The 121,896-nt window shown below is 40.3% G+C and overlaps 3 protein-coding genes across 4 annotated transcripts; 1 reads left to right on the top strand and 2 right to left on the bottom strand.

The window, feature by feature from the left end:
• Nucleotides 1–298: 298 nt before the first annotated feature.
• Nucleotides 299–20,582, bottom strand: Riox2 (ribosomal oxygenase 2). Of its 2 annotated transcripts, XM_021184561.2 has the most exons (11): nucleotides 20,447–20,582; nucleotides 17,245–17,393; nucleotides 16,408–16,867; nucleotides 12,990–13,109; nucleotides 11,846–11,974; nucleotides 9,157–9,260; nucleotides 5,515–5,617; nucleotides 4,546–4,717; nucleotides 2,736–2,824; nucleotides 1,032–1,121; nucleotides 299–589 (listed from the first exon to the last, which is right to left on the bottom strand). In XM_021184561.2, exons 3-11 carry the CDS (start codon nucleotides 16,837–16,839, stop codon nucleotides 431–433), a joined length of 1,398 nt encoding a protein of 465 aa, XP_021040220.1. In that variant the 5' UTR covers nucleotides 16,840–16,867; nucleotides 17,245–17,393; nucleotides 20,447–20,582; the 3' UTR covers nucleotides 299–430. The 2 variants fall into 2 exon arrangements, with proteins under 2 accessions (XP_021040220.1, XP_021040219.1); XM_021184560.2 differs by lacking the exon at nucleotides 17,245–17,393.
• Nucleotides 20,583–41,909: 21,327 nt separating this feature from the next.
• On the bottom strand, nucleotides 41,910–78,852 carry Gabrr3 (gamma-aminobutyric acid type A receptor subunit rho3). Its single transcript, XM_085832122.1, has 8 exons — nucleotides 78,782–78,852; nucleotides 73,546–73,613; nucleotides 69,886–70,109; nucleotides 66,468–66,550; nucleotides 65,295–65,435; nucleotides 59,522–59,674; nucleotides 51,827–52,023; nucleotides 41,910–43,003 (listed from the first exon to the last, which is right to left on the bottom strand). Exons 2-8 carry the CDS (start codon nucleotides 73,546–73,548, stop codon nucleotides 42,704–42,706), a joined length of 1,101 nt encoding a protein of 366 aa, XP_085688248.1. The 5' UTR covers nucleotides 73,549–73,613; nucleotides 78,782–78,852; the 3' UTR covers nucleotides 41,910–42,703.
• Nucleotides 78,853–118,027: 39,175 nt separating this feature from the next.
• On the top strand, nucleotides 118,028–118,945 carry LOC110287937 (olfactory receptor 5AC1-like). The gene has a single exon (XM_021154424.2). It carries the CDS (start codon nucleotides 118,028–118,030, stop codon nucleotides 118,943–118,945), a length of 918 nt encoding a protein of 305 aa, XP_021010083.2.
• The last annotated feature ends 2,951 nt before the right edge of the window (nucleotides 118,946–121,896 follow it).

The following is a 121,896-nucleotide window of genomic DNA, read 5'->3' as shown; positions in this document are numbered from 1 at the left end:
AAAGGGGTCATGTATGCTCAAAGATATGTATATTTTCATTGTAAAGAAAAAAAATCCAACTTTATTCCTAAGTTTTAATTGTTAGAAAGTATTTTTGGAGCCAAGGATGCTCTTTAAAGGAGTTATTTCTTCCAAAGAACCAAGACAAGCCAGGTTAATGACATAATTCTTTATGACATATGTACTGGAGTTGTGCCTTTTCTACAACACTGGATTAAATAAACTTGTCCGAAGTATCGTTTTATCAGAGTCTGGGATGCCTAATAATTTCCTGGTTTCGCTCTCCTGTCCACAGGACATGAACCAGCTTCTTCTCCCTGCTGCTCTAGGTAACCACGCCTCCACCCAGTGTACTAACCAGAGCACAAGCCCCCTCCTCGCTCACTGAAAGTATGTATAGAGAAAATAAACAATTCTCTGCATAAAGGCTCTAGAGTACTTGGATTAAAGACTCCGACCAGAGAGACAGTGCCAGGTTCTCCTTTTCTTCATCTGTGTCAAGTTTCAGGTCCTTAACACGAATTGGTAACCCGCACCAGATTTGCTTCAGAGCATCCACATGTGATAAAGGAAAGCGAAGACCGAAAATCTGAAGGAGGAGACATTGTTTAGTACAAAAATAAAGTCACTTCGTGGATTTTGCACAAGCTTACACAATTCTCAATGTATGTATTTTTAATATCCTTCAGAAGTAGGAAACTTGTTTCAGAGAAACTACTTCAGCTGTAACTAGATGATTCACAAAAGTTATCAATTCCCACATAAAAGCTTAGACTCCCACAACCTTCTTTGAGTAAAGTTGTTGCAGAATGCTTGGCATTTATCACACTTTTCTATAAGGTCACAGCTATTGTGTCTTAAAGCTGCTATCAATACATCCTTCACAGTATTGACTGATGTAATTGTCCTATCAATCAAGTAAAATGGCAGGTCCACAATGCTTCTGTAAAGACACATGACCTTTCAGTCAAAAGTAAATGTCCCAGCCACAACCCAAACTACAGGAAAGACATTTTTCAGTTGGAACATACCTCGGATTCCTCCTCTTCTCCTATCATGTGCGTCTGTCTCACATTCTTCAGAGAATGATAGATGTAAACCATCTTTTGTTGAGCTTCATCCTTTAAAGAAAATATTAAATTATCAACAAAAATACTGCGGGCTTCAGTACTAGGAGGGTTAAAAACTATAACGCCAAGGAAAATCTTGTGGGGGAGTGTGAGGGAGAAAGCAGGCTCTGGTTGGCTCCGAACTGTCTATGTAGAGCAGGCTGGCCTTGAATTCATAGAAACCTGTCTGGGATGAAGGCACACAGCATCATACCTGGTGCCAATGAAAATCTTTAAAGCCTTGGTCATCAAATGAAATGCAATTATGTACAAAATACTCTGGGTCCAAAGTTACAATACAACTGTTGTAATAGAGACAAGCTAGCATGTTCAAGATTCTGATATGTCAGCTTATCTGTAACAGTCTTTTTGCTTGAATCATCTGCACTTTGTTCTATCAAAGTTTGACATTCCTAGAACAAACTAAAAAGTTATAAAGTGAAACCGTTGAGAAAAAGATGTGTTATTTACGAAAAATTCCATTTAAGTTTCAGTAGTAGATCACTACTCCCTGTGGTCTTCCAAAACATTATTCCTTGTCACCAACTAGCTAAATGCCTGAGCCAACATATGATGTCTCAGACTTTAGTGATTTTATTTCCATCATCCTTCTCTAGGCTTCACCCTGACTGCTACAGCCTGGCCTTTTGCAGCCCCTCAATGCTTAGGAATTACTACATAAGTCCATAAGGCACAGAATAGTTCTCACAGACCGTGTTTAGGGCTTTAAAAAAAAAAGGAGCGGATCCATTTCAAACCAGATACAATTCATAATTTAATTTTCTTTTTAAATAAAAAACAAAACAAAACCAACTTTTTTATGTATGAGTACACTGTCACTGTCTTCAGACACACTAGAGGAGGGCATGTGATTCCATTATAGATGGTGTGAGCCACCATGTGGTTGCTGGGAATTGAACTCAGGACCTCCTGAAGAGCAATCAGTGCTCTTAACCATTGAGCCATCTCTCCAGCCTGAATTTTATTTTCTTAAACATAAAGCCCCAAATCCTTTTTAATGTATATGGGTGTTTCCCTGCATGTATGTCTGCACGTCACCTACACATCTGGAACCCAGACGACAGGAGAGGACATCAGATATCTTGGAATTTAGAGGCCAGAAGAGGACATCAAATGCCCTGGAACTGGAGTTACGGACAGTTGTGAGCTGCCACGTGAGTGCTGAGAATCGAACCTGGGTCCTCTGGAGAGAAGCAAGTGCTCTTAACTACTGATTCATCTCTCTAGTCACAGAAATTTACAATTTTACAAGGCTTTCCTACCAGCCAGTTTGGAGAATCAATGCATAAGAAGGGCAAATTACAGGGCATAGATTATTTTCTGTTCTCTATGATTTCTACTATAGAATGTAAGCTAGATCTTTGCAGTATAGACAATGACAGGGACTGGGACAGGGAAACTCAAACAGGGTCTTCAGTTCATGAAGAGCAATATAGCCTGCAGTAGATAGGAAGCAAAGATCAGATGCATACACAAGAAGAGGATTCTGAGGATAAAGGCAGGCATTGCATCAGGAACTGTCAGCCAGGCTTGACCTCACTGGAGTAACCTGAGGTTCATGGAAATAGTGTGACTAGAGGAAATCTCTTCCCCCTGGATACTCACAAATGGATTCTTATCTGGCCCTACTGTGAGGACAGTGTGATCTTTGAACTGCAGTCTTATTATGTTGTCCAACCTTGGCAACTCTTTACCTAGAACAGAAAGCCAGCCATTAAAAAGGAAGCCAACATGTTCAAACTTGCTTGTGACCCATCTTTTAGCTCACACTCTCCCACATCTATCATGATGATTAAAAGTGCAGCTTGCACCTCCATGAGCCTCATTCTTATAGTGATGCAGGCATATCATTAGGTAAATAATAATGCAAGATAATAGTATCTTAGAGGGCTAAGTGTGGGGCTCAGTGGAGAACTTAACTAGCACTCCCAAGGCCTGCACTCGGACGCCAACACCACACACAGAGACCACATGAAACAGGTGTCAGTAATCCCATCTGTGGACGGAAAGAACTGTGCTGCTTCTGGAGGAAAGCAGGGCCTCGACTACATCTGGGCTCTGGAAGGAATGAGCTGTGTGACCATGGCACATAGTCCCTGTAAGTCAAACACCATGTCCTTTAAGACCCACCACAGAACTAAACAGTCTACTCTTTCTAAAGCGGACTTAGGAGAAACAAGCTGCCCTTATAAGGCCATCTGGGTGGGAAAGGATTAAGGAATCATAACCTTATTAACGATAGTAGCTAAACTAGGGAAACCAGTAGATAAACATCCTGGAACTAAGCCGGGATTTACTTAGCAAATTCTATCCTCCTAAAGATTAATATGTTACTGGTACAATACAGTACTCTGAACAGATGTAATCAAAATTAGACTCTCAACTTCCTTCAAAGACTCTATAATAAAAATGTATATGATATTACCATAAGTAGGGACTTTCTATATTTTAGTGGGTCTCACCTGGTGAGAGGTGAGACTTATCATGGGGAAAAGATTCTTGGTGAGACAAAGGGCTGGCTCTGTTAGCATTAAGTCTAAGGGCTCTTTTGAACACTGTGTAACAATATTACTATCAGTCAAGACCACCAAACATACTTGGGGTCTGAACTCAGGCAAAATCAAAAACAGTGTTCCTATCATCAGCGCCCCAACACACTTCTCCCCTGGTCCCTGAGTGAAGGTGCCATTTATCAGAGGTTAACTTCAGCCTCATACATCCTTCCCGCTCGTCGTGTAGTATCTACAAGAGACCCACCTACTTCCAGACAGCACCATTCCAGACCAAAGCTTTGCTTCCACGAGCCCTCTGGAAACTGAACTGTTGAGCTTAAGCCCACACCCTGTAAATTCTTTCTGTAATGCCCTTTTATGGAGATACTTTACAGTGTGCAGCTTTCCCACTGCAACAAGTCAAAATATCCAACTCTGAGTGTGAGTGTGTCCTTGGTGGCTTGTGCTGGACGCTGACAGTACCTATCACCTGAATTCCATCAGTCGAAGACAACCTATCACTCGTTACTCACTACGATTTGGGAGCCTCGTGCTATCTTTAATCATTCTCTTATTTTCCCTAGTGGTAACACACTTTAACATGCTTGCCTTAGTTCTAACAAGATTATGTCATAGTCAAGTTCTTCAGCATTTCTGGACATGATGAATAAAAGGTGACTCATAGCTACATTCTTCAGCTAAAATGAGTTCTTACTTCCTGTCAGCTGCAGGGCAAGCTCTCACAAATCACTTGGGAGGTTTCTGAGGACAGCATGTCTGCGAGACAACACACACTAAGGAGAGATGCTGTCCACCTGAAACCTGAAATGTTTCATGTGCTCCACTGGCTCCAAGTAGAGACCGGCCAGTAGAGCATCGAGTCTCCATAATCCCCAGGCCCCGGAGTAAAGAGCAAGCTCCACCTGGGTCTGTCGTCTCCGTTTCATTCCCCTCGAAGAAAGGAGGGAGTCTGTGCTTGATGAAGTCCTTCTTCATATCTGATGACAGCAGCTCTTCTCTGCCCTCGAGCTGGTCTGCAAGAGTCCTCAGAAAGCCACTCAACTTCCTTGTTACATCAGCTGGGGTTTCCACATTCTGGAAGCAAAGAAGTGAACCTTGACCAGATTGTTAGAGGCAGCTGCCCAGGTCACCGTTTTCACTGTAGTATCCTGAGCTTCAACCCAATACTGACATCCACTGACATAAACCATGCCATTCCATGGTGGGGAGGGACCACCTGGACCTTAAGACAAGGAAGCCTATTACATCCTTATAGGCAACATTTATCTTACATTGTCTATCATTTCTAGAAATATAAATAAAAACAGTAGCTAAAACAATTTTCAGAATTTTGCTTGGAAAAGTGGATCCTTGGAATTATAGTACTATCCAGGCTCTATCTTTGCAAAGTCAGTCAGTCACTCTCCTAAGGTGACCGACTGCCTTCCATAATAAAAGCAACATTTGTTCTACTCAGCCCAGTCAACTTACTGACTGGAAATGAGTCAAAGAGTATGCCTTTTCGAAATGCAGAAACCAGGAAATCCAGTGTGCACACCGAGCCCCAGGTGCCTCTTCAACCAGATGCCTGAGGCGTGCTCAAGAGAGATTTGTGGCCATGTTTATTTGTTCAGCTATCTATTTAGCCAATATCCCCAGTCTTACTGTGTGAAAATACACAAAACACTTTTGAACAACAGTCAAAGATGGACCACATGAATGGCCCTACATGAAGCCACCCTCCATTTGCTGTGTAAATCCTTCTGCCCAGCAGGCCAGCACAGCAGGCTAGCTTGCTTCATCTGGGAAGAAGGTCCTGGGCAGATTTGCCTCTCTGGTGTGTGACTTGCCACCTCCCTGGTGCTTGGCTTGCCACCTGCTTCTATTCTCACCAGGAGCATCCGCCGGGGCATTCCACTCCTTAATGTCACATCTTCCTTTGCAATGTCAAATACGAACCCCGAAATGGAATCCAAAAGGCAGTCTCCCCATGAACTACAACATGAAATAAGAAAATGAAAATAACCAACGTTGTTAATGAATCAACAAGATACGTAAATACCAATTACTACCCAAAACTGCAAACTGGGTTCACATTTCCCATATCTGAGCAATTCAGAAAATTAAACAGATTCTACCATAAAGAAGGAATTTGGAAGATCAAACTAAACACAGGCCTCTATAGGAGCAACTTTATAGGAAATTTCAACACTCAGTAATAAGTCCTACTAAAAACATCTTACAGACATTAAGTCCAACAGAAATTCATGTAGGATAACAGACAGATCCCTGTACCATATCCATACCTGAACAGCAATGTGACACATTTTACTCAGTAAGGGCAAAGATGATCCTCAGTAAATATACACTAGCGTCACTGCTTTAAAACAAAATGATTTTGTTTGTTTGTTTTTTTCGAGACAGGGTTTCTCTGTGTAGCCCTGGCTGTCCTGGAACTCACTCTATAGACCAGGCTGACCTCGAACTCAGAAATCCACCTGTCTCTGCCTCCCAAGTGCTGGGACTAAAGGTGTGTGCCACCACTGCCCGGCTACAAAACTGATTTTTAATAATGGTTTTACTGGCTTAGAGAGCAAGCCAGTGTCCAAGAATACTATCTAGAAGAAAAGTACCAGCGCTCAGTTAACTTCACCTCTTCTGAGGTAGCTCTGTCTCATTCCCTCCTCTGAGGCAGTTACAAGTGGCTCTTTCCCAACCGTGTACCAGTTTGAGTTAAGAAAAATAAAAACACTTTGTGGGGTTGCTTTCTTTAAACACTTCTTAACTTGTTTAAATTTCTCCCGTGTCACCAGCAGATTTCAAATTGAGGGCTCCATGCAAAATGGAAATAATGGAAATGGCAGTGTGACACTTTGTTTCCCACCCTAGAAGAATGGCAAAGGACGATGGAGGAGCCTCTTAAGACACTTTCCCCAGAGTATCCACTACTTGGGTGTCACACTGATGTGTGACTTAAAGCCACAGCTTTCTTCACTCTTGCCGATCATGGAGGATGGAAGCAGCTCTCTGGACAAGGGAAATGGCCTTTTGCAGGGTTTTAGGTGAAAGTCATATGGCAATAGATCACAGAGGAATTAGATGGCAGATAAACAAGTGTTCTTCCACGGGAAAGAATATTAATTTTGGGAGATTTGCTCTGACATTAGCAGGCCCTAGCTCTTCCAGAGGTGTTGAGAAGAGGCTGTACATTCCCTTACCACAGTGGGAGCCCAGGTTCAGAGCCCAGGAAGACCTCTGAGAGGTCTGGCTCTCAGATTTCATTCTTCCATTCTAGCTCCTGCATTTCCTATCCAAATCAGAGGCCAGACTAGGTACATGAGCCACAGTACCCACCCACAGCCCAGGCCAGCAACCCAGAACCTGGAAAACTCTTCCCTAGCCCCAGCTGACTGAAGAAAGATTGAATGAGACCCAGAGGCCTACCAGATCTTCATTTTAGGTTGGGAGCCGGACCAAGGCAGGTAATTAACAGCAGAAACAAAAGTGAATAAGGGTTAAGGTAAGGGGAAATGGATGGAATTGCTGATAGCAGGACACCTACAAGGTATAAAGGAAAAGGAGGAAGTGAAAATAACCAGGGTTGACAAGATGGATCAGTGAGTAATGGCAATTGCCAGGAATGTCTGTTTATGACCGCTGAAACCTACAGGTAAGAGAAAACACACACACACACACACACACACACACACACAGTTAGACAGAGACAGAGAGAAGGAGGGAGAGGCAGAGGAGGGAGGAGAAGGGTTTGGAGTGGTGAAAAGAACTTCTTGAGGACCTAGTTTTGGTTGTCAGTACGACCACACGGTAGTCCACAACTATCTGTAACTCCAGTTCCAAGGAATCCAACACTCTCATGTAGCCTCTGAGAGCACAGGCAGTGTGTACACACACAGCCAAGCACAGGCAGTGTACACACACAGCCAAGCACAGGCAGTGTACACACACAGCCAAGCACATGCAGTATGTACACACACTGCCAAACAATCCACAGAAAACAAAAGAAGGAAAATTAAAAGAAAAAAAAAAAAAGGAAACAAGATGGCAACAGATATAAAATTTAAAGAAAAACAGATTTAAGAAGGCAAAAATTCTACCATGGAAGCACCAATGTAACTACCAAGCAGAATTAACTGTGGACAGTAATGATACCAGAAGATACAGACAGACATTAGCAGGGCCAGCCTATGTAGTTGCTAAGACTCAGTTGCTTTGGCCTACAACTTTTTCAGTTCCTCTGACTCACTCCTACAATTGTCCCTACTCTTTCTGCATGTGTGTGAAAAAAAAAAAAGTATGTGTGTGTGTGTGTAAAATATCAGTGAGTGTGATGATATGCACATGACTGTGTGCCTGTTATGCTGAGGCCAGACACTTAATGTCCTCTATCACTCTCTGCTGTCCGTACTTCTTTGAGACAGTCCCTGAAGGTAGCCAAGGCCCAGTGACCCTCTTATCCCTGCTGTCCAACAGCACTGGAGCACACACAGCATCCCAAACTCCTGTTCTTTTACATGGATGCAGATATGCCAACCCACATCTTCATGCACAATAAGCACGTTTACCAGTGGGCCCCCTTTCTATTGCCCCCTGCTCATCTTGACACCTCAGATTTTCTGTTCTTTACCTCATCAGAGTGACTAGGTTCTTTGGAAACCAAAAACTTTCTGCCTTCCACTGTGTAGAAATGGTACTAACCCAGGCAGGATGTAGCTATAATCCCCAGTAAATCTGAACACGGGTGAGTTTCACAGAGCAGGCATGAGGAAGAAGAGATGCACTTACTAACTCATTTTACCATTTCCTGCTTTTTGGCAGGAGGGACTTGATGGTCCCTAGTCCTGGACTGCCTTCTATCCACCATGACTTTCTGATCCACCCCTACTTAATCAACCATTAAGACTTACTGAATGTATTTCATGTTTTCTCTGAGCCTATTCCTGATAGCCGAGCTGAGCTGAGCATATCGCTCTAAGCGCCAAGAGTCTCTGAAAACTTACTGTGCTAAACCCATAGCTACAGGTTTTCTCTTTGCTTTGCTGTTCCTCGCCTCTCCAAGGGACCCTCTATCTTCTATTTAGGCACTGTGAAGTATCCATGTGTGTGTGTGTGGGGGGGGGGGGGAAGGGGCGCGGCAGGAAGGAGGAGATACCTACGAGGTTTAAAGAATATCCAGCCTCTCCAAGGGACCCTCTATCTTCTATTTAGGCACTGTGAAGTATCCATGTGTGTGTGTGTGTGTGTGTGTGTGTGTGTCTGTCTGTCTGTCTGTCTGTGTGTCTGTGTGTGTGTGGGGGGGGGGGAAGGGGCGCGGCAGGAAGGAGGAGATACCTACGAGGTTTAAAGAATATCCAGACAGGCCAATCACACATGGGGACACATCAAAGAAATATGGAGGGAGTCAGCACAGAGTAAGAGGTAGTAGATAAGCTCCTCAGGTCTATCCTGAATGTGGCTGCTTGGGGCCATATCTCAGAGCTGTCCTAAAACACTAGGTTAGGAAGCAAAGGCCTTACTTGTTCTGGTAGGTGCTAATAGTCAGGTGAATAGAGTAGGCCAGGCCTGAAGGAGTTTCTGCCTGATGAATGGTCCCTCTGGGGAAGTACAACAAATCTCCAGGCTAAAGGAAAAACAGAAGAGTTAAGTACATAGCACAGTCTCTTGTCTTTAAGAAGATAAACATGCTTTGAGTTTAAGTTCACCATTGTAGAAATCACTACACATCTCAGGGACAGTCTGTGTGCTGGACTCAGGTGGTGTCTTTATTTTCAGGGTGACACCAGATGTACCTGAAACTATCCTCACAGGACTGAGATGCAACAGTAACGCCCTGTTTCTGGGGTGGCTGATCCTCCCTCGGGTTAAGGTAGGGCTTTCAGTCACAGGACCAGTGCGGCTTGCTTAGCTGCCTGAGCCTTAGATGCTCATCACTAAAACGGGGCAAGAGCCCCAAAGGCTACTGCATTATTTAGAGGACTAAGGAAATGCTGTTTCCAAGTGTCGGTGCATGGGGTATGGTTTTGTTACAGGCACTGCCAGTCCTCATCTCTTGAGAATTTTCTTTACATCTCCCCGAGAGGATCTAGCATATCACTCCTAACCCATCCTCCTCAGAGCCTTTCTAAGCAAGGCATGCAGTGTAGAACACAGATTAATATATGTGTGTGTGTGTGTGTGTGTGTAGCGTAGTGTATTCTTAAGGCTTGCATGGCTTCTCATTTGCTGAATGACCCCAAAATGGCAGGACTTCAAGCAAATAAACATTTTTGACAATTAAACCCATTGGTTATCATTTTGGTGCTACCCTGAGTGAGGCCTTCACAGATACACTTCATTCATTCCACAGGAATCTGGATTAACTGCCCCCAAGTCCTTAGGGGGAAGACAAGGAGGCAGATTCTCCCCAGAAGAAATGAAGTTCTCCCAACAGTGAGGCCAACTAAAGATTTCTGATCCCTGGGACTATTACAAATTAAATCTGTGTTATTATAACAGTCACTGTGCTAACAAAACACTGACATCTCACCCAAAGAATCTGATCGTAAAGGAGCTATTAACATTATATTATATAATTATATTATAACATTATATGGTATATTTCAATCCCCAGACTGCAAAGTAAGTATCATGATCCCCCAATTTAGATAATTTTTTTGCTCAAGGGCACTGCAGTTAAAGTGACTTCAGCTTAATTGAACCCTAAATCTGTCACACCCCCCAGAAAAGTAAAAGGGCTTCTCTTCTGTACCCTGAAACCCACACTAGACCCACTACATAGGCTAGCACCAGAATGGAGGAAGGTTAATAAGGGCTTTGGAATTCTCATTGAAGCCCCCTATTCCTGCCTCAGCGTGTGGTGCTTTAAAAAAAAAAAAATGGCCCACATAGGCTCCTACGTCTGAATATTGGTTTCCAGTTGGTGGCTGTGCTTGGATTAGAAGGTGCACTCCTGCTGGAGGTATGTCGCTAGAGGCAGGCTTGAGGTTTTCAAAGCATTCTGCCAGCCCCAATCCACTCTGCCTGTTTGCAGGATGAGTGTGAACTCTCAGCTATTGCTGCCACCACACCTTCACTCCACCATCATGGACTCTAATTCTCTGAAATCACAAGCCCAACTAAGTGCTTTTTCTTATAAATTACCTTGATTATGGTATTTTATCCCAAGTCCATTTGAAGGGGCCTACCGAGTAATCTTTGGTTTACAGGTCCCACAACAGAGTAGAATTGAGCAGTACATTAGCAATGCACTTTGCATGGGTACAGTTGTCATACATTAAACTAACCATACACTTAGCAAACCAGAATGTTAAGCAATGAGCTATAAAGCAAACATAAAACCATCATTATTTATTTAGGCTTCCTATAATAAAGGCATCCACTCAAAGCAAGTGAAGCTGTTTCCTCCTGGCTATTGACAGACAAATCTTAAAATCAATAAGGAGATACAGGCAGAGAATATGAATTAGGCCTGGTATACCCTCAAGATGCAAGAAATATGAGAAGATAGCCACACAAAATAGTTCCAACATAAGAATCTTTGAAATGGCCGGGCAGTGGTGGCACACGCCTTTAATCCCAGCACTTGGGAGGCAGAGGCAGGCGGATTTCTGAGTTCGAGGCCAGCCTGGTCTACAAAATGAGTTCCAGGACAGCCAGGGCTATACAGAGAAACCCTGTCTCGAAAAAACCAAAAAAAAAAAAAAAAAAGAATCTTTGAAAATGGTCTAATTTGATCATTTATATTGCCACTGAAGAAATGTATGCTTTCTAAGCCAGGGCATGAAGCTTATCTATGAAGCTCTTCCTGTCTCTCCACATCCTTTTCCCAAGAGCATCTCCTGCCTGGCTCTGGTATGTTCCCATCCAAAGTAACTGCATCAAGATGCTGGGGAAACAATGTATGGTTAAGCTACTCGGCTGCCTTGAGGAGGAGCCCGAGAGCACTTTGCTAGCTCCTTGAGGGTAGGAACTACACTATCAGGAAGAAAACGGGTGGTACTGAAACTTCTACCAAGAGAAGGCAGGCATCACTGTGCTCTGCTTACGCGCTGACTACTGACTTAAATATGGAGAAATAGGCCAAGGCCAACCCATCCACAATGATTCTAGAGAAGTTGGTGATTCGTTGAATTACATTTATTTCTGCTGACCTGAGTCATACATGGAGACGTGCTTTTTAGAAAATGAGTGGAAGACTGCCCATACCTTCAGCAGGAAGTCATGTGTCGGTGTGCCGATCCGGTCCTCAGATTCCACACTGTACTCGTGTGCCAGGGGCACAGTTGGGGAGTACAGGCGCCAGTGTTTCGTTCCCTCCAGCTGCAGGATAAAAACCTACAGGAGGCCAAAGACCAGAGAGCATCAGAAAGTTCCCTGACAAGCTGGGAGCTTCTAGGACAGACACCAGCAATGCATGCATGCCCCTCACAGAGCTAAGCTGCCACTCCTAGTCTTTTTGAAACAGGTAATCAGGAATCCTGGTGTTGGACATTCATTCTTGTCCCTTTCTCAGACTTGGCTGGGCTCTTTTATATTCCACTAGTCCCTACATCTTCCATCACCTAGGCATTTGAAAGCCATAATCTCTGATAGAGAAATCTGATACAAGTAAACGCCCCAAAGCTTAAATATTACAATAAACACTACAGTTTTCTTTTTTGTTATTTTAAGTTTTCATTTGGCTAAAAGTATCTTAATAGTCTATTAAGAATATTTAAGAAACACTTGTGGACAATGTATGTATCTCAAATAGTTCTCAGAGGAATGAAAAGGGACTTCTGTTATACCTATGTTCACACCTTGTATGAGTATAAAAATAAAACTACAAAATATTCAAGCCAATGAGTTAACTTGTTGGAAGCCACATAAGAATGAAATCAACCCTTGTAAACGTGCCAGGAATTAAGTGGAAACAGGACCTCCATTCAAGCTACACCAAGACTTTGTGAACTCGGGAAGAATATACATATTGTTGGGAGCCACTGAAAATGGACAGTGAAAGAAATGTAAGATTTGTGATCTCACCTCACTTTATTGTTTTTAAAAAAGTCGATTATTCTTTTTTAAGTGTTAAAAAATCAAAAACAAAAACAAATAAACAAAAAACCCTATTTCTAAAGATTGTGTGAGTCTTTCATCAGCAATACTCATGCTTTGAGAAGGAGCAGGAAGCTAGTCTGCAGGCATCGCAACATGGAGACTCGGTCAGGATCTTCAGGAGGGACCAGAAGAACAGCCATGGTGGCCTGGTCTAAGAGTGCCTGAGAGTGATGAAGACAGCCCAGATAACTGAACAAGTCTGGCCTCAGCAGCCTGTTCTTTCCAGCCTGGACAACGAAGTTCCTCTTACCTCAACATCATCGTAATGTGGAGGGAGGCCCTGAGATCCTGCAGGAGTCATGTACACATTCGAGCCTACTAAGGACCCAAAGTAACATTCCAGCTTTTCCTGGATCCGCCAGAGCTCATCCTTTGACAAAGAAAAAAGGGAATAGCAAATAAGAAAGTAAACTCAATTAGGACGTCTCTGCTGTACAATCATTATGGGGCAGGCAGCTAAACAGTACACGTCTCCTCAGCAATCTCTGCAGTGTGCACACTCTGTGTAATCTAACAGATGTGAGCAGGTAGATGGAAAACTACAAGAAACAAGCAATTTATACCTTTAAAGTTTGCCTTCACTTTGGGGTAGAGGACGGACTGCAGAAATTCAAGAGACTAATTTGGAAGCTATGATTAAGCTGCACAAACAAGGGATGGACACAGTGGCAGGGACAAGAGAAAAGGTGGAGTGGAGGCACACTGTGGAATTGGAGAGGGCTCTGCAATAGAGGAGGAGAAGAGACACAAGCTGCTGCCTGACTTGATCCGTGATCTGCGACTTGCATTTACTGAGCTGGGAAAAGCCTATGGAAAAGGAAGTTTTCCCGGGCTGGCCAGTGCTCAGCCAGTGAAGTATCTGCCACACAGATACAAAGAGCGGAGCTTGAATTCCCAGCACCCACTCTGCGTGCCTCTAACTCCAGCTCTAGGAGGCAGAGACAGTCTAGCCTAAGCAGGGAGCTCCAGCTTCAGTGACAGGTCCTGCCATCAAAAACAGAGCAATGGAAAGAGATGGAGAGAAATAGTCTCTGGCCTTTACATGTCCCCCACTACCACCACCACCACACACACCGGCATGCACCTACATGCTCCACCTATATCCACAGGCGCACACATTTTTCATGAGGACAAAAAGTGTTCAAGCTGGAAATGTTAATCTTGGGATGCTATGATTTCCTAGGGCGGTTTTCTGAAGTCAGTTTGAGGCTCTAAAGAAAGTAAGGGCAGGAATTTACACCTGGGATCTCCTGACAAATAAGTATTTAAAGCTAGAGGAGCAGAAATGACAACCTGGGAAGGGCACAGAGGTCTGAGAACAAGTTGAGTGAGACTCCCTCGAGTGACTGACTCATCAGCTACAAGGCTGAGAGCGATCAGTTACCAGAGTCAGGTAGGAGGAAGTCACAAGTGGGCCTTGGAGATAACAGCATATTCTACCTTCTAGTGCTTACCCCGATAACTGAATACCCTCATTAGCAATCCTGTCTCACAGGGTGGGAAAGATCATTAACACCAGTCTATAAGTGTGGAAACTGAAGAGGAAAAGGGCACAACCATTAACTGAGCCAAGATTCCAATCTGGGGAGTCCAGCTCCAGAACCCATCCCCTCAAAACAAGTCACCTACTGTGGTGGTATGAATGGAATGGCCTCCATAAGCTCATACTGGAGTGGCACCCTTGCGGGTGGGCTAAGAGGTCTCAGATGTTCAACCCAGGCCTAGTGTCACTCCCTCTTCTGCTGCCTGCGGATCTAGATATAGAACTTTCCAACTACCTCTCTAGCACCATGTCTGCCTGCACACTGCCATGCTTCTCACCATGACCAACACTGATTAAACCCCTAAACTGTAAGCCAGGCTCAATGAAATGTCTTCCTTTATAAGAGTTCCCGTGGTAATGGTGTCTCTCCACAGCAATAGAAGCTACCTACTCTAAACAGATTAACGAGACTAAAGCTTTAATACAAATAAATACACAGTGACTGACATACTGGCGGTATAGTACAAACATTAGGTTTGCTGAGAACACGGATGAACAAGGCTTGAGAGTCAGTTCTACCACTGGACTGTAAGGAATCTAGTATTGAGAATAGCAAGTGGGGAAAAATGGGTCAACACGGAAAAAGCTTTGAGACACATCTTTATGAATGAAGAGCACTGGGTTTCCCTATTTATAGATCTGAGGTCCTTCTTAGCACAGGAAACATAATTTAATAGCCTCTGAGTAGTTCTAAGAGTTAGCAGAGCTCCCCAAGAGCCTAATTTATTTTGGAGAAAGGCCACAGGATGCCGGGCAGGGGTGCCACACGCCTTTAATCCCAGCACTTGGGAGGAAGAGGCAGGCGGATTTGAGTTCAAGTCCAGCTTGGTCTACAGAGATAAGTTCCAGGACAGCCAGGGTTACACAGAGAAACCCTGTCTTAAAAAAACAAAACAAAACAAAAAGCCAAAGGCTACAGGGCCTGGCTCTCTATTCTTAATATCTGGTACCACTGGGAAGCCAGGCCTTGGTTCTTGTTCTCTGGTGTCCCAAGAAATCATTTAGGAATGTATAGGTAACTTTATGGCTCCCAATATTGCTAAGAGGATTAAAAAAAAGGCACTGGCATGTAACTGACAAACATGTCTATTTTCTTCTTAAGGATTACCCAAAATGCTACAGTTCTGTAGCTTTCTCATTTATCTTGGCTCTCTGGTCTTTGCATCTTCAAACTGTGACCTATTAACAAACCATATGGAGTCCAAACATGTTGGATGAAATTGCAGTTACAAGTTCAGTGACTGTGCCTGCTTTATTGAGAAGAGCATGCTATCTTCACGGATGATGGCCACCCAGGAGCTATTCCAGGACTTACCCCCTCAATGTCACAAGTTCTGTTATTAATATGTTAACATGTCTTTTTTGGATATCTGATGAATCACCTAGTCACAGCCCTGAAGCTACCTACCACTTGGAGAGATGTAGGCAAGAAGGGAAGATAACCTCAAGTATCACCTGGGTGCTACCACGTACCTTAACGCACAGCAACAGGACAGCACAGAGATCCTTACCATACACAAAACTTAGTCAGCCCACCAAAGGTACAAAGGCTAGAAACTTGAGTCTGGCTTTTATAGCTCTGATACTTACAAATCTGGCTATGATTGCTACAGATTCAAAACATCTAAACAGGTACTGGGGAGATGGCCTAGTGGGTAAGAAGAATACCTGCTGGGCAAGCAGAAGGACCTGAGGTTATGTCCTTAGTACCCACATAAAAGCTGATGTGGCAAAATATGTCTGTAATGTTAGTACTGGGAAATAGGCATGTGGGACAGTTGGATCCCGAGAGCTCACTGACTACCCTAGCTAAATAAATGGTTAGTTCCAGGTTCAGTGGGAGACCCTGATTACAAAATATAAGACTGAAAGTAACATAGGCAGACAGACAACATCTTTTTCTGTCCTCCACACATGCCTGCATGTGTGAGCACACCACACCACACGCCCTTGGGAGAAATAACAAGATTCTCCCAAGTTCAAATGTATTTAAAGACCAAATGCACGATATGTGTTCTCATCACAATGATCTCCATCATCAAATCAGACATTCAATCTTAAACTGACGTGTGCCCAAACACTGCTTTCATATGTCTGAGAATTCTGCCATAGGGAAATCCATTACCTTATATCTCTGTGGTTGGTGAAACTGAATTGTTGCCCTCTTCTGATCAAAATCTTTTCTCAGCTGAAGAAAATGTGCTCTGCCATCCTTATTTAAAACCTTCTTCTTCCCACTGATGCTCCGGCAGACATTCACATCTCTTCCATAGTACACCCCTTTCTTGCAGAGGCTCTTCAGATCTGAGAGGCTGAACAGAGACTGGTAATATTTGGCCAGTACAGGGTCATCCCTCTGAATGAGAAGGGGCTTTTGTTCCCAGAATTCCTTGAAAAAAGTCTCTACTTTGATGGGTGAGATTAAACTTTCAAAGAAACTACTGGGGCTGTCAAAGTTTAATACAGAAAGCGTATCAGGCAGCTCCTCCTTCACCCGCTTGCAAGGAACAGACTCTTCTCCGTTCTCATCCCCTGTGGGCTGCACTTTCTTTGGCATTGTTCTCGAGTAGGGAGGAAATGCAAACCTAGGAAAAGAATAAGACACTGTCAGGTTTGCAGGATTGCACACACACCAAGCATGACTGAGACCATTATGCCTCTTTGAAAATTCCACATCAGCCAGGACTACATCCTCCAGGATGTGACACCCTTAAGCCAGTGTTATGTATTCCAAGATGATTCAACCTTAAATACTGAGTGCAGTCTGTACATTCATCTAAAGGACTACACAACTATCTTATGGCTACAAGCACTAAGTTCTGAAAATCAGTCTTAATTTGGAGACTTGATGATCCCAAATTAAACCATTTCTCTCAGCAGTTCTTATTCAAAGGGGAAGCCTATGGCTACTGAAAATGGCAAAGGCAAAACTCCTGAATTTGGCTGCAATCAGCACCAGTACCTGAATCCAAAGGGATGTACTCTCTGTGGTACAACCAACTGATAGAGAATCAGGAACAGCTGTCTGCTGCCCGGTGCTGCTCACCACAGCACAGAAAACCTTCCCACACAGAATCCAATGTGCCCTGGGCCAGTGGCGTCACCTGGTGGCTGGAATGAGATGACAAACAAAGCTTGAGAACTGTCACTATCAGGGAACACCCCCTCTGCCCATTGAAAAAAAGTAATTAAAGGCTTTAAAAAGGAAAGTTAAAATCGGCTATATGGCAGATCTTCAAAAAAGATCTAACTTTTTAACTGGAACAAGGGATCAATCACCAACATCATTAGCCTCTAACACAGCACTTCTCCAATTTAACATGCATAGAAGACACAGGGGCATCAGGTGAACCAGATACCCATAGTAACAACACTGCTGGTCTGTGGCACACATCTGGGTAGCAAGAGGACCAACATTCCCAAACACCCACAAACTATAAACCCTGACACTTATATAGGTTTCCCTCATGTAGGTTCAAGAACTGTAATTCAAAATATACAAATATTCACTATGGAGTTAACTTCTGGCATATTGGTGCTCAGAAGTCAGATTTTATACATTTGGATTAGGGATGTTCAAACTGTATAACTTCTCTTTTTTCTTTCTTATTCTGAGAAGAGGTTCTGTTCTTCTGATTCCTAACAAACACTCTGTTGCCAAAGAAGGCTGAGAATCACAGTGCTTATAAAATATCACATTTTTGTCAACGTCAATAACTTAAAATGCTATGACTTTCTACTGTGTTGAGTTACCAAGATTGCAAGAAAGCTGTCTTTCCTTTTCATCAAATGTGGAGCATTCTGGCAGCACTGTGAACTGAACCCAGATACAAACTCATCAAATTAGAAAGTGGGAACTGAACAAATAATTAGTTGCTTTTTAAAGGCTGTTTTAAACATTAGTTGTTGTAAATCATTCTAGGACTTCCCAGAGCAGAATACTTCTTTTGTTCAGCTTACTTTCTTTATAGAACATCAGGTCCACCAGCCCAGAGGTGGTTCCACACATCAAACACTAAGCAAATGTCTTATAGTAACTGGATCTTATGGGGGCATTTTCTCAGTTGAGGCTCCCTGCTCTCAGGTAACTCTAGCTTGTGTCAACTTGACATAAGACTAGCTAGCCAGAACAGGTACCTTCCAAAGTAAGGCACACATCTCTTACCCTCTTATATTTAAGGTACACATCTCATACCCTCACGATTGCTCTGTCTGATGAGAGGAAAACACAAGTGAAAGGCTTGTTTCCTTAAGAATAACCTGAGAGTGAAATCGTACATTCACCAGAAGGTGTGGCTAAAGTGCCCCAAATACTTAAGCAAGAATAAAACCACTTAAGGATTTTCCCCACCTACAATCACCAACAAGTCAACCCCAAGACTACAGAACTTACCTTGCCTACGATTACACCATCTATTCTTCCCCTAGGCTAACAAAATTTATCTGAGCCTCAGTTAATTGGAAACTAACTCAGATACATTCTGTTTTCCTTACACCACTCATTTTTTTATAGCCTTTGGAGGATGGAGCAGAGTAGACACACAGCTACCAAACCAGGCCTATCTCCAAAAATCCCAAACTGTACCACCATTTCACATGCACAAGACACACAAGACATTCCTTTATTTCAAGAAACACAGGAAATTAAACAAGAGACTGCTTTATCCATAATAGTGCAGCACCTGCCTGTAAGGCCCATGGAGATCCCAGATAGAAACAAGAATATTTCTTTCTATAGACCTGGGGTTGCAGTAAGTTGATTTAAAAACACTTAAACAATTCCAAAAGAGTCTCAGTTTATACACTGGTAATTGCTGTATCGCTGATAAGTTCAACCCGAAAATTAATGTTGGCACTCTTACTATAGTTGACAAACTTAAGAATCTACATTTAAGGGCAACCTAATTTTCCCATGGTAAAATTTAATGACAAGAAGCCACAGAGTGTCTTAAGGGATAGCTACCTCTACCTTGCCCAAACCTAGCCAAGTATGGCACAAGACAGTCAAGTCAGAATTTTTCTTCACTTTTTCTTCTTAGCAAGTTCTCAAAAGCCTTACTCACTAGCTCCCAAAACAAACAAACAACCCCCCCCCCCAAAAAAAAACCCATGACCACCACCACTTGTGAAAGACAGGAGGAGGAGGTGGCTTGCACAATTAAGGACTATTATTCTGTACAAGTAACCATAGATATCAATACTCACTAGCAGCCCTGGCGGGGACATCTCTCCATGGTAGCAGTATTTTACCAGCAAAGCGTGGTACACGCTAATGTCTAGATGCACATCAAGCCTAGTGGAGTACCACGTCTGATGCTGGAGGCAGAAATCTACATTCACAGAAGTCCTTAATGAACGAATTGTAGGCCCACTAACCTAGAGAAGACTTGATTGAACTTAGCTCAATTAATCACACCTGACAGTAGTTATATACCATGGGCCTGAGAGATGACTCAGGCGGTAAAGACACCTGCTGGCCCACCCTGTCCACCTAGTTTAATCTCTGAGACCCACATAGTGGAAGGAAAGGATTCCCTCAAAGTGTCCACCAACCTCCACCGGTACATCATAAGGCTGTGTGCATCCACACATAAAATAAATAAAGTGGTGAAATAATTTTAAATTATATATTGCTTGTAAGAAAATCACCAGGCTAACTGAAAGCAATTGTCTTCAGCTCCCAGAAAAGTTTTCATTAATTCAGAGATGTCTCACTGAATGGCAGTTATGTTTTTGCAGCTTTATATAAACAGAATACGAATTATGTGTATTCGGGGGGGGGGGGGCATGAGGTCGCGAAAGATGCAGCCCAAAAGTTCAGAGGCATCCAGGTATTAAAAAGGAGCTGGTGAAACCCAACTCCCGGCGCCGGAAGTTCACATCATGACCGCTGGTAGACTTCCTGAAACCTGTTTAGTCACTTGTTGGACATCCTGGAGGCAGGCAGGCAGGCAGTCTTCCTCACGTTGAGATAAAAAGGCAACCTACACTCCAAGTACCGAGCTGGGCGACAGTCCCCGCGCCCCTCCTCAGTCCGCCGACCGCGGTCCCCGCCCCTCCCCGTCTGCGCGCGCAGCCTGGCTCTAGCTCGCCGGCGGGTGCCGCCCGCCACCAGGCTGGCGGTGCACGTGGCCAGGTCCCCAGCCTTCAGCCACCCAGCTCACCAGTTAGGCCCCAGCCCTCCAGAGCTGCACTTCTCAGCCCGACCCGCGTCCCACGCGCTGCACCCGTACGGCCTGTTGCGTGTCTTCCGCAAGTTGACCCAGCTAAGGCATGGAAGGGCAGGACGGCGTGGTCACGTCCAGGGCGTGCTCCTGAGACGCGGCCCCGCCCCCGAGACGTGGCTCCGCCCCGGACTTCAGGCCCCGCCCCCGGACCGCATCCCTGCTCTTGCCTACAGCTACAGGCCTTCCCCTGCTCTGGCCTATGAACCTAAAGATCACAGAACGTGAATGTGCTTTTTATAGTTGCTACCTCCAAATCTGAAGTTAGAGGGAAATCTATAAATTTGGACAGTTCCCTTTATTAACACACACATATAAAAACATGCTTCTTGAGAGAGTGCTTGTACTCCGTTGGTCCTCAAAAGATCCAAATTGTTTATCATTGCATACGGCTTTAATATGTATACGATTGTTACTAACTTAACAATTTTAGTACCAACCATTTTGTTTAGACTTCATATATCTTCATTCCAATGCTTTTAAGTTTTTCTTTATTTTAATGTCTCAAAACTATAATGTCTCAAAACTATAATGTCTCAGATATATCAGCCTATGGGAGCCACTACTCCCTTTTAAACCATCACAATGCCTGAAAATAAGTCTTAGTGCCAAAGTGTTTTGTATACAAGCATGTTTTTACGCAGCTAGTTATTTATTAGGTAATGGAGTAGCAACTGAGTATCCTCAAAGCATTGGGGTCTACAGAGGGGCAAAAGAGGAACAGTCAATAAATCATATGTTGTGGTCTCCCTTCCCCCCAGCTTGGAACCTGCCTGCTCTAGGGTGGAGCTACCGGCTCATTCGTCCTGCCACGCCCACTGCTGGAACCTGACTCTGCTGCCTGGAGGCACACACGTGTTCGTCCTGCTACTGGACCCTGAGTTACTCGGCGGGAAATTGGGTTCCCTCCCCCCTCCTTTATAAACTGAGTGTTTGGAAATATTAAATTGAGTCTTGATCAGAGTTTTGTCTTGACTCCATTGTTTCTTCCGCCCCGTCTAGTTACCTCTCTTTGCAGGGAACTGCCATTCTCAGTGAACCGTTCGTGTTGTGGACCGCGGGCGGGCCGCAACAGTTGGCGCCCGAACAGGGACCTGAAGAATGGCAGAGAGATGCTAAGAGAAACGATTGCTGTGTGGAGCTCCACAAAAAAGGAAAGAATCTTCGTATCGGAGGAGGAGCATCGGAGCAACGGACAGGTACACATGCTAGCGCTAGCCCAAAAAAATTTCAGTTTTGAAAGTGTTGCGGGGATGCAGTAGGATACGAAGCAAGTTTGAAGCAGTGCTAACCCAACACTGGTTCTACTTGGGTCAGCAGTTCGTAAATCGGAACTAGATACGGAGACAGGCGGTGTGCCGCAGTTTTTTTTAGAAAAAACTGCTTAGGTGGAGGAAAGAAGGGTTCAAAATCATGATTAGGCCGTTGTGTTTAGTTTTCAGGAGTTGCTTAAGGATAAAGGAAATTCATACCAGAGAAGGTATGGGCTAAGCTGAGACAGCGTTAAGCCCGAGCGCTGGTTCACTTAGGTTCAGCAGTGAAGCTTAAGAGGAGCTAGGCACAGGCGGTAGGCCGTGGCTAGAAAAAAGCTACATTGTTAGGTGTGAGAAAGGAAAGGGTTTATTAAAAAGAAATTAATACAGGCGGATTGCCCCAGTTATAAAAACTGCATCATGAGGGAGGAAATTGTCCCAAATAGCAGGAGTACTCTGCCCCATTTTGTGTCTTGTTTATGTCTGGTGCACCAATCTGTTCTCGTGTTCAATTCATGTATGTTCATGTCCAGTCTGTATGAATGAATGTTCTATGTTTTATGTTAGATAATAAAAATGGTATAAAAAAAAAAACTTTATCTGCAAGGCCGAGAGCTGCCACGTGTTTCAGCCAAAAACCAGACACGTGACAGGAGGGCCCCTGATTGGAAAAAAAGTTCGTTTTAAGAAAAAGCAGCGAGTGCACAGCCTCTTAGTTTCGAATCTGATAAATGGTTCATGATTAATGTGTTTGACAATGGTAAAGTGCTTTTTTTATTCTATGATTGTAGCTACAAAGATTAATATTCTCTGATTGGTCTAAAATTAACTGCTTCATTTGGTTCTTTATTAAAAATGTGCTCTGCATGTTTTCGCATTCAGCTCATAAGTTGTTGGTTAAAATTAATAATTGTTACATTGCTACAGATGGTTAATGTTAAATTTGATAACTCAAGTTTAGAGTCCTTCCGACACGTGGCCTAAGGCAGCCCTAGAGGCTGAGTCTCTTAAGATATTTCTAGTTTAGATAATGATTAATGTGGTTCCTATCCTAAATAGTAAAATTTAAGATAAGATATAAAGCAATGCCTCTTTATTAAAGCGTTAAAGCTTGCTTTAATAGGTATTCATAGGTATTAATTGATATCCAAACTTTGTAATATGATAGTAATGCTTCTAATATTGATTTTAACAGTGATAAATTGTTTTAAACGTAGGTTTTGCTTTCCCAAAGTTGTAGATAATATCCTAACCTTGCACAAAAACTTAAAAATTATGGTTAAAACTGCCATTGTTCCATTGACTGCAGCTTGCAGTTTGATTGCAAATTTAAGATTAATGCTCAGATTAAAAAGTATTTTACCTTTGAGTCAATACAGGGCTCTGGGCAGTCCCAGAGCGGCTTGTGAACTTTCTTTTGTTTTGCAAACAATACCTAAAAAAGTTTTTCCCTGTGTTCAAGAAAATTTCCTTTTAACAGTGTTACAGATCTATTCAAATGTTTAAAATAATGCTTAAATTCAAAGATTTTTGCTTCTAGTAAACTGGTAATCACTAGAAAATTTTGCCTCTACGTATGGCTAATATAGCTTTACATTATGTAAGAAAAATGTTTATTGTTTCTGCTTCTTTACAAGAAGCCAAAAGTTTTAATCTTTCAGTATATATTGTTTCCTAAGTGGAAAATATTTTATTAACTAATGCTTCTCAAGGGAAGTTTACCTTAAATCCTTGCTCTCACCCAAAAGATTCAGAGACAGTATCCTTTTGTTATTTGGTGTTTTGGTTTGCTGCAAGGGGTTTTGCAGGAAATAAAGAAAGCTTTTATAATTGTTGTTAATTGGTAATTAAAAATTAGTTGTGCCCAAGACAACTCTTTGGCCAGAAAAAACATTATTGTAAAGTCATTTTTCTCATCCTCCCAGCCAATCGTTAGCCCACGTGGGCCCAACTAGCTGCTGTGGAGCAGAGTCTTAAGACACAGTTGCCCCTATTCCAGCACAAATAATCTGGTTGTGTGCTGTAGATGGTGTTTTAAAATGCTGAACAATCAAACCTTAATTTATATATTGATAGTCAATGCTATATCTCTGAGCTCATAATTACTTAAAATTGTTCGTCCCTCAGATACTATTAATTCTCAAATTTACAATTGCTTATACATATTTCTAGTTAATAAATAAATAAATTATGCACGTGTGACTCTTAATAACTTTTCAAGCTTTCTAGTTACAACCGTTCCTTAAGAAAAATAATTGAAAGTGCAATTAGTCACTGCCCCTTTACAGCCAAATATTTAAAATGTTTTGTCCAAAAAGTTATTAATTCAAAAGGTTAGATATTGTAAAATTTTAAACTTTAACCTCTTAAAAGACAAAAGAGAAATTGTATCCCCATATATACTATTTAGTGCATTTCCATGCACACTATTTAAAACATACCTTTATTTTCAAAATTTGAGATTAAAATGTCAAATTTAATAAATGCTTTTTAGTATCTTAAAAGGGTCTATTTATTGGCTTATAAATTGATCCTAAAACAGCTACCTTATTAGGAAAGGGAAAAACAGGTTCTCTCCACAGAACTCTACAGAAGCATATTAGTAATTCGTGTGCTGAGCTGACAGGTAAGTTAACTCAGTGTCCTGATTAAAAGGACTAAAAGATTAAATTCATGTTTTAGATCCATCCTTGCTTGTCATTTTTCCAGTTTAGACTAGCTTCTAGCCTTTTAACTTTATGGCAATAGTACATCAGAGACTGTATATTCAGACTTAGTAAAATTAGTCATTTAATAGAGTCATAATGATTTTTCACTCTTCTTCAGTGTGACCAGCCATTCTAACTCAATCTTAGACTGGTCTAATATTCAGTTCAATTATTAGAGATTCCTATATTCTAAATTACCTAGCAAAGTTAATTCAGAGCATATTCCCCAAGGTCACCAAAGGCTCATCTTGCCTTTACCTTATTTGTCCTAAACTTTTTGCAAACTGACATTAAAGGTCAGTCTGCAGCGGAACGCCACTGGCACCCAGTTACTTCTAATTCTTATGCATTGGCAAAATGGAAGGACCCCTTGACTAATAAATAGAAGGGTCCAGATCCAGTCCTAATTTGGGGAAGAGGGTCGGTTTGTGTTTTTTCACGAGATGAAGATGAAGCACGGTGGCTACCAGAGAGATTAATTCGTCAGGTAAACACAGATTCTGTCTCTCCTCGTAAGTATTCACCTTGAGGACTAAAACTTCCTCTTGAGCTGGGAGTGGAAGCTCTCAAAAAACACTGTTTCCTCTGAGCCAATTCCCCTACAAAAGGCCGGAGACAAACTTTAGCTTTACAATTTGCATCTAAATAAAGTACCTTGACTTCTCCAAACAGAAAATTTACATTACTACACTCTAACTGTTTAGTATTCTTCCTTCTCTCAAGCAGGTCAATCTACATTCTCCGGTTCTCCGCCCCGCCCCTAAGAGCAAACAGGTGGTTCTGCTAATCTCCCTTCCCAGCATGTGGCCTTTCAGTCTAAGATAGGATTTAGATTTACCAGGAGAGCTAGGGAAGTAGAAATTTCATATATATTTACAAAGATTAGTTCTTATTTTGATAGATATAGGCTTAGTCCCTTAATTGGCCTCTGGCTTTTCACCCTTGCTGTTACTGCAAGGTGTCCTTAGTTCCTCAGGCTACTGGGAATAACAGAGATGAAAAAAAAAGACTTTTAGCTCCTATTTTAACCAAAATTAATGGTGTTAATACTGACATAATTCTTGTCTAGGCCTTGCTAAATCTGAGGTTAACAAGTCTCACATAGAGGCCTCGCAATAACTCAGAATTGCGATACTGATTCATAATCATATGAATACGGTATGGGTACCGCTTGGCGCAGGAGATCACTGCGGAGGGAAGGTCCAATTTGACCGTTTCTGAGTTCCCTGTGCGACACACCTGATTTAAAAAGAGGTTGGTATCTGACTCCAGATAAAAACCAAAATACTTACGGCTCTGCCTCCCCTCCCCAAAAGATACCAAGAGCCACAGATGTGAGTTGTTACTCACGGGAGGAATCAAGTTAATGTCCACCCAAGTCAAGGTTGAGGCCCACTCATCTACGGATGAGAAAATCATTTGATCACCTCTGTTAAGCATTGCCTATTTAAACTTAATTAACAGGGGGGAGAGAGATTGGAGACCTTGCTGTCGTAAGAGCAGGCCCTTCACTGCCTCCCACCCAAAAAATAAAAAAGCCAATTGGCCTTGTACTAGGAGCCAGCCAGTCTTAATCGCTTCTCACTGTTTCCCCTGCCTGTCACCCAAAATTGTGGATAATTATCAGTTCAGTGTTATTCTAAAATTGTTTAGCTAAACTCAGCCAGGGTTCCAACGCCCTACTTAAAAGGCAAACAGGTAGCTACCTATTCAGCACTAATTAGCATTATAAAGTCAGAGCCTACAGCCCAGTAGGCTGCTGGTATTTCAGTCAGTGCTTTTAAGACAGCCTCAGCCAGATACAGTTTACCATTAGAAAAGTTAGGGAATCCCACGGAAATAGGTTTTTTCTTTAGCCCTAGGAATTCAGGCAGAACTATTGAACATAGATAATCTTTCTGCCACAGGCCACCCCTTTTTTATTTTTATTTTTGTTATCTAATGGGGGGAAATGTGGTCTCCCTTCCCCCCAGCTTGGAACCTGCCTGCTCTAGGGTGGAGCTACCGGCTCATTCGTCCTGCCACGCCCACTGCTGGAACCTGACTCTGCTGCCTGGAGGCACACACGTGTTCGTCCTGCTACTGGACCCTGAGTTACTCGGCGGGAAATTGGGTTCCCTCCCCCCTCCTTTATAAACTGAGTGTTTGGAAATATTAAATTGAGTCTTGATCAGAGTTTTGTCTTGACTCCATTGTTTCTTCCGCCCCGTCTAGTTACCTCTCTTTGCAGGGAACTGCCATTCTCAGTGAACCGTTCGTGTTGTGGACCGCGGGCGGGCCGCAACAATATGTGACAGTAATTAATAATAAAAAAATCTTTGTTTTTTTTCTATCCACATAGAGATCAAATTATTTCATATGAAGCATAGCACAGTAATATAATATATATTAACCAAGTAAAACTTATGAAGAATTTCATCAGCACAAGTGCCTACAATCAAAGGAGCTAATGATAATATCATGAGAGAATCAAATAATAAAATACTTCAGAAAAAGTAGGGTAATATTTTGAGTTGATGTGTTGTATAACTTGATGGCCCTTATGCAATCAATTACTTTGTTGCGAGTTACACTATCCACCATCCTTTATATAAATGAACAAGAACAATAAGATTATGTCAATCTCAGCTGATAGGTGACTTAGAATAACATAGAAAGACAGACAGACAGATAAATGATAGATGGTAGAGATAAAAAATTCTATCTTCAAAATGAAATATAGATAAATTCTATATTTAGAAATATAGAGAAATTCTTCTCAAAATATAGACCACATCAGACTTTTAAGATCATTTTGTAGACCGGCCATATTTACAGTTTCTACAAGTCATTCCTTTGTCTTGTATTTCCTCCTACTTTTCATTTACATTATCCTTCTAAATCACATTCAATGATTGGAACTCATTGTCACAAAATAGTCTCTCCCCCAACCCTGATCCCCTAATTCCACACTTATTTAAAAACTATGTAGCAGGTCCTGAGGCCCCTTTCTCATTGATCCAAGATTTAATATATATATGACCTCAGCTGGAGGCACAACCTAGTTAACAAAACATCTTTTAAGTATTTCGGGAAAGTGTGATTGCCCTAAAACTTTATTTGATGTGTGGGTTTGTGGTTATAGCACCTCTGTGAAGTGTACAATGCTCAGACGTGCCTGCATTAGTCTTCTCTGAAGCAGTGGATGGGAGTGGAGATGCTTCCTTTTCTTTATTGCCTGGTTGACTTAGCTCGTTTTGGAAATGATGGAGTCTTTACATGACATTTAAAGGTCATAGGCTTGTATATAAAACTTTACAAAGTCTTGACTTTGGAAGCATCTCTTCAACACTGGGCTCCATCACAGACCAGTGACATTATAGTACAGTAGGAGATTGTAGCAGCCACAGTGGCTAAAGTGTTACAATGTCAATAACTGCTCCCATAATTTTTGATTCCAGGGAATAACCATGACTTTATGTGTTGTAAGAGAAGACAGACCCTAAGACAACAAGACTCATGGTTTTCTTCCTTCTTGACTTCTTGATTCCTGGACCCCTTTCTTTATTGTGAGATATTCTTCATTAATATATGTCCTTTCTGAATAATAACATGAATAAAGTCACCTTCATAAAACTCCACCCTGTTTGCTGGCAATGGTAGCACACGCCTTTTATCCCAGCACTCAGGAGGCAGAGGTAGGTGGATCTCTGAGAATTCAAGGCCAGCCTGGTCTACAAAGTGAGTTCCAGCTTGGCCAGGGCTACATAGAGAAGCCTTGTCTCAAAAAACAAGCAAAACACATCAAAACAAAAAAGCATAGTGTTTTGACTTACACTGTTGAAGTCCAACTGCAGTTGAAAAAAACGATAGGCTTTTGAAATTAAGCAGAACTTCATGTATTGGTAGAATCTGTTAAGAACATGCTTGTGTGGTAAGAAGAGGTGGCTTCATTCCATAAGTGAAATCATAGAAGAGTAAAACTGACTGCCAGGAAATTACAGCTGCCTCAGGTACAGAATGATACCTTTCCCTTACATAGATGAGGGAGTTGTATAGCCTCAGTGGAATTTTATATAATAGTAATTATAAGTTAGGAATTGCTATTTTTATCATTCATTTCCATGCTAACATGATAGAATCATATATAACACAGTTAGAAATGATAGGCTTTCCTCAGGAAGACTAACCCAGTCTTCCAAAAGTCAAGATAATGCATTGTGGCCACAAATCATGGTTTTGTGATAACTCATAGGCAAAATTTTCATCTCATCATTTCTTCTCATTTACTCTCTTAGTCAGGGTTTCTATTCCTGCACAAAACATCATGACCAGGAAGCAAGTTGGGGAGTATATTAGCCAGGGTTCTCTAGAGTCAGAGAACTTATGGGTAGCCTCGATATAGTAAAGGAATTTGTTGATGACTTACAGTCTGTAGTCCAGATCCCAACACTGGTCAGCAGCAGCTGTGAATGGAAGTCCAAGGATCTAGCAGTTGCTCAATCCCACAAGGCAAGCAGGTGAAGAAGAGAGAGTGAGTGTGTCTTCCTTCTTCCAATGTCCTTATGTAGGTCTCCAGCAGAAGATGTAGGCCCAGATCAAAGGTGTGGGCCACCACACCTTTAATCTCAGGTGACCTTGAACTCGGAGATCTCCCTTTCTTAATTTTCAGGAATTCATAGCCACCATGGCTCAAGATCTCCATACCAAGATCCAGGTTAGAAACTTCTATCTCTCAGCCTCCAGATTAGGATCACTGGTGAGCCTTCCAATTCTGGACTGTAGTTCAATCCAGATATAGACAACCAGGAATAGCCACTACAGGGAGGAAAGGCTTTATTCAGCTTTTACTTCCACGTTGCTGTTTATCACCAAAGGAAGTCAAGACTGGAACTCAAGGTCAGGAAACAGGAGTTGATGGAGAGGCCATGGAGGGATGTTATTTACTGGCTTCCTTCCCCTGGCTTGCTCAGCTTGCTTTCTTATAGAACCCAGGACTACCAGTCCAGGATGGACCTCCCACAATGGGCCCTCCCCCCATTGATCACTAATGAAGAAAATGCCTTATAGCTGGATCTCATGGAGGCATTTCCTCAAGGGAGGCTCCTTTTTCTGTGATAATTCTAGCTTGTATCAAGTTGACACACAAAACCAGCCAGTACATTTACTAAAAGCTTATAGCAGCAATAGGAGCCATAGAAGGGAACAGGTCTTCAATAAATAGAGATGATTTTAAAATGGGCATTTTATATCATTCCAACTTATAGTAAGACATAGAGGCAGTTCTGCTTAGGATAAAAATTACCTAAAACTTAAAGTACTTCTTCTTATACTAATGTGTACCCAGAACATCTGGGCAGACAGGTGGGAAAGCTGACGAGGCCTGATGTTGCAGGTCCAGATGGAAAAAAAAGAGGGAGGGGGTGTATCCTTGTTGAGGAAAAAAGTGCTAACATTTGAATACTACTAGAAATTTATTTGTCTTCAGAGCTGATTTCATCTCTAAATATTTTAGAGTTACTAAAATATACAATAGGAAATATTCTGATGCCTTGCATGTAAAAATAGATTAGGTAGATGGCAGTGCATCCATCCATTCAGTAATGCACTTTATACCATGCCATGTTCTTTTGTTTCCAGAAATAAAGGCACAGAATGTCATTTATAAATCAAAGAATAAAATCTTGCTACAAATGGCACAATGTAAATACATTTCTCAATAGGAGGTATCTTCACAAGTTCAAGGCCCATGTCAGTTCTCATAACAGACACAGGAGGAAGCATAAGATAAACAGCGCTGTAAGTGCTCAGATAGTAAATAAAAGTATATACAAAATTTCACTTTTTGTGAAAAAATATGCATAGTCTGTTTCCCCAGACCCAACCCCAGACTCCTCCCTAGCTCTGAAACAGAACACTAGGTGCAGCCTCTCTTTCCTTGTCCACATCTCCTGTGAATCCCACGGACCAACTCTTTGCCTCCCTTCCCAGACTGGACCCTGTGTCCCAGTCCCTAACTCAAGGAGGTACCTCCTGCTCAACCACAGGTCATGCCTGCCAGAATATTTTCTTCTTCTCCACTCTTTCTCCTTCTGTGGACCCAACTTTCAAGGTAGCCCACAGTGCTGCAATTCTCAACAGAGAAATCTCAAATGATGAGGAAACACTTAAAGAAAAGTTCAAGGTCTTAGCTATCAGGGCAGTAGAAACCAGAACTGCTTTAAGATTCCACCTATCAGAATGGCTAAGATCAAAAACACAAGTCATAGCTCATGCTGGCAAGGATGTGAAGCAAGGGAATTCCTCCATTGCTGGTAAGAGTGCAAACTTTTACCACTTTGGAAATCAATATGGTGGTTCTTCAGAAAATTGGGAATAGATATACCTCAAGAGTCAGCTATACCACTCTTGGGCATATATCTAAAGCATGCTCCATCCTAAGGACACTTGCTCAACTATGCTTATAGCAGCTTTATTCATAGTAGCCAGAAACTGAAAACAACCTAGTTGTCTCTCAACAGAAAAATGGATAAACAAAATGTGGCACATTTATACAATAGAGTATTATTCAGCTCTTTAAAGGTGACATCATGAAATTTATAGGAAAATGGATGCAACTAGAAAAATATCATTTTGAATGAGGTAACCTAGACAGAGAAAGACAAATATGATATGTATTCACTTATAAGTGGATATTAGCTATTAAGTAAATGATAACCAAGCTATGATCCATATACTCAGAAAGGTTAGGTAAAGAGGAGAAGTCTACAAGGGACACATGGATCCCCCTGGGAAACAAAAATAGAATAGATTTTGTGGGTACATGGGAGTAGGAGGGATCAGGTTGTGTGTGTGTGTGTAGAGGGTGGAATGAGAAGAGAAAGTAGCAGGAGAGATGTTTGGAATGGGACGGGGGGCACTTGTGGAATGCATAGTATGGAAACCAAGAGTGAGGACTCTTCCTGGAATCTGAGTGTGAGACTAGTGAGGCCTCTTAGTAATGAAGGATACAAAAATCTCAATAGGGCATCTCTTGCAGCCAAGCAAGTCTTCCAGCGGCAGGACTGGGTTGCTTTCAGTTGAGTTGTTGGCCAATGGGTGCCATGGAGACCCCTAAATAATCAAGGCTGGTACTAGTTCAGAAGGTTGTTCTTTGAGAACTGGCAATGGGGCCCCATTGCTGAGGAGAATATCCACACAGTTCATTGAATGTGGAGAGGTCAACTTGGTGTCTACATGGAGACTTTACCCCTATTGTCTAGTCTTTTCGATATGGGAAGGTACTCTGCAGGATACCAAAAGAGAAATGTGAAACCCAACCCAACTACAACACCTTTTACCTATAATCTGTCTACCCTGCAAGATGTGCTGGGGGGATGGTGGATCAGAACTTGTAGGAGTGGCCAACCAATGATTCATTTAACTTGAGTTCCACTCCACAAGAAGAAGCCTATGTCAGACAGGGCTTGGATGGCCAGGAACCAGAAACTGGATAGTCCAGAGACCTAGGGTCTGGGGTGCCTTGTCCAGTTGTCATCAGAGAGGATTCCTCAGAAAGCAGATGAGAACAGATGCAGAGACCCACAGACATTATGTGGAAAGAGAATTTAAATTGGAGATCCCCATTGGGTCCCTCGCCTGGGGGTTCAGGGAATCCCACAGAAGAAGGTGTGGAGGAATTCTAGGAATGGAAGACACCAGAAGAACACTGCCCACTGAATCCATGAAGCAGGGTGCATATGGGCTCCCAGAGACTGAATGAGCAAACATAGGGCCTGCATGGGTCTGTACCAGGTCCTCTGGATGTATGTTGTAACTTTTAACTTGGTGTATTTGTGAGACTTCTAACAGTAGAGTGGGTGTGTCTCTGACTCTTTTGCCTGCTCTTGGGACTCTTCCTATTAGGTTGCCTTGTCCAGCTTTAGTGGGAAGGCTCTTGCCTTGACTTATTTTATTTTGTTTTGTCATGTTTGGTTTTCATTTGGAGGCCTGCTCTTTTCTGATGGGAAGTGGAGGAGGAAGTGGATCTGGGGAAGAAAGGAGGTTGGAGAAAGCTAGGAGGAGAGAGGGGAAACTGTGGTCAGGATGTATGGTAGGAGAGAAGAGTCTATTTTAAAGAAAAAAGAATTAATTGCAACTTAACTTTTATGTTAGTAAGACATGGATAAATCACAGATAAATCCAACTAAAACACATAAAAAATTATATTAAAAGAAAACTTCTAATAATAGAATAAAAAGATTAAATGTTTCATTCTTGCTGCACATATTTTTTTAAAAATTGGGATCCATTGTCTTTTTAAATAGTGAAACTATTCTTTTTAATTATAACAGAAACCATAAAGCTAACTTCATGTAATAGTCTTCCATAGGTTTCTTTGAGAAGTGTTTACAAACTTGCATATATCTATATTTAGGCGGTTTACAAGCTGGCTGGCTTTTAAAAAATATCTTACAAAGAGGCTTGTGTTCTGAAATCCCTGGTTTTATCCAGGCTTATCCCTCGGCGAACACTCATGCAGTCTGTTCAGGATTGTGATCAGTAAATGAAGTGAAAATTGAAATGAGGTAACTAGTGTATGCTCTTTGTTTCATATATATTTTCCAGATAACCATGCTTTCATTTTCCTTGAAGTAAGAACCAACCCAGAAATCTTGTCTCTCCCTTGGAGCAAGGAAGCTAACGGGAACAGTTCTCTTTCACAAATGGCAGATATGATGAGAAGCATGCCGACTTACATCCTGCAGCTCATTCTGAATGGTCTGATAATTCCCTGGTGCAGTAAACGAATTTTATTTCTAAGTGTTAGACATTTATTACTGGAAGATATATTGCCTGTGTTCCTAGATATTAGCAAAAGTTACATTTGATTGGCCAACAGTTGTGCATTAATGGCCCTCAAGAGAATGTGGAGAGTATGTGGAGTGTGATAGAGGCCCATTCTCCTAGCCTCGATTGCCAAGTGTATCCAGTGACGCCTCTGATTTACAATGGTGAAATGAATAAGCCCAGGGGAAGCATTAGGTATTGTGAGTGCTGTAATTCAAGGGATGTGAAAAACAGCCATCTCCAGGGAGCCAGAGAATTGGATGTAGGGAACAGTGCTGGTGTTTCTGTTTCTAAATTATTTTCAATTTAACACATTCACACGCAGAATTTGTTAAAAGTCATAAATATAACCCAACTATAACTATACTAATGGCTATAGAACTTCAACCACTTAGGGTATTAATCTATACTATATTTTCAAAATATAACCCTACAAAATATCCTTATTAAATCAAGTTTAACAGCTATTAAGTGCACAATTAAAAATTTAAATTGTAGTCTATTTACAGTTAAATGGGTAAAGTTTAAGATAAATATTAGCTCACTTTTGGATTATATCTTAGAAAAATACAATCTCTGAGAATTTTTGAAAGTATATGTGAAAGTATATATAATATTAGTATACATACCAGAAAAGCCATAATCTAGAAAGGATTATCTTTTTGGTTTTGTATGTAGGAGGGAGAGAATTTTCTAGAAATATATGTATCTCATAAGAGGCAAAATCAGTATTACTGTTAGTCATGCAGAAGTTATTTGTCTCTTTTACTGGACCTGAATAATTCCAATCATTTTGTTTGTGTGGTAAAATAAAAGGCAGCACATTGAACTGCAAACATTATTTAATGTATTCTCTTAGTTTGTTTTCAGCAATCAAAATATAGAAGAGGACATTTCCTGACTTCCTGCCAAGGGATTTGCTCTAAATTGTGCCTTTTAAATAAAATATCCCACACCGAATCGTGTACACTGCCAATCTGAAAAATGAATGCAGAACAGAGGGTTTCCTACTGAACAACATTTATGTAATGCCCACTTGACCTGATTTGCTTCTTGCAATGAAAATTGCTGTGGGATGCATACTTTGCATTCAGTTTCTTTACTTGGTGTGATGCCCAAATGCCCTCAGTTGCTTATTCGGTGAGAGTCTCCTCTCCCTGGTTGTTCTTTTTCCTCCTTTGACATTTCCCCTTTAGGACAGTGTACATTAACTCCATCACCATAACCACTAAATTGGTTTGTCAACTAGTTTGCCGTTCTTAAATAGCTATGTATTCAGGGGGAGAGGTGGGAATTTCTTTTTCTCTTTTACTATGTAACAGTTAATAAAGTGTGTGATACATGTTGGCAGCCAGTGAACATTATGAAGAGAAGTTAGACCAACACTGTGGTGGTCTGAGCGAGAGTGTCACCCATAGGATCATGTATTTACACATTTAGCCCCAAGTTGGTGGAACTGCTGAGGGAAATTTAGGAAGTATGGAATTCTTGCCACCATGCCTGCTGCGTGCTGTCATGATTTTTTTTTTTGAAAGCATTCTTTTATTTTATTCTGAATTTCTTTTTTTTTAAAGATTTAATTATTTCATTTAGATATGTACACTGTAGCTGTCTTTAGACACACCAGAAGAGGGTATCATATCCCATTGCAGATGGTTGTGAGACACCATGTGGTTGCTGGGAATTGAACTCAGGACCTCTGGAAGAGCAAGCAGTCAGTGTTCTTAACCACTGAGCCATCTCTCCAGCCCATATTCTGAATTTCTTGATGCCTGTTGTAATGTTTCCCAATCTATCTCTTTCCTTCTTTTAGTTTGTTGGATAAAGATCTGTTGGTTTATCTTCTTAAAGAACTAACTCTAGTCAATTGGTGGTGCATGCCTTTAATCTGAGAACTCAGGATGCAGAGACAGGATGATCTCAGAGTTCTAGGACAGCCTGGTATACAGAGTGAGTTTCAGGACAGCCAAGACTACATAGAGAAATACTGTCTTGAAAAAAATCAAATAAATAAACAAATAACCAGTTTTAGATTCATTGGTTCTATTGTTTTACGTGTTTCTATTTCATTAATCTCTCTGAGCAAGTGAATTTTTTTTTTTTTACTTTTCCTCTCTGTTTATTTCTCTCCCTTCCCTCCTTCTTTTTTTTAATTTTTAATATTTTTATTACATATTTTCCTCAATTACATTTCCAATGCTATCCCAAAAGTCCCCCATAGCGCCCCCCACTTCCCTACCCACCCATTCCCATTCTTTTGGCCCTGGCATTCCCCTATATTGGGGCATGTAAAGCTTGCAAGTCCAATGGGCCTCTCTTTCCATTGATGGCCGACTAGGTCATCTTTCGATACATATGCAGCTAGAGACAAGAGCTCCGGGGTTCTGGTTAGTACATCATGTTGTTCCAACAATAGGGTTGCAGATCCCTTTAGCTCCTTGGGTACTTTCTCTAGCTTCTCCATTGGGAGGCCTGTGATACATCCAATAGCTGACTGTGAACATCCACTCCTGTGTTTGCTAGGCCCCGGCATCGTCTCACAAGAGACAGCTATATTTGGGTCCTTTCAGCAAAATCTTGCTAGTGTATGCAATGGTGTCAGCGTTTAGAAGCTGATTATGGGATGGATCCCTGGATACGGCAGTCTCTAAATGGTCCATCCTTTCATCACAGCTACGAACTTTGTCTCTGTAACTCCTTCCCTGGGTGTTTTGTTCCCAATTCTAAGAAGGTGCACAGTGTCCACACTTTGGTCTTCATTCTTCTTGAGTTTCATGCGTTTAGCAAATTGTATCTTATATCTTGGGTATCCTAAGTTTTGGGCTAATATCCACTTATCAGTGAATACATATTGTGTGAGTTCTTTTGTGATTGTGTTACTTCACTCAAGATGATGCCCTCCAGGTCCATCCATTTGGCTAGGAATTTCATAAATTAATTCTTTTTAATAGCTGAGTAGTACTCCATTGTGTAAATGTACCATAATTTCTGTATCCATTCCTCTGTTGAGGGACATCTGGGTTCTTTCCAGCTTCTGGCTATTATAAATAGGGCTGCTATGAACATAGTGGAGCATGTGTCCTTTTTACCGGTTGGGACATCTTCTGGATATATGCCCAGGAGAGGTATTGCTGGATCCTCCGGTAGTACTATGTCCAATTTTCTGAGGAACCGCCAGACTGATTTCCAGAGTGGTTGTACAAGCTTGCAATCCCACCAACAATGGAGGAGTGTTCCTCTTTCTCCACATCCTCGCCAGCATCTGCTGTCACCTGAATTTTTGATCTTAGCCATTCTGACTGGTGTGAGGTGGAATCTCAGGGTTGTTTTGATTTGCATTTCCCTGATGATTAAGGATGTTGAACATTTTTTCAGGTGCTTCTCTGCCATTCGGTATTCCTCAGGTGAGAATTCTTTGTTCAGTTCTGAGCCCCATTTTTTAATGGGGTTATTTGACTTTCTGGAGTCCACCTTCTTGAGTTCTTTATATATATTGGATATTAGTCCCTTATCTGATTTAGGATAGGTGAAGATCCTTTCCCAATCTGTTGGTGGTTTTTTTGTCTTATTGATGGTGTCTTTAGCCTTGCAGAAGCTTTGTAGTTTCATGAGGTCCCACTTGTCAATTCTCGATCTTACAGCACAAGCCATTACTGTTCTATTCAGGAATTTTTCCCCTGTGCCCATATCTTCAAGGCTTTTCCCCACTTTCTCCTCTATAAGTTTCAGTGTCTCTGGTTTTATGTGAAGTTCCTTGATCCACTTAGACTTGACCTTAGTACAAGGAGATAGGAATGGATCGATTTGCATTCTTCTACATGTTAACAACCAGTTGTGCCAGCACCATTTGTTGAAAATGCTGTCTTTCTTCCACTGGATGTTTTTAGCTCCCTTGTCGAAGATCAAGTGACCATAGGTGTGTGGGTTCATTTCTGGGTCTTCAATTCTATTCCATTGGTCTATTTGTCTGTCACTATACCAGTACCATGCAGTTTTTATCACAATTGCTCTGTAGTAGCGCTTTAGGTCCGGCTTGGTGATTCCACCAGAGGTTCTTTTATCCTTGAGAAGAGTTTTTGCTATCCTAGGTTTTTTGGTATTCCAGATGAATTTGCAGATTGCACTTTCTAATTCGTTGAAGAATTGATTTGGAATTTTGATGGGGATTGCATTGAATCTGTAGATTGCTTTTGGCAAGATAGCCATTTTTACAATGTTGATCCTGCCAATCCATGAGTATGGGAGATCTTTCCATCTTCTGAGATCTTCTATAATTTCTTTCTTCAGAGACTTGAAGTTTTTATTATACAGATCTTTCACTTCCTTAGTTAGAGTCACGCCAAGATATTTAATATTATTTGTGACTATTGAGAAGGGTGTTGTTTCCCTAATTTCTTTCTCAGCCTGTTTATTCTTTGTGTAGAGAAAGGCCATTGATTTGTTTGAGTTAATTTTATATCCAGCTACTTCACCGAAGCTGTTTATCAGGCTTAGGAGTTCTCTGGTGGAATTTTTAGGGTCAATTATATATACTATCATATCATCTGCAAAGAGTGATATTTTGACTTCATCTTTTCCAATTTGTACCCCTTTGATCTCCTTTTGTTGTCGAATTGCTCTGGCTAGGACTTCAAGTACAATGTTGAATAGGTATGGAGAAAGTGGACAGCCTTGTCTAGTCCCTGATTTTAGAGGGATTGCTTCAAGCTTCTCACCATTTACTTTGATGTTGGCTACTGGTTTGCTGTATATTGCTTTTATCATGTTTAGGTATGGGCCTTGAATTCCTGATCTTTCCAAGACTTTTATCATGAATGGGTGTTGGATCTTGTCAAATGCTTTTTCCGCATCTAACGAGATGACCATGTGGTTTTTGTCTTTGAGTTTGTTTATATACTGGATTACGTTGATGGATTTCCGTATATTGAACCATCCCTGCATCCCTGGGATGAAACCTACTTGGTCAGGATGGATGATTGTTTTGATGTGTTCTTGGATTCGGTTAGCAAGAACTTTATTGAGGATTTTTGCATCAATATTCATAAGGGATATTGGTCTGAAGTTTTCTATCTTTGTTGGGTCTTTTTGTGGTTTAGGTATCAGAGTAATTGTGGCTTCATAGAATGAGTTGGGTAGAGTACCTTCTGTTTCTATTTTGTGGAATAGTTTGTGAAGAACTGGGATTAGATCTTCTTTGAAGGTCTGATAGAACTCTGCACTAAACCCATCTGGTCCTGGGCTTTTTTTAGTTGGGAGACTATTAATGACTGCTTCTATTTCTTTGGGGGATATAGGGCTGTTTAGATCATTAACCTGATCTTGATTCAACTTTGGTACCTGGTATCTGTCTAGGAACTTCTCCATTTCATCCAGGTTCTCCAGTTTTGTTGAGTATAGCCTTTGGTAGAAGGATCTGATGGTGTTTTGGATGTCTTCAGGATCTGTTGTTATGTCTCCTTTTTCATTTCTGATTTTGTTAATTAGGATGCTTTCCCTGTGCCCTCTAGTGAGTCTGGCTAAGGGTTTATCTATCTTGTTGATTTTCTCAAAGAACCAGCTCCTTGATTGGTTGATTCTTTGAATAGTTCTTCTTGTTTCCACTTGATTGATTTCGCCCCTGAGTTTGATTATTTCCTGCCGTCTACTCCTCTTGGGTGAATTTGCTTCCTTTTGTTCTAGTGCTTTTAGGTATGTTGTCAAGCTGCTAATGTGTGCTCTCTCTAGTTTCCTTTTGGAGGCACTCAGAGCTATGAGTTTTCCTCTTAGAAATGCTTTTATTGCGTCCCATAAGTTTGGGTATGTTGTGGCTTCATTTTCATTGAACTCTAAAAAGTCCTTAATTTCTTTCTTTATTCCTTCCTTGACCAAGGTATCATTGAGAAGAGTGTTGTTCAGTTTCCACGTGAAGGTTGGCTTTCTATTATTTATTTTGTTATTGAAGATCAGCCTTAGTCCATGGTGATCTGATAGGATGCATGGGACAATTTCAATATTTTTGTATCTGTTGAGGCCTGTTTTGTGACCAATTATGTGGTCAATTTTGGAGAAGGTACCATGAGGTGCTGAGAAGAAGGTATATCCTTTTGTTTTAGGATAGAATGTTCTGTAGATATCTGCCAGATCCATTTGTTCATAATTTCTCTTAGTTTCTCTGTGTCCCTGTTTAGTTTCTGTTTCCATGATCTGTCCATTGGTGAAAGTGGTGTGTTGAAGTCTCCCACTATTATTGTATGAGGTGCAATGTGTGCTTTGAGATTTACTAAAGTTTCTTTAATGAATGTGGCTGCCTTTGTATTTGGAGCATAGATATTCAGGATTGATAGTTCCTCTTGGAGGATTTTACCTTTGATGAGTATGAAGTGTCCCTCCCTGTCTTTTTTAATGACTTTGGGTTGGAAGTCAATCTTATCAGATATTAGAATGGCTACTCCAGCTTGTTTCTTCATACCATTTGCTTGGAAAATTGTTTTCCAGCCTTTCATTCTGAGGTAGTGTCTATCCTTTTCTCTGAGATGAGTTTCCTGTAAGCAGCAAAATGTTGGGTCTTGTTTGTGTAGCCAGTTTGTTAGTCTATGTCTTTTTATCGGGGAGTTGAGTCCATTGATATTAAGAGATATTAAGGAAAAGTAATTGTTGTTTCCTGTTATTTTTGTTGTTAAAGTTGGCATTCTGTTCTTGTGGCTGTCTTCTTTTAGGTTTGTTGAGGGATTACCTTCATGTTGTTTCTAGGGCGTGGTTCCTGTCCTTGTATTGTTTTTTTTTTCTGTTATTATCCTTTGAAGGGCTAGATTCGTGGAGAGATAATGTGTGAATTTGGTTTTGTCGTGGAATACTTTGGTTTCTCCATCTATGTTAATTGAGAGTTTGGCTGGGTATAGTAGCCTGGGCTGGAATTTGTGTTCTTTTAGTGTCTGTATAACATCCGTCCAGGATCTTCTGGCTTTCATAGTCTCTGGTGAAAAATCTGGTGTAATTCTGATAGGCTTGCCTTTATATGTTACTTGGCCTTTTTCTCTTACTGCTTTTAGTATTCTATCTTTATTTAGAGCATTTGTTGTTCTGATTATTATGTGTCGGGAGGTATTTCTTTTCTGGTCCAGTCTATTTGGAGTTCTGTAGGCTTCTTGTATGTTCATGGGCATCTCTTTCTTTAGATTTGGGAAGTTTTCTTCTATAATTTTGTTGAAGATGTTTGCTGGTCCTTTGAGTTGAAAATCTTCATTCTCATCCACTCCTATTATCAGTAGGTTTGGTCTTCTCATTGTGTCCTGTATTTCTTGGATGTTTTGAGTTAGGATCTTTTTGCATTTTACATTTTCCTTGATTGTTGTGCCGATGTTCTCTATGGAATCTTCTGCACCTGAGATTCTCTCTTCCATCTCTTGTATTCTGTTGCTGATGCTCGTATCTATGGTTCCAGATTTCTTTCCTAGGGTTTCTATCTCCAGTGTTGCCTCATTTTGGGTTTTCTTTATTGTGTCTACTTCCCTTTTTAGGTCTAGTATGGTTTTGTTCATTTCCATCATCTGTTTGGATGTGTTTTCCTGTTTTTCATTAAGGACTTCTACCTGTTTGATTAGGCTATCCTGTTTTTCTTTAAGGATTTGTAACTCTTTAGCAGTGTTCTCCTGCAATTCTTTAAGGGATTTTTGTGCTTCCTCTTTAATGTCTTCTACTTGTTTACCAGTGTTCCTTTGTATTTCTTTAAGTGTGTTATTAAAGTCCTTCTTGAAGTCCTCTACCATCATCAGGAGATATGCTTTTAGATCCGTGTCTAGCTTTTCCGGTGTGTTGGGGTGCCCTGGACTGGGCGAAGTGGGAGTGCTGGGTTCTGATGATGGTGAGTGGTCTTGGTTTCTGTTAGTAAGATTATTACGTTTACCTTTCGCCATCTGGTAATCTCTGGGGTTAGTTGTTGTCGTTGTCACTGTTTAAAGATTGGAGCAGAAGCTGTGTTCCACTCACCAGCAGTCTCAAAATCCTGTGGCGGAGGTCGTGGGTAACTGGCGGTAGCCCGGTGCTGGTCCGGCCGGAAGAGGCCTGTGGTCCTACACAGGCCGGTTTTCTGCTTCCCTAACTAATGCAGTCTCAGGTCCCGTGCGCAATTGGATTGGAGCAGAAGCTGTGTTCCACTCTCCAGAAGTCTTAAGATCCTGTGGCGGGTGTTGTGGGTAGCTGGTGAGTGTCAGCCGACCCTGCGCCCTAGCTACCCTGGTGCTTTTCTGACCGGAAGAGGCTTGTGGCCCTATGTAGGACGAATTTCTCCCTCCCCAACCAAAGCAGTCTCAGGTCCTGCGTGATTGGACTGGAGCAGAAGCTGTGTTCCACTCACCAACAGTCTCAAAATCCTGTGGCGGGGGGTCGTGGGTAGCTGGCGCGTGTCAGCCGACCCTGTGCTCTAGCTACCCCGGTGCTGATCCGGCCGGATGAGCCCTGTGGCGTTACTCAGGCCGGTTTCTGCTTCCCTAACTAATGCAGTCTCAGGTCCCGCGCGCAATTGAATTGGAGCAGAAGCTGTGTTCCACTCACCAGAAGTCTTAAGATCCTGTGGTGGGTGTTGTGGGTAGCTGGCGAGTGTCAGCCGACCCTGCGCCCTAGCTACCCCGGTGCTTTTCTCTGCTGTCATGATTCTTTGCCATCTTGGTCACTTATCCCTCTGGAACTGTGGGACCAAATAACTCTTTCTTCTAAAAGTTGCTTTGGTCATTGTCTTACATCACCATTATAGAGAAGTAATGAATACAAACATAAATGAAATTATGAAAAATCCTAATTACTGTTAGGGATGACGGAAGGTGAATTTAATAAATGAAGACTGAGTGAAGTTTAATTTTTCCCTTTTTGGACTCCATAATATATGAAATTTAATATATAGAAAATGTGACTGGAAATAGAAGAAGGGGGGCTGTTCACAGGATTCTCAATTGTGTGTAACATAATCACTTGAAGATGGAAGCGCTCTCTTAGGACAATGTTATTTGTCATTTGGCAGACACTAAGAAATCAGTAATCCTTGAATAACTGCCATAGTCCAGCTATATTCCCTAGTTTAAAAAGATCAATTTTACAAAAGTGTGTTAAGATGAAATAGTTGCAAAATATTTATTCCCGATGGAAAAATTTCCCTTATAATACACATGCTTATGATGCTTATTTATAAAGCCAAATTTCCCCAAGGCTCTGAACATTGAAATAAATGTTAATCAGTCATCTTTTACATCTTTCTGAGGCTAAGAGACATGACTAGCTCTACCCCAGTTTAACTGTCCAACTCATATCCAGGGAATAAATAAATACCACCTGACTCAAATGGAAGTTTACATAAAACATTCCTCTTCAGTCTGGGGTTGGTAAAATACTTATTTAGCACGTGCAACACCCTGAGTACTGCAAAGAAAGGAAAAAGTCAACAAGCAGAGAAGTCCTCTTCACACATATATACCCCAGTAAAACAAATTAAATATTATATAAACGATGGGGAATACAATTCTAGAATAGGTATCAATGACGTGGTTGTTTTCCAGGATGGTTCTACCAACGTTTCCTCCCAGGGATTTTCTTTTTATCTGAGATGACTCTGCACAGGGGCTTCCTGTGAACTTCGTTCTCATGGAATCCTCTTCTGAGTGTAGAGAGAAGGAAGTTTGGTCTACATCACTCTCGCTGTCATGGTAGCAACCATCGAAGGCCATGGCTTGAACAGCATCAATAGTGTACATCCCAGATATCTGTCAAAAAGACTTTTCTTTAGTAAGGCACAAAGACGATTTTATAAAGAGGAACTATAGAAAAACGTAAGTCAGATATTAAACAGTTTCCATAAACGTTTAGCTTGTCTTTCTTGTTATAAAGAATTCTGGTTTTGCTTCTGGCACCTGACTTAAAAATAATTTTAATAAGAAGCAGAAAACATTGTCTTAGGGAGCCTGATTTATAAGGTGGTTTATATTTAATTCTATGAGTTATCTAGGCATCATACAATTAAATGTTAAACAAATATAATATCAATAATTTCTACTCTAGTCCTGAGCCCAAATAGGCACTCAACTAAGACATGTTTTGTCTAGAGACAGAGCTAACTGGGTTCTGGACTCTGGAATTAGGGAAAACCTCCTATTTCCTTTCTGGGCTTAGTTTAACACTAAGGAAAGTTTTAAAAAATTACTATTTGTAATGTTTTCTCTGTTTTTGGCCTTTGGTGGCTGGCTATGGTGTGTGTGTGTGTGTGTGTGTGTGTGTGTGTGTGTGTGTGTGTGTGCATATGTGATGATAGTGGGTTTGCTGTTTATACAGTGGGATTGGTGGTGGTGGTAGAAGAGGTCATGATGGTAGGAAACTTTAAAACTAAACTAATAAGAAGTGGTAAAGTCTTATCATCCTCTGTAAGGGAACACTCCATGAACAGAATACTGTAATTCTAAATAGATGCACATGAAGCACAGATGCATCAAATTGCATAAATTACTACTACTTGTTATAAAGCCTCAGATTAATCCTAGCTTCATAAAAGTGAAGAATTCCCATACATGACCATCACCAACAGATAGACCATTGAGATACAACAAAACCTGAAATTAAAAAAAAAAAAAAACTACAGAGAAACATTGGAGTGAGAAGAAACAGCAAATCAAACGAACCTAGCAAATATCTACAACTTTCCACCTAAAGAACATGCATTATTTTTTTGTAGCCCATGAAACTTTCTTCCAAATAGACCACATATGAAATCATAAAGCTAGTGTGTTAGTCAGAATTCTCCAGGAAAACAGAACTTAGAGAATAATTTTATCTATCTATCTATCTATCTATCTATCTATCTATCTATCTATCTATTTATTTATCTATCTACTATCCACATGCATATGTATAAATACACATATATACACAAATATATAAATTCCCTTCATATACATGTTTATGTATATGTACACATATATACATATATATGAAGGGAATTTATTAGAATGGCTATGATCCAGCTAATCCAACAATGCTGTCTACCCATAGATGGTTCAAGAAATCAGTAGTTGTTCAGCCCACAAAGCTGGATGTCTGAGCTGGTCTTCAGTATACATCAGATTCTCAAAGAAGTAGGCTTTCATGCCAGTGAACAAATGAACTCACTAGAGGTGTGAGAGCCAGCAGACACAAAGCAAACGTTTCCTTCCTTCATGTGTCTTTTCTATCGACTGCTGCCAGAATGTATGGCTCAGATTAAAGGTAGATCCTCCTGGCCTCAAAAGGTCTGGATTAAAAGTGGATCTTCTCACTTCAACTTATTTAATCAAGAAAAAAAGATCCCTCACAGCTGTACCCACAGATGCTTGGGTTTTAGTTAATTCCAGATGTAGTCAAATTGACAGCCAAAAATAGCTACCACTACAAATCTTGACTATATAGAAAATTTGAAAAATCCTTCATTCTATCTTATCACAGTGGAACAAAGTTAAATATCATCATCAAAAGAAAATACAGAAAACACATAAACTCAGAGAAATTATACAACATACTATTTATAAATGAGTCACTGAAGGAACTAATAAGGAACATTTAAAAGAAATTCTAGATTCAAATGAAAATGAACACAAAATATCCAAATCTATGGGATACAACGAAGGCAGTCCTGAGTAACATTTATATCCCTAAGTGCTGACATAAATGAATAGGATTTGAAAGAACTAACTTAATGATGTACCTTAAAGCCTTAAATTCAAGGAAAAAAATAAAATAAAAAACTAACAACAAGACAGAATTAAATAAAATATACTAATATGAAGAATCAATGACACAAAGAACTGATTTTCTGAAAAGATAAACAAGACTTACAAACACTTTGCCAAATCAAGCAAAAGAAGGAGAGAAGGCACAAATGAATAAAACTAAAGATGAAAGGAAGGCATCAGAGGACAAAATTTAGAAAATCATAAAGACACACATTAAAAATCTATATTCCAATAAAACAAAAAACTAGAAGAAAGGAATTGAAGATAGCATTAGAAGATGGAAAAGATACCCCACGCTCATGAGATATGGATATTATAATAATGGCCTCCAACTAAAGCCAATCTACAGATTCAAGGTGATGTTAATGTCTTTTTTTTTGTTTTGTTTTGTTTTGTTTTGTTTTGTTTGTTTGTTTTTTGGTTGTTTTTGGCTTTTGGTTCTTGGTTCTTGGTTTTTGGGTTTTGGGTTTTGGGTTTTGGTTTTTTGGGTTTTTTTTGGGGGGGGTTGGTTTTTGGTTTTTGGTTTTTGGTTTTGGTTTTGGTTTTTGGTGTTTGGTTTTTTCAAGACACGGTTTCTCTGTATAGCCCTGGCTATACAGGAACTCACTTTGTAGACCAGGCTGGCCTCGAACTCAGAAATCTGCCTGCCTCTACCTCCCAGTGTTAATGTCTTAGTTAGGGTTTTATTGCTGTGAAGAGACACTATAACCATAGCTACTCTTATAAAGGAAAACATTTACCTGGGTTTGGCTTACAGTTTCATATATTTAGTTCCTTATTCCCATAGTGGGAGACATGAAGATATGCAGGCAGACATAATTCTCAAGAAGGTACTGAAAGTTCTACATCTTGATCCACAGGCAGCAGTAGAGGCTATGTGCCACACTGGGCATGACTTGAGTGAGCACAGGAGACCTCAGAGCTCACCCCCACAGTGACACACTTCTTCCAACAAGGTCACACCTATTCCAACAAGACCACACATTCAAACATTCAAATGCATGATGCTATGGGAGCTATTCCTATTCAAACCACCACAATCAAATTAAGTTTCAAGGTCATTTCTCATAGACATAGAAGAAAAAAAAACCCTTAAGATTTATATAAAAGCACAAAAGATCAAACTGCCAAAACAATCCTGAACAAAATGAGTATTATAGGAAGTAACACCATATTTGATTTCAAGTTATACTATAGAGGCATAGTAATAAAAATACCATGCTTGTGGAACCAAAGATAACATAGATGAGTGGGATATAATAGAGAATCCAAATATAACTCCATAACTACAGCTGCCTGGCCTTTGACAAAGTTGTCAAAAAGTAGAGAAAAGCGTTTTTAAGAAACAGTACTGGGAAACCTTGGAACCAACATGTACAAGAATGAAACTACATCTGTATCTCCTACCCTACACAAAACAATTCCAAATGGATCAAGGACCTAAACTTAAGGCCTGATATTCTAGACATGTTTGTATATTCATTCTAGAATATACAAAGAAATAAAAACAAAGCAAAACCCTAAGAAAACACTGTTTTAGTTAGGGTTTCATTGCTGTGAAGAGATGTCTTAGCCAAGGCAGTTAATGAATCAGGACAAAATTTAATTGGGGCTGGCTTACAGTTTCAGAGATTTAGTCCTTTATCATCCTGACTGAAAGCATGGCAGTGTGCTTAAGCCTACAAGACCTTGAAGTCTACCTGGATAGTGACACAAGCCCTCCAACAAGGCCACACCTACTCCAACAAGACCACACCTTCTAGTAATGCCATTACTCGTGGGCCAAGCATCCAAACACAACAGTCTATGGTGTTGGGGTTGGGGGAGCAAACCTATTCAAACCACAACAAATTAATTAATTTAAACACTAATTAATCAAATAATCTAATTAAAAATGGCTATAATAGTAAAGAGAGTTCTACAAAAGAAGAAATATAAATGTTAAGGAGTCACTTCAAAAAGTGTCCAGCATCTTAACTATCACACAAAAAATATAGATTTAGATTATTTTACAATTTTGTTTCATCTTAGTTACAACGGCTATCATTGTAAATACAAATGTTGTGAAGAAAAAGGAGTTAATTATTTTACACTGTTGGTGGAAGTATAAGTGATTGAAGTCACTGTGGAAATCTATCTGGAGGTTTCTCAAGAAGTTAAAAAAAAAGTGTGTGGGGGGGAGTAGAATTACAATTACCATAGGAACCAGCTGTACTACTTCTAGGTATAACTCCAAAGGATGTTCTAGCAAACTGTAGAGATACCTGCCTATATACCTTTTCAGTTCAATAGATGGAACTGGGCCAGGCAACATAATCCAGACCCAAAAGTACAAGTGCTTCCCTTTCCCTTCCGTGTACAGATCTTAGTTTTACCTCTTTAGTTCTGTTTGTTTAAGTTGGAGTGCCTTGGGAAGCCAGGAGAAGGAAAGGGATGTTGTTAGGCTGGCTTGCTCTAAATGAAAGGGATAGCAAAAGCAAAAGGCAGAGGGGGAAACACTGGGCATGAAAGCAGGTTTAAGATGGGAGTCATGTAGTGAATGTCATGGTAAGATGGGAGGGCAGAGAAAATTAGCCTAATAAAGGATGTGTTTTAAAAAAAAAGCCATATGAAAGCGTACTACTTGTAACCCAAATGAAAAACAGAGACGACAGAAGAAGAAGTTATCATGCACAGACAGGCAATTGTCATAGACACAGTGGGTTGACTAAACACATTCCCAGTAACAGACTTGGGATACATTTATAGGAATTGTTCATGGAGATCCCTGAGGGCACTCAAACTACACAAGTTCTTGGCAGCCCTCTTGGTTCCTTACAGCAATTAGAGTGTAAGATCCTATTACTGAGCACACCACAACAGATATAAAGAAAATAAGCTGACACTGAGCTGAAAACTTCCTGGCTGTTGTTTAGCATTCAAAGTACTGAAATGTGCTCTGCAGGCTAGAGGGGGAGAAATGGTTCTACTCTCTTACCCAACCGTGAAACCTGCAAACCACAAAGCCAGTCTGATAGGAAAGATATAACCACCCGTACAATAGGGTAACTATTGGAGGTAACAAATCACCTTATGTTTGGTTTTAATGCTCATTCCACGGGAGGAAATCCATATGTGATATTGTAGTATGTTAACAACGCATTTCTGGAGAAGTGATGGGTTCAAGAGAGGGAATGTACTACTACTGTTTAACTAAATTAACACAGCATCAAACTGCCTTCTGAATACCTGTGTTTATACACACAGGCAAACGCTACTCTTAGCTCAATCAGACAATTCTCTTCTTGCAGTGAATCCAGATGTCTGGCTACTCAAGGTGCTAAGAGTAAGTGATGACTGAAGGCTCAGACATTAATATTATCTCCTAAAGCACTCAGGGGACACTGTAGAAGAGGGAATAGAAATGAGAGAAGAGCTGGGAGGGGTGGTGAATGCCTGAAAAACGCCACCCTCTGGATTCTGTAGAACAAATGCAATCATGAACGCTGACCTACTGTGGGTACTGTCACTGGGCTCACAGCAAACTGGCCCTGTTCATAACTAGTCATGGTTGAAAGAGGAACTCATGGGGAATCTACCCATTACAACTGAACTACTGATTATTAATAGATTCAGGAAAAGGGAAACTCCTTGTCTTTAGTTGTATATCCATTGCTGAGCCCATGAAGCTCCAAAAGATAGCTTCGTATAGACAGCCCTTGCTAAACTAAATGGGAGAAAACAAAATGAACAGATATGGGTGTCAAGAAAAGATTTGTAGAGGAGAGGGAGAAAGGAGAGATATGAGGGGGGTAGGGTGGGACTAAGAAGATAGGAGAGGGTCTGGGGTGAAAGTATTCGGTATGTATAATATCCATGAAGAAAATTGTCAAAGAACAAATTGAAGTAACAGTAAAAGATTCGGGGAAAGGCTGGAAGAAGCTGAGGAGGAGGGCAACCCTGTAGGAGGACCAACAGCTTCAACTAACCTGGGTCCCTGAGATCCCTCAGACACTGGGCCACCAACCAGGCAGCATATACCAGCTGATATGAGGCCCCCAACACATATACAGCAGAGGACTGCCTGGTTTGGACTCATAGAAGACACACCTAACCCTCAGGAGACTTAGGGCCCTAGGGAGTGGGGTGATCTCGTGGGGTAGGGTTGGAGGGATGGGGAACATCCTTGTGGAGATGGGAGGAGGAGGTATGGGATGTGGAACAGTTAGAGGTGGACTGGGAGGGGGTTAAAACTAGACTGTAAAAAAAGATTAAATAAAAATTAAAAATAAAATTAAAATAAGAAATAAAATAAAAGATCCATGTTGTATAAACATCGTGTGGAAAGCAAGAGCAGGAAGGTATATTTCAGAGTCTAAGTAATAGACAAGTGATCCCCATTTACTTCAGTGTCTGGTCCTTGCATTAGCCACTCACTCACTGCATTAGAAAAAAACTAAACAAGAAAATCTTTCCCTTTGTGCACATTTTCCCCCATTTGTCTTTCATGCTGTAGATTATTCAAATTTCCCCAGTGTTGGTATGGACCAGTGACTTTAGCATTGCCTAGAGCTTGTCAACTCTGTAGCCTCTCAGGTTCTACCTCAGTTCTGCAGAGTTAGGCTCGCACAAGAACACTGGTAATGTGCATGCACCCTGGTATCATCTGCAACTGAAAGCTCCTGGTGGTGTCACACCTGCATCCTCCTCAGGATGCACATTTGCATGCTAAGGCCTCGTGCAGTTAACCAGAAAAACAAAAGCGCATGGAACAAAACAAAGTCAGGTACTTTAGGGCTTTGACTCAAAGGATGTAAAAGGAGTGACTGAAATTATTATTCTCAGAGGCCTGAATTCTATGCATCACTTGTCAAATTATTCGATTTCATTAAAATCTTGCTTCTCCTCTAAAGCAGAGAAGGTTGTCTTTGCACAGCTTAAATGGGGGACCTGAGGTGAAGTCTCAGTGGATGATGATGAGATAAAGCTGTCCCCTGAGAGGCTCTGCCAGAGCCAGACCAATACAGATGGAGATGTACACAGCCAAACAGTGAACTGAGCATGGGTATCCCAATAGGGAAGTTAGGGCAATGACTGAAGGAAGTTTGGGCAAGGAGCTGAAGGGGTTTGCAACCTCATCGGAAGAACAACAATATCAACTAACCAGACCCTCCAAAGCTCCCAGAGACTAGACCACCAACCAAAGGGTACACAGGGGGTACCCATGGCTCCAGCTGGATATGTAGCAGAGGACGGCCTTATCTGTCATCACTGGGAGATGAAGCTCTTGGTCCTGTGGATGCTTGATGTCCCAAGAAAGGGGAACGCTAGGACAGTGAGGCAGGAGTGGGGGGGGCACCCTCATAGAGGCAGGTGGAGTGAGGAGGGGATTAGGGGGCTTGTGGAGGGAAAACTGGGAAGGGGATAACATTTGAAATGTAAATAAATAAAATAACCCATAAGAAATGAAAAAGAAAAAAATTAAAATCTCAAACAATGTTGAGTATGCACAAATAGTTATATGACAATCTGCAAACCTTAGGGCTGGTGACATAGCTCAGCAGTTAAAAACATTGACTGCTCTTGCACAGGACCTGGCTTCTGTTTCCAGTACCCACATGGTAGATTACACTGGAGTCTGAACCTCATTTCCAAGGGATTTAATGCCCTCTTCTGGTCTCTGTGGACATTGCACACATGTGGTACATGCTTCAGAACATACAGATATTCCTTTAAAAGAAAAGTCCTTAAAACAAATGTCTAAGCTCCCCGCCCCCCCGCACCCCCATATAACTGATCAATTTTACAGTGCAGAAGGTACCTCACTGCAAGGATATTATGGAGAGAAGAACCCCTCATTTCATTCTAGTATTCTTCTAAGTGACAAAGAAAGAAAAAAAGACCATATCATTGTTGGTTGAGAGCAGAGCCTTTAACAGTCATAGACACAAAAGCTAATTCTGAGCCCTTTAGCTCTGTGACTTTGGCAGCACTTTTCTTTTCCTTTGTAAAATGAAGGCGAGAAAACACAGACAGACCTCTTGGGGTTAGCATGAAAATCAAATCACCAAAATATTTTAGGTGTTGGCACAATGCCATTAGCAAATGAACGCTCAAAACTTTCTAGCTATCACCACCACTACCATCATGACCATCACCACCACCATCAACAATTAGAAAAGAGGTAGTTTGTACAACACCTTCTTCTCTGAATGGTGCAGAGTCAGGGATCCAATCCATACTGAGAAAAATCCTTTATGCACAAGAGCCCTCAGGGAGAGTGAATGAGGATGCTGAGGAAAGCAGCTAGCATCCAGCTAAGATTAAAGTTCCCCATTACAGTCTCACAATCCTGCTGACTTGACCCTGGCCAAGGCATTTGAATTTAATGCAAGACTTTGATAAACTTTAAGAAGCTTGCTAAAGAAGTTAGTCTTTGCCCTGGGATGTTTACTGCTAATTGTCGTTTTTGACAGAATTGAGAATCACTTGCCAGATGGGCCCCTGGGTCTATCAGTAGGTAGCTCTCTTAATTGTGTTGTTTGAGGTGGGAAGCCAGTCCCACTGTGGGTGGCACCATTCCTTGGCTAGGAGCCTACACTGTATAAGCAAGAAAGAGGCAGCAGCTTGCATTGATTGTTCTCTGCTTCCTGGTGGTGGTTGGAATATGAACAGACCCTTCAATCTCTTGCTGCCTTGACTTCCCCCACGGTGATGGATGGTGTCCCTGCCAAACTAAACCCTCTTCCCTGGAAGTTGGTTTTGTCAGGGTGTTTTATCACAGCAACAGGAAAAGACACCAAGCCCAGCACTTTTGGAAAGGAGTTGACATTCAATGCGAAGCTGTACCTTTCCCCTCCTATTGAGTTGTTTCCACTCCTCCACTGTGGTGAGGTAATTCACTGCTGCATACTCAATGACGGACAGAAACACAAAGAGGGAGCTGACCCACATGTACACATCCACCGCCTTGACATAGGACACCTGGGGCATGGAGGCACTCACACCGGTGACGACTGTGGACATGGTGAGCACCGTCGTGATCCCTGCAGTTCAAGAAGAACGAATGACAAACTCAGCCCACAGCATTCCAATTCCTGGATCATCACCATGTTTCTCTTAAGAACAAGATCAATTTACTGTCTCCAAGATGGAGTGAATGTTTGCATGCTAGTTCTGGACATCGGAAGGATGTCATTGGATTTCCTTCTCCATCTCCGTGTCTTGCTGTTGCCCACGGCTCACATCTTACATCCATCTATCTAAACACCCCAAATCTAACACGTTTGAAGCCTCTCCTTCAATGGACAACTTCTGATCATCCTCGTAAGGTAAACACGTGGCCAAAATAAAGAGTTCTTGGAAAGAAATGACAAGCCCATTTTCAGTAACCATCTCTAAATGATTTAATAACTCTTGTTTGTAAAAAGTTGAGCCTTTAATCCCAGCACTCGGGAGGCAGAGGCAGGCAGATTTCTGAGTTCGAGGCCAGCCTGGTCTACAAAGTGAGTTCTGAGTTCCAGGACAGCCAAGGCTACACAGAGAAACCCTGTCTCGGAAAGCAAAAAAAAAAAAAAAAAAAAAAAAAAAAAAGTTGAGCTGGGCGGTGGTGGCGCGCGCCTTTAATCCCAGCACTTGCGAAGCTAGAGGCAGGCAGATTTCTGAGTTCAAGGCCAGGCTGGTCTACAGAGTGAGTTCCAGGACAGCCAGGGCTACACAGAGAAACCCTGTCTCAAAAAATTCAAAGAGAGAGGGGGAAAAAAAAAGAAGTTGACTTTATCTACCTTTACTCTTTCATGCAGCAAAGGGGCTTCATCTTTGTCTTGGTTATTATTAAGTAGTAGTGAAGACTACTATTACCCACATTTTTTTTTCATCAAGAATTCTAAAGAGCCATCATTATTCTCTTTGAACTGCCATATATGAAACTACGCTTCAACTCAGTCAGTGTATAGTGAACTAGTGTTGGAGGCTGTGTCTAAGCAACTGGTGAATGCCAGTCATCACTTGCCGTTTCTCTCCTCCCCTCCTCTGTCACTATTCCTTTCCCTTCCTTCCCCTTCTCTGGAATTTAGAAGCCCTCCTCTTCATCCTCCTTTCCCTCTCCCTCTCCCTCCCCTCTTCCTCTTCCCCCTGCCACATACGTGTGTGTGTGTGTATACACACACATGCATGTACATCTTTCTCTTCTATCTTTTCTCTCTTTGTTCTCCTGTATGAGCACTCTAGGTGAAGAGTTGGGAGTTCCAACTCCAGAAGACGATGGGCAGGGAAAACTGACTCAGATTTTCATGAAACACCTACAGCTACGAGAGCTATTTGATCTCTACACTAATTTCTCAGAAGAATGTTGCTAGAGTGCTGTCTGGAGAGAAGGAACAGTACTGTAAATATTTGAAATGCACGCCGGCTGTGCTGCTTTTATTTGTTAACTTCACACCAGGGAAGTACAAATGAAATTCTCAGTGAGTTTATGAATTGTGGGGAGTCTCCAACAGCAGGAAGAGGACTGTGATTTACTCTTAACTGAGAGATACTTTCACCAAGAGGCCTTTATCTTCTCTACAGGATTGTGTGAAGTGCTCCTGCAAGGGAGCCCTGTGTCAAATACAATAGCAATTCTACAGAGCCACTCAATCTCAAATGAAGTTTTCATTTGTATAGCAAAGCACATTACAGCCCAGTAGCTTGATAGTTACCACAGTGGTGGGGGTGGGGAGTCCAGAATCTCATCTCAACACTGATTTGACTTATAAACTCTATTCTAGCTCTTAACATTAAGCAAAGGAACTGTCTCATTCAATTTCAGGTCTCCAGGCAATAACAATAAAAATAAATAAATAAATAAATAAATAAATACAAAGAACAGCAAATAGCCTGTATACAGCTATATACTGTTTTCATGTTTGGCTCCAAAACACACAGTATATAGCTGAGTGATTGGCCCACATTTTGTCAGAAACATGATCCAGATTTCTTCCTAAACCTGTGATTTTTATTGCATAACTACTGTCTCTCATTTTAGACCTAGAAGGCAATACCCTTTGTTTATACCCTTATCAATCACATATTGTTGGTCTCTAAGGCAAGATGCTACAAAGTACTATGAGGGTATGTTAAAAGTTTAGAAGGTACGTTGTACTTTCAACGTGCCAGAGGTTTTAATCCATCCTTCTAGGAACTGAGGGAACCCCGAACTCACATTCCTATAGAGTACCTTCAATCAGTAGTTAATTTTTTAAAAATATCTTTCCTTCATTTTATACGTCACTGAACATAGAACTTTCATGTTTTTCAATAGATAGTAATTTAGACTTAGTGGTTAAAATAATGGCTTAGAAAAGTTATAAGTGTAGACGAATTATGAGTTTACACCAGAACCACTGACTATTTGGATTAGTGAAAATGAACCACAGTATCTATGTTTGCCAGGGAGGAATTAAGTATCAATCATGTTCGCTTAAAAGGACGTTTAGCCCAACCAATTTACCAGTTCTTTCTTTATTTTAATCACCAGCAGTACATATTTTCATTGCATAAAATCAGCAATAATACTAATGAGAAAATTAATGAGAGAGTGGGGAGGAGGAATTGTTGGATGGAGGAGTAAATGATGAGATAACTGGCATAAATTCTTAGAGCACTAAAAGTAGAAACTGGGACGATTAGAGCCACATTAAACATACCTATTATGTCCTGAGCCATCCCTTGGAAACACATTAATCTTGACAAATGGTATTCCTTGCAGATTCATTAAACTGAACACCCCAATAAAGAGGGTTTGAATCACATGAACTGACCATTTAGTCAAGGAAAGGTCATATATTGCGTTAGAAAATTACATTGCCACCTACTGATATCAGTATGCATAGTTAGAAAGATGTTATGAGAAAATATTTAGCCAGGCCATTTGACTCAGCTCCCCTGAGCCCTCACAGTTTCACCGTATTAACTTTTAAGCACATGCGTGGGTGAATTAAGGGCAGTCTGGGGAGGATTCATTGTGTCTACATTTTATTGGCCATCTTTGGCCAGGTATGATGGATCAGTAGTTCATGAACCATGAAGACAGCAGTAGGCTCATAGATATCACTTGTTGGAACTTTGTTAACCCTTCAGTGAAGTGCTATAAATAGTTTTCCTGAGGGTGGTGGTGCTCTTCATTTGCCTTCAAGTAAGAAGGCATTTTTTCCTATAAGAACGTTTTCTTATAGGCATAGCTAGGATAATACGGAGCACACAAGGAAAAGACATGAACTATATATCACCACTCAGTGGCCAGAAGCAGCAATTTCTATTCATAGGAATACCAGAGTCCAGTGATTGTCATTAGAGACTGGTAATTTCTGTGCTGATTGCATGAATTTCTTTTGCATGTGTGCACAAATGCAAAATCATTTTCTATGGTGGAATGTGAAGTTTATGCAGTATTTTTACAAACCAAACAACAAAAGTTATTCTGAGGAACACCATCACTTATAGGAGTCAAGCAAGAAGTAGGCGTCAACTCGATCATCCATTGGTTTATTATTTGTGGTACTGCTAATCAAACACAGGGCTTTGCACATTCACTGTAAGCTGTCAACCATTTCCTACCCTCCTTCTTTTCAGTGAAATGCCATTTCTCCGTGAAAGAACAAGGCAAAACAATCATCCCAATTGGAATCGTATTTGGTACTGCTTTTCTTAAACCTGGGCGACTCACTCTATCACATCAAGTGAAAGAACAAGGCTGTTGATTGCTAATCATGGGACTCTCACTTTCAAGTCTGCCCTACAATGCTGCTAGACTTGCATATGTCACTGTGAACCTCCTATTCCTCAATTTTTATGAGGAATTAATGGCAATATCATTTTTTTCTGATGTTATACAATAAATGGCAGGAATCTTTGAGAGATCTGGAGGTTACTCTGGAAGCCAATGCTTTTCAAGTATCTAAGCCTGTGGGTGAAAGATCTGTTCACAGTACAAAACAGACCAGTGGTTTCTCATCTAGCAGGCAGTATCAGATTCTACACTATAACTAACCTTCTAGAAATAATCACATCCTGAGCTATTTAATGAGACCATACGTCTCACTACTTTCAGTGAAAATTTATTACAAACTCTGTAGAAACCCATAGGATCTCTTGTCTGAATATAACACCTAAAATTCTAAAGTACTGGAAGAAAATATAGGGACACAACTTCAAAACATTGGTACAGGTGATACATTTTTGGATGACATTCCCAAAGCATAGGGGAAAAGTAGGTAAGTTAAACTAAGAAGTTCTGCACAGTAAAAGAAATGAACATAATGACTAGACTATCTATAATGACAAAGGCATTATAACCAAAGTACATAGTGTACACTAAAAACTTAACAAAATAAGTAAGCTAATTATTAGTGAGCAGAGAATACGAGTCCATACTTCTCAAATGAAGAAATTCATTTTTGTACACATTGTGAAGAAATGTTCAAATTCTTCGTACACATTAGAAATTCAAGTCCAACTACAATGAGTTGTCATTTTATCCTAGTTAAAATGGCCAACAAGGATGTGCATGTGTGTGCTCACACACACATACACACCAAGAGAGACAGACGGAGAGACAGAGAGATAGAGACAGACAGAGACACACATTCACATACACAAAGACACTAACAGGTTTATGGAAAAACAGTATGGAAGCTCCTCAAGATGCTAAAAATAGATTTATTATATGATCTAGCTACCCCACATCTGGATATATGTCAGAAAGAAATGATATTAACATATCAGTGAGAAAACTGCACATGGATGTTAATTAATATATTATTCAAAATAACTAAAGATCTGCAATGCTCAGTCTAAGTCCTTATCAATAGAAACATGGACAAGGGCTACATTTATCTGTAGGTGTAAGGATTTACATTTACCTGTAGGTATAAGAATTTAGTTAGAAGTTATACTGGTTGAAGTTTCTTTTTGTGGTACAACCCCTATCCCTAACTCTCAGGAATCATGAAGAGAAAGGGAAAATTCTAGGAATCAGAGGACCAGGATGTCTGCTGCAGGATTGTGTTTTCTATATAGGACAGGAAATCTATGCCTACTACATCTGAATGATGTGGCTACTGACATGAGAACAATGATAACACCAGTTACCAATAGGGATTGGGGAAATTTCACAAGGCCCCACCCTTGAATGAAAAACTACAGGGAGTCAGTGCTTACTGAGTGAGGGAGAATCAGTCTTTCTTAGGGATGAGTTCCCTAAGTAGTTGTCTAGTATAAAGTGTCACACCAAATGTACATTTATATATCTATGTGAGTATGCATGTAACAATAACAATTATAGGAAAACCAAAACTATAGAGATAATACATAAAAGAAGAAGGAGAACTGGGGGCAAAGGAAGGGAAACAATGTGGAGTGGGGAGGAAAATATGGTAATAGGGGATGAAAGATGATCAAATGTACACAATAAAAGTGTCATAATGAAGCCCATTATGACACTTTTGTGTCATAATGAAGTTTGTACCATCAACAAATGCTATAAAAATGAAAAGATAGATATATGAATGAAAATCTCCCATATACAGAACGAAGTACTATTGGTCTAAAAAGTGATAGCCCATCGTTTCTAGCAAATGGATGGAACTGGAAGACATTATGTTAAATGAAGTAAGTCAGAACAGAGAAAAGTCCCACATATTCCCTCAAGTGTTGAAGTTACTTTTAATGTTAGCAGTATGCATCATACTAATTACAAGAGGGTGGGAAGGCTAAGGGCATGTGGAGATAGAGAGAGGCTAGTAGTGTGTATACAGTCCCAAGCAGAGTGGGTTGTCTGCCACAATGGGAACTACAGTTTACAATAACTTACAATACAGCTTGTCCATTACTAGGAGTTCAAAAGCACCAAACACTAAGTAATGATGAGGTGGCAATGTTAATTACCTAATTTGACCCATAACCATTATAACCATGTTTTGAAATACCACTCCGTGCCTTCTAGGAACCAAACAGCACTGCATTTGGGAAGACAAGAAACAAAGGCAGGGTTTGAGGGTAGTAGAAAGCAAAAGCCCCAGCAGTGTTATAGGAGAACGGTGGCTGTGGCAGGAAGCATGGGAGAGAGGTTGCTCTGGTTTGAATGCTAATTTATATGAATAAGTAAAACTTTCCTATCTCTCGGCGATGAACACAGATATAGGAGGGTAGAATTTCAAAGAGGCTTTAGCATCATATTTCTGCATTCATACTTCACTTCAGCCTAGTAGCTCTTGCTGCTGCCATCTTCACCATGTAAGTGCAGGGTAGTCAACTTGAGGGATATGGTTAGAAGTCATGCTAATGTGCCTTGAGACAGAATGCCTTTCTCAGTCTCTCTTGGATGCTTGCATGTGCCCTCTGACTCTCATTTGGGTCTGTGCTTGCCCTGTTAGTACTGGGATCAGGACACAGATGTTCTGATATGAAGGCACAGTCAAAATAATTTAATTACTCATTCAGATGATATTTTTCCTTGAAGATACTCAAGTCTGATATACTTGCAGACTGTGGCTCTTATAGAGGAAAGAGGTGAACACATTATTAATATTAATAATTTATGTCTTCAAGTGATCTTTTGAAGTATGCATAAAATTTGTGAACATTAACTTCAAAAATGATCTTTTCTGGGATGAATTTTATTATAGTTACAACGATTACAGTGATTGTGAAGCAAGTATTAAAATCTTCTCTCAAGACAGAGCTCTACAGGTTAAAAAAAAAAAAAAAAGAAAAGGAAAAGAAAAGAAAAAAAAAATACAGGAAACCAGTATTGTCTAAACCAGTCAAGAAGGCAGGTGGCATTAGCTCCTGGGTTCTTATTAACTAACATGTCTTCTTCCAAGTGCTTAACTTGGCACATTCCACTTTACAAGGACTCAGTGACCACCAAGTGGTTCTGAAATGGTTCCCATAAATCAGAGTATATGACAATGGCTTGTAACATGCTAGATGGATTAGGCAATCATCCCTGTGTGGTGACTTAATGAGGCAGGCACCTTGTGTCCCTGGAAATTTTACTCTCCTTGAATCTCACTCTGACCTTTGGGTTAAGTTCTAATTTTTGATCAGTATCCATCTTCCCAAATTTTGCATGCTTTGCCCTGGAATTTATTAAGAGACCAAGAGTGCAGTGTGAATTGCTTTAAGGAAGTGAATTGTTTCCTTCTATGCTACAAAAGGTTGGTCTTGAAAAGTCAAATCATCTTGGGTAAGGGACATGGGATTGCTTTCGTGGCAAAATGAATTTAAGTGGGTTAATTTTTGTTTCATAACCATACCATCTTTTCTTCCTCTCACCTAGCTCCTGATGAGTCAGCAACACCTTCACCCCCAAACACCCAGTGACCAAAGAAAGAGCCCAATCACAACTTATCCCTGGAGTCAGCTAAAGCTAAACACCTTGGCCTGAACACACAGCCGCATCCTGACGAATCCACGACTCTCCATGCAGTACCCGTATTTATTTACCTCTTTGGCTTTCCCCTTGGGTTATAATTTTTATAACCAATGGAAAGTTTTATTTACCTAGGGAAACTCTTGCAGGAACAGCTCTCCGGTCAATCCAGAAAGAGACCCAGGAAAGCATCACCATCAACATGGCTGGAAAATAGGTCTGCAGGACAAAGAAGAAAACATGCCTCCGTAGCACAAAGTTGATGAAAAGTCTATAGTACCACCCTAGGAGAACAAACAAACAAAGAAACTGATTACCATTAAACAGGCTTAGGCACACAACCTACTCTTCAGACAGGACGCTCTCAGAGCCATGGACCGTGATAATCCCACCTCCGCTTACTCAGCAGCAGCTGGTTCTCACCTGCGCTTGCAATTCTAACCCTGTCAGATGGAATGAACTACAGCCTGCTTAATTACTCACCTGAAAGTATGCTTACCTTCTAGAGCCCAGCAGGGAAGGGAATGACAATTACATGGCACGTATGTAATTGTTTGCAGTATTTCTTTAAGAACAGTGCTAAAGGTGCTGAGGTGGGAGTGGGTGGCTGGGTGGGGGAGCACCCTCATAGAGGCAGGGGAGATGGGGGTAAGGGATAGGCAGTTTAACTAGGAAGAGTGATAACATTTGAAATGTAAATAAATAAAATAATCAGTAAAAATTTTGCATTAAAATAAAAGAACTGTGCTAAATGATGACTGTGTATCGTAGTGAAGAGTCGTTTATCAGCTGTTACAAATGATGAAGAACATTTGATTGTAAGAAAAGGTTTGGAGTGTACCGCTGGACCTTTGCTTGGGGTCTGGAATGCTAAGAATTTAAAAAGGAGGGGCATCTTTAACAAGTGTTCGTTACTTTGAAGTTTCACAGACTTGAAAGATTGATTCTTTCAGAGAGAGAGAGAGAAAGAGAGAGAGAGAGAGAGAGAGAGAGAGAGAGAGAGAGAGAGAGAGAGAGAGAGAGAGAGAGAGAGAGAATTGTTATGGTTTGCATATGCTCAGCCCAGGGAGTGACACTATTAGAAGGTGTGGTCTTGTTGGAGTAGGTGTGTGTACTGGCTATTTTTGTGTCAACTTGACACAGCTGGAGTTATCACAGAGAAAGGAGCTTCAGTTGAGGAAATGCCTCCAAGAGATCCAACTGTAAGGCATTTTCTCAATTAGTGATCAAGGGGGAAAGGCCCCTTGTGGGTAGGACCATCCCTGGGCTGGTAGTCTTGGGTTCTATAAGAGAGTAGGCTGAGCAAGCCAGGGGAGGCAAGCCAGTAAAGAACATCTCTCCATGGCCTCTGCATCAGCTCCTGCTTCCTGACCTGCTTGAGTTCCAGTCCTGACTTCCTTTGGTGATGAACAGCAGCATGGAAGTGTAAGCCGAATAAACCCTTTCCTCCCCAACTTGCTTCTTGGTTATGATGTTTGTGCAGGAATAGAAACCCTGACTAAGACAGTGTGTCACTGTGGGTGTGGGCTTATGACCCTCATCCTAGCTGCCCAGAAGTCAATCTTCCACTAGCAACCTTCAGATGAAGATGTAGAACTCTCAGCTCTGCCTGCACTCTGTCTGCCTGGATGCTGCCATGCTGCCACCTTGAGGATAATGGACTGAACCTCTGAACCTATAAGCCAGTCCCAAATATATGTTGTCCTTTATAAGACTTGCCTTGGTCATGGAGTCTGTTCACAGCAGTAAAACCCTAACTAAGACAATTATAATTACTATTTATTATTATTTTGCAATGCTAAGGATTAAACCCAGAGCATCAGGAATACTAGGCCAGTATATATCACCAAGAAACACTTCTCCATCCTTAAAATTTTTATGAATTATTATTTGGGGTTTTATTGGTGGGGCTGGTACAAGGGATTAACCACGAAGGACGAATGCTGCTCTACCCTATGGTTCAGGAGGGGAAGATGAAGATGATACTATGGGTGGACCGTAGACTCCTTTACTCATTACAACAGGTCATTCTACCTTGTAAGACAGTCAAATCATTACTCCAGTCAGTGAAATAGAGTCTGACTTCATCTTTAATCCTAAAAATACTGAGAGTTCCCAGGCCCCATTTCTCTATCCCTTTCTGCCTCATAAATAGCAAAGTAAAAAACAAAAAACCATAATAAAAATAAAAAATAATAAATAAAATAAATAAATAAATAATAATCTATGCAAGCACATAAAAAAGCCCTCAAAGTTTCATTTGGCATCCCATGAAGACTTTAACCACTGTCTCCTCCATCAAAGGGACTGCCCCCTGCCTTTGCTCTACCCTCAAACCACCATAAAATTCCAAGCCAGTTGCTCCTTTCTGTGTTCTCAGCTCCTAGCAGACCTGCTTGGCAGGATGGATTGCTCTTTCTAGGAAGCTCATAATGTGAGCCATAAACCCGTCAGATCTGTATGTGTGTGGCATCATCCTTTTGCAATGTGACTTAAATTTTTGGCATGAGTACCTGGGGGGGGGGGGAGCTGTCTCCCATTGCCTCCACCCGTAGAAAGAAGCAAAACTAAAGACTGAGAAAAGGGCTGGTGGTAATTGGGGTGCCATCCCAAGATATACTTATATCCTGTGCCATCCCATATACTTACAAATTGCCACATTTGATCACGTTCTGACACTAAGGGTTTGGATGTTATTAAAAGCATCACAGGGCAGATGCAGATGAAAATGATGACGATGGCACTTCCTAGCTAATATTGCTTAAGCACTTCCCACGTGGCAGACACTATTCTAAGTCATTTAAATGTATTAACTCATTTGCAAAATCGCATAAGGCAAAGACTGAATTAAGCAATCCCAAGGCTGTGCTAGTGGTAAGCGGTAGAGTTTGAACTCAGGCAGTTGCCCCTGTACTTTATTTTTGATAACACATAATTCCCTGACATATTCTGCAGGGGTAGGAGTCTTTCCTTTGTGAACCCACAGGATGCGATTTAGAGGAACACTGAAATGGATGAACGACAGACAAACTCTCTCCCACTTGATGTTACTGGGTGGCCATGGGTTTGTGTAGGGTCAATGGTAATAGTGAAAGGATTTTTATGAAAAAAAAAAAAAAAGCAAGACTGCTGCAAATGGAAAATAAGTTTCTGCACCCCCAATTTCCAGCTTTTACAATGAGATCCATATGCATGGTTTTATCTATCTATCTATCTATCTATCTATCTATCTATCTATCTATCTATCTTATATAGCAATTTGAGGACGGCGGTTATAGTTGGTAGCTGTGATGATAGGAATAGGGAAAATATTTACAATCGTTTTTGATGAAGCTAATCTTTTTAAACAGAAGGACACCACATTAAAAATTTATAGATAATGTGACCTGTTATCTACTCATGAACTGAATTCAGTCATCTTTCTGAAACTTACGAACTTGTTAAATCTGGATACAACTATTAATTTGATATATGAATACAGCTTTCAGAATGCCTTGATCTTGTACTTTCTGTGATTAGAACACAATTTTATTCCTTCTCATTAAAAATGTGCATTTTAAAACAAATTTAGAAATGGAACATATTGAAATAAAGTTGAAACTCTCCCCAATCTCTAGCTACTTCTTAAAAATTTAGAATGCACAGGCACATACAAACATACCTATATGGTTTAAATAATTTCCTCAATAACAAATACAAATTTTTGTTAAAGAGTCTTCTATTAGTTTCCCTTTTAATAATAATAAAAAAACCACTTGTGTCATGCTATATAAGGCTATACATTTCTATAGTCCATTTTTTAAGGAGCTAATGTTCTACTTCTTAAAAGTATAAACATACTAGAATGTTAAGGCTTCATATTTCATTTAAAAAATACATAAAAGCATCTTTGTGAACAGATTTTCAGTGCTGTTTTTGTCTGATTTTTGACAGGCTCTACAATGTGAAGAAAAGAGGATAAAAATTACCTAGTGTTGATCCTGCCTGGGCGACAAGCACAGATAGTGGACTAAATGGAATGATTTAGAGGTAGAGTCAGAAATTGGAACACTTATCCCCTGCATTTAAAAGAATAGTTGAATTTCTACTTAATATATTCATGGATTCTTATGCTTCAAAATCCTAAGAAGTGCAATAGATATAATAGATATAAATGTATAGATATATTGTATATATCTGTATAGAAATACCACCCTTTGATCTCCATGTTTCCTATGTATCAAATTATGACAACATTAAAAAGACAGATCATAGTCATAATTTATCATGAAGTTACTTAATCATAGTGATAATAAAAAATTAAAACTTGTATATATTATTCATTGTTCATTGTATACATTCACTTATTTAAATATTGGCTTAACTGAATTGAGGACTGAAAACAATAAGTTCCTGGCATTGTTTATAAGACATGAGCAAGAGAAGTGGAAAACTGCTTCACAACAGCTTGTCAGCATGAGGTGCTCTTAGTACCACACAGGCTCTTCAGACTTCTGAAATGCTTTTCAAACTTACACATCACATATTCATTTATTCAACAATTTGATTCTGTGAATCTCCGATGTGCCAGGGATATATCAGTGATCAAGGAACACAAGTGTGTGTTATTTGCATATCAGAAAATGCAATGGACATGATTAAAATGAATAGCATCATTTTTTGGATGTTAAAGAACGCACGTGAACAGGGTGAAACTGACATTTCTCCCAGATCTAAATGGCTGGAGACCCACTGGTCCCAGGGATGCTATTCACTTTTTTGAGATTTAAATGTTGGTTGTCCTCTTAAGACCCTGGCTTCTAGACAGATAACTTAGTATTTGATAACTTAGTATTTGCTCATTAAATGGTATGGCCAAGCATATGGGATAGGATTCTAGCCAGGGCAGTCCTGAGCCCGAGTGCCAGCTACAGCCACATTCTGTAGCCTGAACACAGTTCCTTTAAACCACAAGTGATGTTTTATCTGCTTAAAATGACACGGAGTAGTACTAACAACTAGCTAACAAGATGGTGAAAATGGACTTTAGGAGTGGGGTGCTTTGGAGGAGGTGAGAAAGAGCCTGGGTCCTAGCTTCAGTGAACAGCCAGATGAGTTTTTAAATCACCTGGGATAAATGCTACCAAATCAAAAATAAATCAATCACAATGAAGAGTATATAGTGTATTTCTAATTCTAAACAAATCTTCTCCTTAGGGCAACAGAGCATCTTGTTAGATTAATTGTGTTAGTTGATTTCTGTTGAGCATCTACCCCATACCAGGCATATTCTAGGATCTGGGAAGAGATGGTTAATAAAGCAGATAGAGTTTCCTGCCTCATTGTAAAGAGAGACTTAGATAATAGACATAAGGCTTCTATTTCAACTAGTAGTACATGCTGTGAAGACAAAGGGAGAGAGGAAATAGTGAGGGGGGAGGCTTAGTTTAGAAAGGCTCATTAGGATATTACCATTGGGGGAGATGTTTTACAAAGTGCTGACTAAAGCAGGCAGTTAGTTAGTCATGAGCTGGGCAGGGGTAGAACAAAGCTATACAGAAGAAATGAAGTGAGAGTGTGACAGGAGGCAGGAAATAGAGGGCACTGTGGTGGAGGACCACAGGTCAGGGTGAGGACGGAGCAGCACACAGGATGTAGATCATGTTGAGAAGCCTAACATTGCTTCTAAACAAAGTGGGATGGAAGACCACTGAAAGGCCTTTGGTCTGGAAAGGGTTTTGAGCTGAGATTTCCTTATTGCAAAGAACACGCTGTGTGTTCTACTAAGTGTAGAGTAGAGGGGCCAAGAATACAATTAAGGCGTCTTGTTGGAAGGGTTTGCACAGTGGGGAGAGAAAGAGGTTCACTTCACAAACAGTAGGCGCTCAATGGTTGCCAAAAAATTGTCTGCACATAATGCTGTACCTGTGCTGCTGTAGAAAGCCAGTCCACTGGATGCACTGAACTCCTCAATGAAGAACTGAGAAAGGGAAATGTGCTCTTCCGTGTTTAAGGACTTGTTGCCGTGTTTCCAGTAGAGCATTAGGTCCTCTTCATTATAGGCATCTAAGATAACACAGACAGCTCTGGTGTTAGAAGTTAGGTGAGGGCTGTAGCCATGCTTTATACCATTTTGAAACCGCTGTTCCCGGTTCAATGCCATTCAATAATGTAGTACGTATTGAAAGATAATTTTCCAAGGGACTCAATAAACCTGTACTTCCAAAAGGAGACAAAACAAAACACCAGCTCCATCTTCATCTCCCAACTCTGGAGCCTGAAGACTGGCTAGATGGCGGCATTACTCCCTCTGTGATGTTTGAGATTTTCCTGTATGCCCTGACTGTGTGCTATCTCATATAAGATTAAGCCAGGCCTCAGGGCTGGGCCACAGTATTGCCCTCAAGTGGGCTTAGTCTATGCCTTTACGTTTCTTTTGCTGTACCTCTTTTGGGTGAAATCCTAAAATGAGGCTTAGTTTGTAAAGAATTTCCTTTTCTTGTGTTATAAACACTTTGTAATAGAGCTAGAAAAGGACGGGTGTGTAGGAGGCTCCCATGGAGGCTCAGAGCTTCACCCATGGGATAGAAAAACTGCAGCCAGCTTTTAAGATGTCTTATCAAAAGCAAATACTGGGTAACAGTCATTGACAGGAAGCTGGATCACAGACCCCTTAATGGGACTTCGACTAGGGAGTCTGTGCTCCAGGCTGGGTTCCTCTGGAGAGCCTGTGAACACTTGAAAGAGGATTAGAACCTGACTGGCTATAGGATTCCCAGACTTTCCGAATGTAGAAAAATCAGTGCCAATGTTAGGAAACTGCCCGCTCTAAAGGAGCTGCCTTGCATGCTATTGTGAAAAAAAAAATCACAGAACATTTAATTACTAAAACATTTCCCCTTGAATCTTCTCTTTCAAAAGACACCATCTGTTATCATCATTAGGAAGAGAGCAAGAGACAGAGAGACTGAAAAGCAGAGCCATATAGTTGGAAAATATGATAAGATGTTTAAATGATTGCTAAGCATGTGTGCCTATCTCCCCGTGAGTGTGTTTTAATGATGATGCGGACTTGTTTCCCCAGGCAGAAAGACTTACAGCTTTCCAGCTCTAGAGAGCAGTTCTGAGTGTCCAGAGGAAAGTGGCTGAAGTCCATGAAGCACATGGCCGAAACTGTTATCCTGTTATAAGAAAGAGAACTTCGATCATTTACCCATATGGCCCAAGTAGCGTGGTGCAGCAATGGAGCCTCTCATTGTTTTCTGGCTTCGTGTGCCTTTCAAGGATAATGAGAAACAGGCCTGACTGCGTTCTGTCCAAATAACAAGACAGCCAACCCGGAGGGGTAGGGATTGCTTCCAGATTGATGAGTAAATTCTTACACTTACTCCATATCTCACTGTTTCCTGCTTAGCTCCCTATGCAGTTTCTGGCTCTCGTGATTTTTTTTTTTTAAATTTCAGAAAAACACTTTAAAGTCAGTTGCTTTCAAGTGCATCTAAGTCGTTCTGCTATCTAGAAGATGCAAAACTTAGTAGTCTCCAGTAAAAAGAGTTGAAGGGGTGATAATACAAATTTATAGGTAAAAGTTTCCTTCACAAAGCACTTGGAAAATTTCCTTCCAGGACTGAGGCAAAAGCCTGCAGCATGCTTAGCGATAGAGCCATGTGCATAATACATAATTCGGGAACTATTAAGGCAAAGGCTTGCATATTGATGAGTTTTTTTTTTCTTAAAATTTTATATTCTCCTAGATTTTCCTGGCTTCCGGCAGTAGCTGCCGTGCTATGATCTTGCCTCAAAGTGAGACCTGTGGTAGCCACCATAGCAGATCAGAGGTTTCTAAAAGGCCCTCAGCAATTCTGCAAAAACAAAGGCAACAGATGCTCCTGCCCATGGTGCCTCTGAGTTAGTCGGAAGAATAGAAGCATTTTACCTTCTGTGACCTGCATTGTATTGTCAATAGCCAAAGCATCAAGAAAGGATGTGTGTGGATGGTATTGTGTGCAAGAATGCATGCTTGGTCGGCTTTGTTATAAGGAAGTATCCTCTGAGGTCTTTTCTACTTTATGGTATATTTGAAGAAATGATTGATGAGGATTTTGGCTAGGTGGCCACAGAACCTAACCTGGTAGCAGGTGACCTGGTTCTGTGCTTGGACTGATTCTTTAGTTGGATTGAAGAGCTGCACTCACAACAATTTTTAATCCTCCTGAGTTTGGGCCTCTCTAAGACTACCTCCAGGGTTAAGCAACCCCAGAAAGAGTGAGACTCAGCAAAGCCATTATGCTCATGGGTATCACCTGAGTGAGGTACACTGCACTATGCTACAATGGGGATTAAAACAATAACCACAAAAGGCTGAGTCCAGGAGAGACCACAGCAAGTTTGCAGTTGTCCTTCCTGGAAAGTGTGACATTGTTCTGTCATGTATATATGTTCCATCATATATATATATATATATATATATATATATATATATATGTGTGTGTGTGTGTGTGTACGTGTGTGTATGTGCGTGTGTGTGTGTGTATGTGTATGTATATGTATGTATACATATATATATATATGTGTGTGTGTATGTATATGTATGTATACATATATTTATATATGTGTGTGTATGTATGTACACATACATATATATATATATTCTGTCAATATATATATGATATTATGCACATTATGCACTGGGGACCAGGGACCCTCACACTAGTCTTGGTGAGGAAATATTAACTGAGAGTTGACCAGCTGGATGATTGCCCTTAGTTTCCATCCTTTCCAGAGGTGAAGGTGATACCATGGCCCAAGGAGCCCACCTTAACCACCATGAGCATAGACACTCTGGTATGGCTCATGGGCACCAGAGGAGGAGAAATGCTCTTATCAGGGAGGATAGCCCAAGCGATGAAAAGTTACTACACCAGAGTCTGTCTGACAAGGACCAAACAGACATTAGAATGTGCAAGGTAAGCGGGATCTATGGGGTTATTCTATTCCTCTTCATTCTTTCACCAACACAGTTTTAAAACAGCTAATTCTTTAATTAAGATTCCATTTTCAGTTTTTAGTGACCATTGCCACTAGTATTTATAAGTCCTATATAAAACAGTAGTGTTCATGAATTTCATTTATAGCTTTTTATAAGGGTCTGATGCTAGCTACCCTGTGAATGATGCTTTCTAATGAGCAAAGATAATTTCTTCTTGCTACAATAACAAGCGACTACAAGCCTAACAGCTCATAGCAGCATACATGCATTTTCTTTGGTTGTGTAGACCAGAGGTCCAATCAGTATAATTGTCCAGAGTCACGCTTTAAAGACTTTACAGGGAAAATCCACTCATACTGATCTGAACTGCCACTCCTTGGGCGACTCATTGCCAACTCTTCTTTTGTGTAAATCAGATTTCCTCTCCTTTTCCATTATAAAAATTCTTATGCTGCATCTAAATCCCAGATAGATAATCTAGGACCATTTTCCCATGATAAGATCATTAATTTTGTCCATGCACATTATGCACTGGGGAACCAGGGAACCTCACACTAGTCTTGGTGAGGAAAATATTAACTGAAAGTTGATGGCACACGCCTGGAATACCAGTACTCAGGAGGCAGAGGCAGGCAGATCTCTGAGTTTGAGGCCAGTCTTATCTATGAAGAAAGGTTCGGAACAGCCAAAGCTGCCCAAAGAAACTCTGTCTCTAAAAACAAAACAAACAAACAAGTAAACAAACAAAATGATCTTTAACTTAATCACATTTGCAAGGATCCCCCTCCCCCAAAGACCAACTCTCACAGTTTCCAAAGATAAAGACCTCATTTTTTTTTTTTAACTTACTATAGATGCCTTCTCAGATTTCTAGGGCATTACAAAAAGCTGAATTGCTTGGATATACAGAACCCTTTTAAAAAAGAATTTCTATTTTAAGCCACTTCATATGCACAGACCTCATTTGGATAAAATAAAAATGGCTCATTAAAGATAAGAAGCTGTTCTAGCGTCGTGCTAGAACGCATGCTTTAACTAACACAAACAAAAAAGCAAGCGAGAAAATTTGTATCATGTTGCGTATTTTGATTCTGCCTTCATATGACAACTGAAGGAGCTAACTGGAGAAATGACTTCGTTAATTCAGGATTCTAGTCGGCTCATTGGAGCACAGTCATAAGAAGGACTTGGTTGGTAGAAATAGGTTCACGTACCTATACAGTCATGTATCAGACTTCTACAGATTTCCAGAGGTCAGCTCAACTCTATTTGTCCAAACAATATATGGACAGAGCAAGGATATACAGAACAGGAAGCAATTCCTTAAAGATTGGGCAACAAGTGGGTAAAATTACATACGCTGCATGTATTGTGGTCTTCAGCATCATGGTTCTCCCAGCAGAACAATATTTAGTAGTGCAAAGCAAGTACTTGGAGGCTGAAGTAGTTAGGTTGAAGTGACACCCAACAAGTTTGGTTAGATGGCTGTGGTCCAAGGAAGCCAAAGATCAAAGGAGGCCCTCATACCTGAGACTGAAGAGAACATTCCCATCGGGATGTACTCGAAGCATGATATTCTCCACGGTTGTGTCGTGGATGAAGGATCTTTTCGAATGGACAAAGAAGATATCAGGCACCCAGATCTTTTGGATCAGTCTGCGATCGAAGGTCATGCTTTTGTTTGTGGTGCTAGGAAAGGAGAGTCTCTCATCCTTCCAATAGTGCCTGAGGTAAAACGTCATGGTAAAGTCCTGGACACAGAGAAAGGGACCAGTGAGAACCAGGAGGTACCCTGCTCGGGTCATAACTTCAGCATTATGAACTCGCTGACGGCCATACTCTTCATGGCTTGTATATCATTGCTTGTATTCCACTTTCAGAGAGGATGGAGCTGGTCTCTCATCGTACTCCTCATACTCTTCATACTCCTTCTCCATTCCTGCTTCTGTCTTCTTCCGTTTCCATTCCTCCCTCCCTCTCTCCCTTCTTCATCCTTTCCTTTCATCACCTTCAATTCCCTCCTTCTTTTTAAACATGGTCCTATTATTACAACAACATCTAGATTTCAGTGCAGGATTTCATTGCCCTAAGCCTCCTGAATGCCACTGTATTTAGTTTGTAATTATTTCTTTTAAAAAAGAAAAAAAAACAGATCTCCCAAATTTAATACACTATATTTCTTCATGAAAATGAACACAGTGTTTATTAGTGGGAGGAAAGTAGTTGAATGTTGAAGGCTAAGGGTTGCAACCACTTGATGCTTAAAGGATAGAAAGGATACAGCAAAATGGCAGTTCTGAAAGTTTATGTTGAGAAAGAATCACTTTTGAGCTGTGCTAAGATGCACACTCCCTAGAAGCCAGTCGCCAGTGCTCCCGATTCGCTGTGGCTCTGGGACCTCAGTGGACATCATGGACACTAGCTGAGAGAATATGGTGATGACATTAAAAACTTGTGTTAGCATCCAGTTCTGAATGCCTCAAGGGAGTGTACTGGTATCATGGAGGCCAGCTGTAAGACTATAAAGACGGCAGATAGAAACCTGCTCTAACATTACAGTAATAAAAAACAGACAAACATAAAATAATTTGAATTTTATGTTATTCAATGTTACAGTTAATAATTTGGTTGGCTGAAAAGAAATTTCTATCTTCATCGGTGCCATTGAGTCTGGATTTAAATAATGTGTTTCGCTTTTCTTAAACATGCATCACTTTTCATAACCGTTGGCTCATCTTTCTCAACCCAAATCCAACTTTTCTTGAACTTGTGTGTCTAACAGGACTCTGGCACTCATTTGTACAAATGGAAGATAGGTATCAGTCAATTTCCAAATAAGTTGGCCAGCTACATTGCTTTTCCTAGGTTTCGTAAGTGTACACTGGGTTATCGCTATGAATTAACTGTGAGGTTGGCTATGTTTGGCCATGCATTCGGGTGAGGGCCAGTAAACGGATCCATTCCGTCGTCAGCTTAACACTACTTCACAGAGAATTGTGCAGGTTACCGGGCGGACTGGCCTAACGGGCATACACTTGGAATCATATGTCACTCTGATCTGGAGGCCACTCAGAATTAAATTAATACAGGGGGCACTAAGATACAAAGTATACCCAAAAGCCGCACTTTACTTGATGCTGGGTATCTGTGAAGAATATTTGTTATTTACATACACACATAATCGAAACGAAGGAAACCCGTGTAAGGAAGGCAGAAGAGACAACAAGATGGGGTGGGGGGTGGGGCAGGGAGGGTGGCAACTGATCTAGCCTGGCTCCAGGGACAAACCTGACTGGTGTTTCAGAGGAAATGACAATGAGAGAAACACACGGAGAGGCAGAACTCTGAGGGTCAGGTGATGTGGGCATTCTGCAGGAGAAGCCTTTTCATGTGGGACCCTCAGCTTGCTTGTTGTGTGGACTTGAACCGAGCAGGAGCAGCGGCTGAGGCATAGAGCTGAGCAGGGAAGACAGCTATTGTGTGCAGATGAATGAGGAGGTGGAGTGTGTAGTATAGATCTGGGCCAAGGGGACAGGTTTATCTTTGTAGGAGCCTTCTCTGTAGGGGAGCAGTCTTCAGGCTGAAAATGTTGGCCCAGGGGTAAGGCTGTGCTCGACATTTTCCACGCATACTATTAATATTTCACACATGGGCCAGAAGAGAAGGTCTGCAATTTCCTTCTGACCCCAACTCCCAGGGAGAAGGCTTTGCCATCACTCTGTGGGTCTGCCGCTCTGGGCTCATGTGGACAACACACAGTTACTTGGGATTTCACTCAGGGCTTCGGCTCCCTATAGATGCTGGTAGCCATTAGGTAAAAGCGAGGAAACAAAACAGTGAAAATGAGTTTTAGAAAGGCACTGCAAGCATAATGGAGAAGGGCTCATCAAAACACTGACCATGTAAATAAGTTAACATAAAACGAGGAGGGGGGAGGGTTAAGAGAAATCCACCTGAAAACAAAGTATGTGAGTGCTTTTGCATAGAAGCTGGGCACGGCATTAAGCACTGCTGCAGTAAAACCTCCCTAATGCTGAAAATCACTTAACGGAAAATCTATTCTGAAAGTTACAAAGAACGTCCTTATACATGAAAAAGAGAAAATGAGACGAAAAAGGAACAGTTGGCGCCATTAAATCATAAAAATGGCTAAAAACGATAAAACCAGGTTAAAGAAGGGGAAAGGGGTACAATAAAATAAATAAAATAGGGTAGAGACCCGTGAAAGGGTAAAAGGAAGTCTCATAATAGATGGCCATTTTCAAATATTTTCTTTTTAAAATTTACTTTTATTTGAAAATATTGGTTTTATTATTTGATAGACATTCCACATATTCTAATCCTGATACTTTATTTTCTCTTGTTTTGAAGCTTTTAAATGTGCATTCTCATGAAATTTTCCAAAGTTGCTTTTAGGTAGTTGTTAAGTAAATCTTTTTGGTATGTTATCTATGATACATGTATAGTTATTTCTGTAGACGTAAGTTTTGTATTTACTCGTATCTAACAATTTAGTTTTTCTTTTGCTTTCTAATATGTAAAATTATTATGTATCTATTTTCATATGTGACTAAATAAAATAGTAATTTTAAAAATAAAAATGTTCTATGAAAATAAAGGTATTACATCGAAAAATAAAACATTAAGCTGTCATATTTTTATAACACATGCAAAATTTTCGGAATTAAATATGATCATGTTTTTAAATGCCCTATCTCCTCATATTAGTTATTTACAGACAAGCAGAATTAATATTAACCAAGACACCTGGAAATAATCTACAAAGCTTGGCCCAGGAGTCTATCATTTTATGAACATGACCATCATTTTATAAGCCAGGCCTCATGGGTGAGATTGTACAGTATGCAAACAGTATGGTTGTTCTTCTTATACTCTCGTTTTCAAGTGTGTAAGACTGTGACAGAGAGACCAAGTTTACCAGGATATTTTACTGGAAGCCATAAATGAGAAACGGAGAAAGAAGCAGTGGAGAAAAAGTAAGAGTTAATCAGAGGGTGGAAGAAGATGTGAATGGAAGAAAGAAAAGCAAGCACCACTCTACTGTGATGCAAAGAAGGACTGGTTACCAACACACGTGCCTGGAAGGGCTTATGCAAGACCAAAAGATTTCAACCCTGTTATTTTACTCCTTCCAGAAACAGATCAATACCCTATGGGAACACTCACCATGTTGACCTCTGAAATGCTGTCGATGCTTTCAACCTGGACATCTATACCCACAGGCACTGGTGAACCTTCAGAAAGAAAAATGAATAATTTACTGAGAGATGCAGTGTAATCATTTTGGACATCTTCCAAACTGAGAAAAAAAACATTGTTCAACAACTGGAGGTGATCTATTTTTCCCAATGTATATATATATTTATTCATCACTTCACCTATTTTCTACTGAATCATTTATCATACATACATACACCCTCAAACACAATAACTAAGGCTCAGGTGATAATAAATGGTGCTCCAATCATCATGGCTTACTTTCTTGAAAAGTCTCAAAGAATTCCCTGTGCAATATGTTATAGATGTGGTGTTTCCAGCTTTTGCCATTTCTTCTTTCTTTCTTTCTTTCTTTCTTTCTTTCTTTCTTTCTTTCTTTCTTTCTTTCTTTCTTTCTTTCTTTCTTCCTTTCTTTCTTTTTTGGCTAGTAGGGATTTAGCGAGGAATAGTATTTTGGAAGCAAATAGAAGAGCATGTCAGATTGTTCATTTTGTATGCAATTGGCAGTTCAGTGAGTTTTACAGAGTCCTTGGCTTTGGAAGATCAAACCCATATCTCTCCTGTCCCTAATATCAGATTTTTACTTTCATACAGTGGTCGGCAGCCTAGAGATATATTCCTGTGTGCTATACCAAGGATGTAGACCCAGACAGGTCCCCTTGTAGATCAGCAAGCACAGAGGTCACCGGGGAAGAAGCAAAAAAAATCTTAGAAACTTCTCTGATGAAGTATGCTCGAATAGAAACTGAAGCAATTTCAGACAGTGAGTGGACTGCAAACTCCCTGGCAGCTGTGGCTCCCGAAATGGGCTTCCTGCGCCTAGAAAGTATAAATGAAGACCAAGAGAGCCTAGGCCAGACAGCCATTGTACCATTCTATAGTTCCACTAAAATGGATTTCAAAACCCTATCTATCTGTCTGTCTGTTTGTCTGTCTGTCTGTATAAATCTCTCCTCTGTCTCTGATTCTCTATCTCTGTCTCTCTCTCTCTCTGTGTCTCTCTGTGCATGTATAGAGAGATTGCTTTTAATAATTTTATCATTTACTTTTAGATGTGAAATTTGATCTGCATCTATGTTGACACCATCCATATGTTTATACAGAACCACGGCATGCATTTTCTTACTGTAGTAAGTCATTCTCATTTAAATCACATTGCGTGGTAGAAGTTAAAAAAGAACTTTCAACTGCTAACAAATAAAGATTAATCCTGCACAGATGAGTCCCAGCTGTTGAATCAAGATGCTGGGATTAGATGAGTCCATCAAGAAAAGCTGCCATACTTGGCTGAAGAATGACTGAATGTGTTGTATGTGACGCACATGAGCATACCACTCAGCAGCCTTCCGGATGCATAATACAGTATAAAATAAGCTAACCCCTCTGACTCTCTTCGGGGACCTCATTAATTCCTGATGCTACCTTTATCAGCACCAGATTCCCCTTTTGATCATTAGCATTTCTTACTTAGAAGACTCTCGGCTTGCCAGGTACTTGGTCTGTCACGCAAATATCTTCCCGTCTAACCCTTTATCAATGCCTTACTTGGGTTCTAACTTCCATCTTCCTAGCATATTGGATCAATTAACTTATATGACACTAATTCTATAAATAGCATTGTTTACTGCAGACTCTGACTATGCATAAACCCGGGAACAGCTTGGTATTATTCCTTCATAGGGCTCAGCGTTGGTGGTTTTGCCCTTTATCTTGAATTAATAATCAAAATAAAAATTCATGAAAACATATCATCCATAGCTCTACTTGGCACTTCATGGTGAACAAACCTTCCCATTAATTCTAATATTGTGAGGGAATGAGATTTGTAAAGGTCTGGAAGGGGTGGCAGAATGTCCTGGATAAAGCATGAACACAGAATCATACAGATGAGGATTAGAATACAGCTTCATCACTGTTATATATGTTATGGAGTACGAAGTATCTCCAAGGTTTGTTTTTTTCCACTATAAAATCTGCAGAGAGATACTCAAAGAGTCCCATTGCAGGTCCCCAGTAGTACAGCGTGTAAGACTTAATAGACTTAATTGGACCTTAATAAATTAACTCTACTTGCTCAGTTAAGCAAAAATTCAAGCCTGTTTTTGAAAACAAAGCTTAATTCTACATTGTCAAACATGTAGGTTATCAATACTCTCTCTCTCTCTCTCTCTCTCTCTCTTACACACACACACACACACACACACACACACTTGCATTGATTTCCTATTATTAATTTTCTGATGAAACCAGAGCAGAACTTAGATTTAGGATCCTTTAAGGATAATTGGCCCGTTGAGTCTATGGGTTTCATAGATTCAGTTCAGTCATTCAAAACTGTCTGTGAACTAAACGTGTGCTCCATCCCCTCCCATCCTTATTTTACAAACAAGCCTTATCAACCACAGTGTACAAGTATTTACATTATACTTGGCAATAGAAGCAATATAGAGATAATTGAAAGAAGTAATATAGGGCATATGTAAGTGCCGTGCCAATTCACATAAAGGATTGAGCATCTGCACAAGTTGGTGCCTTTTTAGGCAATGCTGGTAGGCTTCAAAACAGTCCCTGGAGATACAGAGAGATGTGTATATCCCAGTTGTTGGTGGCTATCTCTGAAATCCTGGGGACACTCTTATAAAGCTAACTCTCAATGTTATATTCACACTGCCATTGGCCATGCACTGGAACCTCAAGGCTGGTTGTATGGTGTAGGTAAGATGACTTAGCTCATTTGAAATGAGTTCCTGTTATGTATTTCTTCTCTCTTCCGTTCAGACTTATACTGTTATATGAAGATGAGCTCCTCGGATTTCATAGACAGTGTGTGCCTAGGGATGCTCTCTGACCTCCTGTCTGTGTCCTTTGAACGCCATGTCAAGGGCACTCAACTCCTGGGTGTAAAGAAACCGGGCTCTGATGCCTGAAGGCTGAGGAGAAGGGGAGAGGGATGCAAAGGCAAGATGGAGAGTTATGGAATGTTGGTTACTCACCAAACCTCCAAACATCACAGTTTGACTTACTGCAGAGTGAGACTTTCTCATAGAGAAAGTGACAATTAAAAGCACAGGGTTAAAACACCAACATGTGTAGCCTCACAAAACCAAAGTACGGCTAAACTTCTGTGCCTCCTCAAACCTTGTACTTCAGTTTGCTAATCTATAAACAAACAAATATGGCACCCACCTTGTAGGGCTATTGGGAAAGCAATGAATGGGTGCTTACCAAGTCCTGCCCTTAACGGCATTCAAATATTCTTTAAGCTAACAGTCACTCTCTGCTGGGACCACAATAGACTTAACATTAGAAATGATAATGTCTTTATAAGAATTTATAATGATATTCTTTATAGGTAATGTTTATAGGTAAAAATTAAGGAAACATTAGTTAAATATTAAACATTTCAATTATGGTCAGTAGCTATGCAGTAATATACATTTATAGTCATATATACATATATATATAAATGGATTTTTAATATATGTAGATATAGTGGGGTTAAGTAGAATCATCTATCAATTTCTATAGTGTCTTTACCATACATTGCACAATGTGTCCTCTTATATCTTTGAAGGCTCTCCATAGGTACCAGTACACGTGGATTTTTAGCTCTAGCTGACCTCTGCATGAACTTATGTGGAAAAACAAGAAGGCTTGTTTGAAATCCCAAGCCAGGTGCAGGGTGGGGCTAGGAACCAGGTCCTCTGACTCCCAGGCTTCTTGTGTGACATCCAGCAGCCATAAGTGGCTTTGATAATACTGGGTTTTGTCTCATCTCAGCAGTCAGCATCTAGGTGCCGAATTGACTTTCAAGAGACAAAGGCATTATCATTGGGGAGAATGAAACAAAAAGCCCTTAGTTATAGGAGACATAGTGGGTGGGAAAACATAAATAAAGAAAATGAGCTGCAATTTATAACCCAAGTTAAACAAAAAGCTCCCTAAATTTACATTCTCCTGTTTCCACATAATGAGTCAATTAATCTTCGAATGCTTTATAAAAGTAAAAAAAAAAAATTAAAAAATAAAAATAAAAACCACCCTGGTAGCAGCTGGTTTTAATGTTAAACCTAATTAGGAAAACACATTAAGGCAAGAGAAGTGCTGAAGTTACATTTCGCTTGAGAGGAGAGAAGTGTGCTCGTGAGCTTGTGCTGTGGACAAGTTGCAAGGAAATGACATAAATTCAAGCTCGTCTTTTGCCTCCCCTAGCACTGTTTCCCAAAGGAAGGCAGCCATTTGAGAACGGAGCAATGGGTCACCGTAGAGGGCACGGTTCTGATCAAACAAAGCAAACTGAAGACTGCTTTCACGGAGCTGGTAGACTGGCATATCTGATTGGATTTATGGATTTTTCCTTCTGGAATGACTGAACAAGCCATCTGTACACCATTTAGCCCTGCCTATTATCACAAAACACAAAGGAACAAAATGAAACACAAACAACTTCCCAAACAAACAACCCCTCAAAAACAAACAAACAAACAAACAAACAAACAGAAACCCACCACTACCAACAACATCACCACCACCAAAAACAAAACCTTAACGTGTATTCCTAACAGATCAGGCGAAGAGGAAACTTCAGGTCAATTTTATGCTTCTCTGGAGGTGAGGTTGATGCATGGGGTGGAGGATGAAGGCAAAAGTATTTTTCCTCGAAGGAGGATGCTGGTTTAGCATTCTGCAGCATTGGTAGCCAGCGTGTTACAATGTTACAAAGTGTCTCCTCAGAAGCCTGCATTGGTCCTGAGCTTCGGAATAAACTCCGTGGTACATCTGCTAATCTTTGGAACATATTGAGTCATAAGGTGTCTGTGACTTGTCTTAAGGTCCACTAACACATGTAGCCATTTCTCTCTCTATCTTGGTAATGTCCCTAAAACAGATCCTGTTTAAAAAAACAAAACAAAACAAAACCAAAATCTCTCTTCTTCTACAACAGAGAACAATTTATTTGAGGAATCTAGCTCCCAGGAATTAAGGAAGTCTTAACTAGAGTTGAAGGAGGCGGAGGGGCTATGCATAGGAAAGGGAAACTTTAACAGCATACCTTTCCCTAAAGACTTCACATGAAAATGTCTACAGCTAACACACTTTTAGCAAATTTATCAACAGGATATAGAATACTCTTCTGTGTACAAATGGCAATCAGAAAAACAGAAGGAAATCAGTAAAACAGTACCTTTCACGATAGCCTCTAAACAAACAAGCAAACAAAATCTTGAATTCCTATTGAGAAGAATCCATTACCAGGCACTTCCCGTTGTAACTGGAAGCCGGTTTCTAACAATTCATGTGAGATTGGCGCCCCCTAGTGTCGCCAAAGGATACCACTCTAAGCAACTTGATTTTTAGAAATCACAGCGAACAGTAGTTCTACACTATATTATACAAATGTTGGAAGACCTTTTCTGGGATGAGCATCAACTTATTGAAAGCAAATGTTATTTAAGGGTTTTGGTATCCTTTGGGAGAATTTTCAGAGGAATAGTGAGGTAGAAAAAGAAAAGGGCAGAGTTTCAAATGGACAGTGTGAAATGAATATTTTTTCCTTTTTAAAACAATACATTTTACTTATCCTTTGGTAATTTTACACACATACGCAAGGCACAAACACACACTCAATCTCTCACAAATCATGCATGCACATGTGCACGCGCACACACAGACACACCACAGTGTATCTTGACCATATCCACACTGACACCCCATTTCTTCATGGGATCCCAACAGGAGTCCTGCCCTCTCCTCACGTCCTCTTCCTTACTTTTCTTTTTAAAAACATCAAGTCCAATTAGCCAGGCTAGCATGAGCATGGGCAGACTTTTAATACCCACACCCTCAAGGCAAAAACGATGTTGTCTCCTGAGGGAGGCAACAATTGTCAATAGCTCCTCAGCTAGACGTGAAGCCTCAAGCCCCCTCTCCTATCTATGCTGGCTCGATCTATTGACTGGCTTGATCAGATCCCTGGCGGGGCTCCTGCCAGTGTGTTCTCTGACTAGACACGCAGCCGCTCACAGGAGGAAATTCTTTACTAGCACCGTAAACATGATAAAAGTCGCTGGAAGGTCATTTGACTGTAGGAGGGGGATTTACTTCCTTTGTCTTGCTCTGTAGACACATTGTCTAACTGCATTCGACACATGTGCATTTATACCTATAGACTAGTGCTGCTCTCAGCCTGGGGCACGGACGCTCCTTTTGGCCGTGGTTGTCAGACAGTCAGAGACTCACAGTGTTGAGAATATGTGACTGTTGAGGGCTCAGCTCTAAATTAAAATATCGTTAAACCTGGGTAATTTCAAGGCTCCTATGATTGTAAATTGGAATTCAACAATTGTGATGAATACCCCGGAAAACAAAAAGTAACAGACTCGACTCCCAGGATCATAGGATCAGAAGTGAGGAGGACACATCTGCCCCAACACCAGAAGTATCTGGGACCAGTGGGACCCAGGCACCCAGGAACTCACCTGACTAGTGGCACAGGTTCTTTTCTGTCTGGGCCAGTGCCCCAGCACACCTTGGGCACAAATTCTGCAACCAGCCCCACACACCCAGAGGAAGATCCACTCCCAGGTGCTCTAACACACTCAAAACCACAGGATCTAAGGATCCAAAGAGCTCTGACAAACCCAGGATCTCAGGAACATAGGATCCCAGAATCACAGGATCACAGAGACAGCTGAACTCTGAGGAGCTCCGACACAACCAGGATCACAGGAAGGACAGGCTCTAGTCAGATATAGCCAGGGCAGGTAGCATTAGCGATAATGAGATGGCAGGAGGCAAGCATAAGAACATAAGCAACAGAGATCAAGGTTATGTGGCATCATCAGAACCCAATTCTCCCAACATAGCAAGTCCTGGATACATCATTCTACCAAAAAAGCAAGATACAAATCTGAAATCACTTCTCATGATGTTGATAGAGACCTTTAAGAAGGACATAAATAACTCCTTTAAATAAATATGGGAGAAAACAGGTAAACAGCTAGAAGCCCTTAAAGAGGAAACACAAAATCCCTTAAAGAATTACAGGAAAACACAACCAAACAGGTGAAGGAATTGAACAAAATCATTGAGGATCTAAAAATGGAAATAGAAATAATAAAGAAATCACAAAGGGAGACAACCCTGGATGTAAGCATCACCAAGAGAATATAGGAGATAGAAGAGAGAATCTCAGGTGCATAAGATATCATAGAAACATTGACACAACAGTCAAAGAAAATGCAAAAAGCAAAATGCTCCTAACCCAAAACATCCAGGAAATCCAGGTCACAATGAAAAGACCAAATCTAAGGAGTAGATGAGAATGAAGATTTTCAACTTAAAGGGCCAGTAAATATCTTCAACAAAATTATAGAAGAAAACTTCCATAACCTAAAGAAAGAGATGCCCATGAACATACAAGAAGCCTATAGAACTCCAAATAGAGTGGACCAGAAAAGAAATTCCTCCCGACACATAATAATCAAAACCCCAAATGCACTAAACAAAGAAAGAATATTAAAAGAAGTAAGGGAACAAGGTCTAGTATAAAGGCATATAAAGGCAGACTTATCAGAATTACACCAGATTTCTCATCAGAGACTATGAAAGCTAGAAGATCCTGGGCAAATATCATACAGACCCTAAGAGAACACAAATGCCAGCCCAGGCTACTATACCCAGAAAAACTCTCAATTACCACAGATGGAAAAACCAAGATATTACATGACAAAACCAAATTTATACGATATCTTTCCACAAATCCAGCCCTACAAAGGATAATAGATGGAAAACACCAACACAAGGAAGGAAACTGAAAGAGGAAAATTACTGAACACCTGAACTTTTCCTGAACTCTCCTACCCCTCCCATCCAGAGACTGTTCCCGGAGCACTCCTGAACTTTTTACCCCAAGGTACCCCCTCCCAATTGGAAACAGCTCCAGGAACATTTTTTAGATAAGGAGTCTCCTGGAAAAAACCTAGTCCTACCCCTCCCAACTAAAGACTATGCCAAGAACATTTTTGAGATAGGGGCCTCCTGGTACTACCCCAGAATGTTCCAATAGATCGAGTACATTGCCAAAATATAGGACACGACCCCTTGGTTATGTAAAGCCCCTTGGCAGAACACCTTGGTGACGTAAAACTTGTACTTTTCCCCTGGCTATTTCCTATAAAAGCCTGTGAAAAGTTTGGGCCAATTGCCGAATCTCCTCTGCACCTTGCTGGCTGCATGAGTTTCGACCCCAGATATCTGGTATATGTGCTTTTTTTATGTGCTTTCTTGTCGTTGCTGTATTAAATCTTACTCTCTATACATCTTAAGTTCGGTCTCAGTGTCTTCTTGGGTGCGCGGCTGACCCGAGGCTTGAGTAAGTGCCTCCCTTTGGGAGTTTTGGAGTCTTTCAAAACTACACCCTAGAAAAAAGCAAGAGAGTAATCTTTCAACAAACCCAAAAGAAGATAGCCACACAAACATAATTCCACCTCTAACAACAAAAGAAACAGGAAGTAAAAATCACTTTTCCTTAATATCTCTTAACATCAGTGGACTCAATTCCAAAATAAAAAGACATAGACTAACAGACTGGATAAGTAAACAGGACCCAGCATTTTGCTGCATACAGGAAATGCACTTCAGTGGCAAAGACAGACACTACCTCAGAGTAAAGGACTGGAAAACAATCTTCCAAGCAAATGCCACCCCCCCCCCCCAAGCTAGAGTAGCCATTCTAATATCAAATGAAATCAACTTTCAACCAAAAATTATCAAAAAAGATAAGGAAGGACACTTCATACTGGTTAAAGGAAAAATCTACCAAGATGAACTCTCAATTCTGAACATCTATGCTGCAAATTCTAGGGCACCCATATTCATAAAAGAAACTTTACTAAAGCTCAAAGCACACATCACACCCCACACAATAATAATGGGAGACTTCAACACCCCACTCTCATCAATGGCCAGATCATGGAAACAGAAACTAAACAGATATACAGTGAAACTAACACGTTATGAAACAAATGGATCTATCAGATATTTATAGAACATTTAATCATCGTAAAACCAAAGAATATACCTTCTTCTCAGCTCCTCACAGTACCTTCTTCAAAATTGACCATATAATTGGTCACAAAACAGGCCTCAACAGATACAAGAAGATTGCAATAATCGCATACACCCTATCAGATCACCATGGATTAAGGCTGGTCTTCAATACCAACAAAAAAAATGGAAAGTACACATACACATAGAAGCTGATCAACGTTCTACTCAATCATAACTTGGTCAAAGAAGCAATAAAGAAAGAAATTAAAGGCTTTTTAGAATTTAATGAAAATGAGGACACATCATACCAAAACTTACGGCACACAATGAAAGCAGTCCTAAGAGGGAAAGTCATAGCTCTGAGTGCCTCCAAAAAGAAACTGGAGAGAGATTACACTAGCAACTTGACAGCACACCCAAAAGCTCTAGAACAAAAAGAAGCAAATACACCCTAGAGGAGTAGATGTCAGGAAATAGTCAAACTCAGGGCTGAAATCAACCAAATGCAAACAAAAAGAACAATACAAAGAATCAGCAAAACCAGGAGCTGGTCCTTTGAGAAAATCAACAATATAAACCCTTAGCCAGACTAGCCAGAGGGCACAGAGACAGTATCCAAATTAATAAAAAGTAATGAAAATGGAGACATAATAACAAAATATATCTTAAAATAATCTTCCTGTTTGTTGAATATTAACACTTGAAAATATTAAAATCATGTTCTACAAAAAAAAAAAGTAAGTGACTCCCTGAGACTGTAAATCAGATGATGGTAAATGAACCCAGTGCTTCTCAGAGCCACAGCCTCAGCATCCTTTACCATACAGTACCAGCAGCATCACTCACTGTGAAGACCAGCAAACTTTCAGGCCCACCTAGATCTAGCTGATGCAGACAGGGCTCAGGGCCCCGACTGCTCAGAGTCCTTTCCATTATTCTGATGCTGGAGATAGTTTGAGTCACTTACAAAATAGAGTTTAGGCCAATGGTTCTTTCAAAATATCAAAACCAGGGGTTGAGGAGATTGCAGGTCATGTAAAGCATAAAGGCAGTAACTGAATCCGCAGCACATGCTGGGTGGGCATGGCAGCTGGCCTATTACTTCAGCACCGGGAAGGTAGAGGTGCAGGGTCCTCCAAGATAAATGGCTAACCAAACTAGACACAATAAACCCCATGCTCAACTAAGAGGTCTTGCCTCAATGAGTAATGTGTAGCATGATCAAGGAAGATGACTGACGTCAGATCTGGATATTCTACATCTACATGCATGTGTACACATGTGAACCTACAGTGACACACGAGTTCACATATATGTGGATACACAATTACACATGCATGCATGGAGCATGCTGGAACATGAAACAAACAAACAAACAAACAAACAAACAAACAAACAAACAAGAACAGACCAAAGCAGCCCCCCACATAACAGCCACTTGATAGATTTAAGTTTTTCCCATTAGCACATTTGGTCTCCGTGTCATCTGCACACCTGCCATGCTTCCCTCGGCTACCACATTTCCCCTTGCTCTCAATAGTCGTTATTTGTCCAAACCGTGACTTCTTTATTGTCGGAAGGTCTTATTTCTTCTTCATCCACCCTGGCCTTATTTGTACATTTTAGGATTTTTGAAAAGTTGTCCGTTTGAGAATTGTGGGGTAGAGACTTTGTTTCCCAAACAAACAAACACACACACACACACACACATCAACCAGGTGGACTCAAAGAGTTTGATGTAGTTGGAAGATGTCACATTCCCTGTATATCCCTGGAAAACATGGTCCCTCAATGATGAAAGAATACGTACAGGAGACCTGCAAGGGAAGAGTGCTGTGGCCCACAGTGCTCCCTGCTCAGGCCCAGCTCCATCCCTCAGCTGCCATCGGATCCTGCTCCCATAACTTACTATGTGATCTGAGGAAACATCCTAAACTCTCTAGAGATCCATGAGTTTCTGCACTGGGATATGAAGGTTCCTAATGGTTCCTGTTTGTAATGACTGCCAAGGTAAATGGCATAGTACATTAGAAGGCTTAGCACAGTTTTAATTTCTAAAAGCATTAAAAAGGAGGAAAATCAACTTGGCCGAGGGAGTCACGGTGTTTGATATTAAGATTGTTTGTCCATTAAAGCCTGGCATTCTAGCTTGTGGGAACAATTAGTGAGATTTTGTAAATTATCATCATGTCATCCAGTTCAGCTTCTACTAGAAACAGCAAGTCCTTAGGCTGCAAATTTATCTGTCTTCTAGATATTGAACACACTCTACTTGTAGGAGCGTGCATAATAGACAAAAGGTGTTTGAGGGTCAATACACAATGGATGTGCCGTCAGTTGTTACCGATCAACAGAAGATAATTATACAGGTATTTAAAAGTATTTATTTGATTTTCGCAGATGGCTTTTTACTTGTGCTTTGGTTCTAATTGCTTCCAATTTTCAGTGCCATCATGAGAGTGTGATAGGCTTTAGCATGGATTTTTGATAACACTCACCTCCAAACCCAGGCCTCGTGGAGAAATCGTGGTCCTCAATGTGCAACAGCTGTTCACGTTTCGGGTGCCAGACTTTAGTAAGGTCATCTTTCCTCATCCTAGTTTCCCGGATGCTACACCCCAGAGAAAAAGATACACATTTGTTTTCATTAGGTTTACTATTGTTGTGATGATGTGCCGTGACCATAGCAACTTGGGGGGAGGAAAGGGTTTGTTTGGTGTAGGTTTCCATTATATCCACAGCCCATCACTGAAGGAGGTCAGGACAGGAATTCACACAGGGCAGTGCAGGGGCCATGGAGGGATGCTGCTTACTGGCTTGCTCTCCAAGCTTGCTCAGACTTCTTTCCTTCTTTCTTTCTTTCTTTCTTTCTTTCTTTCTTTCTTTCTTTCTTTCTTTCTTTCTTTCTTTCTTTCTTTCTTTGTTTCTCTTTCTCTCTCTCTCTCTCTCTCTCTCTCTCTCTCTCTTTCTCTCTTTCTTTCTTTCTTTCTTTCTTTCTTTCTTTCTTTCTTTCTTTCTTCTTCTTCTTCTTCTTCTTCCTTCCTTCCTTCCTTCCTCTCTCTCTCTTTCTTTCTGCATTTTTTAATTGGATATTTTCTTTATTTACATTTCAAATGTTATCCCCTTTCCAGGTCTCCCGAGCCCCCATCCCATCTGCCCTCCCCCTGCTTCTATGAGGATGCTCCCCTACCCACCCACTCTCGCCTCCCTGCCCTGGCATTCCCCTACACACAGGCATTGAGCCTTCACAGGACCAAGGGCCCCTCCTCCCATTGATGTCCAACAAGGCTATCCTCTGCTACATATGTGGCTGGAGCCATGCGTCCCTCCATGTGTACTCTTTGGTTGGTGGTTTAGTCCCTGGGAGCTCTGGTTGGTTGATATTGTTGTTCTTCCTATGGGTTGCAAACCCCTTCAGCTCCTTCAGTCCTTTCTCTAACTCCTCCATTGGGTGTTCAGTCCAATGACTGGCTGTGAGCATCCACCTCCGTATTTGTCAGGCTCTGGCAGAGCTTCTCAGGAGACAGCAGGCAAAACCCAGAACCACTAGCCCATGGATGCCATCAACCTAAATGGGTTGGGCTTTCCCCATCAGTCACTAATTAATAAATACCCTACAGCTGGACCTTACAGACGCATTTTCTCAATTGAGGTTTTCTTCTTTCGGATGACTCTAGTTTGTGTCAAGTTTTCATAAAGCTATCCAGTAACGTATGCTTTTAAGATACACATATTTCTCATTATTAGCCATCTTGCTTAACACAGTGTGGTCTAAAATAAACATATACAATCTCATTTTCTTAGTTTTGATTAAATCAAAGATCTGTCAACATTTGTTTTTTTTTTTTTTTTTTTGGTATATAAGGGTGGGACAAATAAGGTAAAACAAAATTCCCATTACTTAAAATATCAAACAAAAAGGGATTTAACACACAAACAGACATTTCTCAGAATATGTTTGTTAGATGAGAAATACAAGGTGATCAAAGTTCAGACTCACAGGCCACCCATTAAGAGCTAAGGCTGAAACTCAGAAAGCAGCCTGGGGATGAACATTTGAACAGGACACCCAGAGACTGTTCAGTCTCTGCGTTAAAGTAGCAAACAGATAAAATCATTACAAAACTGTAAATGGAAAAAACAAAACAAAACAAAACAAAAAAACCACAGGGCTTTCAGAGCCAGAATAAGCAGGGCGTGAGAGGGCAGGCTGAGACTGCAGGCGGAATGCCTGTCTCAGGTTGTGGTCATAGGACTCATGGTGTGTTGGTCCTAGACAAAACCAATGGCAAAGCAAGCAACGTCCATTTCCACCTTCCCTTCTGTAGGTCAAAGGCAGCAGGGCAAGCTCCTGACAAAATCTTGTCTCTCTGGGATGTGTGAATGTGGGCACATTTCTAGGACACTGGAACTGTTTTTTGTTGTTGTTGTTGTTTTGTTTTTTTTCTTGAGGCACCATTTCTTAGGAACAGTGATGAAAATTTTAACAAAACAGTTGTAGAAGCAATTTATTTAATTTTTTTTCTTGCTACATTTAATGTGTGCGTGTGTGTGTTTGTGTGGGCACATGCGCTTGCCTACATGGACCCCCTATGACACTCTTGTATAGTCAGAAGACAACTTGCTTAACTCTCGTGTCCTATTATGTGGGTCTTGGGGATTGAACCAAGGTCCTCACCCTCAGTGGTACCCACTGAGCCATCTCACCAGGCGCCAGAAAGTGACTCTGACTTGGAGAATTTCAGGTTCTGAAGCAAGCTGACAGAAGAGACGTACTAGGGTTTGTGAGATGGTCCGGTGTGATCTCTCAATAGGGTTGTTTGTGGATGAAGCCTCAGGGGTTTAGAGATGTATTCTCTTCCTAATAATATGAATGCACAATTTGCCAAAAGAAATCTCCTTTGAATAGAAGGCAATAAATTTGAACTTAAATATGTTAAGCCATTATAGCCTGTGAATAATTGAACACATTGAACACTTTCTCCCAGGGAGCTACATACAATAAACTAGGGAACATCTTCTAAGGAGCTAGGATTAACTATTTATTAAAAAATATAATGGTAGGGGGCTGGGGAGATACTCCATCATAAAGTACATACATCCCGAGCAAGCATGAGAACTTAAATTCCCTATGCCCTTCCCCCAAAACGAATCAGAGTGGAATCTGTGTCTGTAATCCCAAAGACATAGACAGGAGGGTCCCTGGAGCTTGCTTGTCCTCCACTAGCCTAATTGGTAAGCCCAGGTTTCCCTGTTTCAAGACACAACATGACAACTTCTGAGAAACCGCACTTGAGTTTGACCACTGGTTTCCACATATATGCATCTATACATGCACCCACATACATGCCTCCCACCCCACCTCCTCACCCCCACACAAACACGTGTATATAAGAATAAACAATTAACAAGAGGTAGCTTCCAAACCATGCCTACTGTGGCTACGGTATCAGCCCAGATGTCTGGTAACTGGGATCTCTTTGGCATGCATCCACATCTGTTTTCCTGGGCCTCTGCCCAGAGTGTCTGCTGACTCAGTAGATTTGGGGTATAGAATTTTGTAACAGTTTTTCAGGATAGCTTATTTCTGTAGAAAATAGCACGTTGTTAGTACTAGCTGGCTGGCTACTTGTTTTCATAAAAAAGGACAGTAGATATAATTGGAAATTTATAAAAATTTCTCCTTTAGTACTAATATTTTTGATACAACTAAATGGCAGGCGACTAATGCATCTCTTCAGGAGCTTTCCCTGCAGGAGATGGAAATACAGATATTTTGAAAGAAGAACTCCAAGGGTGCTGAGCACAGGCCTGCTGTGACATGCTGGCATGGCAGCAGTGGGACACAGACACCTCCTCTCACCTGACTTGCAGTGAGTGGTCTATGATTATCTCATTCTGATTTCCTTTTATCTTAGCTACTTTGCAAAGAGCAGCTGGTGGTTGTACCTTCAAAACAAATTTTAGAAAAATATGCACTGTACCATACCTATTTAAACAAATACTTAAAGGAACTGGAGAGATGGTTCAGTAGATAGGAATGTTTACAACCATGCAAAAGATAGGAGTTTGGTCCCAGTCATCATATTGGTGGCCTCAGGACCACCTGTAACTTTAGCTGCAAGGAACTGACACCTCTGCATTCACAAACCTACCTCCACACAGAACAGACATATACACAGACAGACAGACAGACAGACAGACACACACACACACAGACACAGACACTCAGAGACACACACATACACACACATACACACACATACACACACAGACACACAGAGAGAGACACACAGACACACATACATACACACACACATATATACACACAGAGATACACACACAGACACACACAGACACACACATACACAGACACACAGAAACACACACACATACATAGTTAAAATTATAAAATAAACCCAAGAAACAAATATAAATAACCTCTATAATTATTCATCATACATTTAAAAATATTTATATATCAGTGACTTAGAAGAACAGTCTTCCTTTAAATGTTTCACATGAACTTACGTATCTGTATTAAATATCTAAAAATATGTAAATAAATTTTCTAAAATATCAGAATACTTTTATACATTATTTTCTTAGAACTTGTATTTCCATTACTTGCTTCATAGAATTTTATTGCCAATTATACAAGTATTTTTGGGAAGAAAATATGAATGTACATTGATTTAACTTTTAAATTTTAAATTGCCATTACAAATAGAACAAAATAATTTGTAAAATGTTGATTCCTATTACATTTAAGAATAAAATTCTAGTGAAAATGAAATTGGTGATTAAATGATGATCTACTATGGGGGTGTGTTTTTCTCTAGTTATTTTATGTTTTATGAAATGGAGCTGGGTAGTGGTGGTGCACACCTTTAATCCCAGCACTTGAGAGGCGGAGGTAGGCAGATCTCTGAGTTCAAGGCCAGCTTCATCTACAGAATGAGATCTAGGATACAATACAGAGAAACCCTGTCTAAAAAACAAAAACAAAACAAACAACAAATAAACAACAATAATAACAAAGCACAAAAAGAAGAAAAAGAAATGGAAGAGTGAGTTTTGCTTAATTCCTTTTTTGTTTTTACTTTTTAGATGAAAATACTGAATTTTGTTCATGTATGCATAAGTACACTGAATTTCAAGAAAAAAAAATGTACTGTTTGAAAAATGTAGCTGAGTCATTTACATTGCTTCTGATGTATTTTAAAAGTCACATTGTGTGACCAAATACCCACAACCATTTTTAGTGATTTATAACCCAACAAATTGACCAGGTTCTTCCTTTGTTTTTGTTGAAAGAAGAAGGTAGGAAGCAAGCCACTGTGAGAGGAGGCATTGCTTGGAGTCCAGTCATTACTCTTCCATCCTCAGTGTTTATAACTGTCTGTGTGCTCAGGAACCTCTCCTGTGTCAAGAAAGCTCACAGCAAGACTGGGAGAGAGGGAGGTGCCTGCGTTTTGTCTAAGAGAGGCGCTGATGGAGTTTGTGATGATTTCAAGTTAACCTACTTTAACAAGGAGGCCAGAAAAATGGAATCCTGAAATTGTTTAGAGATTACACATGACAACATGTCCCTCAGATACCTTGTGTGTACCCTTAAAGATACATAATGCGTCATGCATACAGGTGTTTGCTTTGAAAACCTCTGACTTATTATTTATACATACTTATAAATTGTATGCAATTAGATATTATTTATAAGGCACATAATAGTTATAGTGTATGAAACAATTCTATTTCCAATAAACAAAACAAAACAAAAGAAAACAACAAAAACAAACCTTCCCTGACCACATTGAAATATGGTATGGGTCATAACCTGAATTTATGTTCCTAGGCCATGGTCACTCATATTTAGCTACACAGTCAATTGCCTTCCATTCTCTATGAACAATAAAAGTGAAAATGGAAACTCTTACACTCCACCCATCTTCTCGAGTCACTCTAGAGGTCACCCGTTCTTGTCCTTCTAGAACTTGTCTTCTTAACATGGTTTCCGCTTAATACTCTTATTTAAATTCAAGTAACATATTTCGATTATATTCTGTTCTCTCCCCAAGTCCTCCCAGACCTTCTCAGCTCCCCCACCCAATTTCATGTTGTCTCAAAAAATTCCCCAACACAAAAGATGAACAAAACAGCCCCCTCCTAACCCACCCCCTGAAGTCCCACAAACCACCAAACCATAAAAATAATAACAATGACAGAAGGTACCCAAATACACATGGAGTTGATTCTGTGTTGGCCAACTACTCCTGAGCATGAGGTCCGTGATGGAGCACAGTTGATATAACCCATGACACTCTATTGGAGAAAGTTAATTTTTATCTTTTCCAGGAGGTATCAGTTCCCAATAGCTTCTTGGTTAGGGTTGGGACTTTGCGTCCACTTGCCCTTCTTTGTATTGGCAGCATCTAGCTTGCACTTGTTCAGGCCTTATGTGTGCTGTTACAGTCTCAGTGAGTTCCTAAGTACACCCGTCCTCCTTCCATGGACTCTTCTACCACCTCTGGCTCTTAAACTGTTTTTCTGCCCCCTCTTCCCCTGATGGAAGACTTTGATGAAGACATCCCACTTGGGACTAGGTGCTCCACAGTTTCTCGCGCTCTATGTACAGTTGTGGATCTCTGTGTTTATTACCATCTACTGCAAGAAGCAACTTCTCTGGTGAGGGCTGAGTGACATCACTCCGGATGACCACTGTCTTACTAAGGCTCTATTCGAAGTGAACCCAGAAGCCAAGATTGAAACTCGCATGGTACATCGCATTACGTTATTCTTTACTTTTTAAAAAAATGTAAAATTTGTATAGATTCAAATTCACGATACAGTAAAGTAGGAGGAAAATCATTTGCCCTATTTTTGATCACTAAGGAAACCTTCCTAATTGGGGATCCAATGTTTATTTCTAGGCCCCTGATGCTATGAGGAACCTGAGGGAGGCTGAAGAAGAGCCCCGTGGCTTTGCCGGAACATCTCCTACACACCCGAACCCCATCCAGAATGCATGGCTGACTGACAGTACTTAGTATCTTTGGCCTATAAAGGAAACACATGTGCAGGTGAACATTTTCGTGCGTGAGACATCCAGAGCATGTGCTCCACTAGAGACGTGGCAGCTACTGTGTCTGACTTGGGTTTCCACCAGGTCATGAGCTGAGTGCTGAAGGTTCAGACTCCTTCATAATTAGGAAAGTGGATCAACTTTAAAGTTGGTCTGTAGACATTATTTGGAGCTCACGGGGTACTGTAAACTACAAAATTTAATACGAAACCTGGAGTTCCTGTGTTGTTTGAAAAAGATCATAAATCTGCTAATTGTGCTAATGTTTCCACAGCCATATTGGGTGGCCTTTCACACGAGTGCTGGGCTTAGGCTAGAACGCACACTGACTGTAGCTTTTGGAATAATTATAGATGATACAGATCTGTGCTGGAGTCTGCTCTGAACAGTTAGTAACAGCCAACTGTAACGTTACCAGAAGGCTTATAAGCTTGCAATAAAATAAAATAAAATAGTATTAAAATTAGCTCATAAAGACTTGAGGAGCAGTGTTGGGGGGATACCCAGAGAGGTCCAACTGCTCAGAGGAGAAGGGGAGGGGGAAATGGGGAAAGGATTGTAGGAGGGAGTGACCGGGAGGGGGTGGTCAGTGAGTGGGATGTAAAGTGACTAAGTAAAATAATAAAATTAAATTTTAAAAGATTAGCTCATAAAAAGTTACATTTAAATAAGTTACAATTAAAGTATGCATAAATAAATGAAATAAAAGCAAAAAAAAAAAAGATAAAGATACTATGGTAAAGTGTCTACAGGCCTGTTGTAGGATAGCTTAGTAATTACTAAATTCTGCCATAGCGCCCTAAGAAGCCTAAACAGCCCGAGGGCAGCAGGATTACAGTAGAACCAGATGTCTTTCCCAACAACAAAAGACATTTCACTTGCCAAATGCTTCTTTATCCATATTCTACTTTTTAAAATTCACTATCTTTCCTAAATATAAGGGGAAATATTAGAATAAAAGACTTGTTTACATGTTTAACTTAAAAATTTATCTTTGGATGAAAAGCAAGTTTATAATCTGACTGAAAATAGATAGCACAGTTAATATAACACATACAGGCCTGACTTCATGAAAGCTGGGCTCAGAATAATGGATATAAACACAAAGCCAAGTGCGTGATTCTCAAACAAAGACCATGCCTTCCTTTCCTCTCCACTCGGCTGGTTTTCTTGCATGCTAAGGGGCAGCGTATTGATCAGTGACACCATTACTTGTTGTGGGTAATCAGGTTAGGCTTCAGTACAAGGAATATCGCGATATCCATTTACAATGGAAGTATGGAGATCTGCCCGTCCCACTTCTATGGGACCAGCCTTCAGGGCAGAGAGCAGTGTATAGACTCTCTCTTGGACGACTGTGTTCTCGCAGGGAAAGCACCCTGTTTCATCTTGAGTGGCTGCTTTGAACCAGGGTGGTGGTTTATACAAACCCCAGTGCCCTACGGGATTCTTCTTGCAGCACAAAAGCAGCAGCTATAAATGTTAATGAATCTTCTGGCTTGTGGCCTGGAGGGCTCTTCAGTTAGTTCAGAGAGAACTGGAAAATCAGCATTTGGACCCCAGACAGCAGAAACCCCGGGGTTTCTTATGGAGGAAACCTGACCTACACAACCTTTTAATTTTCTCTTTTAAAAGGAAAGAAGAGTCATTTAACCTAAGGAAAAAGTCCCCTCCTTAACAGAACGACTTTGTGTTCATTGTTGACTTAAAAAAGGAAAAAACAAAACAGAACAAAACAAAACAAAACATGTAATAAGTGGTCAGTATAGCTTTTTTTTTAATTTATTTTTTTATTAGATATTTTTTTAAAAATGCATTTCAAATGCTATCCTGAAAGTTCCCTATACCCTCCCCCTGCCCTGCTCCCCTACCCACCCACTCCTGCCTCTTGGCCCTCGCATTCCCCTGTACTGGGGCATATAAAGTTTGTAAGACCAAGGGGCCTCTTTTCCCAGTGATGGCCAACTAGGCCATCTTCTGTTACATATGCAGCTAGAGACATGAGCTCTGGGGGTACTGGCTAGTTCATATTGTTGTTCCACCTATAGGGTTGCAGACCCCTTCAGCTCCTTGGGTGCTTTCTCTAGCTTCTCTGCTGTTATTTACAATGCCATACACCCACATCTTGCACACTAACTACTTTTATCTTCCACCCCCCCTCCCCCACTACTCACGCCCCACCGTGCAAACACATTTCTCTCTGGTTAGTTTTGTTTTGCAACCCACTGAGATGAACCAGACTGTCTCTGTGACCTCGTGTTTGGAGCTCTCTGTTGGCAGCTAAGAAAGAAGGTGTTGGCATTCTATCTAAACTCCACCCCACAATTACCTGGCAATAGCCAGGTATGCTCCTCCCCACAGTTACCTGGCAATAGCCAGGTAGGCCTGACCCACTATAAAAGGGGCTGCTTGCCCCCTCCTCTCTCTCTTGACTCTTGTTCTCTTGTTCCTTCTTGCTCCCCCACTCTCCCCATTCCCTTCCCCCTCTCTCCCCGTGGTCAAGGCTAGCCTCTACTTCTCTCTCTCTCTCATTCTCTCCCTCTCTCTGCCTTTTTCCGCCTCTTACTACTCTCTTAACTCCCCTCCCCATGCCCTAAATAAACTCTATTCTATACTATACGTCATGTGGCTGGTCCCTCAGGGGGAAGGGATGCCTTGGCATGGGCCCACCGAGGCATCCCCTTCCCCCATACCTCACCATAGCTCCCATAGAACATATCTTATACACCTTTATCTTTTTATAAACACATCAGAGGGTACCGAACTAAATCAGTGATTCCTTCTTTCCTAGAATCTATTGATAGCCAATGGTTCCCTGTAAATAGCCTGGCATCTCATGATACTGATGGGGGAAAAAAAAACAATAATGATCTTTGGAAAGGTATTTACATTTATGAGCACATTTTCAACAGGTAACACATGGTCTGAACGCTTTCTTACACTCTCTCTTCAATATATAAAACCAAGCTTCCCTCCACAAAACTGACATGAAAAGTCGTTTCTTAAACTACTAATTCAAAAATGTAAAGAAACTGTAAATAAGCAACATTCCTAGCAATGAGTGCATTTCTCATTGGAGCAATAGGCTCCCTGAAAGATGGTGCAGATGTGAAACATTTAACTATATGCTCCCCAAATAAATACAACTAGAGAAATAATGCCGGACATGGGAGATCCCATGTTTGCAGATGTTAACCATTTCTTCTGATGGGTCAGTGCTATTTCAGACACAGGTACTTCGACAAAGATGGGCTTCCCTTAAAGAGATGTTTCTAGATTAGCAGAGGGTCCGAGGCAGCTATTGAGAGAAACTGGGAAATCACTGACGACTCTCTTTCCATATCTTACCGGGTTTGTTTTGGTGAAGAGAGGCATTGCTGGTGGGGTTTCTTGATGGCAGAAGCATCCAGCATCAGTGTGATCCAGGTGTAGGTGAAGGAGACCAACCAAACAGCCAGGGCCATGTCTTCCAGGCGGAAGGAAGGCAGGGAGATGTCACTAACACAGCTACTGAGATGGCCTGACCATGTGTCTTTCAAAAAATAGATATCATGTCACGAAAATGAATAAGAAGAGACAAGCAGAGGTTGCCCTCAGTGCTGCTTGTAGTTTCGTAGATAAGTAGATTGGCATCACTCACAGGCTGTGTCTGTCTGCCTCATTGGCAATGTAAAGAAAACAAGGCAGCACCTTCCGTTTGCTCTCTTCCCAGGGACAGTTCTTGGTAGGATGCTTGATTCCCCACTCAATAAACTCTCAGCTGCTGCCCTCAGCAGACAAAGAAGCTAGGTTAGGCTCTAATCCTCTTAATCCCGTGCAATATAATTTGAATATATGTAATGACTCTGTAAAATAATATGCTTAATGAGAGGAAGATGATTAATTTAATCTTAATTACATGCCGCAAGACCTTTCCCTTTATCGCGCAGCTTCATTTAATCCCGAAAGGAATCATCTCCTCTCCTCACACAGGCCTCTCTGCACAATAGAAAATCACATTACTATATTTTTCAAGTAAACAACAACATCTTATGGTGATGGTTTATTCATAACGAAAGTCATTCAATTTAAGGTTAAATAAAGTAAGCAACCTCTAAATGAAATGTTACTGTACTGGATGATGCACCAGACACTAACCTGTCAGTGTTAAGTTAGGGCCATCCGTGCTCCTAATGCATGCTGCCTGCATACAGACAGTAGAAATTCTGGCTGCTAATATTCCCTGTATGTCTTAGTTAGGACTTCCATTACTGTGATAAAATGTTGTGGCCAAAAGCAATTTGGGGAGGAGAGGACTTACTTCATCTTACAGCTCTCACTCTCTAGTCCATCATTAAGGCAAGTCAGGCCAGGAACTCAAGCAAGACCCTGGAGGCAGGACTGACTGGAGCCGAGATGATGGAAGACCACTGCTTACCACCGGCTTGCTCCTCACTCCTCACAGCTTGCTCAGTTTGTTTTCTTATAATGCTAGTACCACTGGCCCAGGGCAACACCACTCACAATGGGCTGGGCTCTCTCACTTCAATCAATCATTAACCAAGAAAATGCCACAGAGGCTTGCCTACAGGCCAATCTCATGTTGGTATTTTCTCAATTGGGGTTCCTTTCTCCCAGTCCTGGGATTTGAACTCAGGACCTTCAGAAGAGCAATCAGTGCTCTTAACCGCTGAGCCATCTCTCCAGCCCATGGAGGTATTTTCTCAATTGTGGTTCCTTTCTCCCAGATGATCCCAGCTTATGTCAAGAAGGCAGACAGCCAGGCTGCATATAGCGTGGATGTAAATGTCACGGAATGGATATCCAGTGACATTAACTTTCTCCAATTGAGGTATTAAAAGATGAGCAGTATAGAGACAATTAGAGTTTGAGAGGATCTGCAGATAGATTTGATGACGTAACATCTTGTATGTGTTGTTACTCACTTATCATAAGAATGTATCTAACTTAGATTGTGTATCCTTTTACCCCATGCCTTAAAGCTTGTGTTTTCTGTACACTGTTGCTGTTCCTCTTGCTTTTTCTCTTCTCTTCACCCGCTTTCTCTATGTCTTCCCTCCCTTGTGCTTTCTGAAGAACTAGAGAACAGGGAGGAGGAGGAGGAGGAGGAGTCCGTATTAAGTAATGGTATTTACTAAGTCCGTACTAAGTTCACAAGTCTATCCCAAGCAATTTGCCGATGCGCGCACACTGAGTTTGTCACTGTACTGCCTCTTCAAAATGGATGATGAGAACTCATCTGGACTCTTTGTTGCAACTCCCCCCATCCCCTGACCTCTGGCCCTGCTCCCGCCTCCTCTCCGCCCCCACCCTCACCAACTACTCGTAATATTTAAAAGTGATGCGAAAAAGAGTTTATGATTTTTTCGGTGATGAATTTTAAGTCAGAAATGGTCTGCACTAAAAATAAAAACAAGTCAGCAGCTTAAAGTGGAAACGGTTGGTTCATAAGAGGTCTTACAGTTCTCAGGCAATTACAGCGAAGCATCTGTCTCTTGGTGCTGAGGCAGCTTGTTGACCTTATCCCTTCGCTGTTTCCCTTTGCAATCCCAGTAAGCATCTTAAGAAAAAAAAAGGGAGTGGGGAGAAGCACATCTGTCAACAGGAGGATGCGGCGACCCCCCAGGAAACAGTGACTCACGGTTTCTGGGGAGGCTTGTAGAAGCGGAGGCTGTCCCTTGTATACGTTGCTTCCTGTTCATTTTGTTTACATTCCGATGATGTTTGCTCACCTCTCTGGCAAGGATCCACGTGTGAACTTGGGTAGCGCAGCAGTGTCCTCTGATCCTTCTTGGGTCTGCAACTATCATTAGCCCACAGAGGAAAATAAGAGGAGAGCCAACCTCTTTTTAGAGTTGAATCCAATACAATCTCAACAGCGACAGCAGCAGCAACAATGATATTTCCAATGCTCCAGAAACTTCCAAGTGTGCTTGTAAGATGTCATGTAAGCTAAATATATTGATCTGGCAAGTATACTCATAGGATGTCGATCCAGAAAGATTTTCGGAGGTCATTCAGTCCATACTAACCCCTCACCTCCTCTCTTTTCATTCAGTCATTCCCATGGTGTTACTGGAGGACTGGTTCCAGGAGCCTAAGGAGGAAGAAATCCAATGATTCTCAAGTCTCATATGAGATAATGCATCTGCATGCAATCTAATGATACACCAAGATAAAACATTTATTAGATTTATTTATTTGTTCTTCACATGTCCAATCTCTCTCTCTCTCTCTTGTGTGTGTGTGTGTGTGTGTGTAGGTTTGGCAACAGGTGCCCTTACCTATGGAATCATCTCACCAGCTCCTCCTGTATACTTTGAATCCTATCTATATTACTAGGAGTCCTAGTATAATGTAGACTATGTGAATTGTTGCCACACTGTCGTATTTTGAAGATCATGGAAACAGGCTGCCTTATGTTCCACACAGGCACAATGTTTGGGGATCAATTTGGAACAGTAGTTGTTTGAAACTACTGATGTTCGACCTGGGATTAGGGAGAACCGAATGTACATTGAGCAGCTAACTCATCTGTTTGTTCTTTAAATGTATGTTGGGAATTAAATTCAATTGGAAACCTAATGACATGGCAGAAATGTAATTTTCTATGACATGGGCTTTCCCTCGCCTCTTAAATCTTTGCTCTCAACCAACAGTTCTACTTCCTAGCTTTGTGCAGTTCTTACGGAGTGTAGTTCTTTCACTCCTCTCTCACATTGCTAGAATCAGCATGGGAAGTGTGGGAACACTTCCTGTCAGTGAGAGCTCTGTTCATGATGGTGTAATAGCGCAGTATAGCCACCAGGTGGAAGCATAGCACACACATTCCCACCCACATCATGGTTTTTCTTAAGCTATCTCTTAAAAGAAACCCCTTATCAGTGAGTACATATCATATGAGTTCTTTTGTGATTGGGTTACCTCACTCAGGATGATGCCCTCCAGGTCCATCCATTTTCTTAGGAATTTCATAAATTCATTCTTTTAAACTGATAAGTGAGTATTAACCCAGAAACTTAGAATACCCAAGATACAAGATACAATTTGCAAAACACATGAAACTCAAGAAGAACGAAGACCAAAGTGTGGACACTTTGCTCCTTCTTAGAAGTGGGAACAAAACACCCATGGAAGGAGTTACAGAGACAAAGATTGGAGCTGAGACAAAAGGATGGACCATCTAGAGACTGCCACATCCAGGGATCCATCCCATAATCAGCCCCCAAACACTGACACCATTGCACACACTAGCAAGATGTTGCTGAAAGGACCCTGATATAGCTGTCTCTTGCGAGGCTATGCCGGGGCTAGCAAACACATCAGTGGATGCTCACAGTCAGCTATTGGATGGATCACAGGGCCCCCAATGGAGGAGCTAGAGAAAGTACCCAAGGAGTTAAAGGGGTCTGCAACCCTATAGGTGGAACAGCAATATGAACTAACCAGTACCCCAGAGCTCGTGTCTCTAGCTGCATATGTATCAGAAGATGACCTAGTCGGCCATAAGTGGAAAGAGAGGCCCATTGGTCTTGCATACTTTATATGCCTCAGTACAGGGGAACGCCAGGGCCAAGAAGTAGGGAGGGGGGAGGGTTTGGGGACTTATGGGGTAGCATTGAAAATGTAAATGAAGAGAATACCTAATTAATTAAAAAAAGAAAATATATAGTAAAAATATGAGATTAAAATAAATAAATAAATAAATAATAAAAAACCAGAAAAAAAAAAAAAGAAAAGAAACCCCTTTTTTCTTCACAGAAAGTGAAGGAAAATTAATGCACTTAACGCAGGGGAGAGGGAAAGTGAAGATAAATGAAAAGCAGTCAAACTGTTTAAGCAACAATAAAAAACTAAATTCTGCTACTAAGGTAGATGCATCTTTCCTTCCTCGAATGATGATTAAAGATATTTATTTCTCATATTGAACAGTGAGCATAGTTTTAAGGTTCTACCTCCTACTATACCAAGAAAATAATTTTATTTTTAAGTACCAAGAAATATCGACGAACACATTGGAAGCCCGAGCTTTCTGTCAAAACGACGAGCTGACATGAATACCATTTGATACAGAGATCCACAGGAACTGGGAATCAGGGTTCTTGGGGTGAATGAGGAAGGTTCTGGGTGATTCTAAGGCTTCTTCATACGCTCTAAGAGCTCACAGTTGGGGTGGGCCAACTGAAATCCCTGGCTGTGGGCTTGGGTGGTAGCTGATGGCTCTCCCTTATCAACACCAGCAGAGCGAGCTCTCCAGCTCTGTCCCAGCTAGTCCACCAAATGCTGCCACCGACAAGAGGCAGAATCAGTTTTCCTCCTCTCATGCCCTCAGGGCCAGCTCACTCGGCGGCTGCCTCCACCAGAGCCAGCTCTACCGTGCTGCCCAGGCAAGGGCTTCCTCACACTGCTCTACCCTGTGCTGTAGCTGGTGAGAGTTGGGGCCTGTTCTGCATAGTCCTTGGACACCTCCTGGGGCTGCTTGGTGTGGATCCAGAGATGGCCCTTAGCAGCAGCCCAGGCTGGGACCTCACCATGTCCTCAGGTGGCAGGGCTGTTCCACATAACAGACTGTTCCTCTCCACCCTCAAATCTCCAGACTGACTCTCGTCATAATGCTCTAACTGTTCCGTTTCTCTTTCTCTCCCATTGGTCTTCCACACTCTTGCACGTTGTAGTGGCTCCCGCTGCAAGTAGGCTACACAACTGATAGGCCTCTGGAGGACTTTCCCGTTCCTGTGCTACCTGGTATAAGGGCAAGTGGGAGTCTAGGTGTCTACAGCTCATCAATGTGGCAGGGCGGAGGCTAGTCTCTGGCTGCCATCCTCCTGTGTGGTGGCAGGCAGGCCTCTGTGTCTTTCCTACTTTTCATTCATTTACTCTTCTATTTTACTTTATAAATGTATTTTTTTCTTCTCTTATACATTACATCCCGACTGCAGTTTCTCCTCCCCACACTCTTCCCAGTCCTCCCCTCTCCCCCAACTACATTCCCCTTCTGTTTCCCTTAAAAAGAAGAGCAGGCCTTCCAGGGATATCAACTGAACATGGTACAACAAGTTACAACAAGACTAGGCACAAACCTTCATCAGAACTGAATAAGGCAACCCAGTGGGAGGAAAAGATTTTTAAAAGGAGGCAAAAGAGTCAGAGACACACCCCATTCCCACGGTTAGGAGTACCACAAGAAGACTAATTACACAACCATAACATATATGGACTTAGGCCAGACCCACGCAGACTCCGTGGACCTCTATGAACCTTGCTTAGCTGATTCTGTGGCCTGTGTTCTCTTGGTGGCCTCCACCTTTCTGGCTCCTGCACATCCCTGCTCCCTCCCCGTTGTGGGGTTCCTCTGGCTCCACCTAGTGTTTGGCTGTGGGTCTCTAAATCTGCTCCCATCAGTTGCTGGAGGATGTCCCCCTGATGATAATTGGCCTTGGCACAGATCTATGAGTATAGCAGCATATCATTAGTAATTACTGAATTTTCTCCCCAGTTACATTTGGTTGTATCCTAGGTCTCTGGGCTATCCAGCCTCTGGGTCTTGGCTATCCAGGCAGTGTCAGAAATGGGCTCCCTCTCATCTCATGGGCCGCGAGTTGGACCAGTCATTGGTTGAACACTCCCCAAAGTTCTGCAGCACCTTCTATTGAGAATTTATTCTTTGCTGAACTCCTATGATTGGCAACACAGCTCTTTCCTCTCTTCTTCCACATTCCTTAGGTATCATCTTCAATGCTGGTTTTGTGGTCAGGGTGTTATTCGGTTTACAGTTATCTGCAAGTCTTTCACCTCACTTTTGCTTTTAAAGGATAACATTGCCTAAGAGAGTCATCTTGTTTGGCAGTTGTTTGTATGAGGGCTTGAAATCCATCAGTCCAGATTTTTCTGGCCATCAGGGTTTCTGCAGAGAGGCCTGCCAGTCTGCCTTCATGCTCATAGGCTTGGTTAATATTATACTTTTTCTTGTAGCATTCAGGGTCATGTCTTTGGTACTATTTGATTTGAACTATGAGGTGACATGGGTGGTTATTTTGTGGTCTTGTTTTTTGGTTTGGAATTCTAAATCCATATGTAGTTGTGTGACTGTTTCTTACATGGGAACCATTTTTCTTTAAATTCTATTGAATAGTCTTCTCTCTCTTTTGTTTGTATCTCAGTTTCATCTTCAACACCACAGATTCATAAATTTGGTCTCTTACTTGTTGCAGTTAATTAGTTTATTACCATCATGAATTAAGTAATTCCTGAATTTTGTCATCACTCATTGGTATTTGTTTTTCCATATGATCTTGTCTATTGTTTTTCCATTGAGTTTTAAATTTATTATTATCATCTCATTATTATTATTTACTTTTTTTGTACAGTCCAGTGTTATTCCCCTCCAGGTCTGCCCTCTGACTATTTCTCATCCCATATTCCCTCCCCCTTAAATTTTGATTTATTGACATTTCCATTTTTAAAAATTTTCAACTTATTTTGAGAATAGCTATCTTTCTGCTGAAAATTTCACTTATTTTTACTGATTTTTTGAACATATGCATGCAAGCTAGTGCATGCTAGTTTATATGTGCATTAATGTGTGTGCAGACACATGCTTGTTTGTGTGCATGTGTGTGCTGGTTCACTCATATGTGTTTGTGTGAGCATTTGGAGGTTAGAGGCCAATCATCCTATATGCATGATTTAATTTTTGAGACAGTCTTTCACTGGTTTGCAATTTGTCAAGTGTGCTAGCTGTCTGAGCAGTGAACCTCACAGATTTGCCTACCTCTGTCTTTGTAGTGTTGGATTAAAAGCACACACCACATACCATCATGTCTGTTTATAAAAATGTTTTGGTCCTTGTTTGCAATGCAAGCACTTTACTGACTAAACTGTCTTCCCAATCCCTTGTTCACTTCTTTAATATTCCTAGGAAGTATTGAATTGATGTTTTTAATTTATTCATCATTTTATTTGAATTGTTATTAAGACTATTATAATTTTAAAACTCAATTTTTGCACCCAGGGAGATAGTTTGGTTGTTCTTGCAACACAAGTTTGAAGACCTCACATCACATGAAAAGTCAGCTGGAGAGTCAGGGATAGATGGATTCCTGGGTCTTACCTGCCAGCCAGTTTCACTTGCTTAGCAAATTTCAAGTTGGTGAGAGTTTCTATCTCAAAAATAAAAAGAAATCACCTGAAGAACAACACCTGAAGTTTACCTCTGGTCTCTATACAAATTCATCCACACATGTACACACACCTGTATTCAAAGGGACAAATGTGAACACACGCACAGAGACAAGACACACACACAGACACACACAGACACACACACACAGACACACACACACACACACACACACACACACACACACACACACCCCACACCCTAATCCAGACACTTGAATTGTTTTTGTGGACTGTTACCCCTATCAGTCCATTTTAATTCAGTAATTGAAGAACTGTGAACTTTGGGAGGGGCCATGCTGAACTATTTTTTCACATGTCTTGTTCTGTGTTCTGATTGGACATCTCTTGGTATGGTGTGAAATATGCTTGGCCCATGGGAAGTGATACTATGAGGTGGTGTGGCCTTATGGAAGGATATGTGGCCTTGTTAGAGGAAGTAAGTCACTTTGAAGATGGGCTTTGTACTCAAGTCTGACCAGTGGACTACAGAGGGTCCTCCTAGATTCCTGCAGAAGACAGTCTCTTCCTGGCTGCTGTCGAATCAGGATGTAGAACTCTCAGTTCTTCAAGCTCCATGTCTGCCTGCACGCTGCCATGCTTCCTGCCATGATGATAATAGACTGAACCTCTGAAAGTTATAAGGCAGTCCCAAATAAATGCTTGCCTTTATAACAGTTGCTTAGGTCATGGGGTCTCTTGACAGCAATAAAACCCAAGCTAAGACAGAAGTTGGTACCAGAAATGGGCAATTGCTGTGATAGACCTGACCATGCTTTCGTTTGGAGGAATGTGGACTTTTGGATTTTGGATTAGGGTAGCAGTGCAATGCTTTAAGTGAGTCTACATGGGCCATACGAGTAGAAGCATGGAAGACAGTTCTGAGGGTGATTTGAACTGTGGGGACTTGGATCAAGAGGTTTCAGATAATTTTAGTATGTTGCCTAGAGATTGTTCTTGAGATTTTAATGAGGAATATGACCTTCTGCCCTTTTGCCCTATCTGAAGTCTTCCTGAGGCTAAGGGGAAAAGATGTTGATTAATTGCATTGGCAGAAGAAAACTCAAAAAAGCCTAGAATAGACTTTGTCCTGTGCTTCAGTTGTATGAAGACAGTTTTGATCAAGCATAGCAAACTTAGAAAGGAAAAACACAAAATATATGGTTCAAGGATAAAAGGGGCACCTGAAAGTGGAATGGAACTGTGTTTAAGCCTATTAGATGGAAGCAAGGGAGAGGTGACCTTGAGGCAAGATCCCACCCAACCAAGTGTATTGTTTATATGTTTGCATAAAGGAGAGTTGTATCATTTTAGGTGTTATTATGACCTGGCTATTGTTTTCATTTAGACATAGGAGATATGATTGTATGTCAAATTGAAATGGGATTGATTGAGATGGCTATTGATTGATTATACCTGGAATGAACTGCAATCCAGAAATGAGGGTTCACACATGATCAAGATCTTGAGTCATAGTGGCTATATAAAGATCTTGTGAAAAGGAATGAAAAAATGCTTAGGTACAGGGATCGTGGTGGTACATACACTTAATCCCAGGAGACAGAAGCAAACAGATCTCTGAGTTCAAGATCAGTCTTTACAGAGCAAGTTCCAGTTAAAGAAAAGCCTCCAAATGATGACACCATTGCATACACTAGCAAGCGTTTGCTGAAAGGACCCTCATACAGCTATCTCTTGTGAGACTAGGCTGGGGTCTAGCAAACACAGAAGTGGATGCTCACAGTCAGCTATTGGATGAATCACAGGGCCCCCAAAGGAGGAGCTAGAGAAAGTATCCAAGGAGCTAAAGAGATCTGCAACCCTGTAGGTGCAACAACATTATGAACTAACCAGTACCCCGGAGCTCTTAACTCTAGCTGCATATGTATCAATGATGGCCTAGTTGGTCATCACTGGAAAGAGAGGCCCATTGGACATGCAAACATTATATGCTCCAGTATAGGGGAACTCCAGGGCCAAAAAGTGGGAATGGGTGGGTAAGGGAGTGAGCTGGAGGGTATGGGGGACTGTTGGGATAGCATTGGAAATGTAATTGAGGAAAATACATAATAACAAATATTAAAAAAAAAGCTTAGGCTTAGACATGATAGTATACACCTTTAATCCCAGCACATAGGAGATAGAAGCATGTAGATCTCTCAGTTCAAAGTCCAAGACCTAAAAAGGGAAGTAGACACAATAAAGAAAACCCAAAGTGAGGCAACGCTGGAGATAGAAACCCTTGGAAAGAAATCTGGAACCATAGATGCGAGCATCAGCAACAGAATACAAGAGATGGAAGAGAGCATATCAGGTGCGGGACATTCCATAGAGAACATCAGCACAACAATCAAAGAAAATGAAAAATGCAAAAAGATCCTAACTCAAAACATCCAGGAAATCGAGGACACAATGAGAAGACCAAACTTATGGATAATTGGAGTAGATGAGAATGAAGATTTTTCAACTCAAAGGGCCAGCAAATACCTTCAACAAAATTATAGAAGAAAACTTCCCAAACCTAAAGAAAGAGATGCCCATGAACATACAAGAAGCCTACAGAACTCCAAATAGACTGGACCAGAAAAGAAATTCCTCCCAACACATAATAATCAGAAAAACAAACGCAGTAAATAAATATAGAATATTAAAAGTAGTAAGGGAAAAAGGTCAAGTAACATATAAAGGCAAGCCTATCAGAATTACATCAGATTTTTCACCAGAGACTATGAAAGCCAGAAGAGCCGGGACATATGTTATACAGACACTAAGCGAACACAAATGCCAGCCCAGGCTACTATATCCAGCCAAACTATTAATTACCATTCCTCAATTACATTTCCAAACTATTAATTACCATAGATGAAGAAATGAAAGTATTCCATGACAAAACCAAATTCACACATATCTTTCCACGAATCCCGCCCCTCAAAGGATAATAATAGAAAAAAAATACAATGACAGAAACCACATCCTAGAAAAAGCAAGAAGGTAATCCCTCAACAAACCTAAAATAAGACAGCCACAAGAATAGAATGTCAATTTTAAAAACAAAAATGATGGGAAGCAACAATTACTTTTCCTTAATATCTCTTATTATCAATGGACTCAATTCCCCAATACAAAGACATAGACTAACAGACTGGCTACACAAACAGGGCCCAACATTTTGCTGCTTACAGGAAACTCATCTCAGAGAAAAGGATAGACACTACCTCAGAATGAAAGGCTGGAAAACAATTTTCCAAGCAAATGATCTGAAAAAACACGCTGAAGTAGCCATTCTAATATCTAATAAAATCGACTTCCAACCCAAAGTCATCAAAAAAGACAAGAAGGGGCACTTCATACTCATCAAAGTACAATCCTCCAAGAGGAAATATCAATTCTGAATATCTATGCTCCAAATAAAGGGAAGCCACATTCATTAAAGAAAATTTAGTAAAGCTCAAAGCACACATTCCACCTCACACAATAATAGTGGGAGACTTCAACACACCACTTTCACCAATGGACAGATCACGGAAACAGAAACTAAACAAGGACACAGTGAAACTAACAGAAGTTATGAAACAAATGGATCTAACAGATTGGATCTAACAGATATCTACAGAACATTTTATCCTAAAACAAAACGATATACCTTCTTCTCAGTACCTCATGGTACCTTCTCCAAAATTGACCATATAATTGGTCACAAAACAGACCTCAACAGATACAAAAATATTGAAATTGTCCCATGCATCCTATCAGACTACCATGGACTAAGGCTGATCTTCAATAACAACATAAATAATGGAAAGCCAACATTCACGTGGAAACTGAACAACACACTTCTCAATGATACCTTGGTCAAGGAAGGAATAAAAGAAATTAAAGACTTTTTAGAGTTTAATGAAACTGAAGCCACAATGTACCCAAACCTATGGGACACAATGAAAGCATTTCTAAGAGGGAAACTCATAGCTCTGAGTGCCTCCAAAAAGAAACTGGAGAGAGCACACACTAACAGCCTGACAACACATCTAAAAGTCCTTGAAAAAAAGGAAGAAAATTCACCCAAGAGGAGTAGACAGCAGGAAATAATCAAACTCAGGGGTGAAATCAAACAAGTGGAAACAAGAAGAACTATTCAAAGAATTAACCAAACTCGGATTTGGTTCTTTGAGAAAATCAACAAGATAGATAAACCCTTAGCTAGACTCATTAGAGGGCACAGGGACAGCATCCTAATTAACAAAATCAGAAATGAAAAGGGAGACATAACAACAGATCCTGAAGAAATCCAAAACACCATCAGATCCTTCTACAAAAGGCTATACTCAACAAAACTAAAGAACCTGGATGAAATGGAGAAGTTTCTAGACAGATACCAGGTACCAAAGGTAAATCAAGATCAGGTGAGTGATGTAAACAGTCCTATATCCCCTAAAGTAATAGAAGCAGTCATTAATAGTCTCACCACCAAAAAAAAAAAAAAAAAAAAAAAAATCCCAGGACCAGATGGATTTAGTGCACAGTTCTATCAGACGTTCAAAGAAGATCTAATCCCAGTTCTTCACAAATTATTGCACACAATAGAAACAGAAGGTACTCTACCCAACTCATTCTATGAAGCCGCAATTACTCTGATATCTAAACCACAAATAGACTCCACAAAGATACAGAACTTCAGACCAATTTCCCTTAGAATATCGATGCAACAATCCTCAATAAAGTTCTCACTAACCAAATCCAATAACACATCAAAACAATCATCCATTCTGACCAAGTAGGTTTCATCCCAGGGATGCAGGGATGGTTAAATATACGGAAATCCTTCAACGTAATCCAGTATATAAACAAACTCAAAGACAAAAAGCACATGATCATCTCGTTAGATGTGGAAAAAGCATTTGACAAAATCCAACACCCATTCTTGATAAAAGTCTTGGAAAGATCAGGAATTCAAGGCCCATACCTAACCATGATAAAAGCAATCTACAGCAAACCAGTAGCCAGCATCAAAATAAATGGTGAGAAACTGGAAGCAATCCCACTAAAATCAGGGACTAGACAAGGCTGTTCACTCTCTCCCTACCTATTCAATATTGTACTTGAAGTCCTAGCCACAGCAATTAGAAAACAAAAGGAGATCAAGGGGATACAAATTGGAAAGGAAGAAGTCAAAATATCACTTTTTGCAGATGATATGATAGTATATATAAGTGACCCTAAAAATTCCACCAGAGAACACCTAAGCCTTATAAACAGTGTCAATGAAGTAGCTGGATATAAAATTAATTCACACAAGTCAATGGCCTTTCTGTACACAAAGGATAAACAGGCTGAGAAAGAAATTAGGGAAACAACATCCTTCACAATAGTCAAAAATAATATAAAATATCTTGGCGTGACTCTAACTAAGGAAGTGAAAGATCTGTATGACAAGAACTTCAAGTCTCTGAAGAAAAAAATTAAAGAAGATCTCAGAAGATGGAAATATCTCCCATGCTCATGGATTGGCAGGATCAACATTGTAAAAATGGCTGTCTTGCCAAAAGCAATCTACAGATTCAATGCAATCCCCATCAAAATTCCAACTCAATTCTTCAACGAATTAGAAAGAGCAATCTGCAAATTCATCTAGAATAACAAAAAACCTAGGATAGCAAAAACTCTTCTCAAGGATAAAAGAACCTCTGGTGGAATCACCATGCCTGACCTAAAGTTGTACTACAGAGCAATTGTGATAAAAACTGCATGGTACTGGTATAGTGACAGACAAGTAGATCAATGGAATAGAATTGAAGACCCAGAGATAAACCCAAAAATCTATGGCCACTTAATCTTTGACAAGGGAGGTAAGACCATCCAGTGGATAAAAGACAGCATTTTCAACAAATGGTGCTGGCACAACTGGCCGTTATCATGTAGAAGAATGGAAATTGATCCATTCCTATCTCCTTGTACTAAGGTCAAATCTAAGTGGATTAAGGAACTCCACATAAAACCAGAGACACTTAAACTTATAGAGGAGAGAGTAGGGAAAAGCCTTGAAGATATGGGTACAGAGGAACAATTCCAGAATAGAACAGCAATGGCTTGTGCTGTAAGATCGAGAATCGACAAATGGGACCTCATAAAGTTGCAAAGCTTCTGCAAGGCAAAAGACACCGTCAATAAGACAAAAAGACCACCAACAGATTGGGAAAGGATCTTTACCTATCCCAAATCAGATAGGGGACTAATATCCAATATATATAAAGAACTCAAGGAGGTGGACTCCAGAAAATCAAATAACCCCATTAAAAAATGGGGCTCAGAAGTGAACAAAGAATTCTCACCTGAGGAATATCGAATGGCAGAGAAGCACCTGAAAAAATGTTCAACATCCTTAATCATCAGGGAAATGCAAATCAAAACGACCCTGAGATTCCATCTCACACAAGTCAGAATGACTAAAATCAAAAATTCAAGTGACAGCAGATGCTGGCGAGGATGTGGAGAAAAAGGAACACTCCTCCATTGTTGGTGGGATTGCAAGCTTGTACAACCACTCTGGAAATCAGTTTGGCGGTTCCTCTGAAAATTGGACATCGTACTATTGGAGGATCCCGCAATACCTCTCCTGGGCATATATCCAGAAGATGTCCCAAACGGTAAGATGCTCCTCTATCTTCATAGAGCTTTATTTATAATAGGCAGAAGTTGGAAAGAACCCAGATGCCACTCAACATAGGCATGGATACAAAAAATGTGGTACATTTACACAATGGATTACTACTCAGCTATTAAAAAGAATGAATTTATGAAATTCCTAGGCAAATCAATGGACCTGGAGGGCATCATCCTGAGTGAGGTAATCCAATCACAAAGGAACTCACACAATATGTACTCACTGATAAGTGGATATTAGCCCAGAAACTAAGGATACCCAAGATATAAGATACAATTTGCTAAACACATGAAACTCAAGAAGAATGAAGACCAAAATGTGAACACTTTGCCCCTTCTTAGAATTGGGAACAAAACACCCATGGAAGGAGTTACAGAGACAAGGTTTGGAGCTGTGACAAAAGGATGGACCATCTAGAGACTGCCATATCCAGGGATCCATCCCATAATCAGCTTCCAAACCACTGCACACACTAACAAGATTTTGGTGAAAAGACCCAGGTACAGCTGTCTCTTGTGAGTCTATGCTGGGGTCTAGCAAACACAGAAGTGTATGCTCACAGTCAGCTATTGGGTGGATCACAGGGCTCCCAATCGAGGTGCTAGAAAAAGTACCCAAGGAGCTAAAGGGATCTGCAACCCTACAGGTGGAACAACATTATGAACTAACCAGTACCCCGGAGCTCTTGACTCTAGCTGCATATGTATCAAAAGATGGCCTAGTAGGCCATCACTGGATAGAGAGGCCCATTGGACTTGCAAACTTTATATGCCCTAGTACAGCAGAACGCCAGGGTCAAAAAGTGGGAGTGGGTGTGTAGGGGAGTGTAGGGGAGGGTATGGGTGACTTTTGGGATAGCATTGGAAATGTAAATGAGAAAAATACCTAATAATATTTTTAAAAAAAGAATGCTGCCAAAAACCAGTATCCATCTTTTCTTTGTAATGTATTCATAGGTTTAAGTACTTTCTCTAACCTTCCTTAAACCCATTTTGAATTTATTTTCATATATGATGTAAGATACTGAGTGGTCAAGTGGTTCTGCCTATAGATCTTCTTTGTTGACATCTATTATTGGAGAGACTTTTATTACTTTTGTTCTTGGCACTACTGCTGAAAAACATTGATCATATTTACTTGGGTTTATTTTTGGGCCTTCCATTCTTATCTGTTATTGTGTAAGCTATCTATCTATCTATCTATCTATCTATCTATCTATCTATCTATCTATCTATCTATCTATCTATCTATCTATCTATTTGATATCAGTAATGTGTTTTGATAGCAACATCTTTATTGTATATTTCTAAGTTAGTGAATACAATTATTTCAATATTGTTCTTTTTTCTCCTAGTGACTTATTTATTATGAGTATTAGTCAGGGTTCTCTAGAGTCACCGAACTCATGGGTAGGGTAGTCTCTATATAGTAAGAGAATTTGTTGATAACTTACAGTATGTAGTCCAACTCCCCACAATGATCATCTGCTGCTGTGAACGGATGTCCAAGGATCTAGCAGTTGCTCAGCCCTAGAAGACAAGCAGGCAAAGAAGAAAGAATCTTCCTTTTTCTGACATCCTTAAGTAGGTTTTTAGCAGGAGCATGGCCCCGATTAAAGATGTGTACCACTATGCCTGGATCTGGGATTTGCTTTGTCCCAGATGACTTTCAACTCAGAAATCTCCTTGCCTTAGAGTTTTGGGTTTTGTAGCCACTATACCTCAAGATCTCCATGCCAAGATCCAGGTCAAAAACATGCATCTCCCAGCTTCAAGGTCAGGATTACATGTGAGCCTTCCAATTCTGGATTATTGTTCATTCCAGATATAGTTAAGTTGACAACCAGGAATAGCCACAACATTATGTGAAGTCTTTTGTGGATCTACACAAATTTTAGATTTTATTTTTTATAAAAAGAAAGAGGAAGGTGGTATATGAGAGTGTGTGAAGGGAGGAAAAGAAGGGGGAAGTAATCTAAAATTATTATTATTATTAAAAATATTATTAAAACATTCTCATCAAACCTGAAAAAGTTCATGAAAAAATATAAAAAGGCTTTTCAAATTGAGATGGTCTGTTTAAGATATTTTAATATAAAATGTAATATGCATTTTGTCATTGTAAGTTCTGTGTAAAAGAAATCCATTCTGTTTGCATATACTTCACAGTCATTCAGTTAACTTTCAGAAAATTACAAATAAAAAAAACATACACATCAAAATTATTCCAAGAAAGCATCCTGTTTCTCTTGGTCTTTAAAAACAGGAGAACATTAAACATAATCTGTTGATTAAGAGGCAATGGACATATAGGAAAGATAATATTGTCTAATTCTATCTTCATTGAGTATTTATTTATTTATTTATTTATTTATTTATTTATTTATTTATTTATTTAACATCCAATATCAGCACCCTCTTCGCAGTTCCACCCATCATACCAATCCTTCCTCCATTTTCCCTCCTTTTCTCCACTGAGAAGGGGTAGCCTCAACTTAGTATCACCCCACCCTGGCACATCAAGTCTCTGAAGGACTAGATGCATCCTCTCCCACTGAGAGCAGATAAGCCAGCTCATTTAGGGGAACAGGATCCACAGTCAAGCAATAGATTCAGAGACATACTGTTTCAGTTGTTGGGGTACCTCTATGACAACATAATGTACATCTGCTACATATGTGCTTATGTCCAGCCCATGCACATTCTTTGGCTGGTGATTCAGTGTCTGGGAGACCTCAAGGACTCAGGATAGTTGACTCCGTTGGCCTTCCTGCTATGTCTCTATCTTCTTTGGGTCTCTCAAATCTTCCCCTAACTCTTCCAAAAGACTCCCTGAGCTCCATCTAATGTTTGGCTGTGGGTCTCTGCATCTATTTCCATCAGCTGCTGAGTGGAGCCTCTCAGACAACAGTTATGTTAGGTTTTTGTCTACAGAATAACAGAGTATCGTTAATATTATCAGGGATTGGTTCTTTCCCATGTGATGGGTCTCAATTTGGGCCAGTCATTGGTTGGCCATTCCCTCCATCTTTGTCCCTGCACATCTTGTAGGCAGGACACATTTTGGGTCAAAGATTTTGTGGGTGGGTTGCTGTCCTTATCCCTCCACTTTGAGTCCTATCTGGCTACAGGAGGTGGCCTGAAGCTAGGAGTCTCAGTTAGAGTCCCCCCTGTAGACTCCCTGAGGCCTCTCCTGGTCCCAGGTCTCTGGTACATCCTGGAGATGCTCCCATTCCAATTTTTGTTCTCTCTTCCCTGCACTCCCGAAATCTGATCCTGCCCTCAGTCTGTAACACATGTTACCTCTTCTCTCTGCAGAGAGCAGTCTGAGGAGATGCTATAGACATGAACAAGATTCAGAAGAGCACGTATCCTTGTACATGGTGTTCTTCATTTAATTCTTTATATTAATTCTGTTAGACAATTAGGAAGGATAATGTCTGTGATAGATGCAGGCTGAAGTATTTATCTGTAAAATGTTAAATGTAAGTTTCATTAAAACATAGCTATAACCTACAGTTATTTTTCCTTCTTGAGTGAATTATTGTATTCACTGTCTGTTCTCCATAACTTACAGATAGTACTAACTACATGTAAAAGTTGATTTTTAAATAATGTACACAGTTAAATTTTTATCACAAACTACCACTAGAATAGCAAATGTTTCAGTTTTACTTCCCTGAACTATCTCTTGTGAAAGAGATGGCCAGCTTTCTACACAAATCAAATGATAAAAGTGTATTAAGTCCCCATTTTATAATCCTTATTTTCTGTCAAGAGCACAAAGGACTTGATATTTATTCTTTTATTTTAGTTCAACAACAACCTTGTTAAGTTAACAAGCTATTATTAACTTTAAAAGTGGGGATACTAAAGTTTAGAGAATTTATTTGATTAGTGTTTTAAAGGCAAAGACCTTAAGTTGGTGTGTTTTAAAGTCTATGCTTTTTAACTTTGTAGTTTCTCCTGCAGCTCTGTGGCTTAATGCAGAAACCTAGTATTTAGGGAATTTGTGTCTATGATGGTTTATAATGATAGGAAGCATAGTTTCAATTCTTATAGCTCACGTTATGATATCTTGCAATGTGTCTCCTTTATTGTATAGAAATTTGTGTAAGTTGTTTTTTTAATTACCTTTCTGATTAATATAGAATTTTACAGTCAAAATATTTCAATATGATTTTATCTTAAGTAGGATCAAAATTAGATATTAAATTGATACGTTAAAACCCCCTAAAAGGTTGTGTCCATAATTGAGTAGTTATGAATACCAGGACAGTGATTTGAAATTCGACATTTTGACCAAGGGAACTGAACACAGAACACAAAAACATATAAATAACAAAACCTAAGAAGTTGAAAGTCTTCAAAACAGGGCGTTCAAAATTGTATATTCTTTCATAATGAGAACAATTAAAAGGAACTGATATTCTCATTATATAATAATCAACTCAAAATTAATCATTTAAATAAGGGTTATTTCATAGTGTCTACTACTATGAAGAAGCAAATCCTTCATTTATTGAACAATCCCTGAAATTCATAAGCAAGAAAAGTTAAATTTAGACCAGAAAGATTCTGCACAAAAATCCTTAAAAATAAAGGAATGAGAATATATAATTTATGTAATGGGAAAAAACATATTCAAGCCATGAATTTAACAGGTTAGATATAAAAGACACGAAGAACAGAAGCAAGAACATTGTGAAAGTGTTTAAAAGAAAGTACAGGATATGGATATTTTATAAAATGAAGATGTAAAAATGTCTAGCAAATTACACACACACACAGACACACAGACACACAGACACATACACATACACACAGACACACACAGACACACACACACACAGACACACACACTTCTGGATAGTCTAAAGTTTAGGATGTGGTTGGTGTTTTGAAATATGAATTATAAATCTGCTTATATTTACAAATACAATTGTGAACAATATAAACATAATTTGAAAAATCATTTTACAATTCTAGAAGGTTAAATGATTTTTTTTTTGAGACAGGGTTTCTCTGTAGCCCTGGCTGTCTTGGAACTCACTTTGTAGACCAGGCTGGCCTCGAACTCAGAAATCTGCCTGCATCTGTCTCCCAAGTGCTGGGATTAAAGGCGTGCACCACCACGCCCAGCAAAATGATGTTTTTTTTAAATAAAAATAATATAGCCAGGAAAGAAAGTTTATATTTTCTAACTATTGAAATATGAATATATGAACATTTAACAGTTTGGTTAAATGAATGTAAATCTGTGTATATAACAAGTTAATTTTCTTATTAATAATTTTATTCATTTACATTTCAAATGATATTGCTTTTCACAGTTTCCCCTCCACAAATCCCCCATCTCATTCCTCTGCTTGCCCCTCCCATTTGCCTCTATGAGGGTGCTCCTCCACCCTGTCACCCAATCTCACCTCACTGCCCTAGCATCCCCCTATGCTGGGGCATCAAGCCTCCATAGGATCAAGGGCCTCCGTTCCCATTGATGAAAGATAAGGCCATTCTCTGCTACATGTATATCTGGAGCCATGGATCCCTCCATGTACACTCTTGGGTTGATGGTTTATTTTCTCAGAGCTCTGGGTTGTCCAGTTAGTTGATATTGTTTTTTCTATGGGGTTGCAATCCCCTTCAGCTCCTTCATTCCTTCCCCTAGCTCTTCCATTGGGGTACCTGGGCTCAGTCTGATGGTTGGCTGTGCATATCTGCATATGTATTAGTCTGATGCTGGGAAAACCTCTCAGAGAACAGCTACTATGAGGCTCCTGTCAGCAAGCACTTCTTGGCATCAACAACAGTGTCAGGGTTTGGTGTCTGCAGATGGGATGGATCCCTAGGTTGGGTGGAAAGACAGAGAACAGAGATTGAAGGAAAGGTCATCAACTTAATTATTTTGTTTGTTTTTTGGTTTTTCGAGCACTATCAACTTGATTTTTAACAGTATGCTGTTACTAATACTTTATATGCAAGTGTAACCATATGAATGTTTAGAAGGCAGGAAATGGATAGATATTATGTGCATTCCCAAATATCATCGAGATTGAAGCAATTTGTTTTCCTTGTGCTTTTACGTCATTTTATTGCCTTTAATATTTTCTGCGTGTATCAAAAACAAAGACTTTTCTAAATATACTTGAAAATACATTAGTGGCAAAATCTAATTAGAGTGAACCCCATAAATGTGTGGATTTTATATATGAAAAATGATGCACATTGCCAATGACATCATTCAGTAAGAATTTCTGTCTGCATACAAACGGTGTGAAACAGTCTCTTGTCTCATTGCTAAAAGATGAGTTCTCATAAAAATGGTTAAAAGTAGCAATGCCATTAGAATATTCAATAGCTATAAGAAATATGCCTGGTATACATATTCTTATATAATATATATGCAGTGATAGAAATATTTTTCCAGTGCAGGACAGTATGCTTGTGGCTTAGAGACAAATTTAGATGGAAAATCTGTTATATCATTAAAAAATATCAGTGGAGTCCATTTGACTTAAAATTGACCTATTACTTCAGTCTTTACAAGAAAGAAAATATAAGTAAAGAAAGTTACAATAGCTTTATTAGTTTGATCTGATGATTAGTGAAGAATGCCCAGCAGATTGGCTTTATTCTACTGGGAATTTTTGCTAGCATTTTGGGAGTTTCAGTGTTTATTTGCCAAACAGAATTGAAGATGGGAAGAAATAAATATCAGTCCCTCCAAGCTGTGTTTCCTAAAGAAAATTGTCATGGAACAAACAAGTTTTTGTACCCTGTTCCTTTACTTAACATGTTCTTCATGAAATACTTTTCTTGCATCCATGGGTGAGAAAACAGTATTCTATTTTACTTTCTTTTCAAATAGGTAAATGATACCCACAGCAAATATAGGCTTTTCTAAATATATTTGAAAATATACATGGAGTAATCTTTTTAGTTGGTTATCTAATAAATAGAACACAAAGCAGTTGCAAACAAAGAGCTACATCACTATGAATAACTCTTACCTATGTGTGGACCAAAGACTAGATCACCATCATGAGGTTTTGTGAAGTCTTTGCAGGTAACCTATATGCCGGGCTTCTTAATAATATCAATGGGGAATTTAATCTAATTGAGTTTTGAGCGTGTTATATTGTAGAAAATCTGGTATATTATAGTGAAACCTTAAACCAAAGGTCATAAACTTGTTTATGTTTATGTAAATTGTAGGTGAAATTGGGACCCAGGTGTTCTGAAAATTTGGGTTACATGTCCTTAGTTAAAGTAATGTAATAAAGCCAACCTGTCAAATATTAAATTAATTTACAGGTAACTTTTACTTTAAATTATCCCAGAGTCTAAGTGACTTTTAAATTACTCATAGGTGTATTACATCTGTGCAGTATGAGCCTTCTTCCTCACCTGACTCTTGGTTCACAGGGCATTATAAGGAGGAGTCCACTACACAGAGAATATCAGCTACATGAGTACAGTTTTTAGCAGAGAAAAATTACAGTCTTAAAAATTCATGTGGATCCAATGTTTGAACTTGCTCCAAACACACCAGGGTCCATTAATTTGTTTACATGTCCAATAAAACCAAAAAAGACTTTCTTTTTTCTATTCCAAGTAAAGTTGGAGAATAAAACACTTCCCAGAATAGTTTCTTTAGACGAAACAAAATTCCTGAGGCATGTTCAGTTTATGTGCTTTTTCATTTACTGTATAGCTTTCCATATGTCTTTTGGTTCATAATGATCATTCCTGGGAAAATTACTTTCAGGTAATCACAGGTTTGAGGAAGAGATCTTCAGTTAAATTCATAAAGAATGAATAAGGTAATGAAATAGGAAATGTATGCATTGGTGCAAAGCCATTTGTCTGGTCTTATTATCACCCATAACTAATCCTTGTTATTGTTTAGACATCACGGCTTTCTGGTTACAGTTGAGCAGTCCTCATTTTAGCTTACCAGTGCAGTGTGCTATGTATATGCAGACTGCATTATATCCAGGATTCTGCATAATTTTAGCATTACAGAAATGCAATGTGGTAATACTGTCTTCAATTCCCTCCTCCTGTGTTATTTTATTATAAAACATATTATGTCCTTTGTAATACTAAAATATATATATATATATATATATATATGTATGTTTATAATCTCATGTACCTACATGCTTTATGATAGAATCAGATATGCATGAGATCAGGCAAATTAATGTTTATGATCTCATTATTTACTTTGAGGTAATTGGATGTTGAAAGTTTATATACTAAAATTATGCACAAAATATTTACTGTATTTATTTATTTCTAGTATGTTTAAAGAGAAGGAACAGAACACTATCCTAACTGTGAATTGTGGAGCACCTGGGTATATTAAAGTAGACTCAATCTGACCACATTCTTACTGAGTCTTGGTTACATTTACAATGATCTCCTCTCTGCTTGTAGTGAGCAGCCTGAGGGGGTGTGATGGAGCTGAACAGGACCCAGCTGACTGAATTTGTTCTCAGAGGAATAACAGATCGTTCAGGGCTGCAAGCCCCCCTGTTCCTGGTGTTCTTTCTCATTTATGTTATCACCATGGTGGGCAACCTTGGCTTAATCTTTCTCATCTGGAAAGACCCTCATCTTCACACACCCATGTATCTTTTCCTTGGAAGTTTGGCTTTTGCTGATGCCTGTACTTCATCCTCTGTGACACCAAAGATGCTTACGAAATTTTCAAATAAGAATGACATGATATCCATGGGTGAGTGTTTTGCTCAATTTTATTTCTTTTGTTTAAGTGTAACTGCGGAATGCTTCATTCTGGTAGCTATGGCCTATGACCGCTATGTAGCCATATGCAACCCTCTGCTCTATGTAGTGGTAATGTCCAACAGACTCTGTATTCAGTTCATAAGTGTATCTTATCTAATTGGATTTCTACATGGTCTACTTCATGTAGGACTGTTATTCAGATTAACGTTTTGTAGTTCCAATGTTATAGATTATTTCTACTGTGACATCCTGCCACTTTATAGGATTTCTTGCACCGACCCATCTATCAATGTACTGGTAGCTTTCATTATGGCTATTTTATTACAAGTGAGTACCTTCATGAGTATTATAGTCTCCTATGTCCGTGTCCTTTATGCCATCCTGAGAACAAAGTCTGAGAGTGGCAGAAACAAAGCCTTCTCTACTTGCAGTTCCCACCTGTCATCTGTGTCTTTGTTTTATGGCACTCTCTTCATCATATATGTCCTCTCTGGCTCTGACACAGATAATTATCAGGGTAAAATGTATTCACTGTTCTATACCATTATCATTCCTCTGCTAAACCCCTTCATTTACAGCCTAAGAAACAAAGACGTCATCGGTGCCTTGAGAAAACTCAGAGAATGATGACTGTTTTCTGAAAACTTGAAGATGTTTTGTATCACCAGATTGTCTCTTTCTAAGTACATCATAACATTTTGTCCTTGTACTTTGGATGTAATAGGGATTGTATTTGCATATTGTGAATAAAGCAATAGAATATAGACTTAAAATGACTGTCTTGTGTTATTATTTGTATTATTATCATCACAAAATAATGACGTCTTTAAGGAAAGATATAAATTGTTTTCTAGTTCAGTCAAAGGAGAGTATAAATTATCCACAAAAGTATTGTCTTTATTAGATTAGTACGTTTTCCTTGACTTGACATGTCTTTAAATTATTGAAAGCAAAACTTCATATGTCATGTGTATAGATTTACTCTCGTCTCTACTGATTATTTTTTTCTGATTTATACACATTTGCCCCACATGTAGTCATATGTATCATCTGACACTGTTCTCTGTCATCCTCCTCCCACACACCTGCTGATTCTCTCACTGCCAAAGTGTCCCCCACCCTACTTTCCTGTCTTTGTCTATGTGGATGTGCTCCACTGCTGTTGTTGCATAATTGCAATGACCATGTCGAATACAGAAGACAGGGTTTCACTGACCCCCCGCCCTTCTCTGGCTGTTACACACCTCTGCCCACTCTACTATCATGTTCCTTAGGACTTGGAAGAAGCGATTATATTTGGACTACTCACGGCTGAGAACTCAGCAGTTCCTCATTTTCAAAATTATGGCCAGTTGTTGAAACAATTGTGTTTTTTAAAGAATTTCACTCATGAACAAAATGATTACACCCTTTCGATGCCTCTGCCTTCCCTTGCAATTTGTCATGTCACCTATGTTCTATTTCATTCTCAAGCTCTTTTTTTGAGACTCTGTATTAACCATTGTCCTCCACATTATGAAGCTCCTGTAGTCTAGGATGAAATATACACTAGTCTGTGGCTAATAATAGGTGTCCATAAAGCAAATTAGTGAAGTTTACACCACAGTACTTGTGAACTCGCTAGCTAGGTGATTTTGGTCAGGTGGTTTCCAGTACCGGGTATAGACCTCTTTCCTTGCAGTGCTTATAAAACCCAATCATTAAGCAATAATTTGACCCTAATTATTGTGCTGGTTCTGAATCACTGGGCACAGATTGCCTGAGAGATGTTTGAGCTATTGATGAGTTTTCTCTCCCTGTAGCCTGAATAGCATTTTCTGGTCCTATGAAGGACAGGGCTGCTTATCAGGGAGAAAGCTTCTAGCCTGGCTTCAGTCCGTTGTCTCACTGTTCTGTGGCAGTGTACAGTGCTTTCAGTGACAGAGCCTTACCATATAGTCCTGGCAGGTAATTAAGGAAAAATGCAATAAATTGTTTTTATTTGGTACCTCTGCTGTCTCCATAATTTATTAAAGAAAAGTTATTCGGCACTTGACAATGAGGTTCTCCTTAAAACCCCTATGGATTCTGGCAGCAGAATTAATCAGAAAGACAGAGTACCCCAGTTTAAACTTCTTCTATTATAATCATTTAAATTACTAATTTTAGTTTGCTTTCAAATTCATAGGTTTCTTTGTTAATTTAACTAAAACCTATCTTTTAAAATCATCTTAATTCATTCTCTCAGATTTCTGGAAATGTGATTACATAATCTGTGTATGACAGGGATATCTTTAGGTTTTATATAATAATTGTATATTACACATTTCACATTGTATTTGATAGAGACTAAAAAACAATACTAGCAGTAACACTGATTCTTCTAAACAATCAATATCAGAAAATATTGAATGTTTCTTTATCTGACAGAGGTTGATCATTGCTTTCGTTAAATATTTTCTCCCTTGCATTGTGACTTTTCTATCAGTTTTTGTAGCTTTGGTTTTTTTTGGGAAAAAATGTACACACATACACACACACACACACACACACATACACACACACACACTCTCACACACACACACCTTCACCCCCTCTAATCCCCATTTTCCCCCTCTGGATACTTTCTTCTTACCTCATTCTTTTTGATTAATATAGAATTTTACAGTCAAAATATTTCATTATGATTTTATCTTACGTAGGATCAAAATAAGATATTAAATTGATAAATTAACCCCCCTAAAAGGTTGTGTCCATAATTGAGTAGTTATGAATACCAGGATAGTGATCTGAAATTTGATATTTTGACCAAGGGAACTGAGCACAGAGCACACAAATGTATAAATAATAAAACCTAGGAAACGGACAGTCTTCAAAACAGGGTGTGCAAAATTGTATATTCTTTAATATTGAGAACAATTAAAAGGAACTGACATTCTCATTATACAAAAAAAATCAACTCAAAGTTAGTTAATCGTTTAAATAAAGGTTATATCATAGAGTCTACTTCTACGAAGAAGCAAATCCCTCATTTATTGAACAATCCCTGAAACTCATAAGCAAGAAAAGTTAAATTTAGACCAGAAAGCTTCTGCACAAAAGTCCTTAACATAAACGAATGAGGATATATAACATATGTAATGGGACAAAACATATTCAAGCCATGAATTTGACAGGTTAGATATAAAAGACACAAAGAACAGAAGCAAGAACATTGTGAAAATGTTTAAAAGAAATTACAGGATATGGATATTTTATAAAATGAAGATGTAATAATGTCTAGCAAACTACACACACACACCTGGATGTCCTGGAACTCACTTTGTAGACCAGGCTGGCCTCGAACTCAGAAATCTGCCTGCCTCTGTCTCCCAAGTGCTGGGATTAAAGGTGTGCACCACCACGCCCAGCAAAATGATGTTTTTTTTTTAAATATAAATAATATAATCAGGAAAGAAAGTTTATATTTTCAAACTATTGAAATATGAATATATGAGCATTTAACAGTATTGTTTAAATGAAAGTAAAGCTGTGTATATATTAAGTTAATTTTCTTATTAATAATTTTATTCATTTACATTTCAAATGATATTGCTTTT

Source organism: Mus caroli, unplaced genomic scaffold (assembly GCF_978045245.1).
Source record: "Mus caroli unplaced genomic scaffold, Mus_caroli_1 scaffold_17, whole genome shotgun sequence".
NCBI lineage: Eukaryota > Metazoa > Chordata > Mammalia > Rodentia > Muridae > Mus > Mus caroli.
This window is presented reverse-complemented; position numbering and strand designations above follow the sequence as displayed.

Bases quoted from the DNA above. Each gene is read 5' to 3' on its own strand.
- Riox2 (XM_021184561.2), bottom strand. From the start codon at position 16,839: ATGCCAAAGAAAGTGCAGCCCACAGGGGATGAGAACGGAGAAGAGTCT. The intron at 2,825-4,545 runs GTGGAGCTTGCT...TTTCTGTTCTAG, and splicing joins AACGGAGACGACAGACCCAG to GTAAAGAGTTGCCAAGGTTG. The intron at 590-1,031 runs GTATGTTCCAAC...CTCCTCCTTCAG, and splicing joins GAGAAGAGGAGGAATCCGAG to ATTTTCGGTCTTCGCTTTCC.
- Gabrr3 (XM_085832122.1), bottom strand. The intron at 52,024-59,521 runs GTAAATAAAACT...CTTGAACTGCAG, and splicing joins TCCTGCAAGAGTTTCCCTAG to GGATCACGACGGTGCTCACC. The intron at 43,004-51,826 runs GTACAGCTTCGC...TCTTTTTGACAG, and splicing joins AACTCAATAGGAGGGGAAAG to ATATCTGGGATGTACACTAT.
- LOC110287937 (XM_021154424.2), top strand. From the start codon at position 118,028: ATGGAGCTGAACAGGACCCAGCTGACTGAATTTGTTCTCAGAGGAATA.